The sequence below is a fragment of the Lissotriton vulgaris genome, chromosome 12, assembly GCF_964263255.1.
Source record: "Lissotriton vulgaris chromosome 12, aLisVul1.2, whole genome shotgun sequence".
In the NCBI taxonomy this organism is placed as follows: Eukaryota; Metazoa; Chordata; class Amphibia; order Caudata; family Salamandridae; genus Lissotriton; species Lissotriton vulgaris.
The window spans coordinates 58,803,137-58,946,089 of record NC_141700.1 but is presented as its reverse complement, the minus strand read 5'-3'; the positions used below and the strand labels follow the sequence as shown (position 1 = coordinate 58,946,089).

General features: G+C 46.2%; 1 protein-coding gene across 2 annotated transcripts; it reads left to right on the top strand.

Annotated features, from left to right (window-relative positions):
- Nucleotides 1-47,222: 47,222 nt before the first annotated feature.
- CREB3L3 (cAMP responsive element binding protein 3 like 3) lies at nt 47,223-112,110 on the top strand. 2 transcript variants are annotated; one of them, XM_086947086.1, is made up of 10 exons: nt 47,223-47,619; nt 55,435-55,671; nt 62,178-62,472; nt 73,436-73,554; nt 90,182-90,313; nt 91,688-91,794; nt 92,524-92,592; nt 93,528-93,612; nt 96,802-96,898; nt 111,366-112,110. In XM_086947086.1, the coding sequence occupies exons 2-10, from the start codon at nt 55,558-55,560 to the stop codon at nt 111,716-111,718; spliced, it is 1,371 nt and encodes a 456-aa protein (XP_086803212.1). In that variant the 5' UTR covers nt 47,223-47,619; nt 55,435-55,557; the 3' UTR covers nt 111,719-112,110. The 2 variants fall into 2 exon arrangements, with proteins under 2 accessions (XP_086803212.1, XP_086803211.1); XM_086947085.1 differs by having other exon boundaries at nt 47,308-47,619; nt 55,519-55,671.
- Nucleotides 112,111-142,953: the final 30,843 nt, after the last annotated feature.

Sequence of the window (142,953 nt, the reverse complement as noted above, 5' to 3'; positions counted from 1 at the left end):
TAAAAACAAAGTAGTCTGCAAATATTTTTTTTAGCCTTTCACTTATATGTAACTGCTTATAAGATATAACGCACACACCTTAAATAAAAAATAAATGCAAATGAAAGTAATCATGGGGAAAAGTCAGAGTATGTGGCGTTCTGGCCAGAGCTGCAATCTTTGGAACTGGGGAGCCAGGTTTGAGTCTCGGTGTTGGCTCAACTTCCTATGTTCCTGGGCAAATCACTTAAAGCCATATGCATCAACACATTTTCCCATAGACAGAGAATGGGCAAAACCCTTTGATGCATCTGGCCCTTAATCTCTTCGTGCCTTAAAAAAAATGAATGTGTCCTTATGAAATATAACTGGTGCTCGTGTAAAACGCTCCAATACCTTCGGGTTGACCTCACGTTATATGAAAATGCAAAAAAAACAACAAAAAACATTGATCTAGTAGGAGGGAGGGGCAGACAGCTAAAAGGAAAGAAGGCTTGTAGGAGGGAGGGGCAGACAGCTAAAAGGAAAGAAGCCTTCTTGCCAGAGTGTCTGCTTCCCCAAAGAAATGCAAATATGTATAATCAGCAAACATAAAGGCTGCTCTGGAGCCGGTAGAGACCCGTGAATTGATGGAGTCACTTGAAGCTTCCTGATAAGAAGATATTTTCTTTTTGAGAGGTATTGTAAGGGTGTGCCAAGCTGTGGAATGCCTATTTTTAATGCAGTTATAACACATTTTGTACTAGGTATAATTTGTATATTTGTATCAATTTTGTGGACCTCTGGTTGCACACATAATCATATGTAGTGATCAGATTAGCCAATAGAGGTTTCAACATTTACGCATATTAGTTTATTTTGGTGTTAAGGTGTGAATTATTTTATGTGTAGGTAGCTGATGCTGAGAGATCAACAGAATAGTTACGCAATATTTTGCTCTTTTTAGCCATGCCTTAGATTCCACTTCCACGCTCACTGACCCCGTCCCCACTGTAGTATCCATACTTTTTAAATACACTTCACCCTCTGCATTGAATAGCTTCGAGGTGGCCGAGCCAACAAATTAAACAGGGAGAGCTGAGCCAAGGGTCTGGCTCAGATTTTAAAGCCTGTGCTCAAGCCAAGCCCTGATATGTTTGGTATGTAAATCATATAACAAACATTATGTAAAATATGATAAAATTCAAGAGAAGTGTATTTCTTTACTTTGTGAATCATTGACATTAATACATCACATTAAAGCATATTAAATACAATATGTTTTTGTACAGCTGGTATTGAGAACTTATGTATTTGCAGCGGTTTTCATACACTTTAATGGAAAATATGGTGAAATGAAATATTTGAGTAGAATCACACAATTGAAGTAGGGAAGCCATAATTTATCCCAGTTTTCTAATTTAACTTTTTAAAAATCAGCCGGAAAATAGGTATTTGTCTTTCCTTATGTTAAGGCTTTGTTTTATACTTTTTGCAGTTTTTATATAGAGTGAACTAATCCCAAAGGTATTGGCACACTCTTCATGAGCACCCCTTACATTATACAAGATCACATATATTGTTTATAGGCATATCGAGATTAAGTGGGTTGCCCAGAATCACAGGATGTTGAGCTGATGCAGAGAGTCTATCCTAGTTCCCCTGTCACATGGCCGATGGGTACATTGTCGACATTACTAGGTGAGCATGAGCCCTGCAGCCATGATGCAGCTTTTGCGTACGTTACTACAAAGCTTTATTTTTGCAAGACTCTGTTTATGCCTTTCACGTGAGAACTGTTTGTTGTGTTCGTTCTCTATCTGTTCCTGGAGTTTAGTCTGAACATAGTGAGCAAGGTCAATAAACAATGCTCCTTGTTATTCTGTTCCGGTCAGGCCTAAGACCTAGGCAAAACATACTAACGCAGGTGCTGCTGGAAGCTCATACTTTGATATGTTTAGGTAACACACACTTGGAGAGGGATACCTACCCAGACCTCACCACATACTGCTCCGTCTAATCTTAGAATATGTATCTGGAATGCCAACGGTCTGACTAACAAGCTGGAGGATCCGGAAACATGAAATTACTTAAGGTCATTCGACCTGATATTACTTCAAGAAACCTGGGAAGAGCACGAGATAGCCCTAGAAGGATACGACTCACAAATAGTCCCAGCCACTAGAACCTCAACCTTTGGTCACAGCTCAGGCGGTCTGATGATATTTTCTTCAATTCTTACTATAGGAACAACAGAAGAGATGAAGATTAAAACCACAGCTCCAAGCGCTATACAGGCAATAGCAATAACAATCAAAATCAGAAAGATGGTTCAGACACTTGTTATAATAAATTCATATATACACCCAAAGCACAGACTGAAAGGCGCAAAAGAACTGGTCAAGGAAACAGCAAGAATCATAGAAGAGAGAGAAGTTGAGAACTGGATCCTGGCAGGAGACTTCAACCTTTTCCTCTTCGAAACTGCCCTGGAAGACGAACTAGCACAGGAGCTTAATATAGCCTGGGGAATTCCAACCCAAGCACTTCCAAACAAACAAACAAGGTGCTCAAATCAACTCCTAAAGGATTTAGAGCAACTAAACCTAAGAGTGCTGAACAGTCAGTTCAAAGAGGACACCCCACCAGCATCAACTTATCACTCCACAACAATCTCTTCTTATCTAGATTATACACTTTAACTCTCCCTTTGTTTGACATCATCAAATCATTTTGATTGGGTGACAATGACCAAAGCGGCCATCTACCGCAAAAAATTATGCTAAGCATAACCAGAGGGAGCTTTATGGAAACAAGGGTAAGCGCTGGGACCGAATACACCTCGGATTTTACACGAATAAGGTACAAACCAGACAAGAACGAAGAATTATCCACAAGTGCGAAGGAACTAATTCACCAAGACAACTTGGCCACAAATGCAATTAAAGCCTGGGAGGAGTATACGAAGGCCTTTGGGACTAAGCACGCCACAAAATCAAAGACCTTCAAAGGTAACTCTCAGGGGCCCATATCAGGAAAGACAAGCACTCCAGAGACAAAAAGACTCAAATGAAAAATAAAACAAATTCTAAAACGACTTTGAGCACAACCACAAAACGAAGCCCTGCAAGAGGAGTTACGTAATTTAAAGCCAGGCTAAAAAAAGGTAATCTGGGAAAAGAAAAGACAGTTGAACGACGAATTCTGGGCAAAAATAATGTACGATTTGAAACTGAAAAAAACAGTGCCAAGTTCTGGCGGACAATTCATAGTCTCCAACGGCCAGGTCACCATGGAATAAGCTCATACATAACAGAGGCAGATTGGGCAAATCACCTGCACAATCACTTTAATGATAAAAACCAAGAGGGAAACTCAACTGAAGAGAACCCACTGTAAATGGAGATGGAACAGAAGGTCATTAACGTAGGAAAGATCGAACAAGGGGCTAGTAAAGACATCAAATGGGATGTGAAACGGCATAAGCAAAAGGACGAAGTTGGAGCAGAAAATACAAGCCCAAAATTAACATCAAACAGCAAAGAAAATAACATTAATATATCAGCAACTCGGATAAAATTACAAATACAGAAGGGCAAGTCAGAAGGAGCACCAGGTCCAAATGGGATACCGCCAATAATGTTCAAGCATGACATTGAATTTTGGAGCAACACACTGGTACCAGTCTTCATGGGCATTCAAGAGTTAGAAACCAGCCCGGCATCCTGGAAAGACTCAATCATAAGTCCAATCTACAAGCAGGGAGACAGGAGTAACCCTTGCAATTACCGGCTGATCGCCCCAATAGACTTAGAGGCAAAGTACTATGCCGGCCTAGTACTGGATGAATTGACATCTTGGGCATTGTCAAAACAAATAATCCCGGCAAATCAAACAGGATTCTGTAGAGGACAGGGCACCACCACTAATGTCATGGCATTAACCCTGTTGGCAGACGTGGCAAAAGCAGCAAAGAACTCACAATTTCTATGCTTTACAGACTACAGCACAGCACTTGACCACGTGGATCGGGCCAAACTATTGCAAAAGTTGGAAAAATGGGGGATACCAAGACCTCTATTGAAACAGCTGATCTCACTTCACACCAACACCTGGGTCAAGATCAAGCTGGGAGATGGGACTCATCTCTCAAGGTGGATTAACACCTCCAAAGGCTTGAAACAAGGGTGCGCCCTAGCCCCCATGCTGTTTAATCTCTTCTTAGCAGACCTACCAGGGGAATTGGACAACACTAAATCACATGCCCCACTACTGGGTGAAATCTTGCTGTCCAATCCCCTATATGCTGATGACCTAGTCCTAATAAGCCGGACTCCAAGTGGCCTCCAGCACCTTCTGAATACTACCAGCACATTCTTGCAACTCAACGGACTAAGCATCAACTTAATAAAAACAAAAACCATGACCCTGAACTACAATAAGACTAGGAAAAACACTTGGTATTTGGAAGGGCAGAAACTGGATCAGGTAACAAGCTACAAGTACCTTGGGGTACTACTCGACAGCAGAGGCTCATTTAAACCTCAATTAGAGACCCAGCATCGAAAGGGCACCATGAGCTATCTCGCGATGAAGCCCTTGAAGAAAGTTCTGCCAGATTGTACACTTGACCCCCTCCCTTGCATCAAACAAGGGCTCCCTGTTTACACAAATAAAACATATACCCCTAGGTCAGGGAAATAGACAATGGAAAATAACAACCTAGGCGGAAATCTTAAATTGCCTACCCAATGGTCACAGGACAAAGATGGAGAAAAGTGCAGTTTCCAATAAAAATTGTACTATTTTTATATGTACTAAATAAATTTTATTTTTAAGCAAAACAATTTAAAAATGCATATATTTCAGTAAAATAGAATTACAATTCATAAACAAGAAATTACAATAAAAAACACATAATATTTTCTTTTTCAGATTACGAAAAGATGATGTGTCTAGTTGTATGTCAACGCGTTTCGGCGTCCAGCGCCTTTATCAAGACAGAAGACACTTTTCTACAGCTGTAAAGAGTTCACAACCGATTTAAGGAGTTGATGATTCTTTATTCTGTTTAGATTCTTTAGAATAATTTAATGAATCACGCAATACTGGCAGCGAATTTCTGCATTCTTGCTTTAGCTTGGTAACTCGATAAACCTGATTTTAAAATAACCAATGTGCCACCGCCTCCACGAGATATGATGAATCGCAATGGGTGAAACGTCTGAACTTTCAGTTGCACCTAATTATTTATCTAATTCCGTTGATATGTACAGTGATTAATTACTTCTCACGTTAGCCCTGTTATTTCGGTCGTCGGGATTTCTTGTTCCCGTCTCAATAAAAAGCCAGCTCGCTAGCACGATTATTCAAGCTGCACTTCTTTAACGTTGTCTTGATGTTGACGAACGCTGTATAGACAAGATTATCTTTGCTTTGTCTTTCAAGGCGTTGCCTCACTACGGTGTTTTTTTCTTCTTTGGTTGTAGCCTGTAGAGGATTATTCTTACTTTGATTTACACGGCGTTGCCTCGCTGCTAACAACGACCGAGCAAGTGGGTGTTTAAATTTTATCGGTGTTATTTATGGGTGTTAAAGAAGTGCAGCTTGAATAATCGTGCTAGCGAGCTGGCTTTTTATTGAGACGGGAACAAGAAATCCCGACGACCGAAATAACAGGGCTAACGTGAGAAGTAATTAATCACTGTACATATCAACGGAATTAGATAAATAATTAGGTGCAACTGAAAGTTCAGACGTTTCACCCATTGCGATTCATCATATCTCGTGGAGGCGGTGGCACATTGGTTATTTTAAAATCAGGTTTATCGAGTTACCAAGCTAAAGCAAGAATGCAGAAATTCGCTGCCAGTATTGCGTGATTCATTAAATTATTCTAAAGAATCTAAACAGAATAAAGAATTATCAACTCCTTAAATCGGTTGTGAACTCTTTACAGCTGTAGAAAAGTGTCTTCTGTCTTGATAAAGGCGCTGGACGCCGAAACGCGTTGACATACAACTAGACACATCATCTTTTCGTAATCTGAAAAAGAAAATATTATGTGTTTTTTATTGTAATTTCTTGTTTATGAATTGTAATTCTATTTTACTGAAATATATGCATTTTTAAATTGTTTTGCTTAAAAATAAAATGTATTTAGTACATATAAAAATAGTACAATTTTTATTGGAAACTGCACTTTTCTCCATCTTTGTCCTGTGACCATTGGGTAGGCAATTTAAGATTTCCGCCTAGGTTGTTATTTTCCATTGTCACTTGACCCCCTCCTACAAGTAATCAGAGCACAATTACAGCCCATGCTGACATATGGGAGCGAACCAACACACAGAAAAGACGCGTTGATTCTAGACAAAGTGATTAGCAGATCTTATTGATCAATTTTTCAGCTACCCAACTATGTATCACCTGCCCAAATACGCCTTAAATTTGACCTTCAGAAGCAGACAGTGGAAAGAAGGGGCACCTACGTAAAATGCTGGCTCAGGATCCAAAACAAAGATCGAGGGACCCTAAATGCCCACCTTTGGACTGAGCTGTTACAATGAGAGCAGTCACCAGCCAGAGAGTATCTGTTGGAACCACTAGAGAGACTTGAACTGACCAATCTTTGGGAATCGCCAGTAGATCATAAGACTTTTAAAAAGGTTTTAACCAAAGTAACAAAAATGATTTCCTTAACAGAAGACAAGGAAACTCTAGCAAAGAGGGCACACGGCTGAACAGTGTTGAATGACTACAAAGCACTTAAGCCACAAGCTTACTTGAAAAGGGGAATTAAACAGAAGATAATTTATTTTTTTTTTAAAGCTGCGGTTTGGTATCTTACCAATTCTCCCTCACCTGGCACCTTGGAAAAGGAGACAAGAAGAGCAGACCTGTTGTCTCTGTAGAGTAGGATCTGAGTATCTAATACACATAATTTGTATTTGCCCAGGCTTAATGGATAAAAGGCGAGCTTTATTACGAGCTAGATGAAATCAGAAGAGCATCAGGACTTGCAGACAGGCAGTCAAACTGTGTTTTAACCCGCAGGAGACCCAGTTAAACTGCCATCTCTCAAAATACTTTGATACAGTGGCTGGAAGACTAAAGCATCAGCAAAACAAGGAAGTAGACTAGCAGACAGCCAGTGCACCTAATCGAGTAACCCATTGGGACTCCGGCTCACATAATAACACCGATAAACTAAATTGAAAACATGAATTTTATTCACTACCACACAAAGCGAGATAACGCTGACCTATGTATTTTAAAGTTTGAAAGTTATTTTTATTCTTTTTAAACTGAGTTCTAAAATTGTGAGTTTTAATTAACTGTACAATAAAGATTACTTACTTACTTACCATCTATGGTCTGAGGTATGGGATCTGCTGACAAAGCCCACAGATCTTCTATTATATAATCATAATACTTCTTCTAACCAAGGGAAAGGAGGTTAGGCACTATAGTCCTTTCTCCATAGTCTTCATAAGATGACATCTCGCTGTATGATGTATGGCCTAGCTGCAATTCTAACCATATTTGTGTTATGCATTTTTCTGCTTGTTGTGGCACATATACTGCATGTTAGAGCACGTTAGTTAAAATGAACTTTTTAAACTATATTCGTGTCTCAGTCATATCTTATTGTGGACAGGTACGAGAAGGTGTGTCTTGTTACAGCGATTCCTGAGAGATCCGGGAGCGAAAAGGTGTGTCTTGTTACCGTGATTACTGAGAAATCCGATAGTGTTGTGTTCTGGGGTGTCTAATCATTTACTTCTCTGTGAGTGTGTAAGAGAGTGAGTGAGACACTATAGCTAGTCGGTCCTCTTCTTGTGTGTACTAAGGTGTTGGGAAGGTACATTCCCTATACACCGAGGCCCATAATCCTGCACCTAGTTTTATGTATGTGCAGAATACCTGCAACATGGCACCAGCAATGTTTGGTCTGGTACTTATTCACAAGACCCCTGAGTAGCGTTTGTGCTTGTCTACAATACTCTCTCACCAGTTTTGGAGACATCCGTGGTGCGAGGGGGTTTATCTCCTGTAGTTGCTATTTTATAGGTTTTTCAAGCTTGAATTTTAAAAGTTTGGTTTTCTTTGTTCTTAACCCGGTATTGCGCTACCTTTTACTTTCCTTAAATTAGTGTCTATTGTGGCAATTAACAATGCTGCTCCTAACTGCTCCGCGGTTACTGTGCATTTGACCCAGCATGGAGTCCCGGTTGTGGGGGCGGATTTTAATTTTGTTATAGAGGCAGATGCTGATTTACGCTGCAAGGTATTTTATTCCTGAGTTAAGTTTCCAGCTGTTGATGGAAACAATAATTTCTTTCATGAATATGAACGTGAAGCGGTTCCGCAAGTGTACCGTCCATATAGTTTACTTGAATTTCTGTTGTCAACTTGGGAGCATACTATATGGTTCAATGGCGTCCTTCCTCACCGTTTCAGTGGTCCGTCTCGGCCCCTTTTGGCGTTATGCTTGATCACCTGTGCATATCTGCCTAAAAAGAAGTGCATTTTAGTGTCAAGGCACTTGGCTTCTATAAAAACAGCGAAGCCCCTGCACTAGACAAAACAATAATGTTTGGGTGATTTAGAGTTTCGGTGAGATTGGTTGATTGTGCACATCAAGACTTTCAAGGTTAACAGGCCGTTAGTATAATCATGAGAGTTCAAGAGATGTAAAGTTCATTGGTGTTCTCCACCAGTTTAATGTTCCTCTGTACTAGCCAACACGTGTTTCATCGCAGGGAACAGACTGCGAATCTTCAGGGCCTCATAATATATGGACCAGAAATGGTAGTACGGCCAAGCCAGATAAGGGCGAAGAGAGTAGTGCGTAAACGTTGCTCGCGTAGTAGACCGTCTTTGAAACACGGCGCCGGGAACTACAGGAGGGGGATTACGGACTTTCAGGTGTACCCGCCTGTTTATCATTTCGAGTGCTACTGCCTCTTACACAGCTTCTCCTCCCGGTTATGGCTTCCATTGAATACTAATGAGAAACTACCCACTACGCGAGCAAGGTTTACGCACTACTCTCTTCGCCCTTATCTGGCTTGGCCGTACTACCATTTCTGGTCCATATATTATGAGGCCCTGAAGATTCGCAGTCTGTTCCCTGCGATGAAACACGTGTTGGCCAGTACAGAGGAACATTAAACTGGTGGAGAACACCAATGAACTTTACATCTCTTGAACTCTCATGATTATACTAACGGCCTGTTAACCTTGAAAGTCTTGATGTGCACAATCAACCAATCTCACCGAAACTCTAAATCACCCAAACATTATTGTTTTGTCTAGTGCAGGGGCTTCGCTGTTTTTATGCAATTTGTGTGGATCTCCTTGGTCCAACCTTGAGCGGTTGTGAGGGATTACCGCCCGCCCTTTTTGCCTTGACTCTTGTGTTTAATAGTAATAGATACATTGCGGTTACTCAGGTGTGCGCCTTGTCAGTTCTGGAAAACACCCCCAATACCCTCCCAGCTGTAGCACTTGGCTTGTACTCTGCTTTTCCAATGCTTTTTTAAAACTTTAATTTTTTATCCTTTCATTTATAATCATCATTGTGTATTTAAACTATGTCTTCAGGTTATTCTAATTCAAATCTAATCATAATCTCCTGTTCTGTGGAGTTGCATACCTGTTCTGAGTACACCTGCCTCTTATGAGAAAACCATACTGCTCTATTAAAATGCGGCATAAGGCTACACATTTGAAGCAGGTATACTTCATTATTTTGTCATTGTTACACCTGGAAACATTGGATGGTCAAATGTTTTATCTCATTAATATCCATTTACCACCTAAATATAGCTATCAGCAAGCGAGGGGGGAAAAATCCTGCCATTGCTTGACAACATGTGTGGTAGCTGTTTTAGTAACTTTTAAGCTGTTTGAGCTGGAAACATTTGTTTTGTTAAAATGTGAAAATTATTCAGGAGATCATTGATTATGTCACAAGTGTGGGAAATCCATATTTATGCAGAAAACGCTACCACCACAGAATAATATAATTTCTGTGGCCTGGGGAACAGATCTGTTAGTTAGGTTTGCTTCCAAACCTCAGATCTACAAAGGAGAGAGCTTATTTGCTGGCTTGGCAAATGGGAATCAATGATATCTTATCCCAACTGCCTGAGGACACTTTCTGTGATCTTAAGCATGACTCTTTTCTACTCTATATCGCTGTGACGTCCTCCTATTGCTCCCATTGAAGGTTTGAATGTTAACTATGACCCAAGTAGCTGGCAGTGGTTCGATATACAACCATTGCACAGCCGGGTAATGTTAACCATTCAGGTACCCAAGACCCAGTACAGCCCTCTGTCAGTAGCTGACACCTCTCACTGCAATGCACTGCCCTGCGTGGTACTGGACTAGCCCCATGAATTACTGAGCAGCGCAATAGAATGCACCTCGTGATTTTGAACACCAGGAGATGACATCAGAGCAGGGGCTGGCGCGTGTCCACTCTAAACTTTGCTATCTTGACGATGCCATAAAGCAATAAATACAGTGTTAAGAAAGGGTGTTTTGAAAGACCTGGAGCAGAAACAGGGCGATATTGGTACTGAATAAGAAATGCTAAAGCTGGAAACCATGTGTGAGATTGTGAGTAAAGCATAGATAGGGGATGGGCAGCCCGAGTGCGCATTGGGTACTTGTTCGCCATCGAATACATGCATTTCTTAATAATTCTTAATAGCATGTTAAAGGGATGGAGGGTATTTTGAGAAATAAAACCCCGATTTTTAAACCTAGGTGGTGGCATGAGGTCTGCTCAAGCATAAATCCTGCCAGCGTCCTCGTCGCCATGGGCACTTACAGTAGTTAGTCTTGATTATAGTGACTTCCTTCTCATGGTGTGTAGATTTTGGGTTGGGTGGTATGCGAGGAGTAGGAGAAACAATATCATGGCAGTGATAGCCATCTTTTGTTTGGCGTCCCTGCAGGGCCACCAAAACCTAAGTGCAGTGGTCCAACGTTTTTCTCAAGTGTCCTCGGCCTGCGCTGCTGAATGTCAGGGTTGCCGGACACCAAGGCTCCACACTATTTGCTCCATCTCATGCCTCTTTCTACCTCCTCCCTGGACTCCCTGTCTCTTTGGCTCACGAATACCAAGCCTGCCTCTTCAGCTCATGAATAACAAGGCTATCTGGTCTTGATTCCACCCCATACCTCTTTTTTCCACCCCATTCACTTACTGCCTCTTCATCTTATGAATTGCAAGACTTCCCAGTCTTGATTCCACTCCATGTCTCTTTCTTCCACCCTTTGTTTCCTGTCTCTTTAGCTTGCTTTTGCAGGCCTTCTTTATCCCCGTTTTCCACTTGTTTCCAACCTTTGTTTCCCTCCTCCTTTTTCTCTTTTTTTTCTGGGTCAAAAACTGATGTCCGAAAAATAAGTCCTTGTCACCAACAACGAGTGGCAATGCTTACCACCTGCAAGACTGGCACACATTAATCACTGCCTGTCAGATAGAGTGTCATCATTGAACTCAAGCCCTGGGGAATCCAGGGGATTTCCTAGCACTGAGAGATTTACCAAGCAACCTGGGAATGCCCAAGGATGATTTTTGCTGGGATTCACAATTGGGATATTTCACTGCTTTGACATTGCATTGAAAGGGTACATTGTTTAAGCCTTACTTTAAGATGATACATTGATTAAACTTTGCATTGAGATGACACATTTAATAAATACTGAATTGAGATTATACATTAATTGTATATTGCATTGAGATGATACATTGATTGCATATTGCATAAAGATGATATATTGATTACATCTTGCATCGATATGATAGATTGATTACACTTTACAATGAGATGATACATTGATTAAAACATGCATCAAGATGATACATTGATTAAATATTGCTCTGAGATGGTGCATTGATTAAATCTTGCATTGAGATGATACATTGATTGCATCTTGCATTGAGATGATACATTGATTAAATTGTGCGTTGAGATGATACATTGATTAAATTTTGCATTGAGATGATACATTGATTAAATATTGCATTGAGGTGATACATTGATTAAACCTTACATTTAGATGATACATTGATTGCATCTTGCATTGAGATGATATATTGATTAAATTGTGCGTTGAGATGATACATTGATTAAATTTTGCATTGAGATGATACATTGATTAAATATTGCATTGAGATGATACATTGATTAAACCTTACATTTAGATGATACATTGATTACATCTTGCATTGAGATGATATATTGATTAAATTGTGCGTTGAGATGATACATTGATTAAATTTTGCATTAAGATGATATATTGATTTAATCTTGCATTGAGTTGATAAACTGATTAAATCTTGCATTGAGATGATACATTAACTGAATCTTGCATTGAGATGATACATTGATTGCACTGCATTTAGATGATACATTGATTAAATATTGCATTAAGATGATACATTGATTTAATCTTGCATTGAGGTGATAAATTGATTGAATCTTGCATTGAGATGATACATTGTTTACACTTTGCATTACGATGATACATTGATTAAACCTTGCATTGAGATGACACATTGATTAAATATTGCTCTGAGATGATACATTGATTAAATATTGTTCTGAAATTCTGCATTGATTGAAACTTGCATTTAGAGGATACATTGATTAAATATTGTATTGATATGATACATTGATTAAATCTTGCTCTCAGGTGATACATTGATTATTGAAATAATCCTGCATTGAGATGATAAATTGATTGAATCTTGCATTGAGATGATACATTGATTAAATATTACTCTGAGATGATACATTGATTAAATATTGCTCTGAGATGGTGCATTGATTGAATCTTGCATTGAGATGATACATTGATCAAATTGTGCACTAAGACGATACATTAATTGAATTGTGCATTTAGATGATACATTGAATAAATCGTGCATTGAGATGATACATTGAATAAATATTACATTGAGGTGATACATTGATTGAATCGTGCATTGAGATGATACATTGATTAAATCGTTCATTAAGATGATACATTGATTGAATCTTGCATTGAGATGATACCTTGATTAAATATTGCATTGAGATGATACATTGATTAAACTATGCAGTGAGATGATACATTGAGTGAATCTTGCATTGAGATGATACATTGATTAAATATTGCATTGAGATGATACATTGATTAAACTATGCCGTGAGATGATACATTGAGTGAATCTTGCATTGAGATGATACATTGATTAAATAATGCATTGAGATGATACATTGATTTAATATAAGTATGGGCGGAAAATCCGTTCCGCTCGCGAATTTGCAGATTTTCCGCGATTTCGCGATCCGCGAATCGTGCGAAATCGCGGCAAAATCCGCGAATTCGTGAGCGGGACGAATTTTGCTGAGCGGCGCCTCCTTGCCTACTTGCAACTATTCTCTGACCCTGCTCTGACCCTCGAAGCAGGGTCAGAGAATAGTTACAAGTAGACAACGAGGCTCCTGCAGGAAGCACTTACAGATATAGATAAAGCAGGTGCCTGAGTTGAAGGTCAAATTCAGTAACTCCTTAATCAGCCCCAAAAAAATTAGCGTTTTGTCGAGGCTGGGCAGGTGTGCGTTCTCCCCATATCTACCGTCGAAAATGAGCTATGATGCTTGATCGAGGCCTTTGCATCCTTGACTTTCACAAGCTCTATCCCCGTGCAGTTCCTGTGACCACAAGCTTCTTTCTCCTCATCTGCTGCTCTGATCGGTGCCTGTCCTTTTATACACAGAAGAGGCATGCCAACTCGCATTGAAGCCCCCCCCCGTTTGCCCCCCACACACACACTAGCGGTGTGCATTGTCTTCCCGCCCATTAGCCACTATGATGGACAGCTCACTCGAGGGACCCCGGCACCCTTCGGCGCGATGGGAAAGTTAATCAGCCCCCAGAAAATGTGCGTTTTGTCGAGGCTGGGCAGTTCCTGTGAACACGAGCTTCTTTCTCCTCATCTGCGGCTCTGATCCGTGCCTGTCCTTTTATACACACGAGGCATGTGAACTCGCATAGAAGCCGCCCCGTTTGCCCCCCCCCCCCACACACTAGCGGTGTGCACCGTCTTTCAGTCCTTTAGCCACTATGATGGACAGCTCACTCGAGGGACCCCGGCGCCCTTCAGCGCGATGGCAAAGTTAATCAGCCCCCAAAAAATGTGCGCTATGTCAAGGCTGGGCAGGTGTGTGTTCTCCCCATATCTACCGTCGAAAATTAGCTATGATGCTGGATGGAGGCCTTTGCATCCTTGACTTTCACGAGCTCTATCCCCGTGCAGTTCCTGTGACCACAAGCTTCTTTCTCCTCATCTGCTGCTCTGATCGGTGCCTGTCCTTTTATACACACAAGAGGCATGTGAACTCGCATAGAAGCCCCCCCGTTTGATCCCCTACACACACTAGCGGTGGTGCAAAATTGCAAAAAAATCAGCGATTTCGCGGGGAAATCTGCAAATTCGCGGATTTTCGTCCCCCAGATACTTAAACCAATCTGACGTTTCTTTACCCCCTTAACCGAAAATTAACTCCATTCTAAATTATACATTTTGGCCCGCCATACCTCAAATACTGGGGGTTCACTTTGCAACCATTCAGAGGCGATACAGAGGCGAGCAACAGTCATAGCAACAAAAATCAAATGTCAATGTTTATCAAGTACATTCCATTGACTAGTATCAGGCCCCATCCCTAATAACATGATAGCAGGAGTTATTTTCATCGGGCCATTCATAATTATAGACAACAATTTCTCTATATCTGCTATAAATCTGGATAATTTACTACAACTAAAAAAAACATGATAGCTATCAGCGTTATCCCCCCACAACGAAAGCATTTTCCATCACACCCACTCCCCCATTTGGACATTCAAGCAGGGGTGTAATACAAATCAAATATAGTTTTAAAGAATTGCACCTCCAAATTGGCCGACAAAAATACTTCCCTGGATCTGGCTATAGCCTTCTCTATAGATATATTTGACTCCCCCAGGGTTATAGACCATTTGGCGTTGTGTTTGCCAAGATCATCCGGTCTATACGACAGTAATAACTGATACAACACCCCAATTTTCTCCTGTCATCTAACACTTTCTATAGATAAATTGGGTACAAAAGTAACCTTTGTCTGTAGTAAAAAATCCGGAATCTGAAGAACTTTAAAGAACTGGGATTTAGGCAAATTATATTGTTTAACTAACTCTTCAAAAGACATGAGCAAACCTGCCCGGGGAAAAAAAGTCACAGAGTTTAGTAAATCCTTTATTCCTCCACCCGTGTACTATATTGTCCCCAAAGATAGAAGGAAGCAATCTTAACAGAATTCAAAGGGGTGTAATGCGAGAATTTCTCCAAAGAGTCTAGGTTTCTTATTCTCTTCCATACTTTAAAAGCACCGGCCAATACTTTAAACCGTGTACGCTTAAAGTAGCTCCCATCAACTTCTTTAAAGAAGCTTTGCCTAGCCACCCAACCCAATAAGATTTCAAAGATCGAAGGGGCCTCAGCACTGCTCACAATTCCCTCCCCAGTTAATAATACCTGCATTTTTTGCAAGTAACAAGTATAAAAATACAAAGTGAAATCGGGTATAACTAGCCCCCCTCTCTCAACTGGTAACGTCATAAACCTCATTGCACGTCTAGATTTACCAGGGGTCCAAATAAACTTCACACACATCGATTCAAGATGTTGTAACTGAGCACCTGCCACTTTCAGAGGAATTGAGCAAAATAAATATAAGACTTTGGGAAGAATATTCATTTTTATAATGTTGCTTCGTCCAATTAAAGTAAAGGGTAAACTCTCCCATTTGTGTAGTGATTCCCTGACACTTTGTAACAGCGTATTCCAATTAGCTTCAACCTCCTCAGACATAGATGCCCTTATTTTAATACCCAGATAGATTACCTCTTTTAATACCCTGATATCTTGAAACACAATGCTTTCTGAACAAAGAATTTGTGTTTTGGCCACGTTAAGTTTATAGCCAGGTATTTGGCCAAACGCTGTTGCTAGTCTTCAATCTTGCGTTTTTAAGCTTTTTTAATGTTCCCTGCAAAGTTAAAAGTAATTTTTCATGAACGAACTCGCTTCTTTACTAGTATTGGGCCTGCTAAAGAATTCTTAAGTTCTATTTAGCCAGGCTGATTTTCTTGTAGGAGGATTTTCTTCTTATTCTCCACTCCTTATATTTTTTGTGTAATCGTTTTAGTTGACTGTTCCCGCTGTACTTGGGGGGAAGGGGGAGTTGTTCTTCCCTCCATCTCATCTTAATGTAAGATTCAATCAACGTATCATCTCAATGTAAAGTATAATCAATGTATCATCTCTTTTTTTTTATAATATTTTTTATTTCACAACTCGTTACAGAGAAAAAGATACAAATTAAATAATACAGAGCAAACAAGGAAAAGGAATAACAAAATTCGCAGAATGAGGCAAGTAAAACAGTTACAGACCACAGTTAATAAACAAATAAAAATAAAAAGCAAATAAAAAGCAAATAATGTTGCAAGTAAATTCGGCAGAGTAAATCTCAAAATCCATTCAATTGGTAAAAGAACCCCAAATGTTATCACATTTCTTTAAAGAACGAATACCTTTAAGTTTGGCCAAGGCCAATTCCACGAAGTAAATGCCATTTATCAGTGACCACCATTCCATAATATGCGGGATTTAGGGGAAATCCAGGCACGTGCAACTGCTAATTTGGCACAAGCTAATATAATAGTGACTATGGCTTGCTGCGGGTTGGATAGCAAATGAATGTCGAGTAATACAGAAGCTGCTGTGAGAGGGGGGGGGGGGGACAAATCAGTTTTAGTTTCAAAATTTTATCCAAAGAAGACCAAAAATTGGATAAAACTGGGCAGGAAAATAGCATGTGTTCCAGGTCCGCGGCCACTAGTGCAGTTTTGGGCATTTAGTTCTGTCACTAAACGAGACATTGGTGGTTCATTTGGATATCCTTTCGGGTGTATGATAAAGCATACAGGTGGTTTTAAATTGCTGTAGCCTTAAACTTGAGGACTGAACTAAGTAATTAATATTATGAAAAGATGAAGTAATCATGGTGGGGGTGATGTTAAACCCAAGCTTAGCACCCCATTTTCCTGCTATTTTTGAGCAATCACTGGTTTTATAAGAGGTGGAGCACTGATAGGCGCTGCTAATTAGAGATTCACTCTTAAATGAATAAAAACAGTCCCAGATGTCAGAATCCAATATTTCTCGTATTCTCATTTTACGAAGGAAAAAATCATAAATTTGCATATATTTGAACCTTATTGATTCTGTAGCTTTATATACAATTTCAAGTGTTTCAAATCACAGAAAACCGTGAGTGCCGAATAGGTCCCCTAATGTCTTTATGCCAAGGGTGCACCAAATGTTTGTCAAATTATCACTAAATATGCCTGGAAGTCCGGGATTACCCCTCAAAACCAATCTAGGATGAAAGAAAGAGGCTTTACAAAATGCCAAAATATTAAACCATATCTTAACCATATCCCTGGCAGTCTTAAATTTAACTCTTTTAAAATAGTTGGGGTCGTTAACTCTTAGTAGGAACATATTAGAATCCGAGTTTAACATAAAAATTTGAAAATAAAGTTGGTTATCTTTATTAAGTAAGCATCGTAAATGACCAATAAAAGTTGCCCAAAAATAAAGTTTGAAATCCGGGAAATTAAGTCCCCCATTATCTAGGGAACCTTTAAGTAGTGACATGGAGCGATGGGCTTTACGGTATCCCCAAATAAAGCTACTAAAGACTCCATCTAGTTTTTAAAAAAAAAAGTTGCTAAGAGAAAGAGGAATGGAGCGAAATAAATAAAGAAAATTGGGAAGTATTTTCATCTTAAATAAATTAATCCGACCAATAATATTTAAGGGGAGTTTAAGTTTATGCCATTTCTTTAATTGCACGGTAGTCGCTTTAACTAAAGCATCATAATTAATTGATACTATCCCTGTAATTTTTGCTGAAATTTTAACTCCTAGATAAGTGGCCGTATGACATAGCCCCAGTACTGTAGCTGTTGGTGTATAGTTAGCAAAAATTTGGGTTTTATTTAAGTTTAATTTGTAGCCGGAGACATTGCCAAATCTGCTAGCTTCCATAGTTATTTCGTGTAAAGCCTTTACGATGTCCGTGGAATAAATAGCAATATCGTCGGCATATGCCGTAATTTTCAATAAATGAGGACCATAGTAAAAAGGTATTATACAAGATTGCAATTGCAGAGCATGAAGAAATGGCTCCATTGACAGAGCAAATAAAAGAGGCGACAAAGGACACACTTGACGGGTGCCCCAAGATATGGGAAAAGTGGCAGAGATCAAGCCTGCATAACTGATTCTCGCTGTGGGGTTGTCATATAAAGACTGAATTCATGTTAAGAACTGACCATTGAAGCCCATAGTTATCATTACCGACCAGAGATAATCCCACCCCACTCGGTCAAACGCCTTCTCAGCATCCAAAAGAATCATACCGAGTGGGGAGGGATTCGTCTTTGCTATATCGAAGGCAGTAATGGCCATATTAATATGAGTTCTGGTATCTCTGCCAAATACAAATCCATGTTGCTGTGGATTAACTATCTTGGGTATCAAAGGGGCCAGTCGCATGGCCAGCACTTTCGCAAATACCTTTGTATCCGTGTTTATAAGCGAGATGGGGCGAAGAGAGCCACATTCATTAACCTGCTTATCTTTTTTCAAAAAGAAAATCAGTTTAGCAGTGCTCCAAGAGTTCGGAGCTTTCCCATTCTCACCGATATAACTAATAACTTGGAGGAAGAGAGGCAATAGCTTGTCAATAAAGATCTTATACACCTCTAGGGGCAGAGTATCTTCCCCAGCTGCTTTCCCAGATGGTAGAGACAGAATAGCTTGCCGTATCTCTAAGATAGGTACGGACAGTTGATCAAATCCAAAATGGTCAGATTGTTCAGAAATATGACAATCCAGGTAAGCCTGGATACTAATCAGAGTAGGAGAGCTTTCCGGTGTATACAGTTTCTTATAAAATTGCACAAACTGTTCCAGTATCTGTAAGGGTTGATCAAATATAACATTATTGGGGCCTTTTACGTTTTTATTCAGAGTGTTAGCTCTCTCATCAGCTGCTTTATAAGCGAGAAGTTTCCCTACCTTGTCTCCACTTTCATACTGGGCAATTTGGGATTTATGTAATTTGATGCTGCTTTTTTCCAAAAGTAATTATTTTAAAGTAGCTTTTAAATGCCCAAGTTTAAGCCCCAGTTCCACCACATTAGAGGAAGATGTGAGTAACGCATCAGCCAATAAAAGTTCAGCAGAGAGAATATCATTAGTTAAAGTTTTGTTGGTTTCACGGCGCTCAGAGTTTTGTCTAAAAAGAAATTGCTGGGTAAACCCCCGGATGCTGGCTTTACAAACATCCCACACGATAATACAGGAAGTAGAATTAAGATTATTTAGAATAAAATCTGAAATATGAGCCTTGAGTTGAGAAATAAACACTGTATTTGTGAGCAAATGTCTGGGAAAAGAAAACATCCTGGGGCTTGATTGGGTTTGCGGGATATTAAATAAAAGAGAGATAGGATTATGATCAGAGGTGATTTGTGGGCATATTCAATATATTATCAGATGCCCAGGCCATGTCAATGCGAGAGCAAAGTTTGTGAGGGGCAGAATAGTAGGTGTAGCCAGCATCGTTGGGGTGAATACTACGCCAGACATATTTAATATTATGAATTCGTCCTATTTCTAAGATAGCAGCGCGGGACCGGTGCATGCGTTGGAACGCACCGTGTCTGGTAGTGTCCAATTGATAATCCATAATACAGTTGAAATCACCCATACTAACTAATTCTCCCTCCCAATCCAAAAGTTCAATATTCAGTTGGTCAAAAACATAAGAATCATCACAATTAGAACCATAAACCACACAGAATACAAATTTACATTTTTCGATTGATAATTACACAGTGGCCCATCGTCCGATTTTATCACAAATGGTTTTATGAATTTCAACTCTGAGGCGTCGCTCTTTAAGAATGGCAACCCCCTAATAGAGGCTGTAAAGGAAGAACAAATGATAACCTCATAGCCGCGCTGTCCCAATAGTTTCCTGTCTTTATAAGCAATATGAGTCTCAGATAAAGAACAAAATGTGGATCGTACAATGCTATCTCTTCACAAACCAAACGTCTTTTATTCTTACTATTTAAACCTGCAACATTCCATGCCAAACATTTTAGCCATAACATTCCAAAATTTTATTCACGCGTATCTTTCCATGCTGCAAAATTAAAACAAATGAACCTTTCCCTAGTGCCTCCATCTAAGCTCCTACCCGAGTTGCTTTCTTTTTTAAACAAAAACCCTTCCCACTGCCCCTCCCCCTGAAATGCCCACGCCCCTCCCCTGACTCCCTTACCTCCCTAAGGAGGGAACACCCCTCAACACACTGCTGCCGCTGTATTGGCAGCTACCCTAGGGAGCAGCAAGGGGCTCAAACCACTACCTTACCCAGAAATATGTAATCAGAGAGATAAGTAAACAAAAAAAAGCTGACCAAAAAAAAAAAAACAAATAGGAAAAAAAAGTATTACGTTTGAATAACTAGATTCTCATTCTCATTTAGCGCTGGGATACTCGCGGGTGACTACGCGCTCTATAAAAACCTAAAATAAATAAATAATAAATAAATATTCTCTCTGAATCAAGCAAATGTAGATAATACACTCCCAGCCTCCCTTTCGTCAGTGAAAAAATACGTGCGACCGCCCTTAATAACTTTTAGGCGTGCAGGTTCCTGCAGGAACACTTGCGCGCCGAGGGACTTAAACGGATCAATAAGCTTACGCAGCTTCCAGCGCCATGGTGGCTTTGCTGAGCTCAGACCGTACAAAAAAAGTGAGATTTTCAGTAGTAACAGGTAAGTTAGGCTTAGCCTTAAATGAAACAGCCTGTCTCAGTAAAAAATTTCCGAAAAAAATAAGAAAAGGGCGGGGAAATTTGCTCACTTTGTTCCGCAGAACAAGTGGTAATCTATGGACTCTCTGGAGTTGGGAGTCCCAATCCCAGTCAGCTAAATCCGGGAATGCTTTCTGGCAGGACCGTTTCTGCCATTAGGCAAGACTAGGCAGCCACCTAGGGCGGCAAACGGGGGAGGGCGGCAAAATAAAGCAGGCAAAAAAGCGGGCAGCAGCACCTGTGAGTGGAGTTCAAGTGCACCTGATTGTACATGCTGCGCACACCCTAACTAGTGGTGTGTGGACCAGGCCGGCGATGCACACTACCAGTGTATGTGTGGGTCCCCAGGGCCGTCAATCTTGTAGCGCGGGATAGCGCTACCAATGACGGCCCTGGGCCTCATTTCTGGCCAATCCCGAGCAGTGCTTCAGCAGCCAGTGACGGTGACGCGCATCACCCTCTCTCTCTAGGTACGCAGGGGACGGACTGAGGCCAGGCAGCATGACTCTGCAAACAGCCCATCCATGATACGGGGTCTGTTACGCATCCCACATAGAGGAGCGCATGGATTCGTGGACGTGACTTTCACCCGAGCACAGGTGAGTCTCCGCAGTCGGTGACAACAATGTGAGCAAAGTTATGTTACGAACGGGTGTAAAATATTTCGGATGTAATGTGTGAGTCTCCCAGCTCGTCCTCATGGCCCCAGAGACGTGCGAACAACAGAGTCGGCACTGAAGGGTAAACTTGTCTGTCCTCACATTCCAGAGAAATCGAATCTCGGGTTTGTTTGTTGCAGCAGGCCCTGTCCAATGATTATACGATGGCAGCCTCGGCCCCATGTCCAGGCCTCCTGCCGGTGAGGTGATGGAATTCCAGTGTGCATATGGGCGAGGCTGGAGGACATGGGAAAGGGGGTCAAGGAAGGCTGCGAAAAGTGTGTGCTTTACAGAAGAGCTGCGCGTAGTCCAGCAGCGTGTGGAACTGGGCCTGGGGTCAAGACTAGAGTGCCACAGTATTTCACCACAGCCAGCCCTCGTACCTTCGTGAAGAAGAGGCCCCTGGGCTCTTCCTTTCCCTCAGGCAGGGAAAGGAGAAGTCTGCACTGCCCCAGGCATGTTAGGAGAGATGTATAAAGGTGAGTGATTTGCAGTGGTGTTGCTAGAGACGATGCTAGAGGGTGACCAAATGTGGCCTGTGCCCCAGCCGTATTTGTCCTGGCCGCCCCTGATAGTGTACCCCGAAGCTGTTGAATGTACTGTAAAGCAGCACAGAAAAAAACAGGCACATTTTTTCTCCATCGACCCTTCACTGCAAAGTAGTGTTTGAGGCAATGCACAAGCCTACACATATAGCTAAAGATATATAAACATCCATACAAAGTTGAATTAAAACAGTGTAAGAAAATATACATACAAACATACAGATATATTTGCGGGCACACACCCCCATTACAATTGCGCTTTGCAGATAGCCCTACCAGATTTATCTGTGGTCCACTCAGGGTCCCGCTTGAAGTCCCTTCTAGAGACACCACCAGTGATTTGTTTGTCCTCAGCACCATTGTTGTGCCTTTTAGCTGCGCTCCCAGCGCTGGGCACCTCTGGTGGCCCACAGGAGCGCATCAGCTTCGTACAGATGTTTATGAGGTCGACTCAAGACTCTGGACTCTTGGGGTCCTTGCTGTGAGTAACAGCAGGCATTCCCTTGGCTCTGACAGCAGGACACCTCACCTCTGTGCGCCATTATACGTCCATAGATACAGCGCATGCAATGCCTTTCTTTGCCTTTATGGTTCCAGTGAAAAGCTTTATAGGCCATATGATTTAAGTACTACTGCTCGGTGGCTGTCGAGTCCCTGGCAATAGTGCATAACATTGGTATTAATAATGCCCTAATTTGAATTCCCAGGCTTCTGGAACAGGCTGCAATGTTTTTTGAGAGTCTTGGTCCCCTAGGTTTCCAATAATGCCCGATTCTCCCTAAAGCATTTCATTCTGAAAACTAAATGTGTCACATCAGGAGAACTTCAATCATTATCTACTGCAGGCCTGTAATAGACCACACACTGCCAGACCACTGGTATACAGCCTGTGATAAGATAGAAATAATAATGTATAGGCATCTTAACTGCTCATTTATGTCGAACCCCAGAATGGTTCGGCATGCTGCAGCACCCCTACTTCCAGCACCTATGGGCTGGCCCTATTGTTAGAGTGATTAAACAACAGGGGGTGGTGATGGAGAGTTTCTGAATTAAGCAGAATACTCTCACCCAGTCAAGAGATCAGGGCTTAATCCAACACCGTTTTTTTAGCTCACTGCACCATCCCAGCTCAGAACCTGGCTATATGCAAATTAGTCTGTCCCTGGCCCAGTGCATCATGGGAACAGGGCAAACCAAACTACCAAGCCAATTTTTTCACTGGGAAGGAAACAAGCTTCCGGGGACCGGTTTCTGGCATTTCAGCCGTCTTCGGCCCGGCTTGCTTGAATCCTGATGGTGCAATGAGCAAGGGACTCACGTCTGAGTATCCCTTCCACGCTTATGGTGGACAAAATAATTAATCAATCCGTCCATTACCACCCCCTTTTGTACCGCTTTTGGCCGCCATAAGTGTGGCAGGGTATGCACAGACGTGAGTCCCTTGCTCACTTTGGCACTGGATTCAAGCAAGCCGGGCTGAAGACGGCTCGAATGCCAGAAACCGGTCCTCGGAAGCTTGTTTCCGGTCCAGGGAAGGCATGGCTTGGCAGTTCGGGCTGGACTGTTCCCATGAGGCACAGGGTCAGACTGATTTGCATATAGCCATGTCTGAACTGGGGTGGCAGAGTGGGTTAAAGAATGGTGATGGATTAAACCCAGATCTTTTGACTGGGTGTGAGTGTTTGATTGGTTCAGATGCTCCGTCCATTACCACCCCCTTTTGTACCCCTATTGTTAGAGTGGGCACTAATAAAGGGATCGTGGGCCTAGGAATGAAAGTGACGCCATAGTGAGCTGTGGTCTCAGGGTGCGTTACGTGACTGCCTTGCAGCCCGCCCCTAATTTATTTATACAAGCCCCTGCATCACAAGGGACCCATCCATAGCCCCCATGTACACGGGTGACTTTGCATCAGCCACCCACAAACTTGGTCAGGTGGTACTTTACAGGGCACACAGCAAAATAATAGGGCCCTCCAGCCGAATATGATGGGGGCCACCACTGAAACTCCCATATCCCATAAGACTTAGGCTGAATTGAGGATGGAGCCTGGCTTCACTTGAGCTGCGCACAGTCCAGCAGTGCTTCCAGACCTTTGTTGCGTAATTGTGCCTTGTGCCAAGAGAGCAGCAACAACTCAGCATTTCATCACAACCCTTGTGCCTTGGAGAAGAAGAGCCCCCCCTTCCCTTCACATGAGCTGCGCGCAGCCCAGCAGTGCTTCCAGACAGATCTCTGGTGTATGTGACTCTGCGCCTGGTGGTCCCTATATATTATTAACCCAAATCATGGCGACTTGGAGACAAAAAACAGTAGAAGCATGACTTTGGAAAAACCAACTCAGTGGTACTTGAATATGCTTCCACCGCTATTTAGCATATGTATATGTGTTGTTGATATGCATAAATATAAAAAAAAAAAAATATATATATATATATATCCTTTCACCAAACAGTCTGTAACCGGCGCGCTCAAGAACACGGGTGCAATTTCCAGGACCAGACCAAGTCCCGTGAAAATCTTTCAACAGCAAGCTTTGAAGAAATTGCACTCCTAAACACGAGGCATTTCGTTTTTCGAAGCGTTTTTATTCCATTAGCACAGCCACCATCACCCACCAACGTTTCGAACAAAAAATGTTCTTTCTCACGGTGTTGTGAGTCCTTTTTTAGTTTCAGCATATATAGGTTTCACTTAAAAAGCCAGAATAGTGCATTCTGGTCTTTGTATTTCTGTTCAGCTATCCTAAACATATTTTTTCTTTCTTTTAAATTGTTTCAAGTGCATGTTTGTCAGATGTATATCGTGTATGTACATTTTCAGCATTTGTTTTTCGCAATTCACGTTGAATTTATCATTATTATAAAAAGCGATTATTTATGCAATCAGTTAACATTCCTGAGTCACATGTATATTATTAGATATATATGCGATTATTGAAGCATACAATTGCATTTCTTTTTGCAACAAAGTCAATGGTTGTTTGTTGAACAGCAAAGTCTCAGTTTAATACCCCAGATCTATTGCCCATTTACTAAGAGGTATAGTACCTTTTTATAGCATTTATGACTCGGAGATTACTTGGCATAGCAATATTATAAATGTACATACATCTCTTCATCCCCGTTCAATCCATACAGGATTTTTGTTTTGAAACGAATGATGAGACGTGATTCTAATTTTCTCAATTTCAAGTTCGGTTGCCGCCTCTTTCATTAGCCGGCACTGTAGCAATCCCAAAGTAACGAATGTCTTCCCAATTAGTTTGATGTTGTAGATGAAGATGTTTGGAGATTGCATACAACATGTCTTTGTTGTGAATTGCCCTTAGATGTTCCAAAATGCGCTTTTTCAAGGGGCAAATAGTACTTCTTATATAGCGCATCCCACATGTGCACTCCAGCATGTAGACTACATAGGGTGTCTCACAAGTGATCTTTTCTCTGATTTCGAAAAGTTTGCCTCTTCCATCTTTCAATTTGGATATGGTTTTTCCGATTTTGCTAGCTTTTCAATAGTTTGACAGTGATGTCATGAGTGATGTCACTGACGATGTCATGAGTGATGTAATATGTGACGTCATCAGCAGTGCATTGCAGGCGCGCTTGTTATAGTAAGTCCAACTAACTATAACGTTGGAATTTCTATGGTTTTATGTCAGTAAAATTTCCAGCTAACTATAACTGGTGTGAAACCTATGGTTTTTTCAGTGAATATATATATATATATATATATATATATATATATGTGTGTGTGTGTGTGGTTCTAAATGATCATTTTGAATTAACAATATTGAAAATCATGTATTTTTCTACTTGTTGTGGTATTTAGCAGTGGTTGTTTTTGAATGGGTGTAAGTAGCCTGGATGGCGGGGGATGGGGAGTGATGCTAGTAAAAGTGAGTGAGAGGGCGGCCTTTTTCATTTCTTGCCTAGGGCGGCAAAACACCTAGAAACGGCCCTGCTTTCTGGAATAGATTAACCACATAAACCCTGGGATTTGCTCCCTCTGCCCCCTCCGGAATACCAAAAAGTCTCAGATTTGATCGTCTTTGACGATTTTCTAGATCTTCAATTTTTAATTGTAAAGACGTAATCTGGGCCTCATGTTGACCCACCGTAACTTCAGTACGGGCAGACTCTTCTTCAGTATTAACCACTCTGCATTGTAAATCCTCCATTTCGTATGATATCCCCCCCATCTTGTGTGTAATCTCTTGTAAAGAATTCTGCAGCTTATTATCATCATCTCGCAAATGTAGGAAATGTTCTTGTACTTCCTGCCCGCAGGTAAAGGCAGGGGGTTTACTGGGAGCTTGCATCCACAGGACCACAGATCCTAAACCCTAGTTAATGGGGGGGAGGGTGGAAGGGCTTCACCGGGGGGGGGGGGGTTGACACTGAGGTGGGGTAAAAGGGGTAAAATATCCACAGTAGTAAGTGTGTGAGTAAATGCAATGACAGATAAAACTTTGATTTGGTTACGAAGAGCTAATGTACCTTGTATGAGTTTTAAGTGTTTTACAAGGGTGTTACTCTTGACATGGTTAGAAGGGGGAGCTTGGAAAGGGCATCTAAACTACTACAATGACATTTAAAGGGATTTAAGTTTGTTCACGAAATGTCTCCGGTCTTAATAATTGGGCAAAGCGGAAGAGGGTAGCCGCCGAGTTGCGTTCATTCAGCCAGACTTGGTGTGCATTCCAGAGACACATATACCTTGGTCTAAATTATATATTTTAAAGGAGCTTGGGTTTTCGTTGGTATCGGCCTTTCAGCAATCTGTGATGAATCGGGGTGTTGCTATTTTAGCGAAATCAAATGTTTTCACCATTGGCCGCACCCTAGCTGACAAGCATGTTCGCTGGGTTATAACTGAGTGAGGGTTTGGGGAGTGTAAACTCACGGTTTGTACCATTTATGGTTCTAATCTCGGTGAGGCGGAAACCTTAGAGGAGTTAAATATGGAGCTGGCCTCTTGGGGGCAACCTTTTTTTAATTTGTGGGGATATTAATATTAATTTGACTAATCAAGCTCTGCAGGAGGGGCCCTCAAATAGAAAGGGTGGAAACCACGGGTCTTTAGAGCTCTTTATCATTTAATAAGTGACCATGGGCTAGTTGATGTGTAGGGAAAGCTAAAAGACCATGGACCCGGGCTACATGTTTTATTCTTTTCCTCATAAAAAGCTAGTTCAAATGGATTATTTTTTTGCGCCCTCTTACTTCTTAGTAGATGCTTCTGTCCAATTGTATCCAAGGAATACGTCTGATCACGCCCCCATTGTTTTAGAATCGAACCTACCAGGCCAGAAGGCTTAACCTAATTCTTATTTGTTTGATCGGAAGGATTCAATCAATAAATCAATCAGAGTACTTATAAAGCGCGCTACTTACCCGTGAGGGTCCCAAGGCGCTGAGGGGAGGGGGGGGGCGGTGCTGCTACTGCTCGAAGAGCATTGTCTCGAGGAGTCTTCTGAAGGCGAGTAGGTCTTGGTTCTGCCGTATGTGGGCAGAGAGGGTGTTCCAGGTCTTGGCGGCGAGGTAGGAGAAGGATTTGCCGCCGGAGGTCGTTCGTTGGATGCGGGGGACAGCCGCGAGGACGAGGCTGGCGGAGCGGAGCTGGTGGGTGGGGGTGTGGAAGCTGAGTCAGATGTTCCAGTAGGCTGGTCCGACGTTGTGGAGTGCTTTGTGTGTGTGGGTGAGGAGCTTGAAGGCGATCCTCTTGTCGACGGGGAGCCAGTGTAGGTCTCTCAGGTGGGGGGTGATGTGGCTGTGGCGTGGGAATAAGATTCTTGCGGAGGTCTATAAGCTTTTTTTTATCAAATAAAAGATGAGATGTTGAATGTCTTTCGGGCAGCACAGGAGGGTCACCCGCCCAAATCTTGGGCAAAAGCCCCTATTGTTTTTTTTTGTAAAACGGGCAAAGAATCGGATTTGGTGGCATCATATTGTCCGATTTGGTTATTAAAGTGCAACAGCAAGATCTTCTCTAAGATTTTGGCAAACCAACTATCTAAAGTTATTAGCACATTAGTCTCTGTAAATCAACATGGCTTTATTCCATCGCGAGGAACTGTGACACATGTGAATAAAGTGGTGACTCTTTTTGACGTTGCGCACACTGAAAAGCTGGATTTGGGATTGGTTTTATTGGACGCGGAGAAAGTGTTGATCGGGTGGAGTGGGATTATTTATGGCAACTGATGTTTCCCATTGGCTTTGGCAACAGATTTATGACTGCGTTGCAGGTATTATATATGGCTCCAACTGCTAAGATTTCGGCCATGGGTCTATTATCCGAAGCTGTTCGCATTACTCTCAGTACTAGGCAAGGTTGCCCTTGTTCTCCACTATTGTTTGCTTTATATATTAATCCTTTTGCTGAACAACTAGGTAACAATTCCCGTATTAAGCCTTTTTCTGTACGTGATTACTTATTTTCAGATTTGCTCATGACATTAATTAAACTTTTCATTAAGATGATATATTGATTACACTTTACATTGAGATGATACATTGATTAAACCTGGCATTGAGATGATACATTGATTAAATACTGCATTGAGATGTTAAATTGATTAAACCTTGCATTTTGATTATACATTGATTAAATATTGCATTGAGATGATACATTGCTTGAATCTTGCATTTAAATGATACATTGATTAAATTTTTCATTGAGATGATATATTGATTACACTTTACATTGAGATGATACATTGATTACACCTGGCATTGAGATGATACATTGATTAAATACTGCTTTGAGATGATACATTGAGATAATACATTAATTGAATCTTGCATTGAGATGATACATCGATTAAACCTTGCATTGAGATGATACATTGATTTCACTTTGCATTGAGATGATACATTGATTTCACTTTGCATTGAGATGATACATTGATTGAATCTTACATTGAGGTGATACCTTGAATATATATTGCATTGAGATTATACATTGATTAAACGTTGCATTGAGATGATACATTGATTAAATATTGCATTGAGATGATACATTGATTGAACTTTGCATTGAGATAATATGCATTGAAATAATATATTGATTGAATCTTGCATTGAGGTGATACATTGATTAAATATTGCTTTGAGATGATACATTGATTAAAATTTGCATTGAGATGATACATTGATTGAATCTTGCCTTGAGATGATACATTGATTAAGCTTTGCATTCAGTTCAGATTATTCATTGATTAAACCTTGAATTAAGATGATACATCGATTACACTTTGCATTGAGATGATACATTGATTACACCTTGCATTGAGATGATACATTGATTACACTTTGCATTGAGGTGATACATTGATTGAATCTTGCATTAAGATGATACATTGATTGACTCTTGCATTGATATAATACATTGATTAAACTTTGCATTGAGATGACACATTGATTAAACTTTGACTTGAAATGTTACATTGATTAAACTTTGCATTGAGATGATATATTGATTACACTTTACATTGAGACGATTCATTGATTAAACCTTGCATTGAGATGATACATTGATTAAAATTTGCATTGAGATGATACATTGATTACACTTTGCATTGAGATGACACATTGATTAAACCTTGCATTGAGATTATACATTGATTACACTTTACATTTAGATGATACATTTATTGAATCTTGCATTGAGATGATACCATGATTAAATATTGCATTGAGATGATACATTGATTAAACCTTGCATTGAGATGATACATTGATTAAATATTGCATTGAGATGATACATTGATTAAACTTTGCATTGAAATTATATATTGATTAAATATTGCATTGAGATGATATATTGATTAAACTTTGCATTGAAGTGATACATTGATTGAATCTTGCATTGAGATGAGACATTAAGTATTGCATTGAGATGATACATTTATTACACTTTGAATTGAGATGATACATTGATTAAACTTTGCATTGAGATGATACATTGATTAAATATTGCATTGAGATGATTCATTGATTACACTTTGCATTGAGATGATACATTGATTGAATCTTGCCTTGAGATGATACATTGATTAAATATTGCATTGAGATGATACATTTATTACTCTTTGAATTGAGATGATACATTAATTAAACTTTGCATTGAGATGATACATTGATTGATTCTTGCATTGATATAATACATTGATTAAGTATTGCATTGAGATGATACATTTATTACACTTTGCATTGAGATGATACATTGATTACAATTTGCATTGAGATGATACATTGATTGAATCTTGCATTAAGATGATACATTGATTGACTCTTGCATGGTCCCTGGGGCTCTATCAAATGCTTCTTTCAGGTCCGTAAAACATATATAAATCTTGGAACTTTTGCCTTTAGCTTTTTCTGTGATGAGGCTGACAGCAAGGAGGTTAGTGGTAGTACTCATATCTGCTCTAAAGTCAGTCTGCATCACTGGAATGATGTTAGCTGAGCTATCCCAAGCTTCCAGATCTGTCGAGAGATTTGAGCCATAAATCTTTGCATCAACATCAATTAAGGCGATAAGTTTATAGTTAGCTCGATTAGGCTGCGGGAGGGATTTATAAATTGGATGCAGAGTGCTGCCTCGCCAGGAAGGCGGTATGACGTTGGTTTAAAGCAGTAATTACATTTTGTGGTCAAATGGGAGGCCCAAAGCTGTTGGTCATGCGTGAATATGGCATTTAGGGGCCATTAGAACCTGGGGCCCCCTTTAATCCAAGATGCTTAAGAGAGTGCTAAACTTGTGAATCCTTCCGCCATGGTTCATCTGAATGGATAGATTATTATTATTATTATTATTATTATTTATTTTTGTAGAGCGCGTAGTCACCCGGAGGTATCCCAGCGCTAAAAAATCCTATCTCCTGAGTGCAGTGGACCAAGGGAGGGGGAAAGGAAAGGAAGGACAAGGAAGAGGACAGGGAGGGCGGAACAAAGGAACAAAATAAAGGCCAGGAGTAATTCACTGTGGGAAAAGGTGGGTTTTAAGCAGTTTCCTAAACCGGAGGTATTGAGGTTCGAGACGCAGGGCTCGGGGAGGGTGTTCCAAAGTCGTGCAGTCTGGACTGAGAAACGCCTTCCTCCCGATCGGGCTCTCTTAAATTTCGGGGCGACAATGAGGTTTTCGGTGTCGGAACGGAGAGGTCTTGAGGATTTGTAGGGGGCGATGAATTTCTTGAGAGCAGGGGGGCCTTGATTTCGTCGTAGTTTGTGGGCCAGACACAGGGCCTTGAATTTGACCCGCTAGATGTTGATCCCTCTGTTGAAGTGGTGCAAGCAGAGGACCCTGGCTGTGCTAGATCTATGTGCAAGGAGTCAACGGTTATATCAGTTACATAAACAGATGTTATATGTCGGATCCACCCTTCTTATGTATGCCAGCATTGTGATGTCGATGGCTCCCATTTGCCAATTTATTGTTTTCAACCCAAAATAGGCTGCTGCTCTATTGTTTGCTTGTGTGCATCAGAGTGGTCCATGTGTTTGGTGGACTAATTTGACTGACCAGATAGCCTCATGTTCTGAGGGATCTACTGCTCCCCTTAGAAGTCCCTTTGCGGTGGCTGCTTTTTGGTTGGCAATCTCTCCGTGGAAAGAAGTGGACTCGGATAGAGTTCTGGCTCCGGTTTCCAAATTTCTATTCCCCAATTAAAAAAGTCTTCCTTGCTCAGCCATACCTGAGTTTCTAATGAGTTCACTAGCCCAGGTGACTACTGGGATTTTGGTGCCTGGAGAGGTCGGGTTTTGTTTGAATTTGACTCCTTCTGTGTGCATTGATTGAAAGTGCATCTAGTTGGGTAACGTGCTGATTTAAAACATCATGAGATTTTCTTTAACGATATTGATCAACCAATTTGAGCCTTACCAGGGCTGGATCAAGATGTCCAGCTTGGGGTTGGTGTTATATACCCTGGGCTGGCGGATGGAGGGTCAGAGCTGCAGATGGTCTTAAAGATGAAGGGCCCGTGGGGGCGGGCCTGTATGTTCCTTTCAACATTGGGGTGATGTGGCCAGCCTTCTTCAGCAGAATGTTTTGCAGCATGTAGAATGCCTTTCAGGCTTGCCAGAGTGGTGTCCTAGAGACCCTTTAGTGGAGCATTACCTCCATCCTTGTGAGGCTCTACCAAGGTGTGCCCAGTTGTTCGGAAGTCAGTATTGGGTACACAATACCTTATAATGTTTTTCCAGAGGAACAGCTGAGACCTAAGTTAAGGTATTTGTGTATCAGGACTGTGAACATGGGAGTGTGTCTGTAGGTTTCACCACAGGCCTATAAATCAGTTTGTGGTGAGGTGACCTTTATTTCTAGGTAAATGAAGATTTCTTCAAAGGTATTGTCTTTTGGGACAGTCTGTTTGATAAATCGATTGTGGGGTTATTATCAGAACTAAAACTATTTGCTGACTATTGCTTATTTTAGAAAATCAGGCGTCAACAAAGTTTCAGACCTGAAGGAACAAGGCTTTTGAAAACCATGCCTAGCTTTTAGGAACCTACTTGCTTCTTAGATGTTCTAGACATGACGTTGCCTGATTTTTAACTATGGTATCTTGGGATGTTGATAAAGCCGGAGAAAGGCTGGTCTAGTGGCAATAGCAAAGCCAAGATTATCGTAGGAAAATTACTTTTTTATTGACCTCACAAAGGGCGCGATATAATGCACCCACCCTAACTCAACCCTTCACGCCTTTATTGTTAGTACACGTAAAAAGGCATTCAGACATAGTTATGGTCATGTGTATATGTATACATTGACGATTCTGGATCAGAAATGTATCTACAAAAACAACAGAGTGCGCCACTGGTAGATGTGGTGTGGAGACCATACGATATGTTGTTAAAAAATTCCATAGTCCAGGTGGTAGTAGTGAGGCCTGTTTGGTGTAGGGAGTAAAACAAGAAAACACAATGATGATGGATAAGAAAATCTTTGAACAGATGGGTCTTCAGTTTTCTGGATTGTAGAAGCAATGGTGCGAGGCAAATGTGGGGTAGGATTTTGTTCCATAATCGAGTTTGATTGTTGGAGAAGGTTTACCTCTGGGGTTTCTCTGTTATGCTTTTCTATCAATGTCCTGACTCTTGATGTGCTGCTTTGGCCTCCAGAGATGTTCAGTTTTTGACCAGGTGGGCGGTGTACTGTTCATTCCTACTTTGTATGTGACGCAGCATGTCTTAGAGTTATTAGGTCATGAAAACAATGTGATCAAACAATGCATGCATGATTACCCCCGGCAAATTATTATAGAAAAAAAATAAAACATGGATGGGTTGAACAGTAAATGCAATTTTGAAAATATGTAAACAAAAGCATTTTAGGATTTGGTTGAACAGACTAGCTCTACAAAATTGGTATGCAGTTCTTAATATTAAATAAAAAGCAGGAGTTAGTGCTTTTTTATGGGCTCCACATGTTAGTATGGAGTTGCAGAATTGGGGAGAAGAATCCTCTCCTCTCGAGAAAAGACCCTCACACACCCAGCCAGCTAGGTGTCTTGCTTCATCATTGGTTCTACTCCTTATCGGGTCGGCACTGCAATACCCAATCGGCACACGAAATGGGGCGTTCTTGGCGGAGATCTTTATTCCATATGCCGGTGGGTGAGGTGCGTGTGAGGGCCCTAAATTAGTGTAGGTGATAGTGGTGTGTAAGGAAGTGGAGTAAAATTGGGGAGGTGGTCCACTCAAGATAATTTTAATGAATGTGGCCCCTACCCTAGTTAAAAGTAAAACAAGGCGCGTATCTTTACTCTAAGGATGTGAAGCTTATGCGCTTGTAAGAAAGGAAAGAGACTAGCCCCACATCAGAAGGGCTTCTACCTCCCAACCGTGTGGTTCCTCCGCCTTGTTTAGAAGTAATCAAACAGCTGGTCTTGGAGCCTGTGCTAACTTTACCAGTGGTCAATTATTGGTGCTGGGCCTTTAAGCACAAAGCAGCCCCCTTTTCTGAATCAGGAAGTTCACCTATATAGGCTCTTCCTACTGATGCACATTTTCCCTGTCCAGGTCTGGCATGCAAGGCAAGGAAAAGACTCCCTTCTTATGAAGCCTGCTGTTTGTTTTGTTTTTATAAATATTCCCCAGCGTGGGTGCTTTTGTCTGAAAAAGGAAAAAAAAACAGAATGCCGTGTGTGCCTCAACAACATGGCTGCCTATTTGGTCTTCAGGTTTTCCAAAAGTACATAAAATTGATTTGGAGATCTCCATTGACATGGCATACAGGTCCTTACTATCTCATAGTACCTGTTCGCTTCGGAAAAGTGCTGAAACTCTCCTTTTAAATGTATGACATTAATGCTGAGAAGTGCAAATACTCTCCATTTCAAATTCAAGAAGCGCAGGTATTCACTAGCGGACAGTACCGGCCCATTTAAAGCATTGGACTTATCACATGACTTGAACACAGGCCATGTGACCGGCTTAACACATCAACTACAGCTTAAAGTTTACACTCCCAGCAAGTGTAAGTCCTTTATCATGGATATGTGATAAGACATATGGAGATCGAACCATTAGTGGGAGGTTAATTGTTAACAGGCAGCACTGCTGTTATGTTTTCAGTCAAAGTTTGTTTGGCAGAAACATCCTTCCCTCATTCATTTATTCAATCACTCCTTCCCTCTCTCTACCCTTTAACTCATTTATCCATCCTCCAATCTGCAGCCCCTTCTTCCTTCAACCCATCAATCCATCCATCCATCCATCCATGCTCCTGCTTCCACTCTCCATCCCACTTTCTCTTATCTTGCCACATCTCTTTCTTTGTTCCTATATCCCTCACTTCCCTTCCCCATCATATTCCTACCTTCCTGCTTTACTTTCTTCCTTCTCCTCCCTCTCCACCATCTCTACCCCACCCAGGCCTAGTGCTTAATTTGAGCTGGTGGTTTCCGGTGCTTGGCACCGGCACTTAATTGACGACACCAGGATTTATGACAGCTACCAAATGGTGGCGCTGTTTGTGTAACATAGAGATGACCACAACAACAATTGTTTATTAAGCAAATAGCAAATAGACAACTAATACCTGCCTCCCAAGCCATTATTATAGCTTTAGGGAGCCTCGAACAGTCTAAATTGCCACACTTGTAGCAGTGTGATGGTTAGTAGGTGTGTTGGTATTGTCATTGGCAGCAATGGTAGTGGCAGTGGGTGTTGGTACAAACCAGGGTGACCTCCTGGCGAGGACCCTGCCACTTATTGTTTTACAAATTAAGCACTGCCCACGCCCTTCAAACGCTCTTCCTCTAGTACCTCCATTCCGCCCTTCTTTTAATGTTCCCTACTATATTTCTTTTTGCTCACTCTCCCTCCCACCCATCTCCCTTCCTGCTCCAGCCCTCAGCTCTGGCCGCCATCTTGGATCAGCTCAGGGGCGCGACTCTGATTACTCAGACGCAGCACCTGAGAGCGCATCATGATCCACCTTTGAACCAAGTGCAGAGGGGCAACGATAGAGAATGGCAATAAAATAATTCAAATTAAGTCATTTCCAATCTGGGAACATTGCACATCTGATTGGTATCACACTAGGAGCATAAACCTGGCGCCGGCATGTGTCTGCCCATTCCAGAGCTACTTCTCGTCCAATTTTGATAAAATAGAGATATCTCTCTCTCACATTCTCTTACCTTCTCTCTCTCTCTCCCACCTCTCCCCCTCCTCTCTGACTCATCGTTTTCCGTGTTTATGTTTTTTGTTCAGAACTCTAACATTCCCTGGAAGGAGGCAGTTTCATGATTTTTTAATCACAAATTGATCAGTCCTGATTTGCAACTAATGCTAAAGAGATGTCTGATGAAACTATTAAAAACATTTATTTTACATGGTTAGTATGTTTATGTGTTTATGTGCCTTTCACTTACCACCCAGGCGGAAAAACAAGTTATTAGCAATTATACCAGACAGCCACAATATTACAGGAAAGAAGAAAACCAAAAGAAAACCACAGAAAAATGAAATCAATGATCTCCCGCGGGAGAAAGTCCATGTGACCTTTAGCCCTTCAAATACTACCTAGAAGCCTTCAATCAAGCGATTTCTTTCCAAAACTGAGCCATAGGCATGAACTGTGGATGTGTTGAAACGTGTTTTTGTTTTATTTTTGGCACACACTAGTGTCCTGACTGAGAGATTGGTGAAAACTAAAAAGTTTATTTTCTCCATTATCTTCCTCAGCGCTTTACTGAAAATACCATTGTAGCAAAGATTGAGAGATCTCGGCTTTCACTTTACCATTGTCTACAATTGAACTAAAGGTGGTCGAAAATCTTTATTGCATGATTTTAAAAAAACCTTTGCAAGTAGCAGAATTTTAAGAACGATATACATATAAAAATAAGAATAGAATCATATGCGTTATGAAGATTATAAAAATGTATAAAACATACTTAAAAAAAGGAGAGCTAAGGATCATGTCCATTATACAGTAAGGTGGCAGTTGGAACTAGGCTAGTAATTGTGCTGGTGAGAAATCGCGTACTTGGGACACCTCTGCTTGTTCCAAAAACCTTACTAGGGCACAGTTTAATTTAGTGTTCCGAGGGTCAAAGCAAGCCAAGACTGCTGCTCTACACGTTCTAATCATGTTTGTGTTCCAGAGTTTCCTCAGGAGGGACCGTCTTTCGTTCAGCAGGTTTGGGCAAAGACAAAGGATGTGTACTATGTCTTCTTTTTGATTCCCGCAGAGTCTGCATTCCTGTCCGTGGGCTCCTTTCCATTTTGGCATATGGACCAACAGGTTGATTACTCCCATTCTCAACTTTAGGAACCTTGATTTTATTCGAGCAGTGAATGGTTGAGTTAGGTACTCCTGTGGGGTCAACTGGACGTAGGATTGCCATGACATCCATCCGTGACTTCTTTTTGCCAGCCGAGCCTTGTCTTCCACGGAAGAGAGCTTTTTTGTGCTTATTTTCGCTAGACGTTTGAATTCATTATGGCTTACTTGCATGCCCCAAAGGTCTTTCAGGCCTAGTGTGCTTAATCCTCTTTCCCTAAAGGTGATAGACCACATCCATGGTACAATGATTCCAGTATACTACAACTCCACATCTCCTGGGTGTTTTGAGGGACAACTGGCTGGGCTTGAGCCCAACCAGCTGATAAATTGGCATGGTATATCTCAAAGTGCAACTATGTTTTAAACATTGAAACTTCCACCATCCAGCAGTGAACTGGGCTTCACAATTAATACAATTTGGATTTCATGGTGGCAGAGAACTGGTCGAGATTCAAAGTTCCAGTTATCAGGGTGACCCGGCTGTGGTTGATGACAAGTGAGTTTGCAGACGCAGTTCAACAGGAGAGTGAATATTGTTCTTTGCGATCTCTTAAATCAAAGTCCCAACATGGGGGCAACTTTGTCTGGATATGGGCTAGCGTTCACAGGTGACCCCTAGGGTACAAGATTCTAAGGTATTGTACCTTGTGAGCAACTTGTTGCTATCTACATTTGGGGGTGCCAGATAAACTCATGAGACCTGGGAAGCCATTGAACCCTCCAGCTCCCAGTAGCATCTGATGAATTCTCATTTACATTCACCTCTAGCTGCTCCTTGTTATGTTATGTTATTTCCATTTATAATGTGCGCTGATACTACAAGAGTGTCCCGGCGCAAGCCTTGAAAAATGGACAGCAGAGTTAGCATAGATAAAGAAGAAGGTTTTCAGGTTCTTTTTAAAATGCGTTGGGTCCTGAATGCAATGAAGAACACAAAGCAACATATTCCAAGCACAAGCGGCTTTCATCGGCAAAGAGCTGCCACCCGTCCTTTGCAAGCAGAAGCAGGGAACTCGAGCCAAGAATAGGGAGGCAGAACGCAAGTGCCTTCCGGGGGTGTAAAAGGAAAAGCGTTTCTGAAGATAACCTGGCCCTGTGGCATGGAAAGCGTGGTGGGCGATAACTAAGGACTTAAATTTAACCCGCTCAGCCACGGGCAGTCAGTGTAGAGCACGAAGATGTTGTCTAACACTGCTTCTGGCAGGGATGTTCAGGAGAAGCCTGGCAAACGTGTTCTGCACCACTTGCAGTTTATTGAGAAGATCACTTGGGGTGCCCATGTATAGTGCATTGGCATAATCCAGTCGGGAAAGAATAAGGGCTAGGGTAACTGTCTCCTTGGCAGCCTGAGGAAGCAAGGTGAGGAATTTCCTGAGGGTGTAAAAAAAAAAAAAAGCAGGTCCCTGACAGCTTTTTAATCTGGGTCAAAAATTAGAGTTTCTCCTCAAACCAGACCCCTAAGTTCTGGACAGGTTTACCTGATGAGGCCGGGAGCAACGAATCGGAAGGCCAGAATGATTCCCTAAATTGAGGGGGAAATTTTCCAAAGAGGAGAATTTCTGATTTCTCCTCATTGAATTTGAGTTCAGCTGCGGCCACCCACTGAAAAACTGTGGTCAGGCAATATTTAGCAGCAGAGCCCTCATTTTTCCTCCATGTAAACAGGAACTGGGTGTCATCAGCATAAGCGACAACTTTTGCACCCAGGTCCTCGGCCAGCTGGACCAGAGGGGTAATTAGATATTAAAAAGAAGAGGTCTCAGGGAGGAGCCCTGTGAAACCCCTGTAGTCACTTTCTTCGGTGCAGAGAACGGTGGGAGCCAAACCTGCTGCGTCCGATCCTCCGAAAAGGATTTGATGCAACCCCAAGCAGTACCTGAAACACCAATCTCCGCCAGACGGGTGAGCAGCAATGAGGGGGGAACCGTATCGAATGCCGCAGAGAGGTCAAGTGAAACCAAGGAAGCCCTCCCGCCGGCATCCAGACAATCACAAATGGCTTCGGAGACTTCTACCAGGGCTGATTCAGTACCATAAGAGGCCCTGAAGCCTGACTGAGCCGGATGGAGAAGGCCTGAGCTTTCAATGAAGTCGGTCAACTGTGGTGACTTTTTTTTCACAAACCTTAGCCACACTAGGTAGAAGGAAAATGGTCCGGTAGCTTACCGGGTACCGGGGGTCAAGTGATGGCTTTTTTTAAAAAGAGGGAGTATCTTTGCCTGCTTCCAGGTTGCCGGGACAGAAGCTTCCAAGAGGGACGTGTTAGTAATTCTATTGACTTCTGGATTAACCGTGACCGCAACAGCCGCAGAAGTCTGGCTGCACAGGGGTCTGAAGGAGACCCTGATTTCAGGTCCTTTCAATTTTTAAGTGAGCTGGGTAGATCAATAGGGGCGAAAGTGGCCAGCGAATGATGGGGAGGGGCCAACGAGACCCCCGCACCCAAGTGGGTAGCAGAGTCTTTTTTTTTCAAGAGATGAAAGACGCCTGTATGGTGTGAATTTTCTCCATAAAAAAAGTGGAGAGCTCTTCACATCGAGAGGTCGAGGATGGAGTCGTAGTCTGTTGCGCATTGGGTGCCAGGAAACTCTGAATGATAGAAACAATTTCCTTTGTGTTGTTCTTAGCTGCATCAATTCTAGCCCCATAATAAAGACTTTTGGCCTGCGCTATAGCCGTATAGTACGTTTTTTGTTTATATCTCAGTATAAGTTTATTCTCCGGTCAGTAATTCTTACGCCAAGCTCTCTCCAATTTTTTACATTCCTGCTTCAGTGTCCTCAAAGCAGAGGTGAACCAAGAATTCGAGGGGGAGTCTCTGGAGTGCCTATGAAGAGTGGTGTGGGATAGAAGATCCCTGGTATTAGAGATCCAGCTTGTGAAGCTAGCCAGCCCTCCTACAAGGTTGTTGGCAGGAGAGGGTCTGCTGGCCGCCAAGGCCTGGCTGAATATCAGCGGATCAACTCTACCAAAAGCAGGCTCATGCTCAGATCTGGGTGAGAGGTTAGCGTCTGGCGTATCCCAGGAAAAATATGACAGAAAATGATCTGACCAAGGAACCGGAATGGGGGCTTCGACAGAAATAGAAACATTAGAACAAATGGGGTCTAGGGTGTGGCCCCCTCAGTGCGCCGGGAGGCTGACCCATTGGGAAAGCTGGGCGAGGGACAATATATCCAATAGTTCGAGAGTGTCTCTTGCATCAGCCTGATCGAGATGAATATTAAATTCTCCAAGGACAATATATTGGGCGAAGCGACGTTCTCGGGGAACAATAGCGTCCCCTAGTGCTTCCAAAAAACACTAGCCGGACCGGGGGGTCTGTAGATCAAAAATCCACCTAGTGGGAAATGAGGCGAGATATTAATACTAAAATCCAATGCTTCACAATCTCCCCAAGGTGTAGAAACATTCTGTTGGAGTGACCACTTGTCTCTGTGAATGATGGTCACTCCTCCCCCTCTCCCTTTTATCCTATCTAATCTAGTGATTCTATAGCCGGTCAAGGTGGCCAGCGCAACTGTGCGATTTGACAACTCGTCCATTTATTTCTCTGTAATAAACAGGAGATGAATGTTATTCTCCATCAACAGGTCAAAAATATCCTGATGGTACCTCTTTAGTGAACGTGCATTAATAAAGGCGGCCAACATAGGGGCCTCATGCTTACCCCTTCTAGAAGCAACCCTAGGAGGGACAAGACGAAAAGAGTCTACACTCAGTCTGAAACCACAAGTAGAACAAAAAGAGTCATTACACTCCAACACATCCCATCTGATTGTGTGAGGGCACGGAGGCGGCCGGAGTGAATAAAGTACCTCACTGCGATATGACTCTCGATCTGTAGGATGGGACACAGGTCGGGCAGAGTGGCTGGCGCTGGACGCTTCCAGGATGCTGACGGGCGCAGACAGGCTTGCCTTCGGCGCATCCACACAGCGCGCATGTTTATATAGGTGGCCGCTCTGACAACTAGAGCACACACTGAGCTAAGATGGCGTCTCTAGTAGTCAAGTGGTGGAACCCAGGAAGTGAGTGCCACGAAGTGACTTCAGGTCCCGGACCATGGGAAGAACACAATGCCCAGAAGCCCCAGTCAACAGATTCAGATTTAAATGTATTCAGTGCAAAAACACGTAAGAAATCAAATGTCTCCTAAAATATTTAATATTTAAAAACGGGTGAATTAAAAGTCAAATGGTAGCGGAGTAGCAGCAAGTTTATATGAAAGTCACATAAAAGATCTTAAAAACGAGTAAATTAAAAACAAATAGCAGCAGAGTAACATGAATAGTAGCAGAGTAACAGCAAGTTTGAGAGAGAGATAGCAGCAGTGGATGGCGACAAAGGAAGGCAAAATAAACCTCCAGCCACCCCTTCAAAGCCCATGAAACCATGAAACCTCCAGATCCCTAGGGCTAGAGAAATGGTTCACAAGGCTCCGGCATCACTGTCCCCCTTCAGCCAATGGGACACTTCCCTTAGATCTAGGATGAAACACAAAAACCCTCTCTGTACCTCTCTTTCTGACTGTAATGCGATGGGGACTTCCACAGAATTATGAAAATTACAAGCAGACCTGGGCAATGCAAGATGAATCCAGTCACATTTGTGAACCTGGATTATCTCCTCAGGTTATAAATAGTGCCTCTAAAGAATTAATATTCTTCTCAACTGCTCTTTTTGTATCAATTTCATACTAATGAACAATCCACCTATGAGCAATTTTGCCTTAGAAAGCTCAAGGGCATACTGTAGGTTAGAACTAAACACATGTCAGCTACTTTTTTAGTGCAGTAAATTTCAATTGTTTTTGAATGCATTTCCAGTCCATTTTACTTTTTGGAAATTCATTTATAATTAGAACATTGGAATGTCGGGAGCTCCATTGGAAACAATGGAGTGCTCTGGGCTTATAATGGCTGGTATGAGCCTGGAGCTCCAACATTCCAATGTTTCTTTGTTCACAGCTCTGGCTGTGAATAACGGCTTCAGGGAGCCTGAGGGGATTCCAACCCCTCGCGCTCCCAAAAGGCTTTGTTTTTTTTGTTAGAACATTCTGTCCTCTAGTGACAGAATGTTCTAATATCCTTACAGCCCTTCGTAGATGGGCTATACCGCTATTAAAGCCCCTCTCCCTTGTTAAAGGCCCTCGCCTTCGGCTGGGGGCCTTTAACGCTGGAGAGGGCCTTTAATAGCTGGTATAGCCCTCTACGGCGGGCAATAAGGCTATATTAACAATTTTGGGAGAGTGCTGAGTCTCAGAAGGAACAGTCTATGGCAATCAATTCCTTTGTGGGGAGATCACCCCAGTTGAGACCACAGCACAGCGTATACCCATCAGACTTGTGACAAATCATGTCAAAAGACCAGTGGCGGCTCCTCCGCTAAGGCGGAAGAGCGTCGCCCCACTGCTTCGCAGCAGTGAAACAAAGGAAACATAAAATGATAATAACTTGCGTTATCATCATTTTATGTTTCCTTCTTCTGCAGCTTTGCGTTTGAGGCGGTGCTGCTCCAACGACAGAGGAGCAGGGGAGGAGCGGTGTGCCTACTCCTAAGTGCACATGACTGTTTGGGCTACCCAAAACAGTCATGCGCACTTTGCATCTTCTCCATGCAGGTTGCATTACAGCCTGCGTGGAGAACATTCCCTGGCCCCCATTCCATGGCTAAGCGCCAGTCCACTGCACTCATACCAATCACAATGCTGCATTGCAGTGTTGTGGTTGGCTGCCAGGAGGGAGGCTGGGAGCCGGGTGCTTCCTGTTGCTTCCTGCACCTGCTGCGGGACCTGAGTCAGGAAGAAGAGGGCGGGGGAGAGGCGGCAGCCGTCCGCCCTTCTGTCACAGGTAAGGGTTTTATTTTTGTCCCGTCCCCAGCCCCTGCCCCCCGTCCTGCCACCCGGGTCCAGTAGCAGCTGCTACTGCACAAGACCTTTTCTGGGGGAGGCTTGTCTAAAGATTTTGCTTCCTCTGTTACTGTCTCCTTAGGTCCTGAACACCATACTTAGTAGCCAACTGGGCTGCAATATCTCCTGGCTACTGGTCAGCTTGGTCGCTGAAGGTGGGTTTTGTTTTCTGGGTCAGGGACCAGTTAATTTCTGCATCAGGTAGGTTTATATTCGTCCAGGGTAGGGCAAAGCAACAGAGCTCCCTGCAGCTTGTTCTCAGACTTGTGGAAAACAGCAACTTTCTGGTCAGATGTTCCTCTGTGCTGGTGCAGCTGGAATTCTCCAGAATTCCAGATTAACGCCACCTACTTGCTGCAAGTGGCCAATATTTATCTAAAACTGCTATCACTAGAAGAGAAGAAGGGCCAATCAAGTGGGGCCCCAGTTTCATCAAAGGCCATAGCCCCAGAGGCTTTGCAGGCTTTCATTGGGCCTTCTACAAAAAGTCCTCTCTCTGAGATAGGGACAAAGTGCAAAACCACATTTGTGTGGATTTCATGCCCAGTTTTGGCTTTGCACCTTGTGACACAAGTTGTGCACTTTACCACTAACTATCGATTTTCGCATACCCAATTTTCCGCACGTCCGTGCTGGCAATTGTGCAAGCAAAAATGTGTGGTGGTGAAATGTGCACAAAACCGGCGACTTGCCTATTTACACACTTTTCCCAACCAAAACCACAGTAGTTCTAATCGTGTGCAAAAATGCTCCTGAAATGGATATAGAAAGTCCATACATGGTATTTGTAATAGGTGTTTTCACATCAATTATAATTGCCACACTCATAAAGAGGCAGTATGGAAGGTACGGCAGACACAAACTGGTCAAATAAGTATATTTCTATAGAGACAGTACAGAAGGGGTCTCTAAAAAGTGCAAACAGATCTCCGCAGAGCAAAAAGATGATGCCCCTGAATTGATCTTGCCAACATTGTAAAGGCATGAATCAATCAATCAATCAAAGACATTTGTAGAGCGCACTACTTACCCGGAGGGTCTCAAGGCGCTTGGGGGGGTGGGGGGGGGGGAGTTGCTGCTACTGCTCGAACAGCCAGGTCTTGAGCTTCTTCCTGAAGGAGAGGTGGTCTTGGGTCAGGCGCAGGTCGGTCGGGAGGGAGTTCCAGGTCTTGGCGGCCAGGAAGGAGAAGGACCTTCCTCCTGTTGTCGCTCTTCGGACGCGGGGAACGGCGGCGAGGGCGTGACTGGCTGATCGGAGATGGCGTTTGGGAGCGTAGAAGTTGATGCGGTTGTTGAGGTAGCTCGGGCCCTGATCGTGTAGGGCTTTGTGTGCGTGGGTGAGGAGACGGAAAGTGATTCTTTTGTTGACGGGGAGCCAATGGAGGTCTCTCAGATGTCCGGAGATGTGGCTGTGTCGTGGGATGTCGAGGATGAGTCTGGCTGAGGTGTTCTGGATCCGCTGGAGTCTCTTCTGGAGCTTGGCGGTGGTTCCGGCATAGAGGGCGTTGCCGTAGTCCAGACGGCTGGTGACGAGGGCCTGGGTGACCGTCTTCCTGGTCTCGGTGGGGATCCACCGGAAGATCTTCCGTAGCATGCGCAGGATGTTGAAGCACGACGAGGAGACGGCGTTGACTTGTCTGGTCATGGAGAGGGAGGAGTCCAGGATGAAGCCCAGGTTGCGTGTGTGGTCTGTCGGTTTGGGTGCGGTGCCCAGGGCGGGGGGCCACCAGGAGTCGTCCCAGGCGGAGGGCGAGGAGCCCAGGAGGAGGACTTCCGTCTTGTCTGAGTTCAGTTTCAGGCGGCTGGTCGTCATCCACTCGGCTACGTCTTTCATCCCTTCGTGAAGGTCGGCTCTGGCGGCGGCGGGGTCGTTGGTCAGGGAGAGGATCAGCTGGGTGTCGTCCGCGTAGGAGATGATGTTGAATCAGTGCCTGCGCTTTTCCTTTTATTACCTCTCTTTGGGGTGGATACGTAGCTCTTGCATTTATCTTAACTCCTAAGTATACGTATGAAGGTGATTTTATCAATTGTGTTTTCGCTAAGGAGGCACCTGCGTTGATTTAAAATGCAACGATTCAGTGAGATCACTTTCGCCTTTTTACGATTTATTTCCAGCTCATTGTCCTCTGCATATGATCCAAGGCAGTTAAATAGGCTCGGTAGGCCTATTCTGGTGTTGCTACGCAGTAGCAGATCGTCTGCACACAGAATATTTGACAGTTGCCGGCCACCAAGGCTCGGGTGTGGGTTGTCTGGCCATCCAATTCTGCGAAGATGTCTGCAATATATAAGTGGAAGAGAAGACGTGCTAAAACGCAACCTTGTTTTAGCTGGTTGATGTTTTCACTTTCCTTGACAAGTGGGTGCCATCCCTGATTTTAATCTTAACCCACGTTAAAAAACTCGTACAGCTCGTACTGGCTGTACGAGTTTTTTTTAAATAGGACATACCCCACATATCACTGATCACTACTGTTTTAATCAAGGTTAAAACCTCCGGCTGGAGGATGCGGAGAAGTGTGGCTCAGGGGTTAGAGGCGGCAGACCCGGAAGCTGAGATCGGCCCTGGACCAGGGTTCAATTCCCCACCTCGGCGGGTCTTGGGCTAAAAAAAAATTCCGCGGACTCGATAATTCTCGCTCCGGTGCCTTCTCGACTCACGGGTTCACACTCTGCGACTCTGGGCAATAGCTTGCTTAATCTCCACAACGGCCCCTCGCGGCGGGATGCCTGGCTTTCACCTTGTGGATACCCTGCCGGGGTTATCTCACAGGGGAATACCAGGACGGGTTCCCTAAGCAAGCGCCGGGAAACCCACTGCAGGTAGCTGTGCGCTATATAAGCTCAAATATACACACACACACACACATGCATAACTACTAATCCTGTGATTATGCAAACACGTGATCAAGCAGCGGAGAACCAAGATATACCGCTCTAACGCCAATTCCAACACGTGTATAAGGGTTTTTAATTTGGGACAAAAGCGGTACGCGACCTGCATACCCCAGTTATGCAGGACAAGTGATCCTTCCCCAATGATTGAGAGATACTGAATACTAAGGAAGCAGAATGGATCACGTTTTCCTTCTCCCTCCCCAATTGATTTTTTGTACAATGGATCTTGACCTACAATGGATCAGGCAGACGGATCACATTCTTTTATGGCGCCCAAGGTGGGCTCTCTTATTTACTCTACTGACTGGATGCTTGTTGATCCGATCCCTTGCAAATGCTTTCCATGCTAGTATCTGGTTATAACCCACTGCTGCCATATTCGCTTCCTGAGTCAACATAATGCAGACCTAAGAAGAAGGGGACACCGTAGCAATCTGTAGGGGTTCACCAAAGAAGGCTGCAGAACTGTTCAGGTTTGGAGAAGGCAGACCCTGGAGTTAGGGAACTCTGAGGCGGTCTGGAAGGGTCAACCAAAGAAGAACCAGAACTGCCCCAATCTGGAGAAGGCAGACCCAGGATGAAGGGAATGCTGAGATAGTTTGGAAAGGTCAACCAAAGAGGGCTGCAGAATTGCCCCAGTGTGAAGAAGGCAGACTCAGGAGGGAGGCAATGCTGTAGCAGTCTCTAGGGGTCAACCGAATAGGGCAGCAGTACTGTCCTAGTCTGCAGAAGACAACCAAAGGAGGAGGAATGGAACACGGTGGCAGTCTGGAAAACTCTCAGTCTGGAGAAGGCAAGCGGAAGTGATGGATGTGGTAGTCTGGAGAACTGCCCTGTCTAGGGAATGCTGCTGAGGAGGACGGGGATTCTGTGGCAGTCTGGAAGAGTCACCAAAGAAGGCCACAGAACTGCCCCAGTCTGGAGAAGCCAGGCCCAGATGGAAGGGAACGCTGGGGCAGTCTGGAGATTAGAACCGCCCCAGTGTGGAACGGGCAGCCCAAGGAAGATGAAGGGGGAATTCAATTTACAGGGGTCACCTAGAGGAGGCCAAAGAACTCCTGAATTTGAAAGAAAGCCTGCTCAGGGTGTGAACAGAACTGCCAGGGTCTGATAAAAGCAGCAGTGGGACAGGGGGTTCTGTGGCTGTCAGGGGACAATCACAGGAGCTGGAAACATAACTGTGGCAGCCCAGTCACTAGTCTCAGTCACAAATAGGGGCTGAAAATATACCAAAATGGAGGTTGCTTGTAGTTCTTTCCGTTGTGGGTGTTGGTCATTTTTCTCCAGCCACAATGGTAGTATGCTTTAATGACACTGTTATTGACGCACCTGATGCACAGAGTTTTATGTCCTCCATAAATATGTTTTCGACGGTGTCCCAGAAGGAAAGGGGACAATTTTACTGTAAGTGTGTTAAAGGTCAGGCTGATAGGCCCAGTGTGTAAGCCTTGGACCCTGGCCTTTCCTGCCCACCTCGAGGCATGAATCCATTTGCAAGTCTCCTGCGCGTGCGCAGTCCAGCTCAGCCGCGCGGGGCCCACGGCCTCCTCTCCCAGGCGCGAGGACACTGGGCGCCACGCCGGCGGCAGCCAATCAGCGGGCGGAAGCGGTGTTGCAACCCTCTGCACTATTTCTGATCTCTTTGGAGTTTAAACTCTACCGCACAGTGTGTACTTTGGCGTCGGAAACGAAGTGCCTGTGGTGAGGCTAGCGCCCAGACCCTCACCCAGCGTCCGAAGTGTCATCCAGCTTCAGCTCCAGGCGTTCAGTGCAGTCCTGGTGAAAGAGACCCCGAGGACCAACAACTATCCTCAAATGTACACGGTAAGGCAGCTCAGTGGGTTGACAGCCCACTGCAGAGATCTGGTTGTAATTTAATTTCAGGTCAAGGGTTTCAGCCCTCGCAAGGCTGGCCCAGACTTTCATCCTTCTGTTATCGGTAAAATGAGCACCATATCGTCCTTATTAGTTAATATTAACTCCTTTTGTAGTCAGTTCGGTTTATAGAATGTGTTAAATAAATATAATTATTGTTTATTAATATAATTGAGTGCCATTTAACCTGTTCTGCACTTTACACTTTCTCTGCCTGAATATTGGGGTCTTGTTAGACGGCAAGCTTTTAATGCTTTCTTTCAGTTGCCAGTGACTCGACAGACTGCAGTCACTTTTCAATTTGGGACACAGGCTGACCGGCCTTTGTGAACATTTGGATACTATTGAAGAGTCAGTAGGGCTGGGGAGGAATCACTCACATATCACTCTAAAATAAAGCCAGATTTCCCTGCAGGACATTTTTTTTGAAAGGCCAGTGCAGCTGGGACTCGTGACGTGTGGCGGTATGTCCCAGTGCTCCTACCCCTGTAGAGCCGGAAGGCCAGGGTCCTCACTGGTTAGCTCTAGGCCAATCAGGGATCAGAGGTCTTCCTTCAGATGTATTTTCCAGACAGCCTTGAGAATATCAGGAAGAGCCCTATATTTACACAGTGTGGTCCTCCCAGCACACATTTCCTATCATATCCTCAACCTTTGTAATAATATCAGAGAGGTGTGGGGTGATGTAACAAATTTCAGTATGATTTCGAGTCAGCATTAGCAAAGTTTCAAGATTTATCGGAAAGACTTCCTTGATATCGGGAAGGCTTGTTATATATACACGCATTCATATATTCAAACCTTTTATTTAGACTTATTTCTGACCACAAAGTTCTTTTAATGAAAGAGAAATTTTGGTGAAGAATCATCTTCGTAACCACAATTTTGCTTGTATCGGTGTACCTTTTATTGTGGTTGTGTTTGCCTATGCCCAGTTTCTTAAAATATAGTTTTTCTTTTGTTTATGCATTTGTTTTCCAGACAATATGTTGTAATCTAAGCTGTTTTAGATATGGCATAGATTTAGAGAATACCCAAGATTCATAGTTTTGTCTACTCTCGTATATTTTTCCTTTCCGTTTCCTGTAGTTTTCGTGATGTTTTCCAGTTGTAGTTTTCACAATGTTGTCTATTTCCCTTTCTGTTTCTTTCAATATAGTTTTGTTTTGATTTCTTGCCTTCTGTGCAAATCACTTTTTCTCCTTTGCAGATTTACTCTATCTGCTAGACTTCGAATTAGGCCTATTCATCTAAAGCATTATGTACTTTTTGTTTTGTTTCTTTGAAATAGCTGGATGTTGCAGTATGTTAGGTTTTTTTTTTTAATTATATGCAGAGGCTGTTTACAGTTTGTCCCTATAGTTTTCCAGTTGCTTTACTTTTTCTGTTGTGCAGCTGTGTTTTTTCAATCCTTTCATCTGCTTTCCCCATAATTTTCCTGTACTTTTTAGTAACCTTACTAATAATTCCCTATGCTATAGTCTAACTGCTTTACCTATTAGTTTTCTGTTGTTTCTTACTTTCTCTCTATTGTTTTTCCTGTTTACACTTTATATTGTTTCTTTGAAGTCATTTGTTTTTCGCTCTAATTTTCAATTTCCTTTGTAGAGGTCTAGTTACATTCCTTCTATTTAAGTTTTTGAGACGCATTTTATATTCTGTACTTATTGGTTTTCCCATTGTTTGCTTATTATTTTTTTATATCTTTGCAGCTTTGTGTGTAATTTCTGTGCTTTTTGTTAAGTTTTTCTTTTGTCTTCCCTATAATTTTTTCCTCTTTCATTTTAGTTTTCCATTGCTTCCTTTTTATTATTTTGACCTTGTTTCTTCTTTTTTTGTTTTATTGCTTTCCATTTAACTTCTTACTGTTTCAGTAAAAAATTTCGGGCACTTTCCCACTTGTTTTCCTGCAGCTTTATTTAAAATTATATGTCTGTTTCACTTGAAATATCATAAATGCTTTCTTTTTCTGTGCTTGTGGTTTCCTGGCTACACAGCTTATCCTTTGTTGTTACCTTCCGTGCAGTTACCCCCTTACATTCTACAGGGTCTTGCTTGTTAATTTTCTAACCATTTTCTTCTGTTTCATATAATGATCCCATTCCATTTTCTTCCCAGTTTTTCTCATTGTTAGCATGCAGTTACCCCCATTCTTCTCTGTCTTCTTCCTTCTGTTTTCTTTTTAGTTTCCCCGCTGTTTCCTTGTAATTTTAGGTCTGGCCTTTGAAACAGCTTTAGCTGTCTCACTAGACTAATGTTTTTCAAACAACTTCATACACACAATACCTGCAAAGAAGAGCGTAGTCATCTGGCTTTATCTGCTAAATTGTCATTCACATTTTGTTTCCTACAGCATGGGGCGGCTCGTCAGCCCACTTTACCATTGGCTTCTTTCTCTTTGAGTGACGGCACACATCCTTTGCATATTATGCACCTCCACATTAAAAGTTCCTTTCTCTTCATTGACAATGTGGAGTCACAGTGTATTTTTTAGATAGATTTTAAGTATCAGCTACATATTTTGCCTGAACCCTGTGTGCCCAATTAGGTGATGATTTATTTTATGTCTGCTTGTTAAAGTTGGTATTATGTAATTACATTATAACATCTGAGCTGTCTGTGATTTGAGTGCTTTGATAAGTGGTGATTTTATGTCTCCTTCTCAATTAATGTTTTTTTAAATGATAAAATACAAGTTTATGGCAGCCAGGTTTAAGTGGCAGCGAGTTTATTTTTCTAGTTATTATTGTGGCACACAGCGCAATAAAAATAAAAACAAATAATCATCACAACAGTTTGCCAAGGACTGACATATTGGCTTTGCCAGTACATGGTTTTCATGGTGTGTCACATAGTTCTTGTTTTGTTTGCCTTGGTTTGATCCCTGTGCTTTCCTTATTGTTTCCCTTTGAACCCCCTTGTCTTTTTCATTTTTCTCCTTGTAGTTTGCCACTTGCTTTCCTTGTGGCTCCTTCTACTTTTATTGTGTTCATTGCATTGTATTTTTCCTCTTGCCCTACGCGTAGTTAACTCCCTTAGTTTACCCTATTGCTTTCCTTGTAGTGGTTCCTAGTGTTTAAGTGGTTCTGGATTGGAGGTCCCTGGTGTTTGCTGATGATGGTGTTTATGGGTGGTACTGTTTCGTGTGCTGGTGGTAATGGGTGAAAATAGTGCTCGATGTTGGTGTTCATGGAAACTGGGATTGGAGTGTGTAGTGTATTGGGAGATGCCTGTGTTAATGGATTCTGGCGTTGTTGATTGCTGGTGTTGATATGAGTTTTGTGCCTTCTGATTTTGGTAGGGGCTGGTGTTTGTAGTTATTTAGATGGTATTTTGCGGCTCGCTGCCAATTGTGGGTTATAGTAGTGGGAACTGTTGATCATAATAGATAGTCTTGCTGGGGTCTGGTGTTCTTGTCTTTTGATTTATTGCACGTTGGTAGATTATGTGGGCACTGTTTTTGGGGATTACTTTTTGTACATTTGTTTGTCTTGACTTTGGTGGTTGCTGGTATGTGCATGGTGCAACTATTAGTGGCTTCTGGTGTTAAAGGTGTTGATGGTTTCTGATATTAATGGCTGATGGTGGGTTATTAGTGGGTGAAGGGTTCAGAATAATGATTTTGTGGATTCTGGTGGTGTTGTTGCTCATGCATTTTAATGTTAAGTATTGGTGGCTGCTGAGTGTGAATTATCGTGTGTGCTGCAGAGTTGTTGGTTTGCGTACATACTGTGAGCTTGGAGTGGTGGATAACTATAATGATGTTTGTGGGTATCTGTTAATTGTTGTCTGGTTCCTACTGATTGAAGTGTGTGCTGTGGTTTGGGGTGCTGTATTTTCTGGGCATTTTAAAAGCCAACAGCTCTTGAAATACAGAGAGCTGGGATACCACCACTAGAAACATAAACAGATGGCCCTGGAGCAGACCAATTGGCAGATGTTTAATGATCTGTGAAAGTTAAACTTTGGCCAGAGACCAGTGGCAAAGTCCAGGGCGAGATAACTCGAACCACAAAGATTCTCTGCAGGAAACCTGTTTATTTTGCTTTTTTCTAGTTTGTTTTTCTGCAACAGGCTTGTTTATTGATTGACTCCAAATACAGCAGTGGGAATCTTTTTCCAGACTTCCGTGGTAAGAGATTGTCTTAAAAATGAATCTCACAAACCACACAACAACAAACCTGCACAAAGCAGTAAACCAGTGTTTCAAAGTAAACTGGTTAAATGAGTGTGGTAAAAGAATGCAAACATAAGAATGTAACATACGTGTTTTGCACAACATACTAGGACACCACATCTGAGAAAACCAACAAATAGCAATAAGACAATGCACAGTCTGCAGCACTGACTGACAAACCATACACTCAAACGTACCAAACTATAGCACACAGTTCTCACCACGGCACATGATATTAGAGAGCATGCGTTGCTATCTTCTGCGGCTGGAAGGAAAGAGGCAACCATCCTAAGAGCGCAATGACTGTTTGGTCGGCCCCCTAGGGCTGCCCAAACCAGTCATGCGCACTTTCCCCCTTCTCCATGAAGGCCGCATTACATCCTGCATGGAGAACATGCCCACCTCTACAGCCCTGACTAAGTGCGTTTTACGGTGCTCAGACCAATCACAAAGCTGCATTGCAGTGTAGTGATTGGCTGTGGGTGTGTTGGAGCCCTGGTGCTTCCTGTTTCACACAGGAAGCCAGGAAGAGGTCGCAGGAGAGGAGGTGGCATCCGGACAGTCAGCCGGCCGGGAGGAACGTGATTTTTTTTATAGTGATCCCCCCACCCCGGCTCCTCGCCCCACAGCTACTTCCAGGCATCAGCGGTGACTGCTGGAAACTATGTGATCAGAAAGAAAAAGGATGGAGAGGCTGATGGGAGGCTGGTGTCCTTTCTGCTGTTTTAGGGTTGCCCCATCGCTCTCATGTTTCAGAGTCAAGCTCTAAGTGCTATCGATGTGCCCAATCATGGGTCGTGTACGCACTGTGTCACAGGACTCGAGCTGCACCTCTCTGATGAACCTAAAATGCCAAAACTGGTGGGGCGTTGCCTGTGCTTCTGTTCCGAGAGGAAGTGGCCGAGCAGAATGGCCTGGACTCTTCCCAGTGCAGAAGGGCTTAGGCTGATGTGCACCAGGTTCAGGTGAAAGAAAAATGGATTGGGATGTGAGCTGAGTAATAATCAGTGGCTTCCATCACTTTTTTTTGTTCTGTGTAGGGTGGTGGTGTGCCCAGACATGGGTTCCTCAGATCGCTTTGTCATAGTGATCCCAGTGATGGCTCCCCCAATAAGGTTGGGGTTGCATGTGTTCCGGTTCAGAGGAAACCTAATGTGGTAGTTCCAGTGGGACTGTTCCTATTGGAGTACAACCAGACATGCTTTGCTTTTGGCTCAATCAATCAACTAACCAGGGGCTTGTAAAGCGTGGCTACTCACCGTGAGGGACTCAAGGCGCTGAGAGGGGGTGCTGCTGATCCGTCAGGGCGTGGAGGTTCAGCCGAAGAGCCAGGTCTTGGGATTCCTCTTGAATTGGGTCAGCGACGGGGATTGCCTGAGGTGGAGGGGCAAGGTGTTCCAAGTCTTTGCAGCGAGGTAGGAGAATGCACTTCCTTAGGTTTTGGTCTTCTAGGCCCTGGGGAGAGAGGCCAGGGCGAGTTGGGCGGAATGGAGTTGTCTGGCGGGTACGTGGAATGCGAGGCGGTGGTTCAGGTATGCTGGTCCTTCGTCATGGAGAGCTTTGTAGGTATGCGTAAGGAGGTGAGAGGGCTGGCGTGGTTGGGCTTGTGTCAAACTCTTCCTTAAGTGATGAGCCTGCACTTTTAGGGTTCATATGGGGATCCAGTTTAAAATACATACAAGCAGCACAAGAATATTTTAATTGATTGTGCCCAGGCCTGAACCAGAGACAGCATAGCAGCAAAGTCAAGAGGGGCCCACACTTGTGTCGCTATATGGAAGGAACATATGCTAAAAGTTTAGAATTTATTTCCTATAAAGATATTTCTTTTGGCAGTAACCTGCAAGAAAGGTTGCAGGGAGCGATCGCAAATTATTCCTCCCGCCTCAGAAAGAACCAGCCCTCAGTGATGCAATTCTATCCATAGTTCTTTTGACAACAAAATATTCCTACTGGAACACAGTGATCCGTTCACCCAAAAGATATTGATTGCTTCAGCTTCCACCTCTCTCCACTCCATCCGTCAGATATTGATCCAGTACTCGTCTGTGGTATTGATTTGAACCTTACCTGCTTCGTAATATCGCTGTAGGTTGAAAGCGACCTTCCTCCAGGCTGATTAATTCACTCCTTCTGGTACAAGATTATGTCTCTGCTAAGATGAAACAAGAGTGTGCTCGTCTCCTTAGACCATATCCTCTCTGTGGCTGACTATGAATGTCCTCGCAGGGTCATCCGGGCGGCAATGCAAGGGGTTCTTCCACTATTGAGAGGAGCTTTGGGAAAAAAACCAAGAGATATTGAATAAAAAAACAATTGCGGTTAAGAATATTTAAATATTTCTAAGCACACAAATTTAAAAGTCTGAGTTGGAGGAGGAGGGGCTAAGCTAGAAGAGATTAAATTTAATATGAAACTGGAATGCAAGACGCTTCGAGAAAATTTTGGTCATCTTCGGTATCATTGGTGGATTGCGACTTAGATCCCTATTGGACAATGAGTTGCATTCAGGGGGGACAATACCTAGCAGCCCAGGCTGGACTGCCCCCTCTGGGTTGTGCGTTAGGAGTAATTTGCTCATGTTTTATTTTCTGGAAGTCGAATTGCTTCCAGGGCTAACACATTTGTAGCAAATTATCTTTTACGACAAAAAGGAAAAAAAATCCGAATCTGCTGGTAATGTCAAGCGCCAGGAACTTTTTTTGTGCATTTTTGTGCCACACAGCAAATGTTTTTTTTGGGGGGGAGACTGCATGCCTACTCAGGTCACGTGAGATGCGTAGCAGGAAAGGTTCCAGCTAGAATCTGAAAACAAACCAGTCATCGGTTGTAAATCTGCTCATACCTACTGTATAGATTCCAGTGGCGGCTCTGCGAGGGAGTGCTGTGGGGCGGCGGGGCGGGGTGGGGGTAGGGTGGGGGGTAGTATACTCTGGCATACGGCCAAAAGGAGTTAAGTAAGTAAATAAATAAATAAATAAAACAAATTACATTGTGCGCTGCAACGTCAAATTGCGATGCAGCGCGCACAATGTAATTCGTTTGTTTTACTTATTTATTTACTTAACTCCGTTCAGCCGTCTGCCAGAGTTTACTACCCCCACCCTACCCCTCCCCACCCAGACTCACCGCCAGCAGCACTCCCTCGAGGAGCCGCCACTGATAGATTCACATGTACATAGGATTATAGGCTTTCAAGAGTTTCACGTCACATTTGAATAAACTTTATAAAACAGTTTTCCCAAAACATTGATTTAATCACAACTTCATTAGTTTAAGTTCCTGTGCTCGTAAACATTTTTTTATTACAATGGCTGATTATTTATTTCAATGATTGTGTTACATTTTTTACTAAATGTGTTGTTAAGTTTTGATTAAGACAATGCAATAAACAAATATTAATAAAAATTGGAAATTATTCACGAGTCGCCTGTCGGAGAGCCAGTTTACAGGAAAAGCTCTCAGCCAGTTTGCGAATGTGACTTGGGCTGTTGTGAAGTGTTATTTCAAACACATTGCAAGCTATAGAAGTGTTAAATTTGTTGACCCCTAATATTTGTAGTATTATGTTTTTTTTTTTAATCTAGGAGCTGTCCTGAGGAGCAGAAGCGAAGCAGTGGCTGTCTCTGTCTCTCAGACTATCTCTTTGTCCCTCTGTCCCACGTCCCTAGGTCTCAGCACCGGCGGCAGACCCCAGGGCCTTGGCCGGCATGGACAGCTTGGAGCTTCTCGACCTGCTCTTCGACAGACAGGATGGGATCCTGTGCCAAGAGGGGCTGGAGGTTGCTACCAGTTTTGCCTCCTGGGTCGCCTCAGGTCACAACGTGAGTCAGTGGGTAACACTCTAAAGTGGGTCGGGACATGGTAGGGTTCCAGGGCCAGAGAACGCGTATTCTAGTAGAGAGGACAGTCAGGATGGCGGATGATCTATGGGACTTGTGGCTGTACCTTCCTAGTACACAATGCCATGCACCATACACCTGTTGTGTGTAGCTTGCTTTGCACCATCACCCACAGCCCAGCACACAGTGTGGTGCAGTCAGTAGTCTGCTTTCGAAACTTCTCCACAATGTGCAGCCTGTGGTTTGACCCAGTTGCACATGCTGCCAAGCGTCCTATGGTCTTTGGATGTAGGCTGCCTTGTAATCATCCATGTCCCAGCCTGTATTGTGTAACCCTAGTGCACAGTGTTGTGTTCCCCAAAGGACTGGTAGAGCACATTGCGCCTCCATGCCTTGGGACCAGACACAACAGCTTGTGTTGTAAACCTTAATCAAAAAAGCTGTAGAGGCAGCTGTAGCATCGTGCTACAAATAATCATGCATTATACTGGAGCTTTATTTAATACATCTTACTCATGCCCTGTCCCTACTCTAACTAACCGTTTCCTGTGTCCACTCCTCCTCTTCCTCTAGCCCCCTAGCTCCGCCCACACCCAGCTACTAGACTGCACTCCCACATTACATCTCCCCCCTTGTTAACGAAATGAACTTAACGTCTAACATATTTAGAATTTCTGGGTCAGCCATACAAGTCCGCGGGCTGTTCGCTTGAGATATATGGACGTATCTCAGTTTGCGTTGTGTGGCCTTCTGCTTCCTCGACAAGAGCATCTTTTATTACGAGAGTGCATCTTTGCACTTGCGCGACTTCTCGTGTGATGTGCGTATGTTCAGATTCATGATGTTTGTTTCTTAACTTCTGAGTGATTCACTCACCTTCAGTGTCTGAGGTGTCTATGGAGAGCTCAGTTTGATATCGGCAGTCTGTCCTCCTTGGTGACTCTTGCTCACATGACGCTCGGCCTCTTTTCCAAGGGGATGTTATTCTAGTTCCTTTCCGAGTGTCTGCATGTATTTTTACTTCCTTTTGCCTTGTCAGGTCAAGAACAACACTGTCTTCCTGTTTCGAGTCTGGGATGTTAGCCGGTGGGATATGAACTGTGGAGGTCATCTTGGTATGGCTTGGAGATTGATTTGCTGTCTCGGGTTGTCTCTCCCACTCCTGCTCGCGCCTAGAACAGGCAAACCCTGGAACCGGCTGGGTATTTGTGTGTTTCGTTCTCATCCGATGATGACTTGGCTCTCCTGACATGTCCGGTTTCCTTTGCAGATCGGCTGGTTGGTCCGTTTTTATTTGGGTGCTAATGGCCACGATGTCGGTTTCCATTTTGTAGGACCAGGACCAGGACCTTCGAGTCAATCTTGCTGCCCCTATCCGGGGTGACGGTGTAGTATTTGTGTCGCGATGCATCTGGGATCGATATGACAGGTTGGCTGGTGGAGTGATCGAGTGTGCATTGACATTAGTGTAAGACGTGTCGCTCTTGACGGGAAGAGTATCCCTTGGTTCTCTAATGTGTTCGGGTGCTTGGCGCCACGGCCGTTGTCGGGACCATGACTCCGTCGACTCAAAGGATCGGACCGAAATGCTATCTGAATCAGAGGGGTTCTCTGTCACTTCCCTCTGAGAATGTTCCTTTGAGAATGTTGCGCGTGGCCGTTGTCGGGACCACGACTCGGCCGACTCATAGGACCGGACCGACGTGCTTTCTGAATCAGAGGGGTTCTCCATCAGTTCCCTCTGTGAGTGTTCCTTTGAGAATGTCTTACCAGGTGGTCTTTGGAACCGGGTAGTCCGTGACGAGCTGCTTTTCACCTCGGAATTGTCTTTGAAATGCTTCTCCGTGTGTCTTTGTTGGAACATCTTCAATGTTGTCTCATTTGGGATGTTGTCTGATGATTCCGTGCTTGTTCCTTGTGCTTGATCCCAAGCTTTTGTCTCTTCGTCCTTCTCGCCTGAGGTCAACCATCTCCACTCTGTTTCTTCGTTGTCGCGGGGCCCATGGATGCATGGATCTTTTCTTGTTTGTTGTTGTTGTTGTGAGGGACCAGTCCATCTTGTGCGACCTGGTTTTTCTTCCCGATTGTTTGGCGCTCTAATATCTCTGATCTGTTGGTGGTGTGTTCTCCTGCCAGCTGTTTCCTCGGACTCATCTTCACTCCTTGGCGATTGATGTTCCAGCGTTGATTTCCGGTGTTGACCATTTCGGCCCCTTCTTCTATGGTTTGTCTTTCTCCCCCACTTGTTGTGCAGAAGGCCATCTTGTCCAGGAGTGCAATCTGTCCCACTGGACGCTCCCTCCTCGTCAGAGTAGCGTGTGTCATACTTTGAATGACTCCTTGAGGGACTTCTGGAGAATGAATAACTCCTGGTAGTTGTTATTTGGATGGTTGACTCTGAGTGATCTTTGGTTGATTCAGAGTGGTCGGACGCTGAGTAATCTGCCTCTGAGTACTCCTTGTCGCTTTCCTTGTCACTGTGTCTCCCCCGTTGTCTTTTCGCTGGTCGGCCTTCTCTCTCTCTCTTTTTGTGTTTGTTGGATATCTGGGTTCTCTCTTCCCAGGTATCTCGAAGCTTTGCACTCAGATGCACATCCATCAATTTGTCTCTTGCTTGGACTTGCATTCCAATTTCGGCTTTCTTGATAATTTCCTTAAGCGACCAATGCCCTCTCAGTATTTTGTGCTTTGTTTCGGGGTTTTCACAGCCTTCAATTATTCGGAGCCGAACAGCATCCTCATTTGTAAACGTGTTAAAATGGCAGCCCTGTACCAGACTTTGCAACCGAGTGATGAAATGTGGCAATGGTTCGCCTGGTTCCTGCCGTGCTGTGTTGAAGACCATGCGATTATGATCCACATCTGCCTGTGTATTGAGATGGGCACAGAGCTCCTCTTGGAGTCTATCATAGATGTCCGCTTCTTCTCTGGAAAATGTTATAATTGGGCATCGGTACCCGGGACCCACCAGATGGAGGAGTAGAACCAGACATTGTCTTTCTCTTTGCTCACCATTGGCTTTCAAGAAATTGTCCAATGCTTCCAGCCACCAGTGCCGTTTGAGGCCCTTGATCCAATCGTCAATCTGCGCCGCTGGGGGCGATACTTCAAGGTGTGGAGTGAAACATTGAGTTACGTCTCCTCCCGCCATGAGAGAAGGAGGTTCTGATCTGTCATAGACGCGGGGCATTGTGCTGTACACTTTTCTTCGGGTTTCAGTTGCTTCTGCTCGTGTTTTAGCTTGAGCTAGATTGTCAGTTCTTCCTTCAGTTCACTCGTGTTTGGTCAACGTTGCACCCTTGGATTTACCCATGGTTAGTGACAATGTTGGGTTTCACTTGCTTGTTGTGTGTGTGGTCATTGGCTACTCCACGCTTGCATTGGCTCGTGCTCGTTGCTGATTCCGTTGTAATTATTAATGCGTTGTCTTTATTTATGTTTGCTTGTTGCTTCTTTTATTTTATGGACACACGTTACTTCATTACATTCGCTTCTGCACTTTCGCTTGCGTTTCTCACTGTACGCGTTTCCACCCGTGCTGACCTTTGTTTTGTCAATGCTTGTTTGTTAAGTCACTCTTGTGGCTGCTCTTGCTTGTTAGTTGATTCACTCTCAGGTTAGCATGTGCTTATTCTGTTTGGTTGCCAAGACTTGTTCATTGATGTCCACGCTCCGTTATCCACGCTTATTTATTTGCCTTCCCAACGCTTGCTTCTTTGCATTTACCAGTGCTTGTTTATTTGCACATACCAAGGCTCGTTGACTTGCACGTGCCAATGCTTGTTTATTTGCATATGCCAATGTTTGTTTATTTGCTCCTATCAATGCTCGTTGGTTCTTCGCCAATGCCTGTTCGGCCTTCGCCACTGCTTGTTTGGTCTTCGCCAATGCTTGTTTGGTCTTCGCCAACGCTTGTTTGATCTTCGCCAACGCTTGTTTGGTCTTCGCCAACGCTTGTTTGGTCTTCGCCAACGCTTGTTTGATCTTTGCCAACGCTTGTTTGGTTTTCGCCAACGAACGCTTGTTTGATCTTCGCCAACGCTTGTTTGATCTTCGCCAACGCTTGTTTGATCTTCGCCAACGCTTGTTTGGTCTTCGCCAACGCTTGTTTGGTCTTCACCAATGCTTCTTTGGTCTTCGCCAACGCTCGTTCGGTCTTCGCCAACGCTTGTTTGGTCTCCGCCAATGCTTGTTTGGTCTTCGCCAATGCTTGTTTGGTCTTCGCCAATGCTTGTTTCTATTATGTTCGCCAATGCTTGTTGCTAAACTCAGCTCGCCTGACCTCAAAATGGCCGCCTACAGTTTGCACAGGGAAGGTGTCCTAGAAGTTGCCTGACTCAAAGATGGCCGCCATGGTTATCTGCAGGCACTACTTTCTCTCTCTTCATTCGACCCGATTCTACTCACAGGACTCACCGGCAATTGCTCCCAGGGTCAGCATACTCTGGATTTGGCTCCCTCTGGTCAAGGCTACAGTCAGGTGAGGTTGGGGTGGGCTCCCGCCTCACTTTGCAAGGTCCATCGGCGGCGGTGTGCCAAAACCCACGCATCCGGCGTGAGGTTTTCCGACGTTGGGCACCCAATTTTACCGCGCTCAGCAGCGCTTGGCAGTGGGCCTTCGCGGGGCAGTCCACACCAGGATTCACTTGTTTCTGGCCACAGCAGTCATCAGGTGAGATTGGGGTGGGCTCCCAACTCACTTTCTGGGTTCCCGCTCTCTCTTACGCCGACAGCATGCCAAACCTCACGCATTGGGCGTGAGGTTTTACTTTCACCGGCATTCAAGCTCCGGTTTTGGCGCGTTCGATCGCGCTCGGCAGTAGGCTCTCGGGGGCAGCGTCCTACTCACCAGGGCACTTCTTCACACACTGTGTGGCGCTGTACAGGGTCGGAGTGGGCTCCCGACTCCTGTTTCTTTCCGGCTGCTGGGTTACACACACTCGGCAGGACTCGCGCTTTCAGCGCCACAGGGTTTCTTCGCCCGAGCGCTTCAGCGCTCCCAGGTCTGGATTTCCTCGGGGTTCCCTGGCTTATTTGGGGTCGCGGTCACTTGTTCTGGGCCACAATCATCAGGCCTCAGCTTTACTCGGCAGCGGAGCTCTTCCCTCGACGCTGCATGGGACAGGGTGCCTGTGTGTGGTCTTGTGGGCTGCAGTCAGTGTCATCCCACCCTCGTCGCCAGTTGTAGCATCGTGCTACAAATAATCACACACTCTGATTGCATTATACTGGAGCTTTATTTAATACATCTTACTCATGCCCTGTCCCTACTCTAACTAACCGCTTTCTGTGTCCACTCCTCCTCTTCCTCTAGCCCCCTAGCTCCGCCCACACCCAGCTACTAGACTGCACTCCCACATTACAGCAGCATTTCTTTAACTCTATCAAAAATATATTTATTTCTTATATTTAGTCACCAGCTTTACAGCTAACTCCCTGAAAACACTTGTTTCGAGCTCCCTAAAAGCTTTTACCCAGGGGCCTATGGGCCTGCCATTAGTTTTAAACTAGAATCCTACTTTATAATACATCCAAAATATAATTGTATGTTTGAATACTTCTAAAACAGAATCATATTTTATAGTTCTAAAATACAATCATATTTTATACTACTAAATTACTTCTAAAAGAGCCATATTTTCTACTTCTGAAATACTTCTAAAATAGAATCATCTTTTAGAATACTTCTAAAACACTTCTAAAATAGTCATACTTCAACATAATACTAAAATACTTCTAAAAAAGATTAATATGTTATACTTCTAAAAAAGAATTATATTTTAAAATACTTCTAAAAATACTTTTACGATAAAATTATATGTTGGAATACTTTAAAAAAAACAATTAAAATGGGATCATGATTTAGAATAATTCCAAAATATTTCTAAAATAGAATCATAGTGTATACTTCTCTGATACCTCCAAAGTCGGAACATATTTTGGAATACTTCTAAAATATGCCTAAAATAGATTTGTATTTTATACTTATAAAATATTTCTGAAATAGAGTAATATTTCATACTTCTCGGATACTTCTAAAACAATTATATTTTAGAATATCTCTAAAATGGTTGTAAAATGTAATCATATTTTAAAGTACTACGAAAATACTTCTAAAAAATTATATTTTACACTTATAAAATATAATCATATTTTATACATCAATAATATTTCTAAGACAGATTCATATTTTAGAATACTTCTATAATACTTGTAAAATAGAATCATATTCTTGAATATTTCTAAAATTGAATCATGTTTTAGAAGTAATGGCAGCCCGTAAGCTCCTGAGAAAGGTCTTATGAAAACCTTGAAACCTGTGCAACACAGGTACAAATTAAGCACTTAAATTGATCTATGTTTGAGAAATCAGGGGGCGTGAAGTATTCGTTGGAGTTGTGTTAACAACAGGTTGCGTGTTTGGAACTTGTGCATGCTTTTTCATACGTGTCTACTAAGCCTTTTTTCAATGTGTTGTTTCCAAACAGCCGGCGCCCTCCCCTGAGAACGAGGAGTTCCTCAAATCCCTGCTAGTCCCGAGCGACTCGTCTCCTGAATCCACGTTGTGGTCTCCCGCTGCCAGCGACAGTGGCATCTCAGAGGACCACCAGTCAGACCAGGTGGACAGCCCACAACAGTATGTGCCCATGGACAGTCCGAGCTATGGCGACGCTGGGCAGGTCGAGGCCATGTACCAGACTTATCAGGAGCCGTGCCAGCCCATGCCAGTGTTAGAGGGGCACAGGATGGGCATCCACGAGACTGATGTCGCCATAGATCTTGGTGAGCCCTTTCTCCAAACATCCTTTCTACATATTACTTGTGGTCTGTCTGTCCTGCATGCCTTACCCAGTCAATATGTATTTAGAGTATGTTATACTATCTAGCGTTTGTGTTACACACAACTGCCACCAGTGTCGGGCCTGCTACAGGTGGAGTGTGTGGTTGTCATATGTCCTGTGTGTCAAGAGGAGTGTGCATAACACGTGAGGTCCTTACACGCGGTCTAGTCATGTCACAGTGAACTTGTGACTGCTGGTATGCATGCTGCAGTATTTATTCTACATGCCCGATTAGAGAATCATTTTGTGGTAGGTGTGCCACCCTAGTGATTGATTTGTAAAAATAAATCAATAAATACAATGACTGTAGGGGTCTAAAGTTTTTCCTGCCATGGACACTGCAGAATGCCTTGGCCGCCTGCTACCAAGGCTGGCTAGTCTTGATTCCACCTCATGCCTCTATCTTCCACCTCTACACTTCCTGTCTCTTTATCTCATGAATACCGAGGCTGCCTGGTCTTGATTCCACCTCATGCCTCTTTCTTCCACCACCTACACTTCCTGTCTCTTTATCTCATGAATACCGAGGCTGCCTGGTCTTGACTCCACCTCATGCCTCTTTCTTCCACCCCCCTACACTTCCTGTCTCTTTATCTCATGAATACCGAGGCTGCCTGGTCTTGATTCCACCTCATGCCTCTTTCTTCCACCCCCTACACTTCCTGTCTCTTTATCTCATGAATACCGAGGCTGCCTGGTCTTGATTCCACCTCATGCCTCTTTCTTCCACCCCCTACACTTCCTGTCTCTTTATCTCATGAATACCGAGGCTGCCTGGTCTTGACTCCACCTCATGCCTCTTTCTTCCACCACCTACACTTCCGGTCTCTTTATCCCATGAATACCGAGGCTGGCTGGTCTTGATTCCACCTCACGCCTCTTTCTTCCACCCCCTACACTTCCTGTCTCTTTATCTCATGAATACCGAGGCTGCCTGGTCTTGATTCCACCTCATGCCTCTTTCTTCCACCCCCTACACTTCCTGTCTCTTTATCTCATGAATACCGAGGCTGCCTGGTCTTGATTCCACCTCTTGCCTCTTTCTTTCACCCCCTACACTTCCTGTTTCTTGAGCTCATGAATACCGAGGCTGCCTGGTCTTGATTCCACCTCTTGCCTCTTTCTTTCACCCCCTACACTTCCTGTTTCTTGAGCTCATGAATACCGAGGCTGCCTGGTCTTGATTCCACCTCTTGCCTCTTTCTTCCACCCCCTACACTTCTTGTCTCTTTACCTAACTGTTGTACATTATTTTCCATCCTTTATATTTTCCTTTTTCACTCTTTTCCTATGTCTCTGCCTTCTCCTTACTCGTGTCTGGCATGCTCTGTCTTTACGATAGAACCACTCCCCTCTAGATGGCAGCAGAGCTCTCAAATTGGATACAAATTTGTATTAGCCAGTGCTCAGGCAGATGGGAGACCAGAAGTCTGATCATGAGCGTCAGTGAATGACAACCTCTCCAGGCTCTTTCTGCCGAGTCGGGGTGAAGTCTGCACAAGTTAGACCACATTATGCAGGCTCAGTTTATAGATCTCTTGTGCCAGTTAATGTTAAATCTCAAGTCTGGTAGGTGCATAGAACTGCCTTCCAGCAGGAGTGGAGGGATGCACCTCAGTGACTCATAACTCATCAAGCATTGCAAAAGCCAATAGGTCTGGAGTTGGCCTCCAGCCTTATGGCTTTGTTAATTCCTCTTTTGTTTTGTCATGGTTTTCGCTAAATTTTCTGTGCTGGGGAGCTGCCTGGCTGTCGCCTAAATAAAAACGAATCGGCTAAAAGCAAAATATTTTTTGGTCTCAAAAAGCACATATTGCCACAGTAGTCCCTGGCACTGAAAGGAACTACTTTGTCCGTGGAGGCGTTCCTTGTGAAAGGGAAGAATGCTGTCACTCACAGTGAACTCAGTCTGCGGCTGAAGTGGGCTCATGCATAGTGGGTGGGAAGAAACGTGAACTAGTCGACAACAAACTAGCGGATGAAGAGCGCTGCTTGGAAGCCCCAATAAGTATATTATACATATCATTATGGTAAAATCAAAAAGTCTCTGCTAACATCAGACCTAAAAGGACTAAGGCGAGACAAAGGGGAGTGATCATACTGAAAGAGCAAAGGCTAAAGAGTACAGTGTTACAGTGATTTATAATATTTCCTAACTTTTTAGCTGAGCACATCCTTTTCCTTATGTGATTCTAAAGTTTTGATTCAAGACCTAAAGGGTTGTCAAGATCCTTGCAACTAATAACCTTGGTTTGGGTCATTAAAGTTTATCAAATGACTGATTGACACTTTTCACTACACATTAATATAGAGGGTATTGATTTTGTGTCACAGTCGCCTCTAGAGGAAAAGAAAAAGCAGAAAATTGATTGTGTTTACAATGTTGCTTCCCATTACCTGTAAGGATGCATGTACGTCCCCGCTTGTCTCTTCCAGTTTGATGAACAACATTAATCCCATCAAATCGGTGGCCTTGATTTATTTTGGCTGCAGATCAATTTGTGGAGTTTCTACTCTGATCTGGACATGAGATAGTTAAAATAGATAATTAGCCGGACACTGGCGTTACCAAGCTGGAGGCGGGACTATTGTCGAGTTGGGAGGAGTCAATCCCAGGAGTGTCCAATTAATACTAAGCCCAAGATGAAATGGCTCGCCAAGGTCCATGGCAGGAGTATTCCTTCTGCAAGTAGAGTAGGGGTGTACAAAGTAGAACAACACTTCCTCTTTAAACTTTGTAAAGTTTTATCAATAGTTTGCAAGCTTCGCAGAGGTTGCGCAATTTAAATTGTGATAAAAAAGTTTTGCCAAATTTGATTCTGCTGTGAAAGAAATCTCAGCAAAAAATAACTGTTAGTGGCACCATTTTCATGCAAACATGTATTGGTTGGGGAGTTCTTTTGCCAAACTAACCTCAAAAGGGCTTTCACATACAGCCGAGGTTTTGCGACGTTTACAAAAATGTGCCTTCTTACTGAAGTGGAAAGGTTTTAAACTTTTTCCAACTTTGTGTGTTTAATTCCTGCACCCCGCCCTAAACTTCGCGTGCAAACCAAGCTTCTTTTGTTGCTCAGCCCATGACAAACTCACTAGTAAAGTTCCTGTCTCCCTGGCTTGCTGCCATTTTCCTTTTGGATGTACACATTTCTGAAGTAGTGAAGATATGCAGTTATCAGCTTGCACTAACTTGCAAGATCCCACCTTTTCTTAGCGTCCAAAACTGGACAGCCATAAACAGAATGATTCTTCTGTCCCTTTCTTTACAGGGACATCACCACCCACTCCATGTCAAGGTTTGAAACAGTTCAGAGCCGGCATCGTATGTCTGATGACCTAACCTACCATGAGGTTGAAATGCTGCGGCACTCAAAACAGCCTCATTTGTGACCCCAAACTAAGTTTATACTATGCACTAATCCTGTTGTAGGAGTCGGTGAACGTTATTGACTCCTAAGCTGGGATTGCAAATGGATACCCGATCGCAATTTGGAATGGGCGTGTTGTAGGCGTCTTCCAAATTGCAAATCAATATGTGGTAGATCAGTACCTTGGGGCTGCAACACATTTGCAACACATTGAAAAATGACCGAGTCCCGCTTTGGGGTGTCAATGTGTTGGACAGGCCTCGTGAAGGGCTCGCTCCCTCCCCGCATGACAGAGCCTGGACACCGGCTCTCCCGGTGCCACCAGAAGAACGACCCCGGCGACCCACAGAAGCAACCCGCAACCCGTCCCCTACGGGACACCTACTCCCGGACATCTCTGTATCACTGGCCCGGGCCCCTGCCAACACCATTGCCCGGCCCAGCCGTCCTCTTGGACACTGCACCACGAGGCCGCGTGGCCTCAGCTCGACCCCAACCCTGGGCCTGGCCAGGCCCCGACATCCCGGCACCACCATCCACCCAGGAGGTGAACGGACCACTTGGCAGGTCAATGGGAGAGAGGAGTGTCGATGGCTCTCCCCCGCCAGGTGCCGATCGCCCCCAGCCTCCCCGGGCGCTGGCTCCACCCCCCTGCTGGGTGTCTGGACTCCCTCATCCCGGACCTTCCGACCTCCAAGAGCGAGGGTCCGGACATCAAAGGGGCCAGACCTATAACTGGGGCAGCTCCAGAGCAGGAAGGCAGTTGTATCCTGGAGTCGAGAGACACCTAGAAGAACTCATCCTTGACGGACTGCTGGCGCTGCCGCAGCCCCGCCTTGTGAACCATCGTCCTGCCTGCTGGCGCTGCCGCGGCATTCTGCAACCTTCCTCCTCGACGGGACCTGCTGGCGCTGCCGCGGCCCTCTGCAACCTACATCGCCTTCGGGACCTGCTGGCGCTGCCGCGGCCCTCTGCAACCTACATCATCGTCGGGACCTGCTGGCGCTGCCGCGGCCCTCTGCAACCTACATCGCCTTCGGGACCTGCTGGCGCTGCCGCGGCCCTCTGCAACCTACATCATCGTCGGGACCTGCTGGCGCTGCCGCGGCCCTCCTCAAGTGAGACTTGCCATCCGAGCCTGCTGGCGCTGCCGCGGCCCGACCTTCCAGAACTCCGAGCTCGAGGATTGTGAGCTATCCATCAGACCACCTCAATACCAGAAAGGTATCAAGACTGTCCCGCTACCCCCTTTCCCTTCCAGAGACTAGAATTGAGAGGACCCTCGTGTCCCGATCTCACTGTACCGTGATACTTTGCTTCGAGAACTGCATATAAAAAGCCTTAACCTTATCTCTGTGTGGTGTCCATCTGTGGGGGGGGAAGTAACTCGTCTGTACGATCGCTGGAGACGGCCCTCACCGGAGGCCTCTCCCCTTGTCCTCGGCCGACCCTCCAGGTCCCCGTCTAACATTGGTGGCCAGCGGCGGGATCCGAACCAACGCGTAATCGTACAGAGAGTAACTCACCCCACGACTCAACCACAATGACAACAAAAGAGAGCGGATCCGCAGAGAAATTCCAGATGGAGAAACTAGAAGAGTACAACCATCGAGAGCTAAAGCAATTTTGCATGGAACTAGGCATTGCTACCACCGGGCTGAGGACGAAAGAGGACTTCAAACACGCCCTAGAATCTTGGGCAGAAACGGGTACGGCGGTACCCCGGAACCAAAACAGCGAGACACCAGAAACAAACACCAAACAGACGGAAGAAAGGAGAGCGGGTCTCTCCATGGAAGAGATCCAAGAACGAGAGAAAAGCAGACTCCATGAATTGGAGTTGGTACGGCTCCGGTTGGACGGAGAGCTGAAACTGGCGGAACAAAAGATAAACTTAGAACACTTACGGCTCCGAGAGGAGCGAGAAGAGAAACAAAGGCAGAGAGAACTCGAGGAGAAAAAACTGGCATACGAACACGAGCGCAAGCTAGCAGAAATAGAAATGCGGAAACAGAATAAAGATCTAGGGGTGCCCGAGCGCCCGCACACCCCGGGCACTACCAAACCAAAGGTCCACATCCCCAAGGATGTCGTCAGAGAATATTATCGGAACGACGACATCCAGCAGTGGTTCAAGGCCTACGAGATCGCCATGACCTCCCACCGGATTGATCGAAGTGACTGGGGAGCCGGGCTATGGGGGAGGTTCGTCAATGAAGGCCGCGATGCCCTGCTACAGCTCCCGGACCATCAGATGACCTCCTATGACCACATGAAGGCCGCCCTCCTCACTCGATACGGACTCACGCCCGAGATGTACCGCCAGAGGTTCCGCGACTGCAAACGGATCCCGGGTACAACTTGGGTAGAGTATGTGAACTATTTCAGCCGAGCCTTCGAGGGGTGGATCAAGGGCAGCCACGTAACCACCTACGAGCAACTCTTTAACCTCATAGTGTGGGAGCACCTCTCCAACAATTGCTTCGTCGAGCTCAGGCAGCACCTTCTCGACAGTAAATTGACTGAACCTCGGCAGCTCGCCGCTGAAGCTGACCGATGGGAAAGCACTCGAGTGGCCCGGAGTGGGCCAAGTGAACAAAACAGAAACAACCAAGGTCTCCATCGCCCCCGAGGAGGAGGAGGAGGCCAGGGCCGGGGCAGTGATGCCGTCCCGGCAGCTCCCGCCAGCAGCACCCCGCCCCCGGCCGGTTGGGGAAACCCCCCGATGCGCCCAGGGTTCCGAGCCAACGTTACTTGCCACCGGTGCCAGCGAATCGGACACTATGCCAACGACCCGAGCTGCCCGAAGAACCAGACTCCCGTGCCCCGCCAGGTCGCTGCCGCCGCGCTAGGAGAGGAGCAAACCTCCGAAGAGTATGAAGAGTACGAGCAGGAACAACCCGAGTGGGAACCCGCCGCCATGACCCTGGCCTGCCTGGGGGAAAGAGACATGATCCCGCGGGCTCCCCTACCCGCCAACACCAGAAAATACAGCCAGTGGGTGAACATAAATGGGCGCAAGGCCGAAGCCCTGCGCGACACCGGGGCCAGTGTGACGGCGGTCCGCTGTCACCTGGTGACCCCGGAACAAATCCTGCCAAACGTTCTTTGCCCCGTCCGATCAGCCGACAATTCAGAGAGCCTGTGTCGGATGGCCTGCGTCCCCTTCGAATGGGGAGGAGTGTCCGGTATGCTAAAAGTGACTGTCCGCGATGATGCCCCCGTGGACTGCCTCCTGGGAAACGACCTCGAGAGTTCCCCGTGGGCGGCCGTTGAGAGAAGAGAGCACCTGGGGATGTTGGGCCTCCCGGACTGGGCGTGCGTAACAACCCGGTCCATGGCCGCCCGTGCCATCCCTAGACCCGAAGAACCTGAATGGCCAGCACCTCCTCCCCCGATCACCACAGAGGAAGACGCCCTCAGTACTGATCCCCCAGAGCAAACCCCAGGAGGGCCCACTCCGCTCCAAGATCTTCCAGAACTGGCTCAGTGGCGTCAAGAGGGTGGACCCACCCAGGAACAATTCCGGCAGGAGCAGAAGACCTGTCCTTCCCTCGAGGGACTCCGACAGCAAGCACTCGCCCAGAGCGCGGGAGACACCGCAGGGGCCCATTGGATCTATTGGGACAATGACCTACTATACAGCGAGCAAAGAATTGCCGAATTGGGGGCCAGTCGAGTGCTGGTGGTGCCCCTCCGCTTCAGAGACTTCCTTTTGAACTTGGCACACGATGTCCCCCTTGCTGGGCACTTGGGGCAAGACAAAACGTATAACCGCCTGGTAACACACTTTTACTGGCCCAAAATGCGAAATGACGTCTCCAACCACTGCCGGGCCTGCCCCACCTGCCAGGCCAGCGGGAAGAGCGGCCGAAAACTCAAAGCACCCCTGCAACCATTCCCCGTCGTAACCACCCCGTTCGAACGGGTGGGAATAGACATTGTGGGGCCCCTGGACCCCCGAACAGCACAAGGGCATCGATTCATCCTGGTCCTGGTGGAACACGCCACCCGCTATCCCGAGGCCATTCCTCTTCGGACTGTAACAGCACCAGTGGTGGGCCGAGCCCTGATGAGGATCTTCGCAAGGGCCCTGTCACCTATCTAATCGACATGGAGTCCCCCCGGAACCCCCTCCGGGTCCTCCACGCCAACAGACTCAAACCACACTTCGTACGCTCGGAGCTCAGCCTACTGATGGCCACAGATAGTGGGGCAGAGAAAGACTCCGAGCCCCTCCCTGGCCTACTGAGGACCCGTGAGAAAGATGGCTCGGTGGACGGGGTCCGACTCTCCGATGCCCTGACCCCGGAGCAGCGCCAAGACTGTCGGGCCCTCCTGCTGCAATTTGCAAACCTGTTCTCCCTCACCCCCGGGGTCACCCCCTGGTGCCTTCACGACGTGGACACTGGGGACAGTCCCCCTATCCGACACCGGGCGTACCGAGTGCCAGATCGGGTGCGCGCCTGCATCCAAGACGAAGTCTCCAAAATGCTCACACTCGGAGTCATCGAGCCATCCGACAGCCCCTGGGCCAGCCCAGTCGTACTGGTCCCCAAAGCTGCTGCCCCGGGCACCACCCCGGAGCTCCGATTTTGCGTCGACTATCGGGGCCTGAACGCTGTCACCCGAACCGACGCTCACCCCATTCCCCGAGCAGATGAACTGGTTGACCGCATGGGGGCTGCCCGCTACCTGAGCATCTTCGATCTGACAGCGGGCTACTGGCAGATCGGCCTCACCCCCAGAGCCCAAGAACGATCCGCCTTCTCTACCCCGGATGGTCACTACCATTTCAAAGTGATGCCATTCGGCATGAAAAACGCCCCCGACACTTTTCAACGGCTTGTGAACCAGGTATTGGCGGGCCTCGAAGAATTCAGTGCCGCCTACCTGGACGATATCGCTGTGTACAGCCGCCACTGGACAGATCACCTTCACCACCTCCGAGAAGTCCTGCACGCCCTCCACCAGGCCGGCCTCACCATCAAGGCCAGCAAGTGCCAAATTGGCCAGGGGTCCGTGACCTACCTCGGGCACCAAGTGGGGAGCGGTCTGGTGGCCCCTCTCCAGCTCAAGATCGCTGCCATCCAGTCCTGGCAGCCCCCGTCACCCAAACCGAGGTCCGAGCCTTCTTGGGGCTCACCGGATACTACAGGCGGTTTGTGAAAGACTATGGCAGCATTGTGGGGCCCCTCACGGAACTCACATCCAAGAAACAGCCCAAAACCGTCAACTGGACCCCGGACTGTCAAGCGGCCTTCGAGAAACTGAAGGCCGCCATGTGCACCGCCCCTGTGCTCCAGGCCCCCGACTACAGCCGTGAGTTCATCGTCCAGACGGATGCCTCAGACCATGGCATTGGGGCAGTCCTCTCCCAACCAAACACCGAGGGAGTCGACCAGCCAGTGGCCTTCATTAGCCGACGCCTGCTGGCCTGAGAACAGCGCTGGAGCACCATCGAACGGGAGGCCTTTGCCGTAGTGTGGGCCCTCAAGAAGCTCTGGCCCTACCTCTTCGGTACCCACTTCCGGGTACAAACAGACCATCGACCCCTGCAATGGTTGATGCAGATGCGGGGGGAGAATCCCAAACGGTTGCGATGGTCCATCTCCCTGCAGGGGATGGACTTCACTGTGGAACATCGTCCAGGCCAGGACCACGCCAACGCGGACGGCCTGTCTCGCTTTTTCCGCCTCGACTAGGAGAGTCCCCAAGAGGATGGGTGACTCTCCCCGCCTTCAGCTGGGGGGGACGCTTGTTGGACAGGCCTCGTGAAGGGCTCGCTCCCTCCCCGCATGACAGAGCCTGGACACCGGCTCTCCCGGTGCCACCAGAAGAACGACCCCGGCGACCCACAGAAGCAACCCGCAACCCGTCCCCTACGGGACACCTACTCCTGGACATCTCTGTATCACTGGCCCGGGCCCCCGCCAACACCATTGCCCGACCCAGCCGCCATCTTGGACACTGCACCACGAGGCCGCGTGGCCTCAGCTCAACCCCAACCCTGGGCCTGGCCAGGCCCCGACATCCCAGCACCACCATCCACCCAGGAGGTGAACGGACCACTTGGCAGGTCAATGGGAGAGAGGAGTGTCGATGGCTCTCCCCCGCCAGGTGCCGATCGCCCCCAGCCTCCCCGGGCGCTGGCTCCACCCCCCTGCTGGGTGTCTGGACTCCCTCATCCCGGACCTTCCGACCTCCAAGAGCGAGGGTCCGGACATCAAAGGGGGCCAGACCTATAACTGGGGCAGCTCCAGAGCAGGAAGGCAGTTGTATCCTGGAGTCGAGAGACACCTAGAAGAACTCATCCTTGACGGACTGCTGGCGCTGCCGCAGCCCCACCTTGTGAACCATCGTCCTGCCTGCTGGCGCTGCCGCGGCATTCTGCAACCTTCCTCCTCGACGGGACCTGCTGGCGCTGCCGCAGCCCTCTGCAACCTACATCGCCTTCGAGACCTGCTGGCGCTGCCGCGGCCCTCTGCAACCTACATCATTGTCGGGACCTGCTGGCGCTGCCGCGGCCCTCTGCAACCTACATCGCCTTCGGGACCTGCTGGCGCTGCCGCGGCCCTCTGCAACCTACATCATCGTCGGGACCTGCTGTCGCTGCCGCGGCCCTCCTCAAGTGAGACTTGCCATCCGAGCCTGCTGGCGCTGCCGCGGCCCGACCTTCCAGAACTCCGAGCTCGAGGATTGTGAGCTATCCATCAGACCACCTCAATACCAGAAAGGTATCAAGACTGTCCCGCTACCCCCTTTCCCTTCCAGAGACTAGAATTGAGAGGACCCTCGTGTCCCGATCTCACTGTACCGTGATACTTTGCTTCGAGAACTGCATATAAAAAGCCTTAACCTTATCTCTGTGTGGTGTCCATCTGTGGGGGGGAAGTTACTCGTCTGTACGATCGCTGGAGACGGCTCTCACCGGAGGCCTCTCCCCTTGTCCTCGGCCGACCCTCCAGGTCCCCGTCTAACACAATGCATTCGCAAAAGGGAAGGGGTCCACTTGTATATGTTAAAACACTTTGTTGGGAGTAGGCTGTGGTCCAGGAGACAACTGCTTAGTGCCAGACAAATAATTTAGTTAAAGACTTTTTTTTAAACAAAGCCTGGTTCCTTTGCTTGGTGGGGGTGAAAAGTTGTGAAGTTTTCCCTTTGAAACACATGAGAATAGGTTTGCAAAACTTTGCAAACCTCACTAACTTTCTGGTGGATGGAAAGTTATAAAAATGCAAAAATACATTTTGCAAAAGTAGACTTTCAAGAAAAAATCCCATATTTAGACAGGGTAACCCTGCCATAAAAAACGGTTTTGTGAAATAATTCACACACAAATCCTTTTTGGTATAGTTACAATAAGTTGACCTTCCAGAAAAATGAAATTTGAGAACTTCACAATTCTATGTGAGCAAAATTTGCTTTTTGCCTTGTTAGCTTCTTACTTCAACCACGCCGGCGATTAGTTCTGCTTTAAGAATGAATGCTTTTATTTCCCACCATTCTACCTTCTTACCTTTACCTTTTACTTTTCAGCCATGTGGACTCCAAGCTTTTTCCAAAAGGAGCCTCATCAGGTGCCCGTCCCGCCCCCTGCTGCCGGGTCGTGTGCCTTGACGGTGAAAGCGTTGCTTCTTTCCAGCAGTTGTGAGATGGTGAGTAAAGCTCTGTTTCTCCAAGTGTAGGGTAGTTTCAAGACTGGGCTGGATATTGTTGTGTATAAACACATTATGTACTTTGAAGGGACTTTTCTGTCTCCGACAGATGGTTACAGTGAAAATCTGAGGTATGGTATTAGAGAAGTATCGAATCACAGGTCAGGCTGTGATTTCACACCATTTTGTATGATCAAAAAAGTGGGGCCATTTTACTTTTTATGTATGCTTAATTCCAAATTCTGTTGACTAACATAGTTTGAGATCACCAAATGACACCATTTAATTGGAACACGAAAAGATGATGGACGAATTGTTGAACATTGTCAACATTCACCCCCAGTCACAGATCTGGGTTTAATCCATTGTTATTCTGCTCTCCACGCCACCCCTGTTTGGACCCAGCCATATGCAAATCAGCCATGAACCTGTTCCCCATGGGAACAGTCCAGCCCGAACTGCCAGGTCAGGTGCTCCCTGGACTGGAAAAAAGCATCCTGGGGCCAGTTTCGGGGTATTACCCCTCATCAGCCAGGCTAGCTTCAAACCGGTGGCATAGCGAGCACGGGCCCACCGCTGCACGTCTGGGCATACCCTTCCTACTTAGGGTGAAAATGCAACACAAAAAGATGATGGACAGAATGTTGAACATTGTCAACATTCACCCCCAGTCACAGATCTGGGTTTAATCCATTGTTATTCTGCTTGCCACGCCATTCCAGTATGGACCCAGCCATATGCAAATCAGCCTTGACCCTGGTCCCCGTGGGAACAGTCCAGCCACACATTGTTGTGTTTTCAATTTAAATGGAGCAACCATTTTCTAGCCTAATATTTCTTTAACAACTTTTACAATCAAGAACTTTAGTCCTAATAGTTAAATTGAAATGAGCCTGGACGACATCACCAGAATGGACTGAGGCTTTTAAATGAAAGATTTGCTGTGATGGTGTGGAGTCATATGATACCATTATGAATTTTCCAAGTGTAAGTCAAGCCATCAGAGAGCTGCTGTAACTTTACACTCTCCTCTTCCCAAAACATCCTCCCATACATATCTTTCTATCGGCAGCCACCTGCAATAAAGGTGGCAGAGAGCGATTGCAAATTAGCCGTCACGCCTCCAGAAAGAATGAGCCTTCAACTCGAACCGGCCCTCGTCTGTGGTATTGATTCAAACTTTATATGTTTGGTAATATCACTGTAGGTTGGAAAGAGACCTTCCCCCGGGCTGATTAATTGACTACTTCTGGTACAAGATGAAGTCTCTGCTAAGCTGAAACCAGAATGTGCTCATCTCATTAGAGCATCTCCCCTCTGTGGCCGACTATGACTGTCCTCGCGGGATCTTCGGTCCAGCAATACTAGGGGTTCTTCCACTCTTGAGTGGATCTTTTGGAAGAAGAAATCAAGAGATATTGAAAAAAATTAATAATTGACCTTAAGAGTATTAAAATATTTACAGCCACACAAATTTAGAAAAACAGTCGGAGGAGGCGGGGGCTTAGTTGCAGGTGGGTACATTTAGCATGAAACTGGAATGCAGGACACTTCGGGCAAATTTTAGTTATTTTAGGTATCATTGGTGGATTGCAACGTAGACCCCATTTGGACAGTGAGTTCCATTCAAAGAGGAAAAAGCCTAGCAGCTCAGGCTGGACTGCCCCCTCTGGAGTGACGCCAGGAGTAATTTGCTAATGCTTTGTCCCTTTAGATCACCACTCGGGCAATTTAAAAAAAATAAATGGATTGTGGACATGGTGATCACCAGAGTTGTAGTGTGATTTAAGCATTCATTTTGTGCTGTCAATTAAAAATACAAATGTTGAGCACTCACTGAAGCCTGTGAGCAGCCTCCAGTCTGAGCCATCCACTGACAGTCTGTCTTTGAGCGAACATTGCAACACAAGATCTGATTGGTTTAGGGGCAATTTTGGACAAAGACACATTTAAGTTATTGGAGATAAGTCTTATATAAAGGCTTGTAAAGTGTTTCGGGATACAGCTAGGCCCTCATTATGAGTGGCTCGGTTTTTCTTACAATTATTGCACCGGGCTGTTCAGAATTTATTCAATGTGATAATGACCACCCATTAAGTGTAGTACCCATGAAATGAGACATAACATGAAGATTTTAGTGCTTAGCACATCATAATGTGCATGTCCTGTAATTACTGGGCATTTTTCTCCCTCTAAAATATGGCAGGTTTGACCTGCTGAAATTAAATGTGGAATTTATATTTTAAACCACTCAATATTAACCAGGTGTTTTAAAAAATGCAAAATTATTTTTTCACATATATCGGCCACTTAGGGAATTAGAGGGACAGGACAGGTAAAAGCAAAGAGTTACATTTCCTTAGAGAGGCTATACCATGTATACTTCAACAGGGGTAGATGAGTAAGTCTCTCTTTTGAATCTTGTTTCTGAAATCAAGAAGTTGTGGTAAAAATTGGCAGGCAGAATCTGGTTCTGGAAAGGGTTAGGTGGGAAATAGATTTAATATTTCAGTTTCCCACCATAGATGTACATTTTCTGGACCCAATTCGTAAAGCCATTTACAGCCAAAAATGTGTATTTATGACTACAAATCGATTCATTAAGCACAAAAACATACCTAACTATGATAAGTAAATGGTTTTAAGAATCTGGAATTCTCTGACACTTTTGCGTAGATTTACACACTAGTATACACCTGTTAAGGGTTAAGGTGTGGGCAGTCACGGTGTGATATGCCTTGTAAGTTTGTGAACACCCAAAAACTCATTTACAATCTTCTGTCTGACTCTGGACCTGTAATTGTCTCCAGACAGGTTCCGCAGGAGCGTCAGGAATCCGATGATAATTCCTCAGCCTTCCACTACGGCCTCCCGACTCTATCAAACTCTAGAGTATCGAGAGGCTCGCCAGGGGAAAACAGGGAGACAAAACAAGGAAAGGCGGGGAAGAACAAAAGAAGACTTGACTGTAATTTTCTGTGACGATGGAACACCTTGTTGTACAGGATTCAGGAGGACATCGGGCTGAAAGACAGATATATATAGTTCTAACAACAGTTGTCTATTATACATGAACCTCTATATTTACTATAGCAGTCTAACATACCCCCAATGTTTTGTCTGATGTTCAGGAGTGATGTATAGGCTGTTGAGGTTTTCGTCTTGAGCTACAACTAAGTAATGGAACAGGATTAAATGATACCACTCTGGTCTACCAGGAACATACACTGAAAACTCTAAGAACACAAGGCTCTCTCACTTATTCTGAAGCACAAGGTTGTCCAACGTAAGTGGTGTTCAATAATACCCTTGACGCACGTTCAATGCCAACACCAACACTGGGCAGTGAATATCTAAATAACAAAAACACACATGTATGAGAACCAAAGCATATCAAAAAGTCTGGAATAAATAAGTAGGCAGCGCACAGCGATGTTACCGTGAGTCTTGGATGAGTCTGTTCTATCTTGCACCTCTACTGAAATCCACGCAAGTGTCCCCAAGTACGGAGGATAGTTGACCCAGATGATGGTGGATGAGGGGCCAACGGTACTGCAGTCAAGTGGAGGAATGGAAGGGGCAAAATGAAAGTGGGCCTTGCCGAATGACCGAAACAAAACCTGGCCAAAGGGCATACAAAGGGGGAATATAACCTAAATACCTAAATGGGTTGACCCTCAGACCACCCGGCCGGAAGGCGGGGAACAAGCCCGGCCGCCAGGCGGAGTAATCAATACTTGGGTCAAAGGGGGGGAATGTAACCCGGCCGGACGGCGGATTCCAAGCCCGGCCGTCGGGCGGAGCATAAACGGGAGAGGAAACTGAGCACACCAGTACCCGGCCGGACAGCGGAGTGCAAACCTGGCCGTCGGGCGGAGCAGTGCGGGAGAGAAAGCTGAGCACACAAGTACCCGGCCGGACGGCGGGGTTCAAACCCGGCTGTCGGGCGGAGCAATGCGGGAGAGGAAGCTGAATGCACAAGTGCCCGGCCAGACGGCGGAGTACAAACCCGGCCGTCGGGCGGAGCAGTGCAGGAGGCTGACAGAGAATGCGGCTTCTGGAGAAGGATCAAAGCGGAAGCCACTAAAACTACTGAATCAAAAACGAGGAACAAAATTCCCTCGGCAGCACTCCAAACATTAAGCAAAGTGAAACCGGAAGTCAGGCACCGGAAAACAGGACGAACAGGAAATAGGAACAGGAAAATCGGAGCTTAGACGCAAGAACGTAAAGCGTCGCTCCCTGGGCTCGTGTCAGATTTATAGGGCTTGTCTGTTAAAGGGGCAGTACGTGTAGTCTACAGACCACGATTCTCGGGGCATGACAGCACACTCCCCCCACAATTCCCCTTCCCTGCTTTGGGTTTGTCTGGGTGTTTCAGATGGAATAACCGTATCAATCGAGGTGCATGTACATTTGATACTGGTTCCCAGGTCCGCTCTTCTATCCCATAACCCTTCCAATGAATCAAATATTGAAGGTTCCTTCCTACAAGACGGGAATCCAGAATCGCCTCAACCTCATACTCCTCCGAGTCCTGAAGGATCACAGGAGCTGGTCTTTGGGGTAATCGTGTATCTGGTTCAAACGGCTTCAATAGTGAAACATGGAACACAGGGTGGATCTTGAATGACGGGGGTAGCTCCAGTTGCATGGCCACAGGGTTGATCGCTTTCACCACCTTATACGGGTCAATGTACTTAGGGTTAAACTTGCGTGGACCTCCCAGAGCTATGTATTTAGTGGAAAGCCATACTGCATCTCCTGGCGTGTAAATGGGTTCTAATCTTCTGTGTAAATTTGCCCCTTCTGTATACCTAACCTTTGCCATCTCTAGACTCTCCAATGCATCCATCTGTACCTTATGTAGTCTTTCTAATCTGCCTGATGCAGCAGGGTTGGAACAGTCAATAGGGGATCCTGTAGGCAACAGTTTTGGATGAAATCCATAGGTACAAAAGAAGGGGGTGGTGTTGGTGGATGAGTGTGGACTGTTATTGTACGAGATCTCTGCCAGCCTTACAAACTCATCCCAATCCTTCAGGGAGTGCAAGACCTGGTTACGTATGTATTGCTCAAAACACTGATTAACCCTTTCTGTTTGTCCGTCTGTCTGGGGGTGATGACTCGAGGATAACCTAACCTCTATCTGGAGCAATGAACATAAACCTTTCCAGAAACGTGACACAAACTGGGCACCCCTGTCTGAAACCAGGACGGAAGGGAACCCATGAAGTCGGATTATGTGTTGCATGAATATAGAAGCCAATTCATTTGCTGTAGGCAGCCTCGGTAGCGGTACAAAATGAGCCATCTTCGTGAACAGATCAACTACTACTAACAAAGTGTTGTTTTTCATCTTAGTGAGGGGCAGTTCTACTATGAAATCGAGAGACACAGTATGCCACGGACCAGGGGGAGATGCTAACGGCATGAGTAGACCCACGGGATTAAGACGTGATACCTTGGTTTGAGCGCAAACGTGACAGGTCTTTACATAGGATTCTACATCTCTGAGCATGTCAGGCCACCAAAACGGATCTCTCAAAGCCTTGATAGTCTTCTTTATCCCTGGATGGCCCGCTACCTGATGGGAGTGATACCATTGCATGGCCTGTTCCTGCAACTCTCTGGAGGGTAGAACTACTCCCCCCTGGACATAAACCAATCCTCCCTTAATAGACACCTCTCGGGATCCTACCAAGGATTTAACGTCCACTGCAGCCTGACTGCTCTGTACTTGGGCTAGGAAATTCTCGTCAGTTGATGTTCCTCCGATGATACTAGGTCTGGGAATGATGTAAGGTGGCTCTACAACCTCCGTGGGGGAATCAAACCCTAAGCGAGACAGAGCGTCTGCCTTCCCATTTGTTCTTCCCGGTCTGTAACGGACGGTGAAATCATATTCACTAAAGAATTCTGACCATCGTAATTGTCTCATGGAAAGGGCCTTGGCGGATTGAATGTTTCGCAAGTTGCGATGATCAGTATACACCACCGCTGGATATCTGGCTCCTAACAAATACTGTCTCCATTCTTCAAATGCCTTTTTAATGGCGAGAAGTTCCTTATCTCCCACTGCATAGTTGTATTCTGCTGGGGTGAACTTATTTGAATAGAAGGCCACAGGATGACACTCGCCCGTTGTTATGTCCACTTGAGACAGTACTCCACCTACCGCCACTTGCGAAGCATCCACCTCCACCACAAAGGGACAGGATGGATCCGGATGACGCAGCACAGGGGCACAAGTGAAGGCCTTCTTTAGAAGATGGAAAGATGTTTCAGCCTCAGGGGACCACACAAAAGAGACTCCTTTCTTCAACAAGGCTGTGATAGGCGCCACAAGAGTAGAAAAATTATGAATAAACCGCCTATAGAAATTAGCCAGACCCAAGAAACTCTGAATATCTTTCACCGTACGAGGAGCTGGCCATGCCAACACCGCGTCTACCTTAGTGGAATCCATACGGAGACCCCAAGGAGAAATGACATACCCCAAAAAAGGAACCTCCTGTGTGTGGAAAGTGCATTTCTCTAACTTGCAATACAAGCGATTTTCAAGTAGTCTTTCAAGCACATTGCGTACATGCTGCACATGTTCCTCCATAGATGGAGAATAAATCAAAAGATCATCTATGTAAGCAATGACATATATTTCCAGCATATCTTTCAGCACTTCATTTATAAAAAACTGAAATGCTGCAGGAGCATTGCATAGCCCAAAGGGCATCACGAGATATTCAAAAAGACCGAATTTAGTACAAAAAGCGGTCTTCCATTCGTCCCCCTCCTTGACCCTAACCAAATGGTACGCACCACAAAGTCTAGCTTGGTGAAGAATCGGGCATTGCGGATTCGGTCAAGGAGAGAGGCGATCAGAGGTAGTGGGTATCTATTCTTTATCGTGACGTCGTTCAACTTCCTGTAATCAATACAGCAGCGAAGACCCCCTTCTCTCTTAGGGATAAAAAAAAGAGATGATGAGGCTGGGGAACGGGAAGGTCTAATGAAGCCCTTCTCCATCATGGTGTCTAAATATTCACGCAAATACTCATTTTCTTTTTCTGTGAGAGCGTAAACCCTGCTGCATGGAATTCTGGCCCCTGGTTCTAGGTCAATCCTACAATCATAAACCCTGTGTGGAGGGAGACTGTCAGCTTCTCTGACATCGAAAACTGCCTGTAAGTCGCGATAGCAAGGGGGTAAGACAGGTTCACCCTCCGTATTAGCGGGGTAGGCAGATGCCTTGTCCATTGAGGCCCCTACAGCTGGTGTCCCTTTATCATAAGGAAAGGTTATCATAGATGTCTCCCAGCTTATATCAGGATTTTGGGATCTCAACCAAGGAATCCCCAGGAGCACCGGGAATTGCGGGAAACAGATAAGATCGAACCGTATTTCTTCATGATGTTCTGATTCAATACTCATGTGTAGTAAGGATGTATGATGTGTTACCGGACCCGATACAAGTGAGCTGCCATCTATTGTGGTAACATGACTGGCTATCTCTTTCTTAGTATAGGGTATCATGTTCTCTTTAGCCCACTTCTCGTCCATATAATTCCCTGACACACCGGAATCCACCATAACTAACACATGTAATCCAAGTTCACCATGAGACAAGAATGCTGACACATAGAGAAGATTTGTAGGAGAGCTATTGTAATCAGAGGAAGAGACTGTTAATCCGGATCTACCCAGAATCCTTGTCTCACAGGATTCCAGGCTTCCTAGTTTCCCGAATACTTAGGATTTGCGGGTTTTACCGGACAATCTCTCATAAAGTGACCTGCTTTCCCACTATACAAACAGAGTCTGAGTGTTCGTCTTCTCTGCCTTTCCTCTGGTGTAAGGGGTCCCCTCACTATGCCTATCTGCATTGGTTCGCTCTCTTCGCTAGGTTTTTCTGCTACACTCTTCTTCTCTCTAAGAGGCAAATATCTTGCTTCATGTTTACCCCTCTCCTTCTTTCTTTCCAGGATACGGTGATCAATCTTAACCACCAGGTCAATCAAATCAGTACATGACGTAGGTAAATCCACTATTTGAGAGAGAGCATCCTTTAAATCATCTCTCAAGCCTTTATAAAACATAGTACTGCGTTTTTCTTCAGGCCAGTTGGATTCTACTACTAACCTACGAAAGGAGGTAATGTAGGCTACGAGGTCTTGGTTACCTTGTTTCAGACTCAATAACTCCGTATCTGACGAATGGGTGTAAACATGTCTGTCGAATAGCTTACGGGATTCCCTCCTGAAAGCTGCGTAACTATGTAACAGAGGATCATCTCGGTCTACCAACGGTATGGCCCAATCTGCAGCCGCCCCACTGAGATAAGAAATCACAAAGGCCACCTTTGCCTGCTCAGAGGGAAAACAACTAGCTTTACAGGTAAAATGAAGCTGATACTGACTAAGAAACGCAACACATCGTGCTGCATCTCCTGCATATCTTTCCGGGGGTGCTAGTGGGATGGTAGGAGGTGTGGTAACCTGAACTACTGACGAACCTCCCCCGTGGCTCCAGCTGTTTGTTGTCTTTGTAACGTGTCTACTCTAGTGATCAACGCCTGGGTCTCCACTTGTAAGTTCCCTAACATATTAGCTACATCAGAGAGGGAAACTGCATCCAGATCCATGACGCTCGGGCAGAACGAACCACGTGGGCTTTACGTTCTGTAATGGTCTCCAGACAGGTTCCGCAGGAGCGTCAGGAATCCGATGATAATTTATCAGCCTTCCCCTATGGCCTTCCGACTCTATCAAACTCTAGAGTATCGAGAGGCTCGCCAGGGGAAACAGGGAGACAAAACAAGGAAAGGCGGGGAAGAACAAAAGAAGACTTGACTGTAATTTTCTGTGACGATGGAACACCTTGTTGTACAGGAATCAGGAGGACATCGGGCTGAAAGACAGATATATATAGTTCTAACAACAGTTGTCTATTATACATGAACCTCTATATTCACTATAGCAGTCTAACATACCCCCAATGTTTTGTCTGATGTTCAGGAGTGATGTATAGGCTGTTGAGGTTTTCGTCTTGAGCTACATCTAAGTAATGGAACAGGATTAAATGATACCACTCTGGTCTACCAGGAACATACACTGAAAACTCTAAGAACACAAGGCTCTCTCACTTATTCTGAAGCACAAGGTTGTCCAATGTAAGTGGTGTTCAATAATACCCTTGACGCACGTTCAATGCCAACACCAACACTGGGCAGTGAATATCTAAATAAGAAAAACACACATGTATGAGAACTAAAGCATATCAAAAAGTCTGGAATAAATAAGTAGGCAGCGCACAGCGCTGTTACCGTGAGTCTTGGATGAGTCTGTTCTATCTTGCACCTCTACTGAAATCCACGCAAGTGTCCCCAAGTACGGAGGATAGTTGACCCAGATGATGGTGGATGAGGGGCCAACGGTACTGCAGTCAAGTGGAGGAATGGAAGGGGGAAAATGAAAGTGGGCTTTGCCGAATGACCGAAACAAAACCTGGCCAAAGGGCATACAAGGGGTGAATATAACCTAAATGGGTTGACCCTCAGACCACCCGGCCGGAAGGCGGGGAACAAGCCCGGCCGCCAGGCGGAGTTCTAAATACTTGGGTCTAAGGGGGGGGGTTGTAAGAAGGAAGGAATGTAGCCCGGCCGGACGGCGGAGTCCAAGCCCGGCCGGACGGCGGAGCATAAACGGGAGAGGAAACTGAGCACACCAGTACCCGGCCGGACGGAGTACAAACCCGGCCGTCGGGCGAAGCAGTGCGGGAGAGAAAGCTGAGCACACAAGTACCCGGCCGGACGGCGGAGTACAAACCTGGCCGTCGGGCGGAGCAATGCGGGAGAGGAAGCTGAATGCACAAGTGCCCGGCCGGACGGCGGAGTACAAACCCGGCCGTCGGGCGGAGCAGTGCAGGAGGGTGACAAGAATGCGGCTTCTGGAGAAGGATGAAAGTGGAAGCCACTAAAACTACTGAATCAAAAACGAGGAACAAAATTCCCTCGACAGCGCTCCAAACGTTAAGCAAAGTGAAACCGGAAGTCAGGCACCGGAAAACAGGACGAACAGGAAATCGGAACAGGAAAATCGGAGCTTAGATGCAAGAACGTAAAGCGTCGCTCCCTGGGCTCGTGTCAGATTTATAGCGCTTGTCTGTTAAAGGGGCAGTACGTGTAGTCTACAGACCACGATTCTCGGGGCATGACAGGACCAGTCAGAGTTTTACCCCTTCCACACTGGAAGAGGAGTGGGCCACCCCATACCCTTCATGGACACATTTGTGAGAGAGTAAGGGAAGGGCCTCCTTCTCAGGGATACATTTTCTGCCTTTGAAGCATGTTTTTTATGTGTCTTTGTTCATTGGGCTGTTTTTCATCATTGTGTAAGTGTGCACTGTGTACAACTCTGCACTGGGTAAGTAGCAGCAAATGAAATAAGTCACTTGGCTCAATCAGTAGTAAGACTTGATCAGCTACCCACAGTGAGCCATGTGAATAAGGGTGGATTTAGAACTGCACTAGTAACAAATGGTACTTTTGTGAGTGCATGATTATGATTCTCTTGGTGAATCAAAACCTTTCTCTCTTGAAGTCATCTCCCATGGATTATCATCTTAGAGTTAATTACCAAGGCAGCTCATGGAGGTGGGGTTGAGATAGATTCTCCAGTATTGAATCTTTCATAGATTCACATGCTTGTATCTTCCCCGTCGTCATGGTGGGAGTCTCACGGTAAAAAGAATAACCATAGCAGTAGAAGAAAAAACTGCCTGGAAACCATAGAGTAGCATAATATAGGTAACCTCTCCTCCTCGTTATGTGGACCAAACCACAGCCAATCAGCAGCCAGCCCCAAGATACACCATCCCCAGCAGAGCCACCATACCTCAGATTTCCAACCGCCTTCGTGTGAGAAGGAGTCTTCCTGAGCTGAGCTCAGTTTATTCTCTGCTGAACTTTTGACCTTCTTCATTGGAAGTGAGGTACTGAGTTTTCATTTTACTTGCTTGAAGATGTCTGAAGGCTCTAAGAAGAGACTTTTCAAATCTTGCAGATACTGTGGCAAAGCCAGATTGTTTTCTGAAGATCCACATAAGGAATGCTTGTACTGCTTGTACCCGAAGCATGTTCCTAAGGACTACAAACATTGTCGTACCTTCTCTGCGAAGACTCTTAAGGACAGAGAAGCACGTCTATTACTATAGCTTCAAAAGAAGAAATCAACAGACTCTGAGTCTGATGGAGATGCTAAAGGACATTCCTCTAAAAAACACAAGAGAGAGTCCTCTGAGGAGAAAGGAGATCAAAAGAGACAGAAATCAGTAAAAAGCAAAGAAGGTGAAACTTATTCTTCTCTTCCACAAATTCCTCACAAGTCTACCTTAGTAAAGAAAACTCTGTCGTACCTGCCGCCGTCAAATCCTAAGGAAATTTCAGTCAGATCGCCTACGAAGGCGTCGACGACCCCGACGACGATCTCGTCGGCGACAGGGATTACGACAACGACTCCGTCGACGGTGGGTGTTAGACCCTCGTCAACGTCAAAATCTTCGTCGACGACGATCCCGTCGACAATCCCGTCGTCGATGATCCCGCCGACGATCTAGTCGTCGACAATGACAGTTGTTAAATCTCCGACGATGAGGACTTAAACATTCATATCTATTAAAAGATTTACCCCGTCGACGGGTAAGAAAGCAGAGTTTTCTACTCCTAAAATATTTCCACATCTTCCATCCACTATTCTGGATTGTCAAGATTCTGAAGATGAGGGGTCTTATGGAGATGCATATAGCCCCTCTCAACTACATATTAAAAGTCAAGAGTCAGAAGATGATGACTTCCAGGAGGTACAAGAACAATTCTCTTTTAAGGATCGTCCAGTTAAGGGTCCTAAACGTTATGAGTCATTTCATCAGGCTTATAATTGTGAAGAGGAGGAGGAAGTGAGTCCCAATGTTCAAGAGGAGTCTATGTCAGTGCCTTTATCTTTGATTTCTGACTTGAGGCACATGATAAACAGTTATTATCGCCGGTTCCTGGAGGATACTGCTACAACTTCAGCTCCTACAAGTATTCCTCAGCCTGTGACAGAAACACCAGTGGTTCAGTCTCCTCCTCCAGTACAAAGGATAGACACTCCCAAAGTAGTAACTATTCGGGATGATTTAACTGAAAGTGATCATGAGGATCCAGCAGAAGAAGGAGAGATTCCCCATCATGACACAGTTGGGGATGAATGGGACCAATACATCGTTCCAACTTCTCCTTCGTCACCGTTACCTCAAGCAAGTTCTCCGGCAGAGGATATAGCCAGTTATCATGACCTGATTGAAAAAGCTGCAAAAATATTTGAACTTACTATGCCTATTAAAGAAAGTGAATGTTTTCTCTATGATTTTAAAGAGCCATCTCGAAAGTCAGTACGAGCTATCCCGATAATCCATCATATTTGGGATGAAGGAATAAAATTAATGAAGAACCCGGCATCAGTCCCAGCATCGATTCCGAAAATTGATAAAAAATACCGTGCTCCTGAAACAGCTCCAGCATGCCTAATTGGACATCATCGTCCTGAGTCTGTTGTTACACAAGTGGCGCAAAGATGCTCCAAAAATCCTGTGACTGCCTGTTTGGCGACTTCTGACAAAGAAGGTAAAAGAATGGACAGTATAGGAAAACGCATTGCTGTTATGGCGGCAGCGGCTATTAAAGCAGCAAATGTTCTGGCGCTTATTAGTAGATTCAACAGGCAGATGTGGTCGGACATCGCACCAATACTGTCCCATCTCCCAGAGGATAAGAAAGAGGAAGCAAATACAACTCTGAAAGATGGAGCTAGAGCAGCGTCGGAGTTCATTGATGTAGCGATGGACATTGTGTCTGTAGGATTTCGTCAAATGGCTGGAGCAGTGGCTCTTCGTAGGCAGGGAAGGCTGAAGGCAACATCTTTTAGGCCTGAGGTCCAATCAAAAATCATGGACATGCCTTTCGATGGAGAGAGTCTGTTCGGGAAGTATATTGATGAGGCGCTCCAGGGAATAAAAGCAGACACTGATACAGCTAGAGCTCTGCGGTCTTTACCGCAAGGCCGCTTCCAATCTTTTTGTGGCAGAGGATCGAGAGGGCAATTCCATCAGCGCTCCTCTTTTCAGTCGAACAGGTATCAGCCGTATCATCAGCAAGGATACCGTCAGTTCTCCAACACCCAGCAGTATCGGTCCTCTAATACTTCATTTCAACAACAAGGCAGGAGAAAATCTGCTGCAAGAGGAAAGGCACAAGATTCAGGTCGAAGACAGTGACATTCTTTAGGCGCCACCGGCCCCATCTCATCACAAACAGTTCCATTACCTCTCTCAATTTCTAAATTATTGGCAATCAATAACATCAGACAAATGGGTGTTAGATATAATAACACATGGTCACACCCTGGAATTCTCACAAAAACCTCAGAATCGTCCACCTATTTACAGAAATCAAAATCACCTTTCAGCTCTCAAAATGGAAATTTTTACTCTCCTTATAAAAGGGGCAATAGAAGATGTTCCTCCAGAACTACAAGGAACAGGATTCTATTCGCACTTTTTTCTAATAAAGAAAAAGCAATCTACCAAATGGAAGCAGGTAATGGACCTCAAGGATCTGAACAAATACATAAAGAAAATTTCGTTCCGCATGTTGTCCCTACAGGAAATTCTCCTGTTGCTTCGCAGGGGAGATTACATGGTTTCCTTAGACCTCATGGATGCATATTCCCATATCCCAATTCACAAACAACACAAACAATATCTACAGTTCATGGTGGCAGGGAGCCATTACCAGTTCAAAGTTTTGCCCTTCGGCCTAAAATCTGCCCCAAGGGTTTTCACAAAATGCATGGCGCCAATTGCAGCACATTTAAGGCAAAAAGGTCTCCAAATTTTTCCATACCTGGACGACTGGCTGATAAAAGGGGCATTGTACCAGGAGACGCACCAGTCACTTCTAACCTGTATGGATCTTTTCCAAAAATTAGGTCTCCGAATAAACAGAGAAAAGTCCTCCCTTATTCCTTCGCAGTCACTCCAATTCCTCGGAGCGCTATTAAAAACTCGGGAAGCAAAAGCTTTTCCCTCAGAGAAACGCATAACAAAGATTTTAAATCTGACCGCTTCAATAAAATCAAAAAGGTGGACTTCAATCAGGATCCTCAAGTCTTTACAGGGAATGATGTCATCCTGCATCCCATTGGTTCCCAACTGCCGCTTGCATATGAGACCACTGCAAGAATCTCTAGCAGTGGATCCAAGCCCTAGGTTCTTTCGAAGACAAGCTCGTCATCAACTCTCAGATCAAACGTGCAATGTCATGGTGGGGTATCAGGAGCAACCTGACAAAGGGTCTTCTATTCGAACCTCAATCGCCCAGTTACGTCATGACATCAGACGCTTCATTACAAGGTTGGGGGGGCACACCTACAAGACCTAGAAATTCAAGGTCACTGGTCACATCGAGAGGCAAAACAACACATCAATCTTTTGGAATTGAAAGCAGTGTTCCTGGGCCTTCAAGTCTTTCTTCCCAGAATTCAGGGCTCTTCTGTCCTCGTAAGAACCAACAGTACAACAACAATGTCTTATTTTCTGAAACAGGGTGGCACGAGGTCAAAGCCCCTGTCTGCTCACGCACAGAAAATTCGGAATTGGCTTTTACATCACAACATTACTCTACAAGTGGAACATGTCCCAGCAGTAGATAACACAAGGGCAGATTCATTAAGCAGATCATCTGCCATTTGCCACGAGTGGGAACTGAATCAGGACCAACTTCTTCGAATTTTCAATCTATGGATCGAACCAACAAGAAATGCAAACATTTCGCAAGCAGATTCCCACAAAAAGGATCCAGGGGAAATGCTCTACATCTCCGCTGGACAGGGATGTTTGCTTATGTGTTTCCGCCAATTCCCCTAATTCCAAAAATATTACGAAAGATGAGGTCAGAACCTTGCCACATAATTTTAATTGCTCCAGCGTGGCCGAGATAGTTTTGGTACACGGAACTTCTCCAATGGTCTGTGGAACCCAGGATTCAGTTTCCAATGGTCCAGAATCTGATTACCATGGACCAGGGCCAAGTTCTTCACCCACAATTGACCTCGCTAAAATTGTCAGCTTGGAACCTTATGAACATGAATTTCAATCATTAGATATTCCTCCAGAATGTCGTGATATCCTGGCAAGTTCTACTGCAGTGTCTACTAACAAGACATATACAGCAAAATGGAAAAGGTTTTTTAACTGGTGTATTTCAAATAATGAGAAAATAACAGGAGGAGGGAGGGAGAGAAGGAAGTGGATTCTGTCTCCCCTAACAACTTTATCTAAACAAAAAGGAATCCACTCTGGTAGTGGTGGTGATTCCTACAATGGTGGGGAGGACACAGTGTTGTTTTAAATACCCCTCACACACCAACAGGCCCCTTGGTGTCATGCTTCATCATTGGGGTCTTCGCACCCCTCTACGGGATGCGGCGTGCTACGACTCACGACTACGTAGGAGCACTATAGGTGGACTATGTGTTGATGTGTGTGAAGGGGTGAGGTGATGGAAAGTGATGGTTAAAAGATACCTGGCTCGTAGGAGAAAAAATAATAAAAATGTTACCACACCCTTTAAACGTCTCACCTCAAAATCACATTTCAGTGCCATCCAACCTGTTCACCTCAAATTATTCATTTAAATCGCTTCATAGAAACTCGCCTTAAACAAAAATATTTATCCTCAAAACACCTTATCTCAAAATGGCTCAACCCAAAAATGCTCACTTCAGTGACTTTGAATGACTTATAAAAAGTCAAATAATATGAATACAAAATCACGTTGAAAATAATAAAATATTGAAACACGATTGGAAATTTAGAGGACATTAAAATAGAAAAGTTGAAATAGTATATGTACTGTATGTGAAGTAATTCGTAATAAAGTAAGTGAGTTTTAAGAAATTTGTTTTGGTAAGAAAATATTTGCTTTTGTCAATTCCAGTACAGGGGATACAGTTGTGGTTGGTGATGGTGCGCACTGAAGCTCATGTGTCTTACACACAGATTTCCATCATAAGAAAGCAGCCATTGAAACAAAAATACCAAGAGCGCCTAAATCTGTAGAAAGGTTCTGAAGGCATGGGAGGGGGTGTGTTCTACAACAATAATGGGTTTTAAGGATAGTTGTGCTAAAATCCACAATATTGACTAATTCAAAATTGTGAAGCTAACTATATATAAATAAAGATAGATTTGATGCAATGTTCCTCTCCAGCCAGTGGTTGTAGGTGGGGGTAGTGTTATCATTAATAACAAAATTCAATAAAATGATTTAAACCATAAACAAAGATAGATTTATTATTCTTAACTCCACATCTACTTAAGATACACATATTATCAAAGTAATAGACGTGGCAGTAGGAATAGTAAATCTGTGCTTACCGACATACTTACATTCAAGATATTGTGTTACGAGGTGTTCTGGATATCATATTATGGCTGGACGATACTTTTTTGCTCAATATTATGACATACATTCCATGGGAGGCTCTCACGTGGAGGCACCCAGGTTAACATCCCACTTTTTGTTTTAAAGTCCCAGCAGCAGGCATCCTCAATCCAGAGCCTGGGCCAGGGGCACTGCCAGGAGCTGGTGCTGACAGAAGATGAGAAGAAGCTGCTGAGCAAGGAGGGGGTCTCGCTGCCCACCCAGCTCCCCCTCACCAAGGTAAAATAATCCCATGAGACGCCGAGATACAAATAGGATCAATGATAAACATTTTACTCCCACCCAAGCTCCCCAAGCTACCAAGCAGCCCAGGTATAAAGGTCCTATTGTCAACACATAACCTCCAGAGCGCAAAGCAGGAGAAAGGGTGAAGGTCTTACTGCCCCTTCATATCTCCCAAAGTACAAAGCAGCCCCAACATGAAGGTTTAACTGCCAATGCATAATCTCCAAAGGACAAAGCAGGCCACAGATGGTATTACTACCCATGCATAAACCCAAAGTATAAAGGAGCCCAGGGGTAAAGATCTTACTGCCCCCTTCATACCTTCCTAAGTCAAAGCAGACCAATAATGAAGGTCTTACTATCCTTGCATACCCTCCAAAGCACAGACCAGGGCACTGCTGAAGGTCTTACTGTTCCCTCATACCTCCAAAGTCAAAGCAGACCAAGAATGAAGGTCTTACTACCCTTGCATACCCTCCAAAGCACAGAGCAGGGCACAGCTGAAGGTCTTACTGTTCCCTCATCCCTTCAAAGTCAAAGCTGACCAAGAATGCAGGTCTTACTATCCTTGCATACCCTCCAAAGCACAGAGCAGGGCACAGCTGAAGGTCTTAGTTCCCTCATACCTCCAAAGTCAAAGCTGACCAAGAATGAAGGTCTTTCTGCCCACTCATAATTTTCAAAGTGCAGAGCAGGGCAAGGATGCAGGCCTTGCTGCATACTCATGCCTTCTAAAGTCAAAGCGCCTCAAGGGTGAAGGGCATCCTGCCCCCTCATACTTTCCAACGTACAGAGCAGACAAAGGATGAAAACCTCCCCTCTCATACCTTCCTAGGTACAGAGGAGGCTAAGGATGGAGGTCTTACTGCCCACTCAGACCTTCAAAAGTGCAGAACAGGCCAAGTATGAAGGACTTAGTTCCCACTCTCACCTTGCCATTGAGTTACAAACCATCTTCTTCTAAGGATAAAAGTGTTGCTGCTAGCTCAGATATCAACCAGCGTTGAGCAAACTCCCTTGTCAACACACTAATCACTTGCTTGTACATCTCCTTCATCTCAGACAGATAACATTGTTGGGAAACAAAATGTGACAATTGACGAGAGCCATAAGACCCATTCATTTCTCTGCTGCCTTCCAACACCCCTGCTTCTCCTTGGTGTCCACATGACTGTTGCTGTGACGCACTCTAGCTGTTGTAAACCTGAAGTTCATCCAGTGTTGTTTATATATTGCAAGAATCCACCGGCTCTTGCGTCCAAAGGATACATTTCTTGGAGTTCTTAGACATACTAGGGATATTGAGTATGAATTTCAGAAAAATGATTTTGCAAGGGGTTACTTTGTCCTCATTTCTTTGTTTAACAGTACGAGGAGCGAATCCTGAAGAAGATCCGCAGAAAGATCCGGAATAAGCAGTCAGCGCAGGAAAGCCGCAAGAAGAAGAAGGAATATATCGACGGCTTGGAGAGTCGGTAAGTCCTTAGAAGTTCCCTCTCGGGACCAGTGGTTGGACCAACCCTCTGCAGGGATAGCCTCTTTCTAACATCTGCCGGGCTCTTCCCCTGACTCGAGTCCTTTCACAGAGTGCGTTAGTTGTTTCCTGACACGTAAACGTTGTCCTTTCTTATTTGGCATTTACTGTGGTTTTCTTTCAATGTAGACCCTTTCTTCACCGTGCATGCCTAATATGCTTTAGAAAATGGCCACAGAGTGCTCTAATCTGTGATGGACATTACTACTACTTCTACTTCCACTACTACTATTAACATGCATTACTACTACTAATGCTACTAGTGGCGCTAAATCCTCCATTGCTTCTATTACTAAAAATACTACTGCTGCTGTAGCTGTCATTACATCTTTTGCAGCTACTACCATTACTCTTTCTCTGCTGGTGCATTGCTACTTCATTTCCTACTAGCACTTCTTCCACTGCTGCTGCTGTTGTTACTACTACTACATGCCAGGTGCAGAAACCAACTCTATATCTTGGATTAGCAGTATTCTCCTACCTGCTGTCTTTGCCTTTTTGTGCATAGTATTTATAAAGATGCTTGTCTTTTGCTAGCAGTGAATTGCTAGTGGACTGACAGTGCGGTGCCCGTCCCCCTTTTCTTACATGACTTATTATCAAAAAATATTAAAAAAATTGAAGATGTATTTTTGTAGCGGCACATTGATCCTCTTGTGTCCTTCTTCAGGATGTCAGCCTGTTCATCACAGAACCAGGAGCTGCACAGAAAGGTGTTGCATTTGGAGAAGCAGAACACGTAAGATCACTGGCTTTTGGTTGTATGAGGGAAAGGAAAAATGTGAGACACAAGGCCTGTGTGTTAATACTACAGCCTGGGGTATTCTTCTCTGAACAACAGTTGGAGGCTGCAGTATTGAGAAGAGTGTGTGATGTTACAAAGGTTGTGTGCATGAGACTAGGTGAATGTTGTCAGTTTTTTTAATGAATCAATGATAAAATCCTGTAGTAGTAGGTTTTACATTAAAATAAAACTTCTTGTTTTTGATTGAATTTTCTTCTTCCCTTTGGTTTTTCAAAAGTTGACAAAACCACACAACTTTCACAAAGTACAGTGCTTGTAAATGTTGCAAAAAAACTCACAGATGCAGTTAAATCTTGAATACCTGCAATTTGGGGATGTTATATTATGCAGTATTGTATGTAAAGTTATTTTTATGGTACGTTATGTCACAGATACTTCCACTGTATGCTTCTTTACTACAGGTGCTAGGTCAGAGCGTGACCTGGTCACCGTGTCCACCTTGGCACCCATTCATTCTGCTTTTGTAGTTAAAACATATATTGTGGTGGGGTTTTGTTAGTCCCTTACTTGAGAACAGAGTGTTAGGGGTGGGGTTAAAACTCCCTAACACATAATTGGTTTGTGATATGGATTGTGTATGGTGGGGCAGCATCAGGTTGGGTTAAAGTGCCCTGATATATGAGTGTGACATAAAGTTCTTGGGACAGTTAGGATCGGTAAGAGTGATACTTGGTTGACAATATGGGCATGGGGTAGGTGAAAAATAATCAAGCTGGGACTGAAATTCCCCGTTCGTGATGGGTGAAAGAGGATGTGAGTCAGCTAAAGGTACAAACACCCAGCTTGGTTGTTGAAGGAGGGTGTGATGGGAAAGGTAAAGATGGAATTGCAAGTCTCTGGTTTGTCTTACTTGTTGGATCCCCTTACAGATCTTTGATGGAGCAGCTGCGGAAGCTTCAGGCCCTCATTGGCTATTCCGCTAACAAAATGGCTCAGACTAGCACGTGCATTGCAGTGAGTGTTCAGACTCTGCCTACCTTCTGTTGCCTCTGTCTGCTTCTGCCCAACTTCTATTGTCTCTGCCTGCTTCTGCCCACCTTCTACTGTCTCTACCTGCTTCTGCCCACCTTTTACTGTCTCTGCCTGCTTCTGCCCACCTTCTACTGTCTCTGCCTGCTTCTGCCCACCTTCTACTGTCTCTGCCTGCTTCTGCACACCTTCCACTGTCTCTGTTGGTTTCTGCCCACCTTCCACTGTCTCTGCCTGCTTCTGCCCACCTTCCACTGTCTCTGCCTGCTTTTGCCAACCTTCTACTGTCTCTGTTTGCTTCTGGCCACCTTTCACTCTCTCTGCTTCTGCCAACTTCGGTTGCCCCTGTCTGCTTCTGCCCACCTTCTGCTATTTCTATGACTGCCTCTGTGAAGTGTCTCTGCCCCTGCTGACCTTCTGTTCCTGGTCCATCTACAGGTTATTTCCCTGTCCCTCTCTCTCTCTCTCCTTTCTGTGTCACTTCTGGATTCTTCCCAAAGCATTACTCTCCGTTACCTGTTTTTCCATATATCTTGTTCTGTTCCCTTTGTCCCTCTTTCTTCCTCCCATAAAGTCTGATTTCTTGGAATTGCGCTATCTCTCTCTCGCTCTCTGTGCTGGTTGAGGGGATGAACCCCTACTCAAGAATCATCTGCAATCCTTGTCAGGGTGAAGTCTTAAGCAAACCCCAAGTTAACCTGTGTTCAACCCTATAGTAACTTGGCACAGAGCAGTCAGCCGAGCAGTCAGGCTTAATTTGGAGGCAATGTGTGCATTATTTATGCAGCACTTCAAACGGTAATAAAATAAAAACACAACACAAGAAAAATTCCTCTCCAATTTAAAAAAAACAATTGTAAAATTAAATAAATACTTTAAAACCAAAAAAACAAAAATCCAATCAGTAAAATCGAAGATGTGCAATTTTAAAGATGTAGGCTTATTATTGGTCCGATTCCGATTCGGGAAACGAATCTGTACGACAATTCGTATTCTAAGCCGTTTCGGTACGATTCGTACAAATCCGTCCGAATCGCGTAGTACGATCCGTAGGATAGAAATACGTCCGGATCTGTGCGAACCTTACGAAATACAAGGCTAAATCCGTATGAATTAGATTCTCACAGTGAACCGTACGATTCGTAAACATGCCGTACGACCCGCCAAGTACGATCCGGACCAGGGAATGAGTAGGCGATTGGTACGGAACACGTCGCGTATAGTCAATTCGTATGGAGAGCCACACATTCACATATGCACCGTACCCCTAAACGCAAGGGGTGTACGCACGGCAACCAACCGTACACCTACGGCCTTGGGGGGTACGAACCGTACCCCTACACGCCGTATGCCAACATTCATGGGGTGTACGCACGGGGACATACGCACCGTACCCCTGAAATCCAGGGGTGTACGGACCGTACCCCGACGCACCATACTCCTGCTATCATGGGGTGTACGCACCGTACCCGGGGGTTCCGTTTTGTACGCATTTTGAGGCGAAATATGCTTTTACGGATGTTTTAAGCTCCCGTAGAAAAAGAGTCGTACGGAGTGCTGTCGATACGATTCGTACTTGCTGGGTCAGAAAATACAGCTTCGATCCGTACGGACGTTGCGTACTGCAGGATCCGAATGCGATTCGTACGTTTCAGTGAGTTGTACGGTCTTCGGTACGATTCGTACGGAGAACTGCTTTGGGTACACATCGTACTAGGTCGTACGTACGGGTACGGTTCTCCATACAAATCGTACGGGAAAAAAGCTCCGTACGGCTATTCGGAGGGCATTTTCCTGAATCAGAATCGGCCCCTAAATGTAATAAGGTAACTCAAATGTTATCCTAAGGGAGAGGTAGGCCTTGAAGCAGTGAAAAACAAATTTAGGAGTTTTTAACTACTAGGACATGTAAAGCTTAAACGTATATGTTCTGCCTTTTAAATACACTGCACCATGCCCTTTGGGCAGTTCAGGGCCTACCTCAGGGGTGACACATAAGTATTAAAAAGGAATAAAATTTAAAAAAAAGCTTGGACCTGGCAAAAGGTTTAATTTGCCAGGTCGAAATGGCAGTTTAAAACTGCACATACAGGCTGCAATGGCAGGACTGAGATGTGTTTAGAAGAGCTATTTAAGTGGGTGGCACAATCAGTGTTGCAGACCCACTATTCGCATTTAATTAGCAGGCACATGTGGTACCACTCTACTAGGGACTTACAAGTAAATTAAGTGTGCCAATTGGGTCTAATTTAGAAAAAAGTGAAGGGTAAAGGCAAAAACATTGGGGATGACCTTGCACAGATATATATATCCTTAAAATTATTTTGTTACTAATTGACAGTTATAACTTATTTTAGTAGAGTAGCTACGCCATTTTCAAATTACGGTTGACAGTGATGACACTCCTAGACTGGAATAAGAAACTTGGAGACAAGTTTTTATACATATATTTCAAGATTCTTAGTATCATACACACACACAAACACAATCTTTCCCTGACTTTTTCTCTTCCTTTCCACTCTCCAACTCTGCTTTGCACTCTCTCCCTTCCATTCCTACTACTTCTCAGATAACCCACTCTCTATTTTTGTCTGGGTCTGTCCATTGCTCTCACACTTTTTCACTTTCTCGCTTCATCTTTCTGTGTGCTTTTTTTGTCTGTATCCCTTTCTTGCCATCTCTTATCTATTTTACTCTCTCTATCATCTCTCTAACCAACTCCCTCGATTTTTGTTTTCATCTTTCTCTCACTGTTCTCCCTCCCTCTGCCTCTTTCTTTACGTCTCTCTTCCCTAATTCCTCACTTCATCTCTTGCGCCTTCTCTCTCTTATTCTCACAATCTCTCACATTCACTCTCTCAAGAGCTCTCTGAACAACCTTTGTCTCTATTTTCTTTGTCCCTCTTTCTCTCTCACCCTCCCAAACATGCACACTCTCTCTTAAGCCCCCCTACCATCAATGCATTCCTTACCTTCTCTCTTTGCCCTTCCCCTGCCCTTCTATATCGCTTTTGCTCCCTCTTTGACTGATTCCACCTCTCCATCTCACTTCCACTCCCTCCCTCTCCATTCTCTCTTTCTCACCCTATTAATCAATCACTTTCTCTCTTTCTATGTTTCATCCTCTCTCTTTCAGTGTTTTCTTGTTCATCATACGATTGGTTTTGGTTTCAGGTGTTGCTTCTCTCCTTCGGTTTGATCATATTTCCCACCATCAGCCCTTTCGCTAAGAGTAAAGCTGCCGGGGATGGCGACTTTCTGCCAGTGAGAGGTAAGTCTGTCCTTGTTAGCACAGTAGACTCACTGGTGGGTGGACAGGCTTAGTTATAAGATTGGAAAGTCTCCAGATACAAATCCTGTGTATTTAGTATCAAGTATTTCATTGCTCCCTCTTAAGAAGAGTCTCTTGTTTTTGGACTGTGTTAAAACGTTTTTTATTGGTCAGCTACTGGTGCCAAGCCTCCTATTTGCCAGCCTGTTCAACCCATTGGCTGCTGAGATAAGTGTCCTATTTTTATCAGTGCCTGTTTGATTGATTGGTCCTTAGTGTCAAGTCTTTGATTGTTCTGTAGAATAAAGTCTGTCATTGGTCACTGATCAATTCATTTTTAGGTAAATGCAATTGTTCAGCAATCATCCATTCGTGGGCGTTCTCTGAATGGGTTATTCGTCATTTTGGTATTTTGTGTGTTGCGCAATAAGGTTGAAAATGAAAAGAGGGGGGCGTGGCCAAGATGGCGACGGAGTGAGTCGCTCTCTGCGTACCCTCCGGCGCCGACTTCAGCAAAGCACCGAATAGCACCCCCGGGACCGTGCTCTGACCGGTGGTTCTGCTGCCAGGGGGCACCGGAGCATGGTAGCTGAGTTCTGGTGGCGGCGCTAGTCCATCGGAGCGACCAGCGAGGAGAGGCGCGCTCTTGGAGCTGGAGCGGTGGAGGGCCTGCCCGACGCCGGACTGGCGTAGGAGGGAAGCCGACAGGAAGTGCAGGCAGAGCGGACGCCGTAAGGGGATGGAGGTCGGCCCGATGCCTGGAGCGGCACCTCAGTAGCCGGCGGGATCTCCGGAGGTCGGCGTTTGCCCCGCTGCCCCCTCCCCGTGTGTCGAGCTGTGTGGAGCGGCGGCGGAATCAGGGGCTGTATGCGGATCAGAGGAGCGGAGGCCCTGCAGTACGGAAGGAGGTGAGCGCCTGGTGGCAGCCGGAGGGGGCTCAGGTCCGCGATTTGGCACGCGGAGGACGCCGGCGGGGCCGGGCTGCTGTACAGGACCTGCGAGGAGGCGGCATGGGCTCTGGCCGAGTGCGAGGACGGCCTGGTGCGGGATGGGCGGCCCCCCCTGAGTGGGCCCACTGAGGATTGCAGCCACACGTAGCCTACGTGTACAGGGCACACTGCACGGCGGCGGCCTGTGGTAGAGGGGTGGCGAGGCACCTGAAGTCTAGGCTGCAGCCTGCGACCTGAGTGAGGCTCGGCTCGGAGGGCCTGTGCCGAGCAGCGAACTTTGGCGCCATACCACCGGGGAGCAGTGGCCTGTGAGGCGCTCTCTGGTCTTGGGGGACGCGCGCACCACTGGACTGTGACCTGGTGGGGGCTATCGCAAGATCTGAAGGGCTGGCAGTGGAGTGGAGCGGGCCTGCTATAGCGGCCCAGGCACCTCGGAGGAGGACACAGGGAGGCCCGCGGTGTGGAGCGGGGGAGGAGGGGGCCCGCCTCGGACGCCTCACCTCGCGGACGGCTATTGCGCAGTGGGTTGTGGTCGCCGGCGAATTGTGGACTGCTTGGGGTGACGCACACGACCGACCTTGTGATGGCGAACAACCAGAGGAGGGGGAAGGTTAACAAGGATGGCCTGGCCAGGGGCTCCCAGCTCCCGCCATCGCCTGGGGCGAGCTCCTCCTCCGCATCGGGGGACGGTGAGGCGCCGGTCACAAAGGCATTCATGACTGAGCTGTTTGCCTCCATCAAAGATGACATCTCAGAGCTGCGGTCCCAGCTTGCGTCGGACCTTAGGGAGGTGAGGAGAGACTTGGATGGGGTTGGCGAGAGGGTAGCCACCCTAGAGGACCGTGATCTTAATTTGGCTAATGATGTCCATCAGCTGCAACAGGATGTGCTGTGTCTTAGGGAGCAGAATCTGAACCTGCAGTCCCATGCGGAGGACCTGGAGAACCGCTCCAGGCGGAACAACGTTCGTATTAAGTCGGTGCCGTGGGACGGGGAGTCCGGCGATCTGAGAGGCTATGTCCTGGCGCTGTTCCAGCAGATCTTGGGCGACGACGAACTTACTGATGTCAAGATGGACAGGGCCCATAGAGTTGGTCTTCCTAGGCGCGGGGGGGGCCCTCCGCCAGACATCCTAGTCTGCGTCCACGATTTTCAGTTGAAAGAGCGCATTCTGAAGAAGGCCCGGGAGGCTTCGTCTATCCAGTTTCGTGGGCACCACCCGCAGTTGTACCAGGATTTGGCGGCTTCTACTCTACAGAAACGGCGTGAGTTCAAACCAGTGACTGCCTTCCTGCGGGACCGCAATATTGCTTACTCCTGGGGCCACCCGTTTCGCATCATATTTCGTTGGAACAACAGGCTTGAACAGATCAGGTCCCTTCAAGTGGCAATGGGTCTACTGGGGATCGACGGTCCGGATGCTTCACATGGCGATAGGAGTCCCTCTACGAGGGGCCGGCGACGGTCCCCCTCCTGGCACAGGGTGGGCGGGGAGGGGGGGGGGAGGGTGCCTGACAGGTCCACCAGCATGCAAGAACGGAACGACGCGGTGGCCTCGGTTGCCACCGCCACGCTGTCTGCCTCTCAGCTTGGTTCAGGGGCGGCGTGATTTCTGAAAAAGGATCTGGCTGGCGCCGGAGGGGCGCACCCCTGCAGGTATCGTGGGTTCGTATGTACTTTGTGAGAAGACGCCCAGGTACGAGATTTCTGGGGGACATCGGCCGATGTCTCCTCGCTATCCCATGGAGGACCCTTTTGGACTTTCGTTGGTTTGTGAGGGGGTTTCCGGGGGGGGGAGGGTCTTGGGGGGGTTGTTTGGGGTGTTGGGGTTGGGGGCGAGGGGGGGTGTTGGTGGTGACGCTGTCGTGTTGTGGAGAGTGTTGTGTGGTGGTGAGAGGGAAGCTGGGAGGTGCTGTTGGTATGGGAGATGCGAGGCGGGTAGGCATGGGACTCGAGGTTGGGACAGTGGGGCGGAGGGCTGGCGGGAGCCTGATCTTAACGCGTGTTGTCGCCAGGGCATCACCCGACAGGGGTGGAGGGCATGCCCCCGAGATATAGAGGATTCTGTTTTTTTGTCTCCCGATGCCTGTTAGCATAGGGACCTGGAATGTTAAGGGACTGAACTCTCCGCAGAAAAGGCAAAGGGTGTGGAAATATATAACGGACCACCAATTAGATGTAGTGGGTCTGCAGGAAACTCACCTTACACGTACAGATGAGCTGCGTTTGAAGCATAAGGCGTATCCCCTAATTTACAGATCCTCTGCATCCACAAAGCACAAGGGGGTGGCCCTCCTCTTCCATGCCTCGCTGCGTTTCCAGCCTGTGGCAATACGCACGGACAGGGAGGGCCGCTGGTTGATGGTGAAGGGGCTGGTCCAGGGGAGGCTCTGTACTTTTGTTGTGCTGTATGCTCCTAATACTGGCCAGAATAAGTTTTTGCAAGGTTTACTGCATAAAGTGGGGGATTTTGTTGAAGGGCAGTTGTTCCTCATGGGGGACTGTAATTTGGTGTGGGACGGGGCGCTGGACTGTTCTGGCGCTCGCAGGGCGGATACTGGTGTGTTCTCAGAGATGTCACGGCAGAAAGTTACGGAAATGGGGTTGGTTGACGGGTGGCGGTTTCTACATCCAACGTCCAGGGATTACACGTTTTTTTCTCATGTACACCACTCATATTCACGACTGGACCACATATTCCTTAGCCAGGCTCTTAGAGGAGATGTCCTTGACTCCACCATACTGCCCCTCTCGGTCTCGGACCACAGCATGCTGGTACTTACTTTGCGCTGGTCGTCGGCGGGCACCGGGCAACGGAAATGGTATTTCCCGGCTTCGGTGCTTCGGGACGAAACCTCTAACAAGGCGCTGCGAGTGGCCATCAGGGAGTTCTTTGCCCTCAATCCACCGTCTGATACCTCGGTACCCAACACGTGGGATGCCTTTAAGGCGTCCATCAGGGGCACTTGCTTGGGCCTTAACGCACAACTCAATAGGATGCGACGCAAGGAGAGGGAGGCCCTGGAGGCTGAATTGGCTTCTCTCGAGCAGGCGCATAAACTCAACCCCTCGAGGGTGACCCTCCGGCCTCTCACGGCGGTACGGGGGAAGTTGAGGGCCCATTACAGTAACAGGGCGGAGTTCACCCTTCTGAGGTTGGGCCGACAGTCCTACTCTTGTGGCAACAAGGTGGGGAGGCACTTGGCCCGACAGCTTCGTGACAGGCGGGAACGTGAGTACATTGGAGGGATCCGCGACTCTGCTGGACAACTTCAACATCGGGACGAGACAAAGGCGGCCATCTTCGGTCACTTTTACTCGGACCTCTACAAGGGGGAACACCTGGACGCGGCTGTCCAGAAAGAATACCTGAGACGTCTGCCCCTTCCGCAGGTGTCTAGAGAATGGAATGAGCTCCTAGGGGCACCGATTACCAGGGAGGAAGTGCTAGCTGCAATTAAGAACTTGAAGCTTCACAAGGCGCCCGGCCCGGACGGTTACACTGCGGTGTTCTATAAATCTTACGCTTCCGAGCTCTGCGAATTCTTGGTCACCCTGTTCAATGACGTGGCCGCCTCTGGTTCTTCCACTGGCTCCCTGGCAGAGGCGATGATTACGGTCTTGCCAAAACCGGGGAAGGATCCGGCACATTGCGCCTCCTTTCGCCCGATAGCGCTTCTTAACTTAGACGCCAAACTGTATTCGGCGATCCTGGCACGTAGGCTACAAGACCTTATGCCGGCGCTAATCCATCCGGACCAGTCTGGCTTTATCAAGGGGCGCCAGACGCATGACAACACTCGTCGGGTGGTGCATCTCATAGAAAAAGCGGAACGATTTCGTATACCGGCAGTCCTAGTGGGCCTGGACGCCGAGAAGGCCTTCGACAGGGTGGACTGGGGGTTCCTATTCAATACCATGACTGCCTTTGGTTTTTTGGAGACCTTCATCACTATGGTGAGGGCTAATTACTGCTGCCCCCGGTCCCGGGTTGCGGTGAATGGTCATGTGTCAGCGTTCGTTACTCACACTCGAGGCACTAGGCAGGGCTGCCCTCTGTCCCCCCTGCTATTCGCGCTGAGCATCGAGCCGCTGGCGGTAGCGGTGCGGGAGCATGGCGGGATCCGGGGTCTGCCATTCGCGGGGGAACAGCATAAGATTTCGCTCTTCGCGGACGATGTCTTGTTCTCTATTACTGATCCGGAGAGCTCGCTCCCCTGCATCAGGGAGGTCTTGTTGGAATTTGAGGGGGTGGCAGGCTTTAAGGTCAACTACAGCAAGTCGCACATCCTGAATCTTACCCTGTCGCAGGTCGAGAGGGACCGGGTGCGCCCGCTGACTCCGTTGGCCTGGGCCACAGGTTCGATTGTCTACCTGGGGGTCCATCTGACTCCGACGGTGAGCGGGCTGTTCCAGGCCAACTTCCCGTCTTTGCTGGCGAAGTCCCGGGCGGAATTGGATAGGTGGAAGCCCAAAATGTTGTCATGGCTGGGCAGAATCCACGCTGTGAAGATGGTCCTCCTCCCTAAATTCTTATATTTGTTCCAAGCCTTGCCTATCCCCATGGGCAGCGATTTCTTTCGACGACTCAAGACTTCTATATTGCGCTTCGTGTGGCAGGGGGGTCAGGCGCGGGTCTCCTATGCAGTTCTTCGTCGGCCGAGATCGGAGGGTGGGGTTGGGCTCCCGGATCTGCAGTTATATTACAAAGCGGCGCAACTGAGAGTTTTGGTGGAGTGGTCGCAACAGACCTCCGAGAAACACTGGCTCCATATGGATCGATGCGTTGCCGGTAGGTCAATCTGGGACCTAGCCTGGAAACCGAAGAGGGACCGCCCTCTCAATGCATATATCAGCACGCCCACTAGCACGGTGTTGAAGGTGTGGGACTCACTAGCGGGAGATGACCGTTGGACCACGTTCCCTTCCCCTTTTACGCCCTTGCATTACAACCCAGCTTTCCCACCGGCACTACATGAGGGGCCGTTTACGGTGTGGAGGGAGGGGGGTTGTCGGGCGTTGACCCATTTGTTCCACGGCCAGGACACCCTCACTTTCGCTAACTGTATGAGAGATTATGGGGTCCCCCAGACTGAACGTTTCCGGCATGTTCAGCTGCTTCACTGGGCTACGTCACCTGGAGTAGTGGAGGCGGCTACGAGGCCACCGACGCCGTTTGAAGCCTTTATATTGCGGACGTCTGCCATGAAGGGGGCCATTTCCTTCATTTACCAGCTGTTGCTTCAATCGACAGTAGCTCCTCGACCTCGTTATATGGGGCAATGGGAGGAACTGCTGGGGCGAGATGTCTCGGACGCGGAATGGTCGGCGCTGTGGCGCGATTTGACGACCTTTAACCATTCCTTGCACTTGAGGGAGGCCCACCTCAAAACGATCATGCAATGGTATATGTGCCCGACTAGGCTTCACCGCATTTTTCCGGGGACCTCAGATAGGTGCTGGAGGGGTTGCGGTCTTCTGGGGGACTTCCGCCATATCTGGTGGGACTGCCCGGTGATCCGTCCGTACTGGGAGGAAATCCTCTCCCACGTGAAGGACATATTGACTTATCCCATTGATGAATCTATGGCCTGTGTCCTGCTAGGGCTGCGAGACCCTGGCCTCGTTTATCAGACCAGGGCAGATAAAAAGATTTTGTGGCTGTGCCTCGGCGCAGCGAAGCTCACACTGGCTGCGGCCTGGAAGAAGAAGGAGGCCCCGGCGGTCTCATTGTGGCATGCGCGGCTGTGGAGGTTGCTCAGTCTGGAGAGAGTGGCGGACATCTTCCTGGGCCAGTATAAGAATTTCCGATATCAGTGGGGTCCTCTGGTTTCGTTTCTTTCTAAGGGGTTACCCTCGGCCGTATGTCCGGCTTCTTTGAGATCGATGCACCTCTTTCAAGTGTAATGTGGATATGTTTGAGTGTTGAGTGAATGGCGTCACCACCGGGGGGGAGGGAGGGGGTGGGATAGGGTTGTTGGTTGTTTTGGTTTTTTTGGGCTGTGGAGGACCCGCGAATTGATTATTTGCACCGCCTGTATGGAACTTGGAGGTCTGGGGTCCGGCACATTGCGGCACTGGTCATCTTAGCCGGACTGACCTAATGATAAGCCGGTAGAACACTGTGTACAGTGGCCCTAATTGATATGTTGTCTCGAGCCTGGACTGGATATGCGTATGATATGATATGGTTTGGGTCATTGCTGATGTGCGTACAAGGGGTTTACCTTGACTTTGTGCACTGTGCGGTTTCCCCCGCAGCCCTATGTTTATTCTTCTATGCAACTCAAAAATAAAAATTTTACAAAAAAAAAAAAAATGAAAAGAGGCATAATTGTTCCTAATTCTTAGAGCCCCAAACAACTGCCCATAATATTTAGTGAGTCGGGTACAGCTTATGAACTATTTTATTTACAAATTGCTCCAAATGGTTCATTTCAAGGTGTTTTTTTAATAATGCTATCAAAAAGCTCTATGTTATATGGACAGGATGGCAGTATTGGTCTGTATTGGCAAACACACTTATGAGCCTTACAGAGGCAATTAGGAGCCCATTGGAAACATGTTGTTATCATCAAGAACACTGGAAAAGAAATGACTCACTTATTGTGTTAGCAAAATAGTAGAAACTGTGCCACCCATCAATTGTGTGTAACAGTAATTGTAACTATTATGCTCGGGAAGGGTTACTCCAGAAAACATTTAAGGCATATTTATTGATTCCCCCCCTGTTTTATTAGGAAACAAATTCAGATCTAGCGCACGGATATCTGAACCCCGTTTTCAGGTCACTAGACAGAGCAGCATAGTCAGTTTTGCAGAAAGCTGCTTCCATGACACATACTTATTGGAGGGCCAAGAATCTCAAAACAGATGACACATCCCATAACTGTGAATATTTGGGACAAGGCGCTTTGACCAACCGAATACCACTGAGCAGTTTGCATATCAAATGATGCTGCCGGTTTGCCATCCACTAACACGTGACCAGCTGAGATGGCAGACTAAAAATTATTCACTGTTCTATAGTCAAGGCCGGAAGATGCAATGGAAGCAAGAAAGTTTACAATAAAGTACACATCTGCTGTAGCGGGATCCACTTCCCGTTGAGCACACCAACAACACCATTGTTTCCAAGCTGAAGAATATTGTTTGTGTGTGTTGGATGACCGAGCCTCGCTGATAGATCTGTCAGCGTCTCATAAAAAAGGCCTGGGATCTTCCATCTGTCCCTGAAACCCGACATGCTACCAGAAGGAGTTGCCCTGATTCTATCAAAGGATGAGGGGATTTCAGAGGGTCCAGCTACAGATTCCACCGCTGTGGAAGGAAGAGCGGCACTGCACAAAGCATCTCCAGAAGCACTGGGAACCATGCCTGTGCTCTCCATAGTGGAGTGATCAGAATCAATTCTGACTGATAACGTTTGGTTCATGCCAGAATCCTGGGAATCATCACAAACAGCTGGAAGGCATAACATAGAGCCGACGGCCAGTCCTGAAGAAACACATCCATGGCCAGAGCCTCCAGATCTAGACGCCAGCTGTAAAACGCTGGAACCTGCCTGTTGAGGCGTGAAGTAAAGAGGTCTATCTGGCAGGGTCCCCAAAGGTGATTGAGCGACTGGAAAACCCATGGATGGATTCTCCAATCGCTGAAATTCCTTAGGGTACGAGTGTGCCAGTTGGCAATCTCATTGTTGCAGCCCGGAAGATATTCCGCTACCACTGATATCTTGTTCTGAAGGTAAAAGTGCCAAAAATCCGTGGTAATTTACGCGAGAATCCAGGACTTTGTCCCCCCCCCCCAACTTGTTCGCATAGCATACTGCTGACACCTTGTCCATGCGAAGCAGAATGCAACAGTTTGTCTTGCGGTAGGAGAGACAGCAAATGGCAAAGGAGCCCGCCGGAAGTTTCAGGCAATTCATGTGTAAACTCAATTCCTCCTGTGACCAACGACCGGCCGCCTGTGTATACCTGACCGCAGCGGGCTCCCCAACCCCACCGACTGGCATCGGATTCTATCACTACTTCCGGAGTAGATCCGAAGAAGGCTCGATCATTCCAGGACTCCATGTGGTCCAGTCACCACAATATTTCCAAACTCGCCTCCTCTGAAAGAGGAATCTGATCTGAGTAACCAAGGCCTTTCTGGATATGTCGAATCTTGAGCCGTTGGAGCGCCCGATAGTGAAGGGGTTGATCAGAAAACCCAGGAACTAGATCGATTGAGATGGAACTAAGACTGATTTCTGTGGATTCACATGAAAACCAAGACACTGCAAAAGATCTATTGTCCATTCTAGATCGGTCATCACAAGAAGAGGACAAGTAATAATCAGACGAACACCCCGTGCTCTCAATGATTCTACTACGGGCCTCAGAAGTTTCGCAAAGCACCAAGGTGCTGACGAGAGGCCGAAGTGAAGGACTTTGTACTCGTACCAAACTCCCTGCCATTAGAACTGGAGAAAGCGCTGATGAGGTTCGTAAATGGTCACAGACAGATTTGCATCTTTCAGGTCCAGACAAACCATCCAGTCCCCTTACTGAAGGAGATTGCCTAGAAGATGAATCCCCTCCATCTTGAAGTGCCAATATACTACCCATCTATTGAAATCCTTTAGATTTAAAACTAGCCTGGATCCACCCCCCTTCTTCTGTACTAGGAAGATGCTGCTGATGAAGCCTCAGGGGTGACGATTTGAGAGCACTATAGCCTCTTTCTGAAGGAAAGAGTCTATTTAGTTGGAAATGAAGATCTGGTCTTGATGGGAAAAATACATTGGATGCGGAAACAAAACCTGATTAGTGGAATTGCAAAACTCGATCTTGCACCCCTGCCCTGTATCCAAGATCCATGCATCTTGCAAAATCTTTTGCCAATTGTGGAGAAAAAACTGTATCCTGCCCCCCAACATCACTTCCGAATTCCGGAAATTAATCTCACTTGAAGTTGCGGCATCCTGTTGTCCTCCCTGGTTACCTCCATATCTGCCTGTCCTGAACCAGTTCTTGGCTCGACGAGTTGGATAGAAGGAGGAGGAATTGTTATAACTGGACTCCTGGTATTGGAATTGGTCACGCGGGGCACCTTGATGGAAACCACGGCCGAACGATCGCCCATGATATTGTCCGGCCCTGCCAAAAACCGGGCGGAACGCTCTTTTGAGAGACACCTGCGCCTTGTCAAGGCCACTAAAGGTGGTGACAAACTTCGTCAGCTCCTTAAGAAAAGGAGACCCAGAGCCAAAGGACCGGACACAGAAGATGAAAGCTCTGCCAACTTAGGGTCGAGCTTCAGAAGAATGGAACAACAGCGTTCGCTGGACATAGCGCAATTCGCGTTCCCCAACTGACATATGGCCATTTGTGCCCATCCAATCAGTTCCTCTGGGTCAATCGCCATCGAAGATTCCTTGGCACGAAAACCCAGCTCCAGAATATTTGTGAGGGGACCCGTTAAATCTATGAGTCTATCCTGACAAGACCTCCATGCTCGATCTATACCCTTTTTAGGGTCTTTAGAATATTTCTTAAGATAGGTGAGCATAGAGGGATCAACCACCGCATTTCTGCCACCTTATCTGCCAAGCTTGAACGAGGACATTCCCAACGAAGACTCGCTCTAACACCCTTATCAAATCCCTGCCTAATGTGGGAGTGAACATAGTCAGCGACCTCAGGAGGCGGAAGCCAAGCAGAGGAATTAGGGTGAACTATTTCCATTGGTTCAAAGATGAGTAATTTAGTGTGAGATATTGATATTGATATTGATATTGAAATGTATTTGTAGAGCGCTCGTTCGCCCGGAGGCTTCATGGCGCTATAGACAGGGACACAACACATCAGACAGAGGAAGCATAGAGGAGCTCAGCAGAACGCTTGGGAAAAGAGCCATGTTTTAAGGGCGTGTCTGAAGCTGAGAATGTTTCCACAGGTTTTGAGGTGAAGAGGGAGGGAGTTCCAGAAGGCGGCCGCAAGATGGTCAAAGCAGCAACCTCCAAGACGCTTCCTTTTGTAAGTAGGGACAATCAGAAGGTGTTTATGCATAGAGCGAAGATTCCTGGAGGGGTCATATTTCTTGAACAGGTCTCTGATGAATAGGGGGCCAGATTGATGTAAGGACTTAAATAAAATACATCCGGTCTTAAAAGCCACCCGTTGCTCAACAGGCAACCAGTGTAGTTGTTTTAGGCCCGCTCTGACAGACTGCCTCTTAGGTAGATTAAGAATGAGTCTGGCTGCCTGGTTCTGAATCAACTGGAGGCGTTTTAACTCGCCAGCCTGGAGCCCAAGGTAAAGACTATTAGAAAAATCCAGTCTAGACAGAACCAGGGAGATGACAATCTGAGTGAGCGCCTCCAGAGAGAAGAAACGAGCAATTTTCTTAATTTTCTTCAGCTGAAATAGACTGGAGGACACCACTGCGCTGACCTGCCTTTTCAGAGAAAGATCTTCGCTAAGAAAAATTCCAAGGCTCTTAACTGAGAGCGATTTAGATGGTGGGGCTCCCATGCTGGCTGGCCAAAAGCCAGGGTTCCAGCTGAGTACACTCTGCCCAGGCAAGACCAGCTCAGTCTTGCCAGGGTTGAGCTTCAGGTGACTGCAGCTCATCCAGCTCAGGATGTGAGACATGGTGTTTTGAAACACTACCACTGAGTCCTCGGTGTTTAAAGGGAAGATGAGCTGCAGGTCATCTGCGTAGTTGAAGATGGTGACTCTGGTGTTCCTAAGGGAGTACAGCAGGGGGCGTAGATATAAATTAAAAAGTAGCGGTGACAAAGAAGAGCCCTGAGGGACTCCGCAGGTGGTGGGGATAGTGGGGGCCGTAAAGGAGCCCAATCTCACGGATTGGGTGCGACCAGTAATGAATGAGCGAATCCAGCTCAACGCAGGACCTCTGAGACCGGCCTGTTCGACACGGTTGACCAAGATGGTATAGTCAACCGTGTCGAATGCCGCTGATAGATCTAATAACACCAGAGCCTGGTGGATCCCCTCGTCGGCATTCCGCCTCAGAGTGTTCTGAACTGAGACGATGACTGCTTCAGTAGAATGAAGAGGGCGGAAGCCAGCCTGGTTAGGCGCAAGGTACTGTGATTCTTCCAAAAATTGGGACATGCTGTCACAAACATGGGCCTCCAATATTTTGGCACAGTACGGCAGCAAAGAAATAGGCCTGTAATTGAGGGGATCAGAGATGAGGCGTCTACATAACGCTCTTTTTTTAGCAGGCCTAGGGGACTCTGCTCAGAATCCGGGTCTGAGGAAGTACCCTCATCTTCTCCTTGAGGTGACTCTGAAATAGTCGCTTTCTTAGAAGACGTACCATAGTCATGATCCCTGGCCATGGCGGTGTCCAGCCTGGCAAAATCCACCGCATCAGGATTCTTAGACCCCTTCCCACTGACTGAGTATGACTGCCAGAACCGGGAAGCCAACCCTGCTGAAAGGAGTAAGAGCAAAGGTGACGCTTGAGTGGCTGATTGGCCATGACCAGAGCCTTATTAACGGAGTGTTCTACTCCAGCATCCAAAGCTTCAACAAGCTCTTGTTCCATGGACCCCGAGGGTTCTTCATCGACGTAGTCCTCCTCAAAATAAAAGTCAGGCATATTGTCACACTAAAGTGACTCACAATTTCTCCAGGAGGACTCCCCGTAACACACATGAAGGGCCAAATTGGGCAGCCAAAGACTGCTAATACTTGCAACAGCAAAGAAATAAGGGGGAGTGGATAAAACCCCAGGCAAGCCAACGCACAGAAGAAGAAACAGACAGAAATAAACTGTGCGTAAATTGAATAAAATGTTGAGGGAGGGCTTGCCAAAATCCACTCTAGGCAACGCCTATGCAACAAATTATCAGCCCCAATCTACCAAAATAAACAGTGCATTTCTGGGAGCCTGGCACGAGCAAATAGTGGAAATAGAGCAATTCAAGCTCTGCTCCAGCACTCGTTTAAACCCGTAATTCCATATGTGTGACAAAAACTGGTAAGATGGCTAGACCGCATGCGCGTAACGGGCCGCCCAAAGAACCAGAAAAAAGACTATGCATCCAGAAGGACGCTAGTCTCCGCTCCAACAATCTCCCGCTCCACAAGGACAAGACGTAGGCACAGCAAGAGCATGCTCCCGAAGACAACTGCTTAAGAAGCGAAGATGAAATCAACTGCGTCTCGCGGTAAAACTCACACGCTCTAAATAGAAGGCAACTAAGGCAAAACAGAATCGTTACAAAGCGTCAATCACAAATGCCAAAACTTTCAACAATGTAACAATGAATTATACAACAGTGGCTCAAAGTAGTAGGGAAAACAGAGCGCGAGTACCAAAACATGCTATTCATAAACAATCAAAGTTTTAACAATGTAATAAAGCCATGGAACCTAGAAACTGTAAGTCACCTAACTGGCTCTGGAGCAGCAAAGAAAGAGGATGTTGTATTCTCATCTGCAGCTTATATACTGATTACTCTCTATGGTCTACTATATGATACCCTGTGTGTTCATGGCTATTGTAGTATTTGTTTTTTTTCTGTAATGTTATTGGCTGCTGAGAAATTTTCCAGTAAAGAAATGAGAAGCATAATCGGAGCCTCTGGTCCTGATATAGAATTATTTGTGCAAAACTCGCCTCTGATTTTTTTGTTTTAAAAAGGCTTGTTAAAACTAGGAACAGAGGAATATGAAAAACATTTCATTGTAACATTAGAGAATATTATAGGACAATAAAACTTGAAAAACAAGTTAAACAATAATAAGAGATACTACTAACGGATATTGAATAAATCCATAAAAAGCCCATTTAAAAAAACTAAAAACATTTTCAATGTTAAATGTGGAAAATCTAACGGGGACGAGAGAGAGAGGGAAAAATAAAGGGGGAAACCCAGGATTCATTGCTAAACTAGTTAAGTGATCAACCAAAAATTTTAATAGATACATTCAGAGCAATTACAATATGAAACTGAATGTTAAAGGGAAACAATGGCATGGGGTAGAGACCATGTTCTGGGTGGTTTTAATGTCTGTGAAAACATACCATCCGTTATTAATTTTTTTTACTTCTGTTATTTAAAAAGGTGGTAAGAGGTAACAAAAATAAGTCATTGTTATTCTTATTACTGGTAAAGGACATAAAAGCACTATCCAATCTATCATGAGAACAATTACAATACCACAAGTTTTTAATGATTTGAAAGTGATCTGTTGAAAAGAAACAGCAAGTAATAAATCGAACAAGTTTTTTTCTAATTCTTCCATTTTTTCAACTTGTACCATGATAAACATACCGGCCATGTCGATATAATACTGGCCATGTGGGAACCCCAGCTGTATGAGGAGCCCTAGAGTATAATGTGGGTTTTGCACTAGTGCTCACCTAGCCTAGTGTGGCCTAGGCTGGGCTTCCTGGTTTCAGAATGAGCACATGTGTAGACCTAAAAGTCTTGGATAAAGACCACTGCAGTTGGTGCTATAGATTTAACACCCTTTTCTCTTCTGCTGTAGTATTCTCCAGGTCACTCAATGACGACACCGCCTCTCGGATCTTCCATGCCCCGGAAGTGGAAACAGATGAGGTCCACAAGGAAGCACAGGTGCAGCAGTGGACAGAATACGCTGGAGAAACCTGGCATAGCAGTCTAGAGGGGGTCCGCAAGTACTTCTCCAGCCGCCCGCTGTCCAACGAAGACGAGGCAGACCAGACTCACATCAACGTGACTCAGGCAGTCCTGGGTTCCAAAGGACACCCCGACATGGAAGAACTCAGTCACGATGACCCCATTGCTGGCCGCACGGTGGCCCCTGTGACATGGAAGGACCCCAGCAAGCTAGTACTGGAGTCCTCGGATGAACAGTGACTTCAGGGGACACATTTTCCTGCTGTGTGAGAGACTGTGTGAGGACATGTTTGCTGCAGCTCTGTGTGTGACCTGTGAGCCCTGCCCCACCGGCAGTCAAAGTCCAGAGGGTACAGGCCTTGCTTCTTGTAGTAGCTGGGTACCCCCTGCTCATATCTGAAGTGGGAGGTAGCTTTGCCTTCCATGGCACAAAGTTAACAGATGAGCATGGCTGGCACCAGGAGCCACGTGCAATGCCCACTGATGCCTGAGTGCCCCCCATGTGTGAACTTTGAAAGGGATTCTGTGAGAGAGCAAGGGTAGATATGTTTATAGGGTATTTCAGAGTGAGGAAACACATAACAGAAAGGCCACAAGATAGTGTTTTTCAGCATTTTGTCAAAGTATGAAAATTGAAACTGTAATTAGAGAGCAGAGGGAAAGCATTCCCCAGAACCAGTGGCCAAGGATGGTGTTTTGTGGAGGGCACTAACCGGTTTGGGGATGAGATTGGATGAACCCCTTTGTTTACGGTGATGTATAATTTCAGGAGTAACCATCCGCGTGGCCTCGAATGCCATTAAACGTTATTACCTAATGAACGGGCAGCCTAAGGCAGGTCGCGGAGGGAATCTAAGCCTGCGGCCTCCAATGGGAGCATGTGCGATAAGGAAATGTCTGGTGTTCTGTAGATTAGACATTTTGAATACTTGGCTGCGTCTACTAGTGCGCATCAACCCCGAGCATGCCCCTATTGGCCGATTCAGCACTCTCCAGGCCATCACACGCAGAGAGGGCTTGTGCAGAAAGGCGGAAACGATGAGCACTGACAGAACGTCCCTAGGTGAGGAAGACGGAACAGTTAGGACTGGCAGCCAGGGAGCTCAGGTCTGCCAGGAATCCACTGCGCAACCTGTAAAGGTGGTTGTAAGTGGAGGGCGCAGTAGTCATTTTGGGGATTGGGACTGGTATGTCGTCATCAGACTTTTAGCCACAGCAAGAGAGAGAAAAAAATGAAAAAAAGGAGGAACAAGAAAAAGATAGGAAAAGTGTGACAAAGGCAGAAAGGGAGACCCTGCTCAAATTACTCTATCTCGGCCGCTTTCCAGTCTACTGTTTTGCTCACTGTGTCATTCCAGACTAGAATCTCCGTCATGCAAATCAGGCTTGGTCCTGCTCCAATAGGAACTGTCCAGCTCAAACTGCCAGGCCAGGCGCCATCTGGATGGCAAAACAAGCAACCACAGGACAATACCAGCCCATTTGGCCCTTGTCGGTGAGATGCTCCTTGATGTGTATGGCACAGCAGCACAGGACCCAGGTCTTGGCTTTTAAGCAGTAGCAGAGCAACTAAAAGCACACTGGAGGGCATGAGCTACTGAGAGGGCTCAGGAGTGATTGGCCACCAACAGAGAAGGCATTCAGGCACATGCAATACTCATTTCTGGCAGCACTGTGCAAACAGCAGCTGAGCAACTGATTTAAAGCAGACAGGCAGGAGGGCATATCTTGTATAATACTGATGACATGTTTTGCCAAGTTCATCCGTCTTTTGAATAGATGAAGTTCTCATCTATTTATAAGCTTTTTATGTTGGTTTCTCTGATAACATCGCAATTGTATACTCTTCTAGGCACTGTGCACTGGCGTAACGAAACTTGAGGGCCCCCCCGCAAGGCACATGGAGGGCCCCCCTCCGGACTCAACTTGGAGCTCTCTGGCCAGAGTACTGTACTTAGTGGGCCCCTGGATCTAGCCCCCCACCCACCGCACTGCGGGGGCCTATCTTATGCCACTGGCCGCTGCGTTAATCCATAGCTGGATACGGTGATATTCCCAGTGTATAGAGTGGAGAAGGAGATGAGGCTACACCTATGATGTCATCAGGAAAACATCTTTAGAATGGCAAACTTACGTGGAGCAAGAAAAATACAAATAAAACAAATTGTACTATTATCTAATTAAGTAAAACTTGGCAATACAGGTCATCCGAAGATAAAATGCAGATCATCAACTTTTTTTTTCAGTTCTGTCAGATCCCTTAAAATGTGCTAGAATGTTTATCTGCTGAGCTGCAACGGTATTCTGAGCCCCAGGTAAAACGACAACTAGCAACAAGTCCGATTTCGATTCCATTTGTTACAATCTGAGGCCCTCTTGTGGCCGCTTGTTAAATTGTGATAAGACAGCAACCTAGAGTGGCCTTAATGTAGCATTGTCCTTGTTATTTTTTTTAAAACACATTTGTAATAGTACATCCCATTCTCACATCTAATTACAATGAGATAGCAGGGGCAGTGTGCCCATTTGTCCAACCCTCGGAGCTCCACCCTCTTCGTTGTATGCTATACTGTGCACCTGTAAAAATTCTGCAGCGTGTAGAAGAGGCTTCCTCGTCCATCAGCATCTGGATGGAATAGTTTTATGATTAATAAAAGAAGTTCTTCCTTTATCCGGTACCTTAGTTGGTTTCTGCATGTTGTGCAGTCGCTTAATTCCCGGGTGACGTTGGTTTCTTAGTTCTGGTGCCATGAGGGTCAGGGCAGTTCCCTACCTTAATTCCTTCAGTCTATATTCCTGCTTGCTCTAAACATCTTTGGTTACAATGGTTGTCTGTGTTTGGTGTTGTATCACAGAAACCACAGAGTTAGAGGAACTGAGTGCGCATGCCTCTTGAGACCTGATGATATCACAGGAAGTGACATCATGTCACCTTTGGCCTCAAGGATGGGCTCTTGTGTGTTTACAAATCACTTAAAACTGGAGACTGCAGCATGGTAATATGGAGTGAACGATAACAGACACAAATAACAAGCTAGAAAAACTACCAAAAGTAAAAGTTCGGTTTTATATCTAAGAGATGTGTGTTTAGACTGATTAAAACACAGGGTTTGCCAAGCAGCCAGAGGATTTGCAAGATGCCAGGTAAGGGTCACCCCTGCTACCCCAAACAAGGCTCTAGGTTGAGGCATATTTAAATGTCATTATGCCAGTGTTGAAAGTAGTGAGATTTGAGGGCTTCAGGCCAAAATTTAATGTTTTAACATAAAAGTAATGATTGCTTTGTGTGAGACACATTTAAAGCAGAGGTGTGCAAAGTAGGTCTAGGTGGGGCCTCAGCCATGCTAGATTTTCTGGACAACCACTGAAGATATATGTGCACAATGTAGGCAAATGGAACTCATTTCCAGAAGCTGTGATTACCCTCAAAATCTGGCTTGGACCCATCCCTCCTAGAAACACACCAAGAGTGACCATGCACTAAGGGGTGAGGGACTGACACCCAATGAATAGAACCTTGAGGTATGGTATTTCTGACCAGCCTATGTTTTCTTGTCCGCGTCTATACCTGGGTTGCAACCACCTGCTCTTACTTGCATAGGGACCACAATGACACATATCCACCTCCCCTGTTTTATACATTGTGCTCAAACTGTATGAATGACTATGCACTTTGCACACTTATTTTTATTTGTATTTCTCTGTCTGAGAGTTGTTAATGCCAAATAAAGCAGTTTATAGTTAAAAGCATTGTAATTTACTTTGAAATGGAATGAGGGCGAAAGCCCAGTGGATGGGGTCTGAAAAGTAAAGCACAAGTGCAGGACTGCTTTACACATGCAACAGGGGAGGAACCAATTCTGCATCTGGGCAGTGTGGACTGATTTGAATGGGATGCAAATATGAATTTCTGGGTAATATACTGGTGAAAGCAATTTATACAACATGTTCTCTGGCTTTGTGGTCTAATTATCACAACGTTTCAAGATACATAGTTATTGCTATAAAAGAGATTGATAGAAAATTAAAGTGGTTTATTTTATTGCATGGATATTAAAAATAAATTGCGATCAGTTCGTTTCCTTTAGGTATGTTAGCGGGCGATTATATATATATATATATATATATTACAATCCAGCCGGTAGCCGCGTAAACATCCAAAACGCAGAATCCAGCGCGCGGACACAAAAGACACGCCCAAGTCAGTCTCTTGTTATCGGTTGCTTCATTAAATCATAAAGTGCAGGTGCAAATAGTCGAACAGACGCGTTTCGGACAGAGCATCCTTGCTCACTATTACATTAGATATATATAGTGTTTGTTACCATGTTACACCGCCCAAATTCAAATGTCAATGTATGAAAATGGATATAGGACTCACATATTGCCTAATCCTAAATTTGAGAAAAGATGGGCGCCATCTTGGAATGGTGCAAAACACGTAAATATCGTGCTATCAAATGTTAACCTAAAATAGTTAAACATTCACAAGCTCTTTTCATGTGCTTAAATCATGTGGCATAATAATCAACAAATGCAGTCATGCATGCAAATATATATATATATATATATATATATATATATATATATATATATATATATATATTATGAACCAAAGTCTCCCAGCGCGATTGCGGCTCGCCTCAGTGTGCGCCGGGAACACAGTGCACGGACCAGGTGTTTGCGGTGCTCAAAATTTCTTTATTCGCTCGTCGGCCTCATAACGTTGCGGCACTCAGGTGCCTTGCTCACATATATATATATATATATCACTGCAATTCAGGAATGTGTGTGTTCATTTTATTAGGGTATAATAATGCAGTACAGATAGCAAAGCTTTTCAATCTCCTAGGCCTTGGTCAGGCTGATCAAGACCTAGGAGGTCGAAACATGTCGGTACCTGTGCTACATGACGCCCTAATACCTAATAAAATTAACACACAAATTATGCAGTGGTATTTTGTTGGGAGTGCAAGTATTTTGGGAGGCTCCACAGCTGTATCATCTGCGAGAGTCCGCCTCTTAATTAGACCGCATTGCTGCACTGCTGGAAAAAATATAGATTGGGGCTTTTAGCCAGTCCTCTGCATCCATTGGCCTGTTGTTGCCTCATTTACATTTTTCTTCATCCCACTTCAGCATAAAAATTCTCCGGAAGAGTAAGACAACTGTAGGAATCTCAATTATTATCAGGCACCAGCGATTTCTCCGTCATGGACTGGCCCTCTTCTACAAAAACATTTTAACTTTCTTTAGAATTTAATTTAAATTTTAGCACCAACTACCACTTTTTTTGGAACCTTTCTTCCATAAATGTGATTTTACACTCTACTTCACAAAATATCAAGACAGTCCATACCTGAATAGAACCGAAGTCTCCATCTCATTAGTCAAAAATGTTGGCATGTTTGCGTGGGTTTATTGACTTCCACCCTTTTTACCACCTGGCCCGATTAACTCCCATCCGCCCAACTTCCTGACAGTACAAGTTTCAAGAGCTGCTGAACATATTAGCTTTGGGTGGTATCAATACGTGTCCCTCTTCCAGTTTCAGGTGGTGTTCCTTTTTCAACACCGGAACACCCTTCCTCTGAATATACATTCTACAACTAACTTCCTTAAGTTCAGGAATCTGCTAAAAACTTGGCTCCTTTGATCTCTCCCCTTCATTTCTTTTCTAGGTTTTGGGCTACCTGTAGCTGCATCTTCTGCTTTTTAAGAAGTTCTTAGTGCCTGGACACCCCTTCTGGGGTAAGCGTGACGCTATATAAAACCCAACTAACATTATATAAGCCGTAAACATACTAGATACTAACAGTTGTCCTTAAGGATGTAAAACGAACATAAGAGACAGGAAGAGCTCAAGACAAGATGGCGAATTTTCCACCCGGCAGGGCCCTGGCTATGAGAGCCTTATGAATACCAGACCAATGCTTGCAGACATTCTTCTGCAGACAAGGGCCACCTTGCCATGCCAGTTTGGCCTCTACAAGACCCTGGATAGCAGCAGCCAACCTTCCTTGAAACCTAACCTGCTACACAAAGGAGGCCAGGGGGTTGAAATCTCAGCAGCTTTCTGCTACCCAGGGGTTTACGGGCATGTAGATAAAACGAGTGTGTAAGACACCTATGTGCTATCATGTTAGGGTGAGATGGTAAAGGCGTGTGCATCGGTAAGCAACTGATAGTACCAGTGCAAGGGTAGTGGGCACCTCAGACAAACATACATATTTGTCTTTACTACCATTTTTTAGTTATTTATTATTTATGTGTGAGTTTTATATAGCACTAGTTAGAACAGAAGGTATTAGAGCGCTTTACAGGTTGTGTGAAGAAACTCGACAGAACTCAATGCGACAACTCGTGTGAGTTAGCATGGTATATCCAGTGGGTATAGAACAATGCAACACTATGAGACAGCGCAATTAACAACAGTTTTAAACGCTGAAAGGGTCAAGGGACCTCATCAAATGATTCTGTCTGTGAAGTAAGATCTTGAAGAGAAGTATATCAGATTGGGAGCTGTCGTGTAGTTTCCACCAATCAGTAGTAACTGCGCATTTGCAGATGACACAAACTTAGGATGGTGCCAGACTAATTCCAGGACCCCCCTTAGGATATATTGCCCCTTGGGCCAGCAGTCCCTCAGTGCCGCCACTAGCCCCCCAAAACCTGGGCAGGGAACAAACAGTTCTGGCCACCACTGAACATGACAACTCTATTCCCTTAGGAACAACGGTGACAGGCTTCAACTTTAGCTCAGTCACTCGTGCTTTTTTCTGCTCAGAGAAATATACAAAGAATACACAAAGAGGTGTTTTCAATATTTGTTTAACCAGAGTGATTATTGTATGGATTATATGGGCTGTGATGATTAATAGAAGCAGATACAAGTTATTATGAGTGTCTGCACAGAAAATAAATCAAAGAATTCCATCATCTTGTGGAGACAAATTATATATGCCTATATATAAAAGATGATAACAATTCAATTTACCCCTACAATGCTAACCCTAACCTATGTGTCTAGGGTGTGAATGTATGGTCTGCCAAAAAAAAAAAAACAGTCTTGATGATCTAACCCCTTTACCTGGTGGGTAAGAGTGTATGATCCTGTCTTGGTCCCGAACAGGACACCCCTCTCAGCGATATCAATCAGCTGCTAGGCGAAAGCTTTAGCATGCAGGGAGCCCTCCAGATTAGTAGAATTGTCTCCTCTGATTATGATAGGAAACAAAAGGTTTTATACAGAAAATAGAATCATTGCCTCGGGCTGAGATTGTAATTGGACAACCATTGTTTGTCTTCTACACATAGCTGTGTCGCCATATGGATGTAATAAACAAGCATTTAAAATGCAATGGTCTCGTCTTTGTTAAAGTTAGAGCTATTGGCATTGCTCATGACATTATTTTTGTTTTTAAAACATAAATAAATGGCATTGTCATTTACAATGCCAATAGCTTAATCTCTCAAAATGCGAGACCTATTGCATTTGCATCCACCCACACACACAGAGCCACACGCACCCACACACACACAGAGCCACACACACACACAGAACCACACACACACACACACACACACACAGAACCACACACACAGAACTACACACACACACAGAGACACACACACACAGCCACACACACACACACACAGAGCTACACACACCTGCGGCAGGGATGAGTAAATTATGCGGCAGGCAAAGCCAAATTATGTGGCGTAATGCAGCACACTTTATTCTAGTATTATGCCCTTATTTTGTCATTTTTAGGGCTCGGCCTACGTCACCACGAAGTGGGGCGGAGCTCCGAGCTCCTATTGTTATAAAAAAAAAAAGGTTTCTTTAGGGCTCGGGCAGAAACATTCCTTAGTGCGCGTGCTTTTTTTATAGCATCTGCATAGTGATTCGTCTTCGCTGTGCTGTCTTTTTAGTAGCTTTGACGCGATAGGCTATATGTAATTTGCGTCCGCCATTTTGGGCATTTTCTGTGCGGTTTCGCGCACGGCAGTCCATAAATATCAATTAGGAGCTGTCAGGGTGTCTCGTTAAGTGAATCCAGATGGCCGGGGCACGTTCACCATTCAGCAGCGCTCCGCGCGCAGCTGCTGCATGCCAGGCCGGGAAAGGGCTTCATTAGCCTCACTCATCCGGCGCTGAGACAGCAAGACACGGGGGCCCACGCCCCCCTCCCTCATCGGTATCGGCGAAGCTCGGCCCACCCTGCCTACCACCTACCATGCTAACGAGAAGCACCAGTATCGAACGACAACCCTCCTGCTTCTGGGCGCTATCGAAATACAGACGTTATTTCTCTCAGTGGCAATGGAACTAAAACGGCATGCTTCTGGGCGCTAGCAAAGAAGAAAGCTTATGGCCCTCCTTCCGAATTCGCGATCCTAGTTGTTTATCTAATACCAATTGCCCCAGTAGTGTAGTTATTTAGTTCTTACTCTGCAAGATATTCTATGTAATACGTTTATTCTGGGCAGTACTTTGCTTATGCTTATTTTAAAAGCATCTTTTACTGCTCGCTACTTTTTTCATGGTGCACTTACTTATTGTATGTCTTATCCATATTACGCCACACGTCCAGCACCCCGCTCTGTCGATAATCGGCAAAAACGAGTGTGTGTGCCGCGGCTTTTAACAGAGCAGCGTATGAATCCTATGTTCGGCATCTGACGTCATAAAGATGTGACATTGTAGCTAGCGTACATTAGTCAGTAACACGGATGACGTACTCAGCCTAAAGAATATTGGCGGCCATATTATAATGTGAGTTTCTGCCAAAGGTCATTCCACGGTTTTTAAAAGGAAGAATAGTAACTCCATTGGGCAGACTCAGACATCTTAAAGATGTTACGTTGTAACTAACATACATTAGTCAGAAAAACAACGAGGATGGACTCAAACAAATAAAATATACGGCGTGAGCAAAGGATCAAATGAAAAAGCATTGTCGGAGGTTCTGCTCATCATAGGGTCTCTGGGTTACTACATCATTTGGCTGTTTCAATGCCTATTAATTAATATAATATGGGATTTACTATAACTGAAGAGTCAGTCATGAGCACCTCTTCAGACCGCACCCCACCCCTTCCCCCGTTGTAGAAGGCCCAGCTGGACACGCGGACAACAGCAAAGACTTTTTGGAGACAGGCAGCTCCTGCAGTAGGCTCTGGCGCCAGCAAGCTGTGGTCGTCGAAAATCGAAGCATCAAAACACTGAACGTGTGGGCAAGAGCGCCTCAACAGTGCCTAATCATCGGTTCTGGGACCATTCATATTTCCCACTTTCGCATCAGCAGCACAGACGGGAAGCTGGTCTGGTCACACACATTCCACCGGGCAGAGGTCATGGGCACCAGGGCTGGCAAGGGCACATCCGCAGCTCTTTTGTGTACCTCCGCCATAAATACGGGAAGGCTGCGTGGGAGAGAGGCAATGGGGTGGCAGCATGTTGATGGGAAGTTCGGAGTCAAAAACAACTAAAACAAAAGAAATCAAAGCGGTCACATCATCAGCGCTTTTTGTTTTTTAAGGTTTTTGTCCTAAAGTAACTTAGAACTCTGTATGTATCAAGTACTAGTATAAGGCCACTAGCCCAGTGGATGTATCAGTTCTCAACAGGCCACAGAAGTGTCTGTGGCTTTCTGTCTGTGGTGAAAGATCTAGCCACTGCCTAGTGTGAGTGCACAGTGAGAGTGAGTGCAGAGTGAGAGTGACTGCAGTGTGAGTGCAGAGTGAGAGTGAGTGCAGAGTGAGTGCAGAGTGACAGTGAGTGCAGAGTGACAGTGAGTGCAGAGTGACAGTGAGTGCAGAGCGACAGTGAGTGACAGTGAGTGACAGTGAGGGCAGAGTGACAGTGAGTGCAGAGTGACAGTGAGTGACAGTGAGGGCAGAGTGACAGTGAGGGCACAGTGACAGCAAGTGACAGTGATTGCAGAGTGAGTGCGAGAATGAAAGTGAGTGCAGACTGAGTGCAGAGTGACAGTGAGGGCAGAGTGACAGTGAGTGCAGAGTGACAGTCAGTGCAGAGTGAGTGCAGAGTGACAGTGAGTGCAGAGTGAGTGCAGAGTGAGTGCAGTGACAGTGAGAGTTTGACTAAGTGCAGAGTGACAGTGAGTGCAGAGTGACAGTGAGTGCAGAGTAACAGTGAGTGCAGAGTGACAGTGAGTGCAGAGTGACAGTGAGTGCAAAGTGACAGTGAGTGCAGAGTGACAGTGAGTGCAGAGTGACAGTGAGTGCAGAGTGACAGTGAGTGCAGAGTGTGTGCGAGAGTGACAGTGAATGCAGAGTGAGTGCGAAAGTGACAGTGAGAGCAGAGTGACAGTGAGTGCAGAGTGACAGTGAGTGCAGACTGAGTGCAGAGTGACAGTGAGTGCAGAGTGACAGTGAGTGCAGAGTGACAGTGAGTGACAGTGAGTGCAGAGTGACAGTGAGGGCAGAGTGACAGTGAGTGCAGACTGAGTGCAGAGTGACAGTGAGTGCAGAGTGAGTGTGAGAATAACAGTGAGTGCAGAGTGACAGTGAGTGCAGAGTGACAGTGAGTGCAGAGTGACAGTCAGTGCAGACTGAGTGCAGACTGAGTGCAGAGTGACAGTGAGTGCAGAGTGATAGTCAGTGCAGAGTGAGTGCAGAGTGACAGTGAGTGCAGAGTGAGTGCAGAGTGACAGTGAGTGCAGAGTGACAGTGAGTGCAGAGTGACAGTGAGTGCAGAGTGACAGTGAGTGACAGTGAGTGCAGAGTGACAGTGAGGGCAGAGTGACAGGCAGTGCAGACTGAGTGCAGAGTGACAGTGAGTGCAGAGTGAGTGTGAGAATAACAGTGAGTGCAGAGTGACAGTGAGTGCAGAGTGACAGTGAGTGCAGAGTGACAGTCAGTGCAGAGTGAGTGCAGACGGAGTGCAGAGTGACAGTCAGTGCAGAGTGACAGTCAGTGCAGAGTGAGTGCAGAGTGACAGCAGAGTGACAGTGAGTGCAGAGTGACAGTGGATGCAGAGTGACTGCAGAGTGACAGTGAGTGCAGAGTGACAGTGAGTGCAGAGAGACTGCATAGTGAGTGCAGAGTGACAGTGAGCGCAGAGTGACAGTGAGTGCAGAGTGACAGTAAGTGCAAAGTGACAGTGAGTGCAGAGCGACAGTGAGTGCAGAGCGACAGTGAGTGACAGTGAGGGCAGAATGACAGTGAGGGCAGAGTGACAGTGAGTGCAGAGTGACAGTGAGTGCAGAGTGACAGTGAGTGACAGTGAGTGACAGTAAGTGACAGTGAGGGCAGAGTGACAGTGAGGGCAGAGTGACAGTGAGGGCACAGTGACAGCAAGTGACAGTGATTGCAGAGTGAGTGCGAGAAAGAAAGTGAGTGCAGACTGAGTGCAGAGCGACAGTGAGGGCAGAGTGACAGTGAGTGCAGAGTGACAGTCAGTGCAGAGTGAGTGCAGAGTGACAGTGAGTGCAGAGTGAGTGCAGAGTGACAGTGAGTGCAGAGTGACAGTGAGTGCAGAGTGAGTGCAGAGTGGGTGCAGAGTGACAGTGAGTGCAGAGTGACAGTGAGTGCAGACTAAGTGCAGAGTGACAGTGAGTGCAGAGTGACAGTGAGTGCAGAGTGACAGTGAGTGCAAAGTGACAGTGAGTACAGAGTGACAGTGAGTGCAGAGTGACAGTGAGTGTAGAGTGACAGTGAGTGCAGAGTGACTGCAGAGACAGTGTGTAAGGGTGCAGGGTGCACATTGTGTGAGTGTGCAGAATGAGTGTGCAGGATAAACAGTGTGTGACTATGCAGGGTGACATTGGGAGTGTGCGAGTGAGCAGTGTGTGAATGTGTAGGGGCAGTGTGTGAGTGTGCAGAAAACACCACACACACATACACCACACACACATACCACACACACACACCATACACACATACACCACACACACACCAACCACACACACACCACACACACATAACGCACACACAAACCACACACCTCAGTCTCTCAACACCACACACTCATCACCACTCAACACAACACACTCACCACCACACTCACTCCCCAGGCTCACCCCCACAGAATCACCACCACACACTCACCAGTACACAGAAAACAACACACACAACAACACACCCCCAGCCCTCAATGAATGCTTTCACCTTGCACAAACACCAACAACCATCAGCCATCTGTGCATGCTTTTACCAAGCACACACCCACCAGCCGTCAGTGCACCCTTCCACCAGGCACACACACCTCCAGCCGGCAGTGCACTTTTCCACCAAGCACACACACCACCAGCCATCAGTGCATGCATCAATTGTTAACGCATCCACAATTAACTATTGTAGCAATCGCAGTATGGTACACTTTATTTTTAAACATATTCATCTAAAGCACAGCATACCACCATTGGTAAAATTACAATCCAACCCACATAATTCCACTACACACCACATGCACACACTCCATAACACATGGCGAAAAGACATTGGCATTTACAATGCCATTAGCGCAAACTCAAATAAATCCGAGCCCGATTGCATTTCCAATGCTTATTACACTTGCTAAAACTACCTAGGCATTGGTTGCACCTCATTTTTTCAAGTTTAACCATGGAATATAGCAATAAGCAACAAAAGGTGACCAGTCAAGCTCTGGTAAGGGCCTTCTATGGAGCAGCAACACGTGCTGCTCCACTTTTAATAACTTTGGAAACACTGAATTGTAAAGGTTGCCTGGACACAGATGATGCAGTCCGGCTGTAGGGCACTATTGAGATGTGGTTAAAGAGATCTGGCCCAGTTTCAGGGGTGGAAAATGTGGTCTGGTGTGAAGAGATTTAAGGGGACTCATTAGAGAGGGGATTAAGGAGACATAGATGCCGGAGTTGTCTGGAGTAAAGAGGGGGTCAAGGTGGTCTGTTCTTAAGGGGTACAGAGGCCTGGGCCAATCAGTTGTTACACACGAGTTAAAACCTAAAGGTAGTCTGATTCCGTGGTACAAGAGGAAGAGTTGAGGTGGTCTGGCCAAAGTCCTAAGGAGTCTGAACAAGGTGGTCACATTGCAGGTCCGGCTGAAGTGATCTGGTTGCAGAGGGGTTAAAGGGGGGTCTGTGTAAGGTAGCCTGTTTATAGGGAGTAAAAGGGGGTATAGCAGTGTGGTTACAGATGGGTTAAATAGAAGGCTGATTAAGGAGGTCTGCATCTACGCGGCTAAGGCGCCCTGGTTAAAAATATGTTGTTACAGGGCTGAACGAGGGTCTGATTATGGTGATGGGTCAGAGGGGGTGGAGGGTAGATGTATGGGTAAAATGTTCTGCATGCATACGTGCCCCTGCACACTTACCTCTGGATAGCAGTCCTTGGCCAGCAACTGTAGCATGGCCGTCTTCCCACAATGCACCTCTCCCATAAGGACCAGCTTACACCTCACAATGGCGGGGGCCTGGGGGCTGCACCTTTCTTTCATACTCGGGATGTGCTACGGGCAGGGGCCCATCATGTGCTGAGGCTGGCCTGCTGATGGTGGTACCCCCAGATCTGCCGAGGCCTCTGCGGGTCCTGAGGCTGCAGTAAAATGTGGAGGACCTGGGATATCTGCGGGTCCCACGGCTGTTCCGCTGCAGTGGGTCCTGTCTGAGGGGTGCTCTGACTACACCACTGGAGCAGCGCGCCGAGGGCCGGCTGCTGGTGTTTGGGCTGTGCTACCTCTACAGATGTTACCTAACTCCAGCTGTAAAAAGCAGCTCAGCAGAGTGCCTCCATGCAGGTACTGGGGGGTCACCATTTCAGGTGCATTTATTCACACCCTCTGCTCTCACTTTGGCTGCCTTTAAACATGCGGGCCTAACTCGACTGCCTGCCTTCACTGTGTAGTTATTATGTTTAGTCTGCGCCCATCTCCTCCAGGTCGGCTCTTGGCAGTGAATGCCCTCTGCCTGCATGGGAAGCTATCAGCGTGCAGCCCCCTTGTGATGCCTGCGAGGCTTGAGCCGACTGTGCCCCGCTGCTTGTAAAAGTACCCCAGCTGCCCCTGAGCCGTGGGTGCCACAGCCGAGGGTGCAGGCACGCGGCAAAGCCCCCCCTGGCTGGGGCTCCCTGGCATTGTTTCCAATACTCACTGGTTCCATCTTGGTGCTCCTGTGTGCCCCTCCGGTGGAGATCCTGGTCTTGTGGCTGGCGCTGGGCCCCTGTGCTGTGTGGCTGCCTGTGCCCCGCCTGGGCTGCTGTTGACTGCAGGGCCAAGACGCTGCGGTGTTGCCTTCTGAGGACCGGATGCACACGACGCGGTGAGTTGCGCCATCGCTGGGGGGGGTTAGCCGGTGCTGCTGGGGGTCACTCGCTGTAGGTCCGACACCGCCGGGGCTGGGCTGTGGGAGTGGCATACCCCCCTTGCTCCCCTCGCTGGTGCCTCTCCCTGGGCGTGCGCCAACCTCCGCTCCCTGCCAGCGCACTGGTCTGCGCTGAGGGGTCTGCCTGCCATCGCGACTGCACTGCCCTTGGCGCCGCATCCACTGTGCCGCGCTGCGGACCATCTGCTGTTCCCGGCCCCCAACTGCATGGCCTGCTCCAGTGCTTGAGGCGGAGGGACTGCTGCCTCTCACCACCTCGCGGCGTTCCTAGGCTCCCACCAGCTGATGCCTCGTCTGCCCAGGGACGTGCCCTGCCGTCCGACTAATGCCCCGGTGCTCTGCCTCTGTGCTGTGTTGGCCCCCCTCTGTTAGGCCCCCCGGGGCTGGATCCATTGTGGACGACTCCTTGGTAGCCATTGGGCCCGTGCCCCGCTGCTTTTAAAAGTCCCCCCCGGGGGGGCGTGGCCAAGATGGCGGGCTGAGAGGACGCACTTGCCGAGAGCTCCCGAGCCCCTGGAAACCCTGCACCGCTCACAGCCGCTGATCTCCCCCAGATCGGGCGGCTACCACACCTGATGACCCCCGTGGTGGTGCAGAGCAGTCGGTGAGCCCCAGTTGTCCCGCCGCGGCGGTGGTTCCGCTTGGGCGCCGACCGAGGCGGTGCCCGCTGAGAGACCTACGGGAGGCCCGAGAGCCGCGAGACCTTCAGGCTTTGTGTTCTGGCGAGGTGATCCAGCGACTGCGAGTGGCCGGCCGGTGGGCCCGTGACACGGCGCCTGGGTGGGTGCCGAAGCGGCCTTCGTCGGCGGAGCGGAGCTGAATAGACGGTGGCCGCGGAGGCGTAGCCGACCTACGGCAACTACGCAAGACCGGGGCTCGAGAAGGCCTACCCCACGTGGCTGCTCCGGTCCCCCCCTGGCCGCAACGGAGTGAGGTCGTGCTTCCAGCGTGCTTGCACACCCCGGCGAGCCGGCCCTGGTTGCCTCACGCCCTGCGAGCCTGCCCTTTGACTGTGCGCCCTGCATGTGGACCCGTGACGGGGGTCGGCCTCGATTCCTGGGCGTTGGCCCCATTGCCTGTAACGGGCGGCCATTTTGAAGAAGGCCCACGCCGAGGACCTTGAAAACCGGTCCAGGCGGTACAACATCAGGGTCCGGGGTGTTCCGTCCAACGAAGAGGGTGAGGACGTGGCCGCCTACCTGGGAGCCCTATTCCGCGAAATCCTGGGGGAGTCTGAGGACTTCCAAATACGTATCGACAGGGCGCACATGGTTGGCCGTCCTCGCAGGGCCTCGGCGCCCCCCCCGGACATATTGGCCTTTTTGCCGGACTTCCCCTTGAAGGAGCGGATTCTCCGCGAGGCGCGGCGGCAGCAGCCTTTCCGCTTCAGAGATCACCCGGTGGCTCTATATCAGGACTTATCCACGATCACGTTACAGAAGAGGAAAACATTTAAGATTGCCACGGACTTCCTTAGGGAGCACGAAACGCAGTATTCGTGGGGGCACCCCTTCCGATTGATTTTCCGGTGGAATGGAACATTGCATCAGCTTCGGTCCCTCCAGGGTGTCTGCGGAGTATTGGGGATCACGGCTTCGGATACGGACACCCCGGCGCCTCGCCGTAGGCGAAGCACTCGAGATGGCTGGCAACAGGTCGGAGAGAGGCGATCCCCGCCGCCTGCGAGGCCTGACTCGCCCACGATTCGAGCGGACATGTCGAGCGCCATCCAGGAGGCCTCCAGGGCGACGACGAACGGCGATGTGGCCATGACGGCCTGAACTTACTCCGGGGGGAGTCTACATTACCCTTTCATCATTGCAGGTGCGGGGGTTCTAGGAGTAGGGGGGGACGGGGGTGCTGGTGATGGTGGCTGGACGTCCACTTGATCGACTTTCCACGGCCTTGTCCGATAAGGACCGGACTGGGACAATGACACTTTTGAATGGTTTGGGGAGCGGGGGGGAGGAAGGGGAGTTGCTGGGGGAAGTTTCGAGTTTGGGGGTTCGCTGGGGGGAGGGGGGTTGGGGGAAGTGTGGGGCTGGGTGTGCGGGGTTCTGGGGGGAGGGGGGGTCCACACAGTTGGGGTGTTTTGGGGCTTGCTGACTGTACTGTGCCGTTGGGAGGTTTGCTTTCGCTGTGAGATGATGTTTCTTGCTGTGGCCTTTGAGTTTTGCCCGGTGGGCCTTGCCCGCCTTCATGTGCGTTTCTGGTGTTCCCCTCCGTGATGGCCCTTAAAGTTGTTACTCTGAATGTGAAGGGGCTGAATAATCCGGTTAAACGGCGGGCTGTCCTGTCCCTGTTAGAGAACTCCCAGGCCGACATCTGCCTACTGCAGGAGACTCACCTGCTGGCCAATGGCTGTTCCAGAATGCGCACCCCTAAGTTCCCCACGCAACTCTTTTCTTCCAGTGCCTCTAAAACAGCAGGTGTGGCGCTTCTGTTCTCAAGAGGGTTCAAGGGGGAGGTCTTGCAGAAGGTAGCGGAGCAGAAGGGGAGACTCCTGGCATATAGGATCAAGGTGGGGGGCTTGGTGTTTACTGTAGGCTCCATATACGGCCCCAATGACCGTCAGGACCAATTTCTGCACAGGGCGCTGGAAGACGTGGCATCCACTCCTGACAGGCACATTGTACTGGGGGGGACTTGAATGTGGTTTTTGATGCGACTCTGGACAGGTCTGTGCAGCGGCGCCACCAGTTGGGGGAGCTTTCGGGCTCGGTTCGTACCCGACTGGAGGAGCTTGATATGCACGACATGTGGCGCCGCCTCCACCCCGCGACTCGCGCATACTCCTATTTCTCCCATGCCCACAAGTCCTACGCGAGGCTTGTTGTTTCCTTCCTCACCCTGCTTTAATAAAATACTTTAAACCTAAAAGTCCCCCGGCTGCCCCCGAGCCATGGGTGCCACAGCCGAGGGTGCAGGCATGCGATGAGGGCCTCCCTGGCATTGTTTTCACTCCCCACACTCGGCCGGCAGAGCCCTGTGTTACTTCGCCCCATTCCAGAACGCGCTTCCCGCGGCCCCCGGAGCCACATTGTGATGCCACAGGGCCCGCTCCCTGCAAGAGCCCCTCCCGCCCGCGGGACGGCGCTCCCGGCCTCAGAGCGCAAGAGTGGACCGGGGAAAAGGGGCGCAGAGCCCGGGATGTTTTTCTTTCTCTCCTCTTCCCATTGGCTGGAATGTAAACAACAGGCGTGTTTTGACTTGTTGTGTTTACATTCCAGCCAATGGAGGAGAGAAAGAAGCGAAAAAACACACCCCTCATTCCAAAAAAGACGGGGCTTAAATTGACAAACAAACCTCTTCTCCATTGGCTGGCCACCATTTAGGAAGCCAGCCAATGGAGAAGAGGGGCGGGTTTAAGCCCCACTACTAGAAAACATAAAATCTCACCAGCGAGACTGCGCAAGCGCAGCCTACGCTAGCCGAGACCTAAAAAAGCACACGTTCTATTACGCACATAAGAGGCCTTGCACCAAATGTCAAGTTCTGTGTCAGCAAGGCCGGTGTTTCTGCGAAAACAATCTAAGCGTCACAAGGTCAAAATGTATGTCAGCCATTAATAAAGCAAAGAGAAGGCAACTTTACGAAAAAGGATTTGTGTGCATGCAAGAATTATACTAAATCCTACCGGGCCTAACTCGTACACATGACAAAGCGAGTTGAACTCGTTCTTAAGGAGTAATGATTTGAGGTCCTGTTTGCCATATTTCCAGCTCCCTGCTCTAATCAGTCCCTTAACTGTCCGCTGCTGGTGGCACCTTATCTTGTCTTATTAGCCCGCTGGTCATGCAGGTATGGGAGAGAGGCTAGCGGGTAAAAAGGTGTGTCACCAAAATGTTCTCACAGCACCATTGACCTAGATGTTTCCAGGGCAGCTCTGCAGCCTCAGGTGCTGGCAGGTTGGTCCTGACGTGAAGCTGGTGTTCTCTTCAGGTTAGGGCTGCTTCTGGTCGGTAAACAAACACTTATCTTAAGCAGACACTGGAGCTCTGGCCCCAGGCAGGTCTTCCTGGCTAGAGCCCATCTACGAGTGAATGAGGTGCACACTGAACTAATATCCAGGATTCAATATTTATGACCCACCAAGGACTTCAGCATTATCTCCACAAAGAACAGAGCACAGAGGCTCAGTGGGTATTCAGTCCAGGGGAACTGGGAAGCAAGCCGCCAATCAACAAGGAGATTAGTTTGATGTGTTAGGCTGACAACCACTCAGAGCAAGGGCGTTTCTGCCTTCTTCCTCGCCGAGGTCTAACAGAACTCCTGCAGGGGCTCAGGTGAGGAAAAGGGTAATGTCCACACCTTTCCCTCTAGGTCTTCAAAGGTTTTAATGCTGTTCCCCCCAGTGATAAAAAAATCATTGAGTACCACCCTCATTTTTTTCACAATGTATTAAATTGGCTAGGTTTAAATGTGTCTAGCCTTTTTAAAACATGGCAGTTAAGTTGTGTTTCCTTTTTAAAAATGCAACTAGATACATAACTGCCAAACATGCTATTCTGCTCAGGCAGACCTTCATAACGTGTAAAAGTATCCACAGTGTGATTATTAGAAATAGGGGTGTGTGTTTTGAACAATATTTGAAGCCCCTTCCCTTCTGACACCTCCTCCCAGCCAGGGTATAAATGACAAAAGATGTTTGTGATGGCCCATTACAGAGCGTCTTACTGCTGCTCATTGTTTTCAGCTGAAAGCAAAACACTTATCAGCAAAATACTTTTTATGGCCAGTGCCTGGCGCCTCCCCCCACCCAGGATCATTAGAGGCCCCCCTATGGGGGCCCACCCTCCAGTTTGAAGACTCCAAATCTAGGGGGCAGAGGCAACACTGCCAGTATTTATTCATTGAGTTGGAATGCAGTTATAATCTTGTGAAACACTCTGGGGGATGGGCTATTTATTGGAAACAATGGTGGTTGGCAGATCTCTTTGCCAGAAGGACAAGCTGCATCCCAAACTATGGTAGACGGAATGGCTACTCGGCCACAAACGTGACGGGTATCTCGTCCACCGTATTACAAGTGCCATAGGATATAATGCACGTTTGTGACAGAGCTTCCCATCAGCTAAACTCAAAATCAGGCTCCAGTGTTGGAGAAACAGTAAACAGGGGCTTTACCCCTTATTGTTTACCCTACCACAGTGTATGACTATGGTCCATGTACAGGGAACTGGTAATCTTGTACCGGTCCCGAAATCCTGTCTAGGGCTGAAAAGCGTCCAGGTTTTACTCCGTCTGGGATTACCAGGAGTGGTAAACCCTGAGCACGCTTTCGAAAGCAGGTGGATTTCACGCCTGTAAATGGCCTGGCAATGCGGAAAGCATGCAGAGTGACCTGGTAAGTAAGCATCCACTTGTTTTTCCAGAGCACAGGACAATTATGCTCAATAAACCGGTGTTCTCCTGCTAAGCTTATGACAAAGCGCTGCAGGTAAATGCGGGGTTGACAATGCTCTGCTTCTGTAGGGGGGCGGAAGAGGGATGAGCAGGGGGTGCAGCTAAATGGTATACTAAAGTCCTGAAGACAAATAGCAGACAAATGGAAGCTTGCTGTTGTCAAGGCAACGCAGCAACACACATACTCAAGTGGCATAAAGCTGGTACAAAGGGCAGACTCTTGTAAGGTTTTAACTGCATTGGGCTGGCGCGTGTGCCTTCACCCCCGTGTTTCTGCACAAGCTATCCTGTTATCTCGTTACAGAGCTCCACCCATTGCATCTCTCTGGATGGGCACACATCAGAGTGTCTTAGACTCCTGGTGACATTATGTGACATTATGTTATGCTGTGTTCAGGGCCAGATTCCCCTTTAGGGCAATATGCAGTGCCAGAAGGGCTAGTGTGGCAGGTCAGTGTGTATGGCCGGGTTTTCTGGCTCTTTGTGGGCCTGTTTTATGGTCTCGTGGGCTCGTTTTTACGGCTAATTTCTCTGATATTACCACAAACATTGCTTGCAGAGGGCACAGATGCATGCAGTCTCCCCTACCTTGTAGCACAACTATTCCACCTGTCTTTACAACTTCAAAACTGACCCAATTTGCAAATGTTGGCCACTTTTTTAGCTATCAGATTTGCTATTGGTGGCCACTATTACTTTGCAGCCCCGGCTTATCATCTTTCCCACCCTGAGTCAGGATCGTTTTTTTCATCTTATAAAGAGCAACATGTACCACAAGTAGTTTCTTATTAGGGCCAGCCTTCTAGCACACAGAACTGGTGTCTCCCTTGTAGATGGCAACCAGGTGAGAAGTTTTTGGTGGCAGAGTTTGTTGAGGCTCCACTGCGGTGACCCTTCTGCTAAATCAGGTGGGGGGGGGCCATGAGCTTGACGGAGCGAGAGCCCAGCCAATTTCCACCAAACCCCAAATCTTGATTTGATTTATTGTTGACCGTTCAATTAGTTAAAATCATTACCGTAAAAAAAGCTACAATTGATGCCCACCCCCCCTTGCTCGCCCACCCCTGTCGCTCCCCCCCCCACCCGCCGACCTTCGAAATTTTAGAACCCTATTTCCGACAGTCGATCTTGTATTGCAAAGTCCCTTTTTTCCGTCAGCTCCAGGAACTTAATTGGACTTCGGCAATGGTTCAATCAAAGTACGTGGGATGACGGGCTGGCTCTTTTTTGCCCATAAATGTTACTGAAGCACCTTGTTTTCCCATTATCTGTCCCTGTGTTTCACGCGCTTATGGTAAAAAATGTAAGCACTTACGTCTAAGGCCAGTCTAATATGTGAGTAAATGTTGCCGCTCTTGCGAGGAAGTGGGTTTTTATTTCCAAGAAGCACCAATCTGATGCCTCCCTGCATGTTCTGATGCCAAGGTCTCTTAAGATGGGGCGGAGCATCCTTTGGCGCTCACTGATAAATTTGGGGCAGTAGCATAGTAAGTGGAGCCAGGATTCCTTATGGTAGTTGCATAGTCGACAAGAGGTGGCACCATCTGCATGTGCCCGTGCTGGATTGAAGTCCGCAGTTCTGAGGGCCATTAGCCTCATAAAAAGGATTTTACTGCGGTCCTGTGTACTTAGTTCTTAATGCTTAACTCAGGTATGGTTAAGCTTTCCCCATAATGTAAGAGTCATTCAATGCCTTAGCGAGGGTGTTTTACCGAAGTGCAATTAGATCCAATTCATACGATATGGAGCGGACCTGCCTTCTCATGATGGTAGACCAGGTCTTGTGCGGGATGTCTGTTAGGGACAGGCTTTGTAGTTCAATGTTGAGGGTCACTTTTGCTTTGCCCAGCTTGATATACCAGGGGGAGTTCTCTTCTCTAAAGATTGTTACCAAGTGGTGTTTAAGAGAGTTATAAGGTGCTTTCAGGACTCTGATATAATACTTAATTAGATCCCCCTGTGGGGCTAGTTCAGGTCTGCTGAGCCCTAATTCCAGCTGTAGCCTGGTGTTCCTTGCATACCTGGGTGTTTCCAGCACAATTTTGTGGGCTTTGGCCTGCGCTGCTGATATGAGTTTGCCTAAGTCTCCTGGAAAACCCAAATCACCCCAATAGTTTATTAAAAGTAAACCTCCCTGAAGTTATAGTCAAAATAAGTGAACTTACTAGAGGACAAGACACTGGCCGTGCTTTGCTATACCGTGGGTATTCCAGTTTTCCTAACACAGATACACAGTATCGGCTACTGGGACACAATTACAGAGAGCATTGAGCAAGGGGGCTTCTATCTTGCAGGAGAGTGTTCCTCAGTAACACACAGCGCCTATTGAAGGATTATGTCTCATTCCCTATCGATCCACCTATTTAAAGTATTTGGATAAACCATTTCTTCCATATCGTTTTTTACGCATGAAGGATTATTGAACAATAGGCGTTGCATACATTAGCAGCGTTCACACATGATAACAGAATCTATACAGCGGTCCATACACAGTTGGCCATAGCCCTGATGAGGCCCGCTTATTGTTGATCGGTTGATCGGGTCGAAACCTCGACAATGCACCCTTGGCTGTAGAGTGATTGATTCATTTGGAATACCGCAAAGGATTTATTGGCAGGATTGTTGATGTTTCGAAATATCAGAACCTTGAGTGCAAATGGTGGTTTTATTTCATGTTGTGTGTGTGTATGTGTATGTGTATATATATATATATATATATATATATATATATATATATATATATATATATATATATATATATATATATATATATATATATACACATTTCAACTTCCTGAACCACTGCACCGCCTGTAGTATTGCTGTTATATTCGTGATATAATACGGCATTGGTTGATTCTTATACAAGTGAGTATTTGAAATGAAAACAAGTTAAATGAGGCTCATGGGACCTCTGCCATGCATATTCCTTGTCATCTAGAGCACCTAACTCCCATTCCTTAATCTGAGCCGGTGGTTTCCAGTGTTGGACCCCAGCACTTAATTGTCCTCACTTGCGGTTATGATAGTCTGCCTTATGGTGGCGCTGTTTGTCTAATTTAGAGATGAGCACAAGAACAGTTGCTTGTTAATCTAATATACTTTAAACTGACTAATACCTGACGCCCAGGCCAATCTTATAGCTTTGGGAGCCTGAAATAGTCTGAATTGTCACACTTGGTGGAGTGGTGATGCTTAGTAGTTGCATTTTTATTGTCATTGGCCTCCAGTAGCAGCTGCTACTGGACTGGGTTGGTGGGGCGGAGAGGAATGGAAAGAAAAGGAAAAAAAAGGTCTTACCTGGAACGGCCTCTCCTCGTCCTCTTTATCTTCCTTCTTCCTATCTCCAGTCCCGACCAGCAGCAGGAAGCACCTGGCCACACAGGCTCCCCTGAACCAATCACAATGCTGCAATGCAGGGTTGTGATTGGTATGGGTGCTGTGGTGCAGTGCTCAGACAGGTACAGGGAGCCTGTGCATGTTCCTCACCAGGCTGTGTAATGCAGCCTGCATGGAGAACATGCAAAGTGCGCATGACTGTCTGGCCGGCCCAAGAAGGCCGGCCAAACCGTCATGCGCACTTAGGGAGTGCAAACCACTCCTCCCCCTGCTCTGGCCAGCCCTGCCCAAAACTGACCGCAATAGGAAAAATAAAATGATTAAAATGATACGTTATTATAATTTTATTTTTCCTTTTGAGCAGTGGAGCTATGCTCCTCCACCTTAGCGGAGGAGCCGCCACTGGTGGACTCCTGACAAGCACCCCAACACTTATGTTTTCACAAATTAAGCACTGCCTACTACAGTCCAATTTTCCATTTTACAAAAAGTTGAAATGTATAATATCAATATAATTGGTTTAATTGAGATGAACTAAGACTACAACACCCAGAATGCACAGGGTTGTTTAAGGAACACCAATAATAGAGATTTGTAATCTAATCCCTTCTCTGAAGTGCACAATAACAGAGGCAGCATAGGGAGAGGAGGCAGGGAGCTGCGTCCCACTTGTAATTCTGTATTATTGCACTACTGAAACAGACCACATTTACATCACGGAAAAACTGTGATGACCGTTCCCCTGCAGGATGCTAGTGGCAACTACTCCTGCACCACTCAAATTCCCCACTCAATGCCTGAAAAAAGCTTAGGGATTGTCAGAAGTACACTAGTATAAATGACTAAAAAACTAAATATATGGCCTTTAATGTAAAAAATACTACACGGCCACACCCCCAGCTAGATGGGAAACCACTAGAAAAAGTGACCATTTTTGAATACCTAGGGTTAACACTCACTGAGAAGATGGAGTGGAGCGCACAAATAAAGAAGGCCAGCCTTAAATTGGCACAGACAACGGGGGGGTTGGCCAAAACGCTCAGGAAGTGTACCCATAAAATGATTGGACCAGTAATTGAAATCTACAAAGCCCAAATAAGGGGGGGCGGCTCTGAATGGGGCAGAAATCTGGGGCCACCGGCCATCCGACCCCCTATCAAAGAATGAGAATTCTTTTGCTAGACAACTTTTAGGCCTCCCATCAAGTCCTCCACTTACGCCACTTCGAATGGATGAAATGAAATGAAATGAAATGAAATGAAATGAAAGAAGTATTTCTAGAGCGCACTGCGGCCAAGCGGCTTCCTGGCTCTTGGGGTTGGTCCAATTGCAGGCAAAGCCGCCCTCAGACCCCTTCTACATTGGCTTCGTTCATGGAGTACCCCAGCATTAGAAGCTTTCAGAGTAGAGCTAAAGGAAGTGCTGAGCCTGCAAGGTGCCTGCAAAATCCCATGGCCGGGGTATATGAAAAACTCCTCAGAAGCTATGGGGATGGGCGACCTATGGGCTAACGCTGAAGGAAGCAGCATGTCGACATCCAAGAAGACCCTGTCAAAGATCTTTAGGGAATATAAAATTAATCAGCCTAAGAGGAGTCCTGCGACAGGTACAATGACTGCATCCTTTTTAGAGATTAAAGAGCAATAGAGCCTAGAACCAGCCTCCCCTCGCAAAAAGTTGTATCTACAATTTAGGCACGGAGCACTGCCGCTTCGAGCCTTTACAAATAACTTGGGGGCACTCAAACTCAGGGCTGTCCGGCCTGTAACCACTTCTCGGAGACAGTTCATCATGTGCTTTTCTCTTGTTTGGCATACAAGAAGGTCAGACGCCGATGGCTAGTACAGACATGCAGAAACTTTGGAACTAATCATTGTGCGGAGGCCTATAGGATTTTAAAATAGGATACTAGTATGCCCATTGTGTATTCTGTTTCCCAATACCTTTTCGCCATGTGGTGCATGCGCCAATCTATTTTAAAATCATGCTCTGCTTAATTTGATCACTCCATCATTCTTTTATGGTCATATTGGCCGAAATAAAGAATTCTTGAATTGAATTAAATAAATGCTGAGCAGACCAAACAAACATGGCGTCCCCTCTGCATTTACCTATGCCTTCAGTCCATCCACTGCACCGGATGATGCACTTAAGGCGGACAAGCTGGTATCTTCTAAATATGGCGGGTGGTCTTCTGTCGAGTGGGGTGTCGCTATGGGCCTTAGTCTCAGTGGACCCAGGAGGTGAGCAGGTCACCCATCAAACATTAAATCAGGCACTTAGTTGTTATATACTGGATCCTGATTATGGTAACACAACTATCACCTTGCGGTTTTCCTACTTTTTCTCATTAATTGCGTATTCATCCATCCGTTACTGCTACTGTTTCTCTTGCACCATCTCAGTGCATGGCCCTTGCAGAACACGGTAATGCCATTGAGCCAGGCTGGGTCTTGCAGTCCAGTTCACCCCCGTCACTGGGGTCATCCTTGAACATGCATCTGCTGCCTTGACTTCTACATTCACTGGGTTTGCAACTACAGTCTCAGGCAAAGGTGTCCAATAGAGGCCCACGAGGGAACTTATAAACCTCATTAACTTAGCAGCTGTGCTGACAGTCTTGCATGTATCTGGAGTCCTGGACCTGTTCCTGTTTCCTGGTTATTATTGTTCTGCATTAGTCCCTTTCCAACCCGTTGGGGTTCTGGTTGTCGAGAGCCACCACACATAGTGAGCTTGTTGGGTGTTCCCAGAACCAAGGCCGCCCCTAAATTGTATTTACTGGCACAGCTCCCTGGTTGGAAATAAAATGTGGTGTTTGTTGTGGGAGCGGGGTGTTGCGGTGTGACGGCAGAGGGTGTGAGAAAGATGCAAGGTTGAGGGGATGCTAACAATTAAGCTGAGGTACATTAAGGGCAGATTACAAAGTCTTTAACGGGACCAATGAGGACCACGTGGGATGGACGAGCTGCTGTTTGCATGACATGAAGTCAGGCAGCTCCCGGCTGCGCCCCTCGCAGTATTGGCGCCCCGGGCCAGGGCCCAGTGCACCCATGCCCAAGGCCTAGGGTGTCCCGGATTTACCCGGATAGTACTGAATTTTCCAGCAGATTTCGGCAATTTTGGCTCATGTCCTGGTTTTTAGAGTGGGTCGACTGAAGAGATTGGAGGGGATGTAGCCTAACGGCTAGGGTGGTCTATCTCAAATCTGTGTATCGGCAGTGACGCTCAACATCCTGTGATTTTGGGCGAATCACTTAATCTCCCCTGTGCTTAACAAAAACGTATATATAATGTTTCCTTGTGTAATGCAACTAGTGCTCATATACCTGATACATCTGATACCTGACACCTTCGGGTCAAGTTCGCCCTATATAAAATCTTCAGAACAAAAACACTGAGAGGCACTTAATGGGTGTTCAAGTTGTGGTAGTTAGCAGCTGGTATAAGTAAGCAATTTAATTAACAGGTACGCTGCTGGTTTTGGAAAGTACTTTTTATTTATTTTCTTAGTGCTTTTTCTGTGTTCCTGTGTTAATAAGAGTTGCCATTCTGCGTAGCAAACTTGATATAAAATTGCAGTCCTTCTTCTATTTTTGCAAAATGTCCCAGTTTTTGATTGTCAAGATCTGGTAATCCCTGGCCAGAACGGTATTATAGTAGACCCAACTCTACACATGCACCTACTTCTGTTTGTACCCAGCCTGGTAAACTTCAAGCCGCATCATTACCATTTTGTAGGATGAGGGCCGGGGCTGGTCCTCCAGCGGCGCCAGCATCCCTGGGCGTTGCCATGGCAGCCCTGAATTGAGATGCGGAGCCCGCCGGGGTCGCGCGCGTCTGCTCGACGTGGTCTGGAGTAAGAGGAGGGAGCGATGGCCGCCTTATCTCGGAGCGGGAAAGGGCAGGCCGGCTGGACCGGGCGCCTATCTCCGCCGCCCACCTGCGCGCGCAGGGACAAATGTCACCTGCGCCAGATAAAGGGGCTCACTTCCCTCCAGCACAGAGACAAGCAGAACCTTTAGAACAACAGCCTTTTGGGAACTTAAAAACAAACACGTTTCACTTGAGAGGTGTGTCAGCTGGTGGACTGTTGTCTTCAGACTTTCAAACGCCTCTGTACCGACCACATGCTCTGTTTACATTTGATTCAACTTTTAGGTGCTATATAAATACATTTACCATTACAATGTGAAACTGCAGGGGTCTGAAGATTCCATGAGTAGCTCGTCCAGTTCAATTATTTTTTCATTACATTCGGGGATTTGTAATCCAGATTTTACAATGGAATGAGCAAGACTACGAGTCCCAGAATGCAAAGTGAATTATCAGGCCTGGATGAGCTGCTCACGCATGGGCCTGGGAAACTCGAATGCTCTGTTACCTCTAGAATTCCGTTGTTTTTTCGAAGCCCACCGTATTTTAGCAGGGAAATGAAGTGAAGCATGGGGAAATTATGCACTTTAACCAGGATCAGCCAGTTTGGGCAACTGGTGAAGCCGGGATTCATCTCAAGTCCGCTAGATGCAAAGCCAACAAGTTTGCCCCCAGGTAGCATCTAATTTGAAAGTATGATATGCAGAATTGTGAAGGCTTTTTTTTTAGTTTTATATAGCGCGAACTAGACCAGAGACATTGGGTATCAGAGCGCTTTAAGGCTTTGCTCATTTTGTTAAAAACATATTAACAGGGGCGTGGCTATGGGCTCCAAGTAAGGAGATTGCACTCACATGCCCTGGTTTAAAAAAAACACAGCCACTAATTAGGGTGAAGTGCACCCCTCAGACCCCGGGTGCCACTGCACCTGCTGCACAGTTGGTATCTATGCCCTTGCATAAAACGTTAAAGATGTGTTCAAAACATTAAACTGAGGGATAGAATAGCCTTGTTGATCAATGGTTTGCCATGCCGCTTTAGGGGTCAGTTAAAAAGCCGGGTCTTAAGTCCTCTGAATTCCAGCAGGGGGGTGAGGTCCGCAGGTGAAGGTGGGGTCGTTCCAGGCCTTCCCAGCGAGGTAGGAGAAGGAGTGTTCTTCACTATTGCTACGTGAAAGCGGGGGTGTCCGCGAGGGAGCGGGACGCGGAGCGCAGGTGTGTGCAGGGAAGGTGAACGTTCAGTCGGTGGTTGGTGTATTCCGGTTGTGGAGGGATCTGAAGGTGCGGATCAGCATCTCGAGCCGGCGTCTCTTCTGAACGGGGAGCAGTGGAGCTTCTTGAGGTGGGCGGTAATGCTGGGGAGACTTTTGCCGAGACAGTATTAATCTTTGTTAAGGTAACAAATAGCAGAATAATACAGCCACAGATTGTGCAGCATTCCACAGAATATTTACCCCTTTCTTGTTGCATAATTTAGTTACTCGGCTGCATAATTTGGCCGCCCATTGCCGAATAACTCCAGCGCGCATAAATATATCTTAAAACACGAATTTCAATATTATTTGTTAAAAATTCACGTTTTAGAGACTGCCTAGAAAGGAGTAAATTGCGCTTGGCAAGAAGACCTGTGGATAGTGAATTGCATATTTTTGCTGCTGCAACAGAAAAGTAGCTGCACCCGAAGATGATTGCTTTTGTTCTGGGGACCGGGAGCTGAAAGAGCTTACAGGAGCTTAGTGGACTTGCTGCTGGTGGAAGATGGATTTGTTTGGTGGGAAGGCCGTTTTATTCTCATATAAGGCTTTCTGCAAAATTGCGACTGCTTTGGAGGTGACCCATGACTTAAATTGCAAATTGGCAACCTATGCAGTGATCCGAGCACTGGTGGGATGTGGCCTGTCCTTGAAGTCCCTGGCATCACATGGGTAGACATGTTTCGGATCAGCTGTACACAATGTAGGTCTTCAGCTGGAGCTGTCCCAAAAAATGTAACACGGTTCTGCCTACCTGGATAGGAGCATTTATAACAGTGATATACAGTGTAGAATCAGTTAGCGGGAGAATCTTTTTCAGAGAGTGCAAATAAGCAAAACTAATGCAAGCCACTTTCACCTAGCGAGTCAGCATTGCCCAATAAATCCCTTAAGTTACACACCACCTGTGTAGGAGTGGGAGGGTGACCCATGGTATCTGGGCACAGATGCCTGTTCCTTTTGGCTTTCATTGATGAGGACGTCAGCAATATCTCTGAAAGTGTAGGGCTGAACCCCGGGAAGTTGTTTGCCATCCACCAGTGCAAGATGGAAAAGAGCTCTGCCTGGGGGATAGTACACTGATGTGGTGAATTTGAAGCATTAGCACCCGGTAGACTGAAAATAAGCTGAGTGTCGCCAGCGTACATGTAAAAGCGACCTCCAGCCTGATAAAGGAACTAGGACAGGGCACGCCTATAAAGGTTAAAAAAGAGCACTGACAGTATTGAACCTTGAAGGACACCAGAACTTAAAATGTGTTGTGACGGAAAAAGGTGGTAGTGCAACTGACTTAGATCCTCCTGACACAAAGGATTTGATCCTCTGCTCCTGTGAAGGGAGTCAGTAGGATGTTATGAAAGATGAAATCAAAGTCAGCTGCCAGGACCAGGAGAAAGAACATTCTGACTTCACTTCAGACCTCTTTTACTATTCCGATCCCCCAAAAGAAGCCTTTCTAAACCCTTCCCTCTGACGCTTCCCCCTCCACCTCCCTTTAACTCATCCCAAACCTCCTCCTACGGCTATGAGCTCCAAAACAAAAACAAAAAAACAATTTTTAAATGCTTCCCTCTTCTATCCCTCCACTATCCTTTTCAATCCAAATAACAGACTAACGTCCACCTCTCAAATTAACTTCATATTTCACTATACTAATTCACTACTAATCCTTTATGGGTTCCAGAGCAGCGTGCTACTCGCCGAAAAAGCACTTCTACGCCTTATCAGGGGTAGCAACGCAATATAAATGCAAACCTTTTTCCCTCTCCAATCCCTCCACTATCCTTCTCAACACAAATAACTAGGTAACTTTCATATTTCACTATATTAATTCACAACTAATCCTTTATGGGTTTCGGATAGCATGCTACTCGCTGAAAAAGTGCTTCAACGCCCCATCGTGGATAGTAAGCATTATATAAATGCAATTACAACACAACACAATACAATACAATTGATAACCAGATCCAGGTCATGAATTCCATGCTGTGAACTGGTCCAAAACCTGCTTGATGTTTGTCTACCGTGAAAAAACGGAGCTGTTGTATGTTTCCATATCGTATACAGACATATCATCTAAGCGAAATATTGTGTCCTAAATATCGTTTACAAAAATATTGTCCCACTGGGTGTAGAGTTTTCGATTGACGATATTTTTATGGGTAATTTTTATCCCACAATTGTTATGCCAGATGATATGTTGATAGCACTAACCTAGCACCACACCTTGTGGGTGTACAACTTTATGAGCTACAACAGTATCTTTTAAAATTTCTCATATGTGTTCCTGGTGGCTACATGGTAGCCAGTTAGCCAATATGTAAGAATTGAATTGATTGCCCAGGTGGCCGTGGGCTGAAGCTTGTGCCAATGTTGGCATCTCTTTGGAATCTTGCCCCTCTTAGCAGGTGAGTAGCTCCTGGCATCGAACTGTTTGCGCATGCTTGTCTGGGGAACAACTTCTTCCCAGAGCCCTGGAGACAAGTGGACTCTTTGATGGCATTAGAGCCTTGGAGATCCCCAGGGCTGCAGATGTGCTCATGCTGGCAGTAATCAAGTGGAGAGGCAGGAGGCCTCTGATGCAGCAAGTGCAGATCAAGAGACCAGGAAAGCATTAGTGAAATGAAAGGGACCGCGTGATGGTGTGGGAGTCAATACGCGGGGTCTCTCATCGGCCTTGCGTCAATTAGGCAGATGTGTCATAACTTGGAAAAACTTTTCAAAGCCAAGCCTGTAAGGCTCACGCACCCTTTGTGGCAGAGATTCCAGCTGTCACGAGCCTTTCTTTTCCATGGGAGATGTAGCATGGAGGCCACTCATGCTATGCATGAGAACCCCAGTACTAAAAGAGCTTATTTTATTATGTACATACTTTTCTGTAGCGCAGAGCAGACCTCAGGGCATACACAAGAAACATTTACAAAGCAAATATATATATATATATCTAGTGCTTACTAACCCTGGTAACGATTCAGAAAGGGGGGTGGTGATGAACAGAGTGTCTGAATTAAGCAGACCACTCTTACCCAGTCCAAAGATCAGGGCTTGATCCATCACCGTTATTTATCTCACTGCACCATCCCAGCTCAGAACCTGGCAGACATTTTTTTGACAACACAATACCGGACCGACCGAGCATCGAGAAAGACCAACTGTTAGGCCTAAGACCCCACAGTACTTTTCAAGCTCCAACTAGCCACAAGACGCTAGACCTATTTGAAAACTTGGTGAAACAAGACCTCCGCAAGCTCAAACATTATAAACCCAAAAGA

Excerpts from the sequence above, each read along its gene's own strand:
- CREB3L3 (XM_086947085.1), top strand. Across the intron at positions 90,314-91,687 it reads CCCAGCTCCCCCTCACCAAG|TACGAGGAGCGAATCCTGAA; the intron begins GTAAAATAATCC and ends TTTGTTTAACAG. Across the intron at positions 91,795-92,523 it reads ATCGACGGCTTGGAGAGTCG|GATGTCAGCCTGTTCATCAC; the intron begins GTAAGTCCTTAG and ends GTCCTTCTTCAG.